Raw genomic sequence first — 144,179 nt, 5'->3', positions numbered from 1 at the left:
GGGGTGTTGGTTGACAGCCGCCTGAACATGAGCCAGCAGTGTGCTCAGGTGGCCAAGAGGGCCAGTGGCATCCTGGCTTGTATCAGGAATAGTGTGGCCAGCAGGACCAGGGAGGTGATAGTGCCCCTGTACTTGGCACGGGGGAGGCCGCATCTCGAGTACTGTGTTCAGTTTTGGGTCCCTCACTACAAGAAGGACATTGAGGTGCTGGAGCGTGTCCAGAGAAGGGCAATGAAGCTGGTGAAGGGTCTAGAGAACAAGTCTTAAGAAGAGCGGCTGAGGGAGCTGGGGTTGTTTAATTTGGAGAAGAGGAGGCTGAGGGGAGACCTTATTGCTCTCTACAACTATCTGAAAGGAGGTTGTAGCAAGGTGGGGGTCCGTCTCTTCTCCCAAGTAACAAGCGATAGGACGAGAGGGAACAGCCTCAAGCTGCGCCAGGGGAGGTTTAAGTTGGATATTGGGAAAAACTTCTTCACTGAAAGGGTAGTCAGGCACTGGAACAGGCTGCCCAGGGAAGTGGTTGAGTCTCCATCCCTGGAGGTATTTAAAAGACGGGTAGACGTGGTGCTTGAGGACATGGTTTAGTGGTGGACTTGGCAGTGATGATAGGTTAACGGTTGGACTCGATGATCTTAGGGGTCTTTTCCAACTTTAATGTTTCTATGATTCTATGAAAACCAGTGCAGGATTTGCTGAACAACATCCAGCTTAGTCCTGATTGCTTTTGCATATTCTGATCTTGAATGCAATCACAAAACCCATGCAATATCACTGGTTTATGCTATAATTCACTTACCTGTTATTTAACTGCACTATTGTCCCAAGGTTATGTCTAATACTGCCTGATAAGTGGCAGCCGTGTCCAAGTAACCCTAATTAACCATATGAAAGTAATCACTGATATTAACAGATCTGTGTTTGCCGCTCTGAAGAGGCATTTCCCATGCGCAGTATCTGTAGTCTTCGGTAAACTATTCATATCCTATCTCTTTTTGATAGTATTGAAATGCTTGTTTGCTGACATATATATGGCAGTGTTATCTGCATTCAAATGCCAGCTGGACAGAATGTTGGCTAGAGCACGTTTATTCAAGCAGAATAAGGGTAAGGTGATAGCTTAGCTTTCTCAAGTCGGAAATATTTACATTTTAGTATTTTCTGTGATAGTGCACCCAAGGTAAGGTATTACTGGATGTGTAACACACTAATGTAAGCAGTTACTGGGAAACGTTTCTTATACAGTGCTGTATTATAGCAGTATTGCAGTGTAGATATCTCTACAGAACTGGAAAAATGCAGTTGAATTCCAGTATTTGCTCAAGTTCAGCATTTAAGTTTTCTAATAAATTATAATGAAAATCTTTTATTAAAGCCAAGTTAGTTTTGTCCATTGCTGTTGATACATAGTTCTTCTGTCCAGGAGAAAGAAAATTTTAAAAGCCTTTAACAATGTAGATGTCTTGGTGCCTTTTAAGATATCAGTCCTTTAGACATGCAGTTGTTCAAAAATGCTGTCATTATAGAGATACTGTTCACAACTCAATAGACAAGGTTTCAAATAAGACTCTCTTCTGGGGAGAAAAGAGTGAAATCAGCACTGATGGCTACATGAAAACCAGATCAGAAAGCATCTGTATAGAAGTAGTATAGATATATAGACATCTATACTATAGTATAGATATACAAACTAAGATTTGCCAGTTGTCACAAAATTGTTTTGGCTGAATATTACAGGACTCCTCCGTGCCATCTTCCCTCTCAGAAGGCTCAATGCCTCTTTTCTGTTTTGGGGCCTTATTCAACAAACGCGTTTGCCATTAGTAACTTTATGCGTGCAAGTGAAAATCAGCTCATGTGGAGTTCTGTCTGGCAGCTGCCACAGATTATTAGGACTTTTGGCAGGATATGTGTTATGGGTTAATCCTGGTCAGCAGCTCAGCCCCACACAGCCACTTGATCACTTCTCCCACCACTGTGGAATGGGGGAGAGAATAGGAAGAACAAAAGCAAGAAAACTCAAGGGTTGAGATAAAAGTAGTTTAATAATTGAAGGAAAGAGGAAGAAGAAAGAAAACAACAATGAAACAAAAAAACCCCAAGTGATGCAAAGACCTCACCCACCTCCCACAAGCAGACTGATACCCAGCTAGTCTCCAAGCAATGGCTACCTTAAAAAAAAAAAAAACAACAAAAAAACCCAAAAAACCACCACCTCCCCTCCATTTTTATTGCTGATAATGACCTTATATGGCATGGGATATCCCTTTGGTCAGTTTGGGTCAGCTGTGCTGGTTACGTCCTCTCCCAGCTTCTCATGCTCCCCCAACTTACTTGCTGGGGAGGCAGAGTTGGGAAAAGAGAAAGCCCCGATGCCATGCAAGCACTGGTCAGCAACAGCCACAACGCTGGTGTGCCATCACCACTGCTTTAGTCACAAATCCAAAACACAGCACCATCCAGAAGAAAATTAAGTGCATCCCAGCCAGACCCAGTATAACATGTTTACCTTAGTACCTGTGCTTCCCAAGGTGCTTCCCATAGTTAGTCCTTTGCAAGTATGGGACTTGTCCCTGCAGTCAGATCATGCAGAGTGGAGCTGCACTGACTTCAAGGAAAGTGCACCAGAGCAGCTTCTTACTGCAGGATCAGATCCTTGGGGTGTGAACATCATATAAATAACATTACCTGCTTCCTTAACCAGCTTTTTATGGGCATGGCACTTCCCTCTGAAAATGATTTTTCCCCCAGCTAAACAGAGCAAATATTTTGAGTATTTGATATTCAAAATTACGGTTATTACTTTACCCCACATTTTCAGTTTTCTCTTACAAAGGAATGCAACTCTTCCATGAAACATGAAAACCACAAATGGGCAGTAAAACTTTTTTTTTAGGTGGCAAAGAACACAATGGGTTTGAAATAAGCAAGCGAAGTGCTATTAGCAGTTTTCATCCCTCTTGACAGATGTCTTGTCAAGATGGCTGCAGTTTAAAGGCTGTCTCATCAGTCACCACTGTTGACTAATGAAAGACAAGGAAGACAAGCCAAAGACTGGAGGGAATCAGTGGTGCTGCCTCACTCCACACTCGGCTTTCCAGACAATATGGGGAATTTCTCTGCCTGTTCAATACTCCCTGAATCCATGGGCTTTATAGCATAAAACTCTGATCCACGAAAAGCTTCAGTTCCATTGGTTCATGGGTTTTAAACACACACCTAAAGTGCTGTCCTGAAAACTGATATTTACATGAGTTACACTAAAACACTATTGTGGGTTAACCCCAGTAGGCAGCTAAGCACCACACAGCCACTTGCTCACTTCCTCACCACCAACCTCAGTGGTATGGGGAATGATAAAAAGAAAGAGTAAACCAGAGAAAACTCATGGGTCAAGGTGAAAATAGTTTAACAGTTGAAGAAGCGGAAGAAGAAATAAAGAAAACAAAACAAAGCAAGTGATGCAAAGACGATCACTAACCACCTCCCATGCTAGACCAATGCCCCAGCAGTGCCCAAGCGAAAGATAGCTAAACTGCCTAAACCCCTCTCCCCTCTGTTTTATTGCTGAACATGAAACTGTATGGCATGGAAAATCTTTGGTAAGTTTGGGTCATCTGCCTGGTTGTGTCCCCTCTCAACCTCTCACGCACCCCAGTTTATTCACTGGGGGGACAGAGTGAGCTGAGAAGGGAGCTGAGAAGGCTTTGACGCCGCGCACTGTTCAACAGTACCTAAAAGGTTGGTGTGTTATCAGCACCACAGGAGCTGCTATGGAGAAAATGATCTCCACCCCAGCCAGACCCAGTACAAATGCTTTAGATCAGTAACTGCCCACTGGCAGATGATCCTAACTCTGGCCTGCCTGGCAAATGCACAAGTCCTTTCAGTCTGCCCTTTGGCAGTCCCATGCTTTCCACTGTTATCATATGTTACATTTTCAAAACAAAGACAAATGCCTCTCGTCGCTCCATGTAGTAACTGTAAGACAAATTGCTTTTGCAATGAACAGATGTAAATTGCTTGAAATTAATTTTTCTAATATGGCCTTGTCCTGCTTTCCTGTACAGGATGTTCTGTTTCTAATGGAAGTTCTCTATAGGGATTTACCTGTAGTGGAGCCATTTCCAACTTTCACATCTTAATGAAACAGTAAAATTGGATTGATTTCCTGTCTTCAGTTCACTTATCACAGCTATGACAAATGGGTTTAACTTGTCCAGTTAAGTTCTACCCAAAAGCTTCTCTCTAAGTAATTTGCACTTGATGGGAATTATTTCACTGACACCGAAATAGTAACTTCAGTGAGGGTGAGAGTGGAACAAACTCCTTTGAAGCCACTGGAGTCGCAGTTGCTCACATCAGGCTTAGTGCAACCCCTAATGTTTACTGGAACTTGCAAAGCCTCAGTAGCTCTGGGCAATGGGATGGCTCAGGGTCTTGGCTTGCTATCTGTCTATTTATAAAATGACAGTTGCCATGGTATCTGAGCACCACTGGAAAGGCAGCTTGTTGCTGCAGGCCTACAAACAGCATCCAGCCTAACTGAGCTTTTAAAAGTACTATCATGCCAGGGCTGTTCTAACAGCATGTACGCACTGGCCTGAAAATAAAATGAGTTAATTTAAACTTGGGTTCTCTGGAAGCTTTTAGTTTGAACTTCCTGAAATTGCCGAAAACTAAGAAGCCCAGTTCCTCATTTGCTGGGCAAGTCCTGTTGCAAAAAAAAAGATGGACATTACCTAGACTGCCAGCTGTATTTAAGAATGAAAATGACCACAGCTGCTGTCTTTTGGGACGACTCGTTGATAGCAGTATACATTCAAGTGCATGATATAAATACAGTCACAGCACTGGATGCCTTTGAAGTTGTAGGCACAGCATCACTTATCGAAGAACCTCTGAACAGGCTCAGGCATGACCTGGAAAGCAAGCGCTCAGACCTGCCAAGCCAGCTGCAGCCTAGGCATGGACAGGTACCTAGAGTACCTTATGACGAAAACTCGGGTGCCTATGTGCTTGGATGGGTCTATGTATAAACTGGACATACATGAATCCACCATACAGGGGGCTACACAGAGGTGGCTGAACAGCCGGAGAGCAGTCCTCCACCAACTACTCCAATGTGAGTCAGTCCCACGGGCTGCAGTTCTTCATGAACTGCTCCAGTGTGGGTCCCTTCCATGGGATGCAGTCCCTCAGGAACAGACTGCTCCAGCCTGGGTCCCCCATGGGGTGACAAGCCCTGACAGCAAACCTACTCCAGCCTGGGCTCCTTTCTCCATGGGTCCACAGGTCCTGCCAGGAGCCTGCTCCAGCATGGGCTTCCCACGGGGTCACAGCCTCCTTCAGGTATCCACCTGCTCTGGCATGGGGTCCTCCATCATGGATCTCCATGGGCTGCAGGGGGACAGCCTGCCGCACCATGGTCTTCATCAGGGGCTGCAGTGGAATCTCTGCTCCAGTGCCTGGAGCACGTCCTGCCGCTCATTCTTCACTGGCCTTGGTGTCTGCAGCATTGTTTCTCTCACGTATTCTCACTCCTTTCTTCCAGCTGCTGTTGCACAGCAGTATTTTTCCCTTCTTAGATGTGTTATCCCAGAGGTGCTACCACTGTTGCTGATAGGCTTGCCCTTGGACATCGGTGGGTCCGTCTTTGAGCTGGCTGGCATTGGACACAGGGGGAGCTTCTAGCAGCTTCTCACAGAAGCCACCCCTGTAGCCCCCTCGCTACCAAAACCTTGCCACGCAAGCCCAATACACTTGGAGACATTCAAAACCAACCAGACACAGCCCTGAACAACCTGCTGTACCTGACTTTGCTAAAAGTGCCCACCAGTCTCAGTGACTGTGGTTCTGCTACCCTCATGGATTGCATGCTTTCATTTAGTTTCTAGGTGCCTAAACTCTTCTGTGTTAAGAGACGTAGCTATTCTGTCACGACTGCCAACCTGCAAAACAAGGGCAATACTTGCTTATTTTATAAAAATTAAAGGGAAAAGGCAAAAATGATAGTTAATATCATATTTATCCCAATCTGAGAGTGAAATTTTACTATGGAACAAAATTAATATTACGGTTGAACATGTGCAAAGGTTAATGAAATACCTGCTCAGCACACAAAACAAGCTGTAGCACACAGTTATACTATGTCACATGATCAGAGAGACACTGTAAATCAGATATACTTTCCATAAGAAAAGTTGACCAAGGAAAAAATTGAACAGTACTTGAAGCAAATTCTCTCTTTTCAACATTACAAAAAAAAGACCCACTTGTAAATCTGAGGACTGTGGAAAAAAAATCATCCCAGCAGTGGTGGGGAACTTCTAGGGAAGGAGAAATGGCTGGGTTTCAGCTAAATTTAGCTAACACATTTCAATTAACCCAACTTAAATAACATATTTTCCCTGTTGAAAGTGCAAGTTAGCACATTTTATTTCATTTTCACCAGGTAGTTGCTTTAGAGAAAACAAAACAAGTCCGGCACCTGTATCACTTCTCCTTTCAAAAACTTAGACATCTTGTGTAACATCTCCGAGATGAGTATCTACATGGATTGTTTTTCTCTGTTGAGGAGAGATAAGATGACAGATTTTCAGCACTTGCAGACTTGCCAGTATTTTACCTTAGAGCTTGTTTATACATGCACCTTCCTTCAAGCACCACCCAATATGTCATAAACAATGGAAATAAGATGAAAGTCTGCTTGTTTTCATCTACACAGTTTGCCAGCTCAATTTAAATCACTCTGTGGGAGGGAAACCTTAAACAATCAGTGAAAAGGGGAACATCTGAGTTCTGGTCAGCTTTGAATTTGTTCCCAGAGCTTCTCAAGAAACTGTGCTTCTAAGCCCAAGTATCTCCCTGGTGACTGAAGAAGGTGAAATGAGCCATTTGAAAGATTTGTCAGCATCTATGAATGGATCATTTATGGAAATATTACAAATAATGTAACTGGAGCTGTAAAAATCCTGGTTAGCCATGCAGCTGCAAGTAATTCTGAGGATTATTACCACTGGTAAGTTGTAGCATAGGTAGCCCATTTTTAAAAGTAGTTTTTCCCTCATTAGGTTGCTTCTCTGGAAATGAGAAATTTGCTTTAACTACATTGTTTTGAATTGCTGGGGGAAGAATCTATCAACCACAAGGTGCCCTGCTGCTGAACTCAGCCAAAAAACTGTTAATAACTCCAGCAGATGTTTCTGCTTTTCAGACAACAGGACTCCCTTTTCTCCCAGTGCTCTCTTTTTCAAAAGTAGACACCAATATGACTGAATTCCAGCATCCTCCACAGCTACCGCTAAAGTGAAATCCAATGTTAGCCACTCAGTGGTGATAAAACTTCTGTGCACAAAGTCAGTGTGAGAGCAAAATTTGGTCTCAGTACATTTACTCTGGTGAGCACTGTTACTGTAGCCAAGAAAAATTTCCTTGTGAGAAAGACTGTAAGATTAGGCCCGTATTTCCATGACTAATAGTTTACACTTTTAAAAACGTTGACCTTGATTACCAGTATTAAGAAGCTGGCCTTATTTATTTATTTAGGCATTGTCTATTGTTGAGCACATGGTCACTCATTCAACAACTTTCTCACAGAAGAGAATGGGCCCTGTTAAGAGTCTCAGCACAATACTGCTTCCTTTCTTTTATTTCCAGATGGTTTTTCATGCTCTGGCCTTCAGGGTTCTGCAGCATTGGGAACATATTTTATAAACACTACTACATCTCTGTGCTGTACTTAAGCAAGCCTTGGCGCTGAAGTGCTCAGACACTTACTGTCAGCATCTTTGTACTGTTGTGAACTTGAAATCTTAAACTAAATGTCTGTTCTATGCTTTTTCTAATGAGAAAGAAAAATGGGGAAAGACAGATCTCTTTGTTTCCTTCTTCTTGGAGTACAGAGCTTGATACGCATTCTTAAAACAAGATGTAGCGGCCAAGGAAATGCAGGTGTCAACATATTAATGGAAAAAATATATTGCATATTTCATATCCATAAACAAGGAAGCAGTGTCTGGATGTTTCGAGAAGAGCAAAATGAAAGACTGATTCCTGACTTAGTATGCATTCTGCTGTTATTTAATTAAAAAATAACAATGGTCTGGGCTCAGTAGCACACCATCATTCATCAACTGTAGTACTTGGACACAAAAGTGCTCACTTTATAATATCCTGTCAGAGGTAAGAATTGTTAGGTTTTTTTGGATTCTCTTTCACACTCATTTTCAAAACTATGATTGCCAAACTAAGTAAGGTCCATGAATCTGTCAGAAAAGATACTAACCCACAGAGGAGTAGTTGAAACTGTGGGAGAAGTAGTCTCAGTCTTATAAAATGACTTTGTTGTCTTTTTTCAGAGATTTCTGCTGAGCAACTTGTAGTCAGATGCTGCTCAGTGTCATTAATACTCAGTCTCGTGCAAATCAGTGTTCTTTGCTGCGATCATACCAGGTAACGTTTCCAATCACAAAGCTTAAAAAGGAAAAAAAAAAATGTGCACAGCTATAAAAACTTCCTTCTCCTGTGCAATGGCAGGTGTATCAGAAAAAGCTAAGTGATATAGTGGATCAAAACCTATTGTTTTAGGCATATCCAGTTCTCCCCTTCATTCACAATGCTTAGGAAAATGTTATGGAAAAAATGCTAAGAAATTACTGAGATTAGGGAAAAATAGCATAGATCGCATTCTGATTATATTTGGAGGTATAGTTATTTCTGGAAGATGAAAAATCTTTTTTTCTAAAAACATCTTCAAGCTTTGAGAAATACACAGCACAACATCTTGTAATTTCTTTTATAGGAGTACAAATCCAACTTTTGAAGAAAATGCAATTACAGTTTCTAGACAAAATGTGAACTTGTTACGGGCAAACCTCTTACACCAGCTGTGAAGCATTACAGTTATTTACATTAAAGAATTACTTCCAAGTCACTGTGGGAAAACAGCAGTAGCCTTATTTTATCAGTACACTACCTTACACCACTTCAATGATACACAGAATATGCTGGACCACCAAAACTCTAAAGCAGTCTGATGGGATAACTTCTGCCTGCAGCCAAACCTGTCATAAGGTGAAGAAACCAGAAATACAAAAGGGTTTGCAGCTCAGCTATGAATATTTAATATATAAATCCAGTTCCTGGAGGGTTCAAAAAGCTATATGAGCACCTCCTATATACTGGAAGCATCTTTGACTTTCTGGTTGCATTTAAAGTACGCCTTGCTGTTTTTCTTATTTCAAAACATGGTGAAGATTAAACCACAGATTTCAGCACTTCTTTTAAACTCCAACTATTTCCAGTATTTGCAGCACATTACCTAGGAATGTCTATACTACAGGAAGTTATAGGAATGGCTAAGTGACTGGATTGAAGAACTATCAATGAATCAAATGATTTTAACAAGCTGGAAAGAATAAATTACATTTATACTTGATTATTTTATGCTAATATTAACATCATATCAAGACTGGCATCAGTTCCTACATCATGTTATATAAGTACAGTTCCTAAGATTGTATAGCATCTAGGCAACTTAAAAGAATATTGTGCTTTGATTCAAGCTATATCATTACTATGTTTTACATATCAACCTGATTTATAAAAGTATGAGAAACAAGCAGCTCTTCCATAACTTTACCAAGAAATCATGGGTATCTTCCCAAACAATTTTCCATGCATTTTCTGACTGTGATTTGTAAGCTAGCACAAAGAATGTTCTCGCTTGGGGAGAGGATCATGTCTTTCCTGTCAGTTCTATGAGCTAGAAAGATGGGTCTGAAGTATCAATTTCTTTCTTATTCTTAGAGAAATTGCAAAAGAATACCGTACAAGCAGATGAATGAAAAGAGAATACTATGAACAACTAGACTACCCTTTTGGAGAACAGCAGCCATTGCTAGCAGAAAAATATTTGTTTGGATGGTGCTAAATTCCATTTTTTCTAACAGGTGAAATACAATTTTAGCCTCAGAGAAAAACATTTTTGATGCATTTCTGATATATTTACTTCACATTCATCAGATATCATTCTTCATTGCAGAATGCAGAGCAGAAACATTTTTCTTAGGGATTTCAGGGTCTCTTCTCTTTACTATGCATGAACTTATCTGCATGTATTCTGTAATGTGCAATAAATCAATCTGCCACAGATTACAGCAACCCCACCACTATGATGTCAGTGGTACCATGACCCCTGCTCTCATTCATGTCAAAAGTGTAATCTCATTTCCTAACAGATTGTTATACATCCGTTATTCCTGGCTGCAATCTGCACATCAGGGGAATCTTCTCAAACAAGCAGCATGTAAAAGGGATGTTAATAACAGTCTGAAGATACTTCTCAAAGCACTTGTCCAAAACCAGGCCATTTGAGAATTATGGCCTTATGTCATTAATACACATCTTCTTAAGTGTTCCTTTAGATTAACAAATGCTGGCAATTTATGGGTGAAACTGTAGACTCTGCTTTGAAAGATGATTCTTTTTATTTGGAATCAGCTGAAGAGGAATCTGGTTTGGGCAAACTCAGTGCAGAATGGGCTTCATCTCCAAGCTAGCAGCTGTGAGGACTGCAAGATAGGAGAGCATGAATTGCTGAAAGGGAAGCAAGGAGGTATGCTGCATATGATCATCCCGTGACACATTCTCCCAGCAAAATGGAGAATGCTCTCTTGGTAATGAATAGACTTTTTGTTTAAGACATGGTGAAGAAAAGCCAACCAAGCTTGAAGTGAAGGAACCTTTATAATCACATCCTGGGTTTCACCCATATTCCCTAGTGAGCATACAACAAAGCAGATCACTCTTCCAGGGAGGATCACTGTGGGGAGATCCTTCATCAGTGGACCAGTAGAAAAGCTGTCTTGGTAAGAAGTTGACTGGCTGCATGTATGGCACACTGGAGTTTATACTAACAGCTTAATGCAAATTTCTGTCCTTAATGGTTGTACTTGGATGAATTCTTAGACAAGTTATACCAGGAAGACATGGAGTGTACCTCAGCTCCAGTTGCTGTAAAGGCAAACAAAATTTATTTCTACTGAAGAAACATAAGTACAGTAGTGAAAAGCAAAGCACAATTATAGTTATTTTTCCAAAATTATAGCATTAAGATATTTTGTAAACTTACTACAGAAAGACATCTCACATTCTAAAATTTCTTCAACTTCGGAACTGAGTTGCAAAACTCTACAGATATTTCCTTAAATATTTGCTGAATAACATGATTTGACTTCCATTACAGAGAATCATCCAACCCTGTTGACTCCCTTAATGGCTTTTCTTAATAGGTATCTATCCCTACTGAAGCTTCTTCCAATTTAGAAGGAGAGAATGACCTCGTCCAGCAGTATTAAAAATGGGGGTACCTCATCCAGAAGTATTAAAAAATGGGGTCTGTATGTTATATGGAGAGTTACATGCTACATATTCAAATTAATTTTTAAAAAGCTCAGTCAGCTGAGTTAATTCTCTAATCATACACCTGCTTCATTTACAGTCCAAGCTGAAAATCTGTAAACATGTCAAGTGTTACATACTGCAAGCAATCCTACTGAAATCACAAGGACTGTCCTGCGTGAGCAGCAGTTCTACATGGGCTCAAGTCTGAGGCTGTAAGACTGCTTCCACTTGCATATTGGGGTGGCCGGTGTAGTCTAGAATAAGAGAATTCAAACTGCAACAGAAATATCTGGAAATGAGAATTTCAAATATTTTTTAAATGTAAGCTGTTGACTTCAGATGACAATTTTGTTTCTCAGGGCAGGGGTAAGTCCATGATTTTAATATGCAGTACCTGTTTTAGTCATGTTTAAGACTGTCACTAATTGGAAGCAGAATTTTCTTTGCTTTTTTGGTGGGAGGTTACTTTTCAACCTTGACAAATTTTGTCAGCTTCAAGTCAAAGACAAGCTCCTTTAAATTCACTCTTACAAAAAAATTCCAGCAAAAACTATTGCACTTTCAAATGCAACAGTCAGAAAAACAACATAGCACATCTTGTTGCTAGATCAGGCCTTCAAGTATCTGCACAACAGGAATAGGAAACAATGCCTCCTTTCCCTCAGTTCAGTGGGACTCCTCAGCCACAGCATTTCTGAAAATCAGACTGCTATTCAAATAATGGACAAAGAATTCCAAAGCCTTATTTTAGAGAATGATGTCCTCTTTAGTGTTAGGCAGTAACTGAAATTTATTTTTAAATACTGCATCACATCAGCCCTAGCTGTATCTAGACAGATGAAACTAGCTAGTGGCTCTGCCTTAGTTTTATGACTGCAGGTGAATCTCCCCAAAAAATTTTGCTGGGGCAAATGTTTGTAAAGTGAAAGAATTTGGAATGGAGTCATTATAAGCAAATAAATAATTAAAAATAACTTATTTAGCATGAAGAATATTTGGAAGCAGATGAGGGGTTCTTCATGCATACTTTTTGCTCTTTATTTTAGAAAATGAAAAACTACTTTCAGAACAAACAGTCTAGTGAAATAACTAAAAACTCCTTGCACCAAAATAACATTTATTTTCATCTATTTTGACTTGCCAATAGAGTTCCAACACACAAGCATTTTCAAAAGAAAATATTTCAGGAAGGTCATTTTTTTGTGGGTTTGTTGGATTTTTTTGGGGGGTATGTGTTCTAAAGAGTAGTTGAAGCTTTGAAAAATTAAAAAGCAAGCCTGTTGGGATTCACCTAGCTTTAGAGTACCAGCAAATTGAGGAGCCTTGGAAATGTGTAGAACATAACAAGAAAGTAGATACTTAAGTATAAGGAAGTTTGTTACTATACGATTTCACCTGAAACATGGAGATTTAAACCTTTTCCTCTTCATTAGATCTGTGCTTGTTGCTCTTCAGATGGATCTGCAGCCAAGTGTGCCACCAGGAAAAAATCACTGCTGGAGCTGCTATGACAGACAAGCCAGTCTCTTGGAAAGATTTTATTAATTTTGTGCTGTTGGCTGAGTAAGAGGTGTTAGAAGTGTTAAAGCAGAGTACTCATTAAGATTACAGTTGAGACATGATTAATTACGTGCTCTCTGTCACCTCTGCTTGTCTGTCACCTTTCCCTCTGACCTGTTTCTATTCTTCTTTCCCCAGCACTCTGGGACAGATTCTCATTGGTGACATCAGTGATGCTGAGATGAGAAATTGGTTCCTTGCCCCTGTTTTTCCCTTGCCTTCCCTCTAATTTGCCTTTCCCTGTGCTTCTCTTCAAAGGCTCCGCTGCAGCTCCCAGTGCTTTGCAGGTAACCTTGACTACAGCTCACATTCCCCAATCTCCAGCCAGCTGGAGCAGTTCCCTGCTATGATACAATCCAGATCAAGGGCAGGTGGCCAATCAGCAAACAAGTGACTTGTTGGCATGTAACAGAAGTGACTCAGCCACTAGTTGGACCCCTCTTTTCAGTTTTAAATTTGGCCAAAAAGTAGTTGTGGGTGGTGGATCTTGAAGACAGTGGATGGCGAGTAATGGTGAGCTGTACCAATTAAAAACAAAAAATGGCTCTTCTGGAACTGGATGTAGTTACAGACTTACTCAATCAGTAATCCAGCTGCAAGGCAAACACAGCACAGCCCGATACTGCAGTGGATTTGTAATGTGCTTTTTGGAGATGGCACCAAAATAACTTTGTAATGCAAAAAACTATGATCAGATCGATAGCAGAATTTCTATAGGACTGGAAAGAAAATTGCAAAGTATCTTAACAAACTTTTTAAGATATTAATTGCATAATACTGAAACTGTAGCACATGAGGTTTGTACACCATTTATATATAACCCATCTGGAGTAGGTTCTAGGCACAAAGCTGCTACATGCACAGTGATTTGAACATGTTTACAAAGCCCTGCTTGTATTTGAAATCAAAGTACATCCTCCTACAAACATTTCCACCCCATGAAGTTACTCAGGAAGCTGTTACAAGGATAAGTCACTATTTATTTTCACTATCTATTCTTGGAAGGCTTGTTTTTTCAAAGAATTTTTTACTAAATGGAAAACAAATTTAAAACCACAAGTTTTTAAACCTACACGTCATAATTCTTGTTGACAGTGGTTGTTTCACAGAATGCCTTCAAAATATCCCTTTCTTCCCATCAAGTAATTAATACAATTTATTGAGCTGCAAGAGGAAATTCACTATGTCAACAAAGATTCAGCACTTCAACCAGTTAGATCACTGGATAAAGAGTTGGCCTCTGTATGCTGGCCATATCTCTGCCACTAGTTTATTCTTTCTTTCAGGGAAATTGCATGCTGCCTTTGTGCTTTCAAAGTGGGCATTGTCTATCTTGCAAGAATTTGGGTGCTTGGCCAAATTACGTTTGCAACACAAGAATATTATTCTCCACAGTATACTTGCAGACATAAGGAAAAACTGGGGGAGAAAATTCACCACTGTGGCATGCTGAGCCAGAACTTCGACCATCATGTGTCAACATGGCTCCATATGCCAGGAATACATAATAAGAAGGCCAGTGTTAGGGATCTGAACAGCAGTGTTGGTACAGTTTACTAACTCACTTTAGCATCCAGTGCAAATGAATGTTGCTTTCTTTAGATCAAAAGAAATGAAAGCAGTATTTCTCAGGAAGATAAAACTGTGGTAGCTATGTGCAGTATAGTTTCAGAATGCTTTGGCAGCAATTCACTTGCTGTTAGTTAAGTTAAAAATGAAACAATTTCCAAAGAGGCACAAACCCAGATCACACATGTGTACTTTCAGAAACAAAGTAGGAAAGGTTCCACCCATGACATTTCAAGTCCCATCTGCACTAACATCTTTGCCAATTCTTGAAATCAGTGCTTTGTTTTTCCAGAAGGTCTCTGTCAAAGCCTGGTCATTAGACACAAAACCCAATACAGCTGCAGACCTGCATTCCTGACTGTTTGATCTGTGGGTTGTACTGGTTCCTTGCAGGGCTTGTGGAAACTATCACCGACCTTTTCACAACAAATTTTCTGCTCACTAGTGCCTGCTAATAGCCAGAATTTTTCTTCAGTAGAACTACCCAACAATGTGAAAGAAACAGTCCACCTACATGTTGAATAACGCTGCCTGGAAAATGGCACTTTCGTAATGACTGAAATTTGAGATCTTCTCTAAAGGCCAACTTCCTTACTCCTCAGTTCAGCAGTAATGTCTCCATAATTGCAGCAGTGTTAAGCTACTTGTTCCTTAAATTAGTTACCATTGCTTTAACTATAACAGAAAATAACAAAGTGTAGAGAGCCAAGGTAGCGTCTTAAGAGGGTTACTTGTTTACAGTCTCTACACAGTCTACTTTATCCCTGAGATCATCCTCTAACCAGCTACGACCGTAACATCCTTCCGAAGCAGGATGTTCCAAAAACACCTATCAGATGAAACAATGCATAGAATTTAGTTTTGAAGTTATACACCAGCTATCAGCAAAAGCTGTAGCAGCCATGAGGAGCCAAAAGAACTGGCCCAGTCAAGTGTGCTTCCCACTAGCTGCCAGGAGCTTCCATTTCACATTCCTTGGCCCGAATTTCTTCACATCAATTAGTTTTGATTCTGCTTGTTTCTCATTCCCATTATGGCCTCTCTCATTCTTACCTCCTCTTGTGCTTTCTCTGATCCTCACTGCCTTTCCTCTACCCCTCCCTCAAATAAACAAAGGTCCATTTTTCTTCCAGACAGACCATGCATACCAGCTAGGAACACAGAAGCTAACAGGTTTCATGTACATCTGCACATCTGAAGGCAGATTTACCAAAAAAAAAAAAACCCAACCCCAAACCAAAAAACCCACAGGAATTAGGTACAGGAAAGAGAACAGGTATTTAGAAGGAGCAACATTCTCTATTGCGATCCTTCATTCTTCAGAATGGCCAAAATTTTGCTTGTTTGCTGGGTGACAGGACAGGGAGCAGTGAATTGCTATGGATATATTAACGATGCTGATAATGAAGCCTCATCTCTAGATTTGGCAGAGTAATACAGTACCACAGCCTGTGAATGTTATTCTCTGTAGGTGCTGCCTACACAGCAGTGAGACCCACTGTCTCCAGTGCATTTGGGTTGTTTCTCAACTGTCCATGAGTTTTGATAACAACTTTACTGTTAAGTTCCCCATGGGCTGAAATGAGATCTTGCTGCTATTGCCCTTACTCATGCATATGGTCCGATCCCTTTCTTCCAAAATTCTTCATGTGGTGACAAACACAGGTTTACAGGCCTGCTGTGCAGGCCAACGTGCCAGGCAACATAAATAGCTAGAAGTCTGTCCAACCAGCCAATTGGTTTTCAAGTGAGCAATTTCTATTTAACTTTTGAGATGATTTCAGAATCTAACATGCTGGTGATACATTTAGGGTTTACCTTCCAGTTTGGATCTGTCCTGTGTAAGGATCTGCGCCACACCTTTGCTCTCGGGGGCTGTTTGGGAAAGGCCTCAGTGTAGCGGCTTCAGAAGCAGCCATGGTTGTGCATTCTCTGTTTGGATTACTCTGAATTTAGCTTTTTCCTAGGTTCTAAAACGCAGCCTGTTCAGAGTCTTAAAAGTGAAAAGGACTAGCTTTTGGCTCAGGCAAAGTAAGCAGCAACTTAGAACAGCAGACAACCTGCTCTCTCTGGGCTAAGACAGCAATAACCAGTTGCTTCAGCAGCCTATACAACCTGAAGAGTCAGTTTACTTCCTACTTGCATAACCTTGGCTCCTGAGGAAAAAGTTGAGGGATGCAAAGCAGCACCAGAAACAAACATGAGCAACAAACGTAGCAAGTCCTTCTCTTCTCCTGGCTGTCCTATACAATGACAGAAGTAGCAAGCTTAGTCCCTTCTCAGCAGCCTAATAGGCTGTCTTGGGAGGGATGTGGGAAGAAGAGCTGAAAGAGGGAAGACAAACATACCTCTAATCATTACATCAAATCAATTTTTCCTGTTGCGCGAACCTTTATCACTTCCCCCCAAACAAGAGAAGGTTATGATCATAAATCCCAATTTATTAATTAACAATAATGTACCATTCTTTTCTAAGTACAAACAAAATAGCCCCGTTCGTTTACTGCGGTGCAGGATAATGAATGCTTTGCAAGAGATTTCTAGAGATTTCCATGCTTTTCATACCTGTTTCAGGCCTTACACAACTGCACCTCCAATTACACTGTTGCTAGCTTGGTTTATTTTGTCATTATATCCCTTACAAGTAGGGCTATATTAGCATATTTTTTGTAACAGATTATATTTGTTTCCTTGTTCTTGGGGCTCTCTTACACAACAGTCCAGTACTGCTTTCCAGTTATCTTTTAAATGTGACCTTATCTGGTTACTGTGAGGATGGTTGTCTTATTACTCTTCTATCTCAGACTGCTTGCATCTACCCACTCACAAAATTGTTTTCTTCCTTGCTAATTATTCTTAATGCATCCAGTCTTAGCAGAGATTTACAAGTTCACCAGAAAAATGCAGGTTCTCTGTGCTTTTTGAAAGGCTTCTGAGCAAGTTTGATACAATCATACATCTGTGCTGCATGCCAGTCTGTAGACCACACATAGTAACATACAGCATTAAACGCTGCTAACACACATGAACTGAAACTTCAGCATACGCTTATACCCAGGTGTAATTTTTCATTAAAATCTTAGTGGCTTCCACAAGCACCCAGACTGCAAGCTTCCTCTGCTTGATGATTTATTTGTTCACAGCGCTGGGACCAGTGAGAAGGCAGATGGCAGTCAGGGGCAGAAGATGCACAGCCATAGTCCTTAATGTTATCACAAGCACGTATCAGAATGGATGGAGGCAATACTGAGGCAGGGGACTGTATCCCTGCATCCCTAGAAAAATCCATTTGTCCTGCTAAATAGGAGGTAAACACAAAGGGCCAATACATAATACAGAAAACAATTAACAAAATTATGGGCATTATTGACAAAATAATAATGACGTATCTACCCAGTTTCATCCTCCATGATATTAGTATCAGGCTCTTTGTAACTAAGGAGTGTAAGTTTACCTAGCTCATCGGCTTCCCTGGAGTGGAATCACTCTGCTTTCGAAAGCCTCTAACCAGAGATAATCCATTTAAATGCATCCCTTTATATTTACTGAAATTAGCAAGTGCACTACAGTTAAATCCCTGCTAGACAAACACCTCTCCAGTGCAAACCCATAGTTGCTTGACAGTCTATTTTCCTTGATACTTTCATCTTTTATCCTGAACAAATGAATTCTGAGGTTTTAAACTTGCATACTTTCTCCCAGATACTAGCACGTTAAGATTCTGTGGCATCTTTCTTCTCAATATCTTACAGTAATACTTTTCAAGTACTTTTAGGTCATTTAAGGCTCTTTATGACCTGGACAACTACCTCAGATATCAAATGATAATTGACTTTTTCCCATATTTCCCCACCCTGCCCCAGGGAGTAATGTGACATCTAAGGTTCTTTGCTTTATTTTGTTATTGTTCTTAGGAGGTCATTCTATAGGCGTTTTAGAGAAGAAAAAGTTACCATTAACATAATTTCACAGAAAAGTCCTAGGCATTTTTAGGAAGTGGTAAATTGTCAGAAATGAAGAACGGTTGGTTAACTGCATATGTTTTAGACAGTCTAGAGGAAGTGAAAGAAAGAAAATAAATTCTGTTTCTTGACAGTTGCTAACAGAAGCATTTGAAAACCATTGATATCAGTCTGTTACACAGAACTTAACTCCTGAGTATCTTATAACCAGAAATGGGTTATTTTCACATTGTTCAAAAACAGTATCCAATTCTGCTCCTTTACCCACAAAAAGCATTTTTAAAAATCAAGTTTGTAACTCTATTAACAGTTTTTTCATTAAAATACAGTTCTGATCATTCTGTCTTAGGAAAAAAAAAAAAAACACATGAGGCCAGATGCATCTATGTTTGAGACACAGTTAGAGCCTTCCAGACTGATAAAGGCTTTTGAAAGTCCTAAAAATCGAACAGGTGGACCAGAACACAATGTTTTGAATGTGATAATGGTCTCTCACATATATTACATTCCACCTGAGCATCAGAGTGCTTGGAAAGAGATGCAGGACTCTGACTCATAAGCATTGCAGCAAACTGCTGCAGCAGTTAAAGACATTACTAAAACACAGACTGTTCTGCTTTCTGCTAGCCAAGACAATGGAGTGTCCCAGCCACCACGATGTCAAGTCTCTTCAGCACGGTTTATTTTCAGTTCAGCAAAAGAGCAGGGTGACTTTGTGAAATGGGCAGTAACAGAATCACTTCTCTCCTTTGGGTGAGGCACCACTAGCCTTTAGTGTTCTCTAAAAGGAATAATTTTGCCTTTGAAGTTTGCACTTTTACTAATTTTCCTTTTTTCAGCCTTCAGCATATATACATTCCATTCCATCCTATACCTTCTCAACGGAAAGCTATCTAAATCCAAGGAAGTCAGATCCCCAACTGATCCTCAGAACAAGCTGCTCTTCCACATCTGTGCAAGAGCACTGTATCCTGTTCCATACCCCGACACATCCACAAAGCCCAACTGCAAAAATCACCACCTTATGGGTTTGGCTCAGAAGCAGCACCATGTCCACACCTCAGCTACCACAGGTTACACTGGAACAGCACAGTCAAGCCTCTGCCAGTAGTCTATCTCTACAAACATTTAAGAACCTAGCAGGCCAATTCTGGGAACATGCTCTTTTCTGCTGGCCCTACGTCAAGGGTTCATAATGTGGCTGATGGGAGAGGAAGCCTACCCATGGGGTAGCATCCTATTAAAATATTTTATATTAACCTGTTAGAATTTGTGTCAGATTAAAACATCTTGTATTAAAACAACACTTCATAACTGTTTCTAAGTTTAACGTGTACAGCTCACCGAACAAGATGGTAAAGGGTGAACAGGCTCCAATTCTGAAACAGACAGCAGGCAAAGCCAGTGCAACAATGAACGCAAAACCCATGCAAGCTAAGGTAGCAGAATTTAATGTGTGATACAGTAGGAAAAGTGTATAAAAGCTGAACAACTCATTAGGGTTTCTGAAAGCAGCATGCAGACCTTTTTAACATAGAAATGTCCCTCACTTAACTAGAATATGTGAATTTAAAATTAACTCAATTATTAATCCCTTGCATGAATTCCTGTTTATGGATGATGTCCCTTTCTGGATTCAGCTGTTTTGTTGGATTAAATGTTGCCTTCACCCATCACCACATTTCTTGTGAAGAATAAAGTTCTCTGTAATATGTTAAAAACAGAGTCTGTAGCAGCATTACTTCGGCAAAATCTGATGGTTTGGCTCACACCATTTACCTTAACAGTCAAAATTAACCTGCTTTATCTGAATTTCTGGTATTAGAGAGTGGTCATATGAATTGCTGTCAGCAGATCACAGCAAGCAGTGACTCCTGTAAACAGGGGTGGCAGACAGCTGAAATCTACTCCTTCCATTGGCATAGCTGAATCTAGGGGTGTCCTGTACATGGTCTCAGGGTGAATGATTTATTTTGGCTTCAAGATCAAAGCACTAAAGCTAAACAAAAGCAAACTATTCTTATACCCTAACCAGGATGTGGACACTAAATTAGGAAAAGTCTACATATTGACAAGGCTAGTATATTCTAGCTGAAATCAAACTCCACAGCTTAAATCACATACCCCTTCCTTACCAAGCAGATATATTTGTTATTCATGCATCTGATTTAGCGAGGAACAAGTATAAACATAAAATAAAAATATCTCCAGAGTCCTACTTACCTATTACCGTTAAGAACGAGCTCATAAGTGAGCATGAACAGAACAACCTTAAGGCTGTATCTTGCCATTATTCTACAAGCTGAACGGCAGCAGAGATGGCCCCAATTTATCCAGGTGTTTGATAGCATCTGGAGAGGCTTACGCATCCCAGGTCTGCTATTTGCCTTTGGCCTTTCTGATCTAATTGTGTAACTGAGCAGATAGCTGTCACTCACCTGGGGAAGTGGTTTAATAGTACACATGACAAAACTGTCCTTGCACACTGAAAATATATTTAACAAAATACTGAAGCAATTCTCTCTTAATTGACCACTCCCCTCCCCATTTTACTGTTTTGTTTTCCCTTATCATCATACCCATTTTGTTGATTTTTGATAAAATACATATTTGAGTTATGAAGACTAATGAGAAGTTCTTGGACTTGTCTCAAAAGTTCCACCTTCCTAAGTTAGGAGAGAATCTCAGCCTATTCTGCTACCTGATACAAAGTAGGCTTTTGTTTGGTTGACTAAGAACATACTGGTAAGTTTCATAATTTTATTTGATAGCTACTATTGTGTTTGGTAAAAGAAAGATGCCATGATTGAGAAATCAAAAATATATTCTCCTGCTCAAGAAAAAAAAAATAAAAGAAATTATACTGATATAACCTGTGCTTTGCTTGTGGCTTCACAACTCTCTAGTCTCAAACCTGAGCACATATGAAACACATAATAGTATCCCAAAATAATACTGTGAAAACAAACAAACAAAAACCTTAATTTTTTTCTCTTCAGAGAGTGAGAGTTAGAGTTACATTTTTGTCTGTGGAATTTTATTTTTTTTTCCTGGTTGCCAGGACAAGGATATCCCATTTTTCATGCTATGAAGTTAAGTACAAGAGAAAATGCATATTTAGGAAGGATGTAAGTCATGTTAGCAGCAGTTAGAAAATTTAGGCCAAATTCAGCCTTATTTTGATCCCATTGTCTTAAATGTGTTTATATCTGGGCAAAATCAAGTCCATATTTCAAGAAGCGGCAACAGTACTCATAACTGATTTTCAATTTCTGCATAAATGGCAAGCAGTAGCTTATTCAAATGAGTAGTATAATTCCACCTTGTAAGCACTATGCATAACACTGGCATAAACAGCACTGATAAAGGAACAAATATACTGGAAGAAAGCACAATGCAAATGAACAAAAAGTAGGTAACTATAAAAAGGAAGAAGCTGCAAAGTGAATAGTTAAATACTTGTGAGCAAAAAGAGAGTAACAGAACTCTCAAAAATTGGATTAGAGAAAAGAAAAAAGTGCACGGAGGAAAAAAGAGCAAGCCATGGCAAATTCCACTAACCTGAGGATGCAGGTTTTTGTGATCGTGTCTTTGTGACCGCCATGCTTGATACACAGAACAGTCGTAACATTTCCCTAGTACATAACTGTGACTTATCCAGAATTCAAGTGCAAGTCACGATTTCCAAAGGCCCCAGTGTTCATTGCCTAAAAAGATTTCCTTTCTAACCCAACTTCATACTGCACACCAGAACTGATCCTGTAATATATGCCATTCTTTGAGTAGTAGCCCGGCTTCAGTTGAGTGTTATCAGCTTAAAACAACATGGTCCTTTATACTTGTTTTTCGCTTTGACTAGGTTGAATCACCATAATCTTCGTAATCATACAACGAAGAATTTATTTTTCCCAATCTAGTACATTCACAACCTTTGCTGCTTATAGGATCAAAATTCTACTGTGGTAGTTTTCCTTATGTATTCCCCAACTGTGCTGCAATTAGCACAATTCTAATATGAGGAACACCAGCATAAGCAAATCTCCGTAGATTTTACTTCTATTTCTTGTACTCGGAGACAAACTTGGAGACTGTTTAAAAAGATGGGTAAATTCACATTTGCAGTAGAAGCACTATTAACCACAAGAAGAACAGCAAAAGGGACTCTCCAGGAACTACTGACACCAGTTCAGAATTCTGGGTTTGTCCCACTGACCAAAGTTGTTTGACCACTTACTTCCAACAGGCAGTTTAACAGGCCAGGAATAGCCAAAACTAGGAAACAGATTATCTCACCAAAACCATACGAAAAGACAACTGGCTGCCAGAACCAGAACAGGTTACCACCCAGGAATGAATGCTTAATAACTGAGGACACCTCATAGTCCCAGAGAAGTCCATTCTGGGCATGGTTCTAATCCATATTCTTTTTAATTGCTTCAGTGATTAATTTATTTATAAAATCTGCAGCTGACACAAAGCTAGTGGGATTCGGTGAGCACCTCTGAAGAGAGGACTAGGACTAAAAATGATGTTGAGAAATTGCAGAGAAGCTCAGAAAACATTAAGATAAAATCCAATAAAATCAAGAGTACAGTGATATTCTTGCAAAAACAGAAACACAAAACCAGGACCACCTGGTGTAGGAAGCAAAATGGCAGCCTGAAAAAGCAAGGAGAGAAAGAGATCAACACCACAGTGTGCTTCTCCTCTCCCTTAAAATATGACATCAAACTGAACTCTGGAATTTTGTGGACTACAAAATAAATAGGGACACTAACACGTTATCACTGCAAGCCAACCCACCCTTCTCACACACGGACTTCATTTTGGAATGCATTCAGAAAGGCTCTTTAGACAAAGGAGATAATTATGCCCCTCTACTTAACCTTGAGAAGATCTCAGCTGACTATTATCTTTTCAACATCACCCTCACAAACACACCTTGAGAGTTTAGAGCAAATGAAGGTACTTTGAAAGAGGCTCTATCTTTTAAACTTATGAAGACAGCTAGATGAACATGTATGTCTCCAGAAAAAAAGGCTGAAGGGAAAAGCGCATAAGTACCAAGCACATTCATGAAAGTTGTATTAGAACAGAAATTTTACTTTTTAATTAGAAAACAATTACATCTTCCGTAAGAGAAAGAAAAACTCTAACCAGCTCTAATAATTACTTTGTTGTCAATCATGTCAGGCTGAGATGCACCACTTCAACGGAGTGTGGCACACTCATAATATTACGTACTGTGCATTAATAGACGGGTAGGTAAAGAGTATCCTTCCCTCTAGGATTCACATACTTCAGGAAAAGTACTGTTCCCAGTCTACAACGGATAGGGCATGAGAAGACTTTTGCGAGGAGTACCAGCAAAACAGACACTTTCCAGGGTTTCTCATCTCAGTGATTTACTTTATCATCACAGGGTTTGCCTTCACTGCTTAACAGAAAAAAAAAAAGCAAACCTGTTCTTTCTATGTTAGTTACCCAAGACAGGTGAACCATCTTGCTGTAAAAGACAAGACGCTTCCACCTTACTGCAGCAAACTCACGGAGGCCAGTCTTATTTCCCCATCTGATGATGGCTTCAACAAATTTACCTTACTGTGAACCTGAAGTGTCTTGCCTTCACCCCATTTTCACCTTTGAAGGCTTTGATTAAAGTTCACATGAGTATCCTTTTTCCTCTTTGCTTTTTGGGGTGAACACTATCCACCAACGCAGCAGACATAAGCAAAAACGTTACACATTTCCAGAAGGCAAGTCTTAAGTTTGCTCGCTTATGACTTTCCTGGATATGTAAACCACTTTTTGTTCTGTTATTTATATAGAAACCTGAGCATGAAGCCATCTTCATGGAATGTTCCAGCTATATTCCAGTTCCAGAATAAACCAGTTTTCACTGGCCACCTAACCTAAGTAGCTAGACTTGCTAGGAACTGGCTGAGGCACTAAAAAATACTCCTTTTTGCCATTTCTGCTGCAGTGGCTGCAACCTCTGGCAGAAAGTTGGTAGCAAACAGAGAAATACCACCACAAACTGTTACAGCAGGGGTTCTGTGGTGGTAATGGTGAGGTTGCTGTAAACATCTGCAGCTCTGAGGGTCCAGGGTTCAAGCCCTGGTTCAGGAACCATTTTTTTTCCACTGTCTCCCACAGCATCCTCCTGGAGAAGCTGGCTGCTCACGGCTTGGATGGGTGCACTCTCTGCTGGGTTAAAAACTGGCTGGACGGCCGAGCCCAGAGCGTGGTGGTGAACGGAGTCAACTCCAGTTGGCAGCCGGTCACCAGTGGTGTTCCCCAGGGCTCAGTGTTGGGGCCGGTCCTGTTCAATCTCTTCATGGATGATCTGGATGAGGGGATTGAGTGCACCCTCAGTTAAGTTTGCAGATGACACCAAGTTGGGTGGAAGTGTCAATCTGCTGGAGGGTAGGAAAGCTCTACGATCTGAACAGGCTGGATCGATGGGCCAGGGCCAACTGTATGAGATTCAACAAGGCTCAGTGCCAGGTCTTGCACTTGGGTCACAACAACCCCAGGCAACGTTACAGGCTGGGGGAAGAGTGGCTGGAGAGCTGCTTGGTGGAAAAGGATCTGGGGGTGTTGGTTGACAGCCGCTTGAACATGACCAAGCAGCGTGCTCAGGTGGTGAAGAGGGCCAGTGGCATCCTGGCTTGTATCAGGAATAGTGTGGCCAGCAGGACCAGGGAGGTGATAGTGCCCCTGTACTCAGCACTGGTGAGGCTGCACCTCGAGTACTGTGTTCAGTTTTGGGCTCCTCACTTCAAGAAGGAAAAAAAAGGGAAGAATCCCATTACCCCTTTCATTTCCATTAGCATGATTTTCCAAAAATGTTAACTACATTCTTTTATCTCTAAGACATCCATTGCAACTCATACTTTAAGACAAAGCTAAAGCCAAAGTTATAAATTACTCGTTGATCAAAAGTTTTACATAATGATATTGGCTATTTTGTATACAGATTTGAATGTTTCCATTTCATTGATTTTGTTCCCGAGTAAATATTTTTCACACAGAAAACGGTGAACTAAAAATACAGTCTTTTAATTATTTATTGGATACTTACTGCTGTCCAGTTAGCCCTAATTCTTACACACTTACCTTTTAGTATTTTGGCAGTCACTTTACATAACAAATAAGACAAAGCTAACGATTAAGTAATAACACCTCGAAAAACTACAGAAACAGTAGTAATTAGCACTGTATAGCCAGCATTGTAACTTGGCGATTACTGCTCCTACTCAACCAATGAAAAAAGCCCCAAGCTAAACACCAGGTAAACAAGAGCTGTGACTTAATGACCGCAAGGTGCATTTGGTGCCCCCAGCATTGCTGCAGGTCCTTAACTACTCCACCTGGCCACAGCAGAGGAACTTCACGTTAAATACTGTCACCTAGGCATCTGCAGTAGCTACTGATTTTAACATTTTTACTCCGTAGCACAGAGTGAAATCCACAGTAAGAGAGTTACACTAGCTTCAGAATGGCAAATACCTCCAATATGACAACATAAAAAAAAAAAAGAAAAGATTATGTGTAACACCACTTAAGGTAGTTGGGCTCTGTTTCTTTTCAGTTGACGCTACAACTGGTGTTCAAAAAAACCTCTCAGACGGGCGGGCTCGTCAGCGTACGGAGTTACCGAGACGTCTGTTACAAAAGCAGGTACAGCTCCTGCGAGGAACGTGAGCGCTCCGCAGCGCTGGGCTGCGGGTCAGGTAAACGGCGTTAAGGAACCAAAACACACACGGCACCAGCGCGCGGGGCTGAGCCGCGCGCTGCCAAACCGTTAAGAAGCCAAACGGACGGAAGCAAGCAAGACGGAACAAACATAACGGCGCTCTCTACCCTTCCTAAGAAACAAGAGATCCACCTCCGCTCTTCACACGGCCTTGTTATACCTGGCGACTACTTCCACAGCCGCCTCCAGCCCTGCGCAGCCCGGTCTTCCGAGCGGGCCTGCGGTCAGTGACCGCCCGCCGGCCGCGGCGGTGCCTCCTCGCCGGCGGCCGCTGGGAGCGGCGGCCCGCCTGACCGACCTGCCGCCTCAGCTGGAACGCTCTCGGCAGCCTCCTCTCGCCCACGACGGCACCCTCTGCCATCGGAGATCGGGCACCGGGTGTAAGTTTCGGGACGAAGGAAAAGGCCTTTCCATGCCTTCCCCCCTTCTTTAAAAAAAAAAAAAAAAAGGCAGGGGGACACCCCCATACTCCCAGCCGCCAGGTACGGGAGACTCCGACGCCCGCCAGGCTGGCTCCTCCCCGCACCCCGCAGCGGCGGCGGGCTGGCCCCGGCAGGCTGGGGCAGCGGCACGGCAGAGTTCCAGCACCTTCCTCACCTCTCCCCAAACTACTACCGCGAGTACCGCCGCCGGCCGCGCCCCGCCGCCGCCTCCTCACGGAGAGCGCTCCCGTCCCTCTCTCTTTCTCCCTTCAGCACATGCGAGCTGGGGAGGGGTGAGGGGGCGCGGAGGAGCCTCAAGCCGCCGCCCGGGCTGCCCCGCCGCTGCGCGGACAGCACACCAGCGGCGGCCTCGGCCTGCACCCGCTCGCACACTCACACAGCCCTCCCCGCCCGCCACGCTCCTGCACACCTCCTCTCCTCCCCTCCTCAGCCCCGCCGGTGAGCGACAGCTTGCCGACGCCAATAGGGCCGCCATGTCTGCGCAGGGGGGCGGGCACTCCCTCGCAGACGGACCAATGGGAGCACCGCTTCCTGAGCGGCGGCGGCGTCGGTGAGGGGAGGCGGCGGGCGGGGGCCGGAGGAGGGGCAGGAGTTTAGGAAGAGGAGGGAATGGCTGTCATCAATGAAGTCATGTTCATAATCTAGTCTCTCGCTCCGGTTCCGGGCTCGGGTGACTCACCGAGGGGGAGAGGAGCGACATCCACCACGGCGCTCCTCCTGGGCGGAAGGTAAATATAACTTACAACTCGGTCCGCCCCCCGCCCCGCTCCCCGTCCCTGGCACGGCGGTGCCTGCGCCGTCCTTTATTGTTGGCGATCGCGCTGGCACGCACTGTGCCCGCCTCCCCTCCCCTTCCCCGGGCACGTCCCCGCCGGCCCCGGCCGCCGCCGTGCCACCTGCTTCCTCTCCCCACCTTCTCCGGCGCCCGGCCCTCCCAAATATTTATATCCCCCAGTGGGTGGAGAGAAGAAAGTTTTGATCCGGTATTTCTGGAATAATCACGATGCAAATCTCCGGGGTGGGAGGGCGTGAGGGAAAAAAACCCCAAGGCGTCGCCGGTGGCTGACGTGTGAGTCAGCGGCACCCGCGGGAGGGACGGGGGAGCGGCGGGGTGCCGTGCCCGCGCCTCCCTACCGGCCGTGCCGCCGTGCGCGGCCGAGTGGCGGGCGTTCTCCACCGGCACGGCCGGCGGGCTGGCACGGCGGCGGCAGCCGGCTCCTGGCACCCCGTGGTCCGGCCGCCGAGCGAGCCTGTCACCGGCTCCGGGCGACGCGGCCGGCAGGGAGATAGATCCGGGAGAGCGACGGCCCCCGCACGCCTCCCGTCGCCGCGGGGCAGCTCGGCGGGCCGGGGGCGGCCTCGCCTGCAGCCCCAGCCGGCGCGGGCGGGCGGGTGGGCTGCCTGTCGGCGGTGCCGGGGGTGGCAGGGTGAAGTTCGCGGTGTCCGGCGGCGGGAGAGCGTGTCGCGGTGGGGTGGTCGGTGCGCTGTGGCACAGGCTCGCCTCGACCCGGCCGGGAACAGGGAAGTGGGGAGGCATGAGGAGGGAGGAAGATGGTGCGTGGGGGAGCGGTCGTGCCTGTGAGTAGCGGCGTTAGCCGGCGGAGGCAGGAAGGCCGTGATCCGGATCATCTGCCTGCCTGCCTGCCTGCCTGCCTGTCACAAGCACTACACACGCCGGGGAGGGGAGGAGGTGGGGGCTGGGATTTCGCCCGACAGGCTGCGGCTCCTGTTGCTTTTCAGTCTCTGTTTTTAACTGTGCAGTCAGTCACTCCTGCTACCAAGGTGTCGCGATTTACTTCCCAGAATAGCTTGTCTCTCCCCCACCCCGGTTTTCCCTGCAGAAATCATGCCTCCCCCCCCACCCCCCCGCCTTGCAGCAGTCGGCGAAGCGGAGTAGCACAAAACATGCGCTTGCAATTTTGTAATCGCCTTCCAAGCAAAAAGCATTTTATTTCCGGTGTGCGCGGAAATTTTTTTTTTTTTTTTCTTTCTTGCTCGGGCCGGGCGGGAGCGAGGATGCATAGACGCGCGGGTGCTCAGGTAGACGCGGCTCGTCTGCCCCGTCGGGGGAGGGGGACGGCGGCGGTCGGCACCTGGAAAAGTTCTCTCCCCTGCCGGAGGCGGGGGCAGGCAGCGGGCCGCTGCTGCGGCTGGCTCCCGGGCGGGGCAGGAGGGCAGCGGAGCCCGTCCCCGGGCCTCCGCGGGGGAGAGGGAGGCGGTGGCGGCGGGGGGTGGCCTTCCGCGTCCCTCTGCCTGTGCGAGCGGCGGCGGCGGAGGATCAGGAAGTCACCGCCGCCACACACAGGCGCACGGACATGTTTGGTCGGCGTGAGATGGTGGCGGAGGGAAAGAGCGGCGGGGAGACGGGCCCAGCCCAGCCCTGAGGCATGCCCCGGCTGCTCGCCCGCCTGCCGCCGCCGAGCCGCCCCCCCCGCCCCGCCGTCGAGGTAGGGGGCCCTACGCGGCCCGCCGCCGGGAGCGGCGCAGCCATTGCTTCGCGGCGAGGACGGGGAAGGAGGCAGCGGGGCTGGATCTCCAGGCAGGGGCGTTTTAGAGCCCGTCGGCCGGGGCGAAAACTTTCCAGAAAGGCCGGAGGGGGAGAACAGGGCCCCGCTGTTTGTGCGCGCCCGCCCCGGCGCCTCTGCGTGGGGAGGCGGCGGGCGGCGCGGCGCCGAGGCCTACGCGGCGGCCGGCGGGGCCGGAAGAGCCGCTCGGCGCTGCCGAGGCCGAGCGCTGCCGCCGAAGGAGCGGGCGGCCCGCGGCCGGCCCTCCACCGCTGCTCCTCGGCGTGCGCCCGCCTGTCTGCCCGCGCCAGCACGGGTGGCCGCGTCTCCCCCACGACCAGCTTCGTGATGCCTGCGCTGCGGGGAGTTATTTATTTTGTCTCCTCGTCCGCGTCCCGCCCCCCCCCCCCCCGTCCAATTTATGATGGTGGGACAACAAACTGCACACGGCTGGAAAAGTTACAACTCCTGTAAACGCGAACTGTTACAGCTAACCGATTGTTTTGTTTTGTTTTGTTTTTCCCGTCCGTAAGTGTGCATTATGGTCAAGTACAGAGAGTGGTTAAGTGTCAGCATGACTACGTAGATCACGCCGAAGTTGGTTTCCTTGGTGTGTGCTGCTTATGTTTGATATTCAGACTTTCCAAACTTTAGGTTAATGCTGTTCTTTTTAAGATGTCTTTTGATGAATATTTTAGATAGGTAAGTGAATAACCAACTGAAGAACTGGAGCTATAAACATTTTTTTTTCCTACTTTTACCATTTTAAGTATTCTGCGTGCCTTCTGTAAAAAAACTTACATGGGCTATATGACACAGTATTGTTCCGCTTGCATTCTTTTCTGTTTTACTTTAGGTTTCTTCAGTGTTACTTGGTTTTAACCACAGCCCCTAACACCCGGACAATAAACATTGTACCAGAATTTAATTCGTTTAGTAGTACCCCAGTTGCAGGTTCAGGGTGGGGCAGTCTTTTCTGTGTAAGTTAGTATTGTTGTGCAAATAAAGGCACACTTTCTTTTTGGGAACCTAATTGCCCTATTACTGTCTTTGACTTTGTTTCTTTTGTCCTTTTGTTATTCTAAGGAAAAAGGCGGTGTACCAGAAGGATAGGATTGTAGGCAGATTTTTATGCCTGTATATATCAGTAATAGAAAGCAAAAAGATTGTATGGTTAAGGAGCATTTAAAAATAAATTTAAAGCTAAGTGTATCATACAGCATATGTGAACTTGATAGAGGCGAGGGTAAAGCTTCATTAAATAAAGTATTTCTCTCATGAGTTATGTCTCAGCTTTAGGACTGGTATTTCTGTGGTGTTTCATAGAACATGCGCCAGAAGAGTGTGTTCAAAGCAGTCTTAGATCTTTTCTTTTGTTCATTTCTGAAGTGGTCTGTGAGCGTTTCTTGTCAAGTTTGAAAAATGCTTTCACCAACACCTGAGGCTTGAAAATTGACAAGAGAAAGAGTGCTCCAGCTAGCATTCTTATATTAAATATATTCCTGACAAAGGTCTATATGAAATTAATACCTGCAGATAGATTTTCTCAATTTTTGTTGGGCTTTTGAAGTTAAGGTGAGAATGTGCACAGTAGCAACTTCAAAAAACGTCTGCACTTTTACCTCCAATTTTCATGGTCCCAATTAGTAATAGTGCCGTGAACTAGTGATCCTTTTCAGAAGGAGACTTTTCATTCTTCGTATGACTGAGAACATTTTTGCAAATTACTCATTAAAATACCTATTACATTTTTTGTGTTTTCTGCTGCAATTGAACTTCTGGATGTATAAAGAGTGTTTCCTGGACCTCCACCTCTTTTGAACTTTGTCTGTTTAGGTTTTTATTTGTTTGATCCTCTAGTGGAGTAGTAAACACAACGTTATGACATAAAGATCGCTTGTCATGAAAATGGCAGCAGAGAAAAGCTTATGTCTTATTTGCAAGATGAAATAAGGAAGGATGAATAAGGGAAAGAAGTAAGGCTTACTTAAACACAGCTTTGGTAGTTGGCAAATATAGCAGAATAAGAAGACTAATACTGAAAATTGTTTTATTTGTTTCTGACACATGTAACGTCATCACTTCTTAGGTGTAAATATCTTCCTCTTTGTCTCCACTTGGTGAAGAGTATTTCCTATGCATCACTGCAGGGTTTGAGCACCCAGGTGGAACATTTGGAGCTGGGACCTTTGTGAAGAATGATAAACAAATGTTGTTTTTACAGAAACGATACCTTTTTCGTATCTTCACTGGTATTTTACCATAAGTAACTTGCATTTAAAACAATCTTCTCCCTTCTTCCTCTTCTTCTTCCCCGTTTTAAGTAAAGACAAGGCCTCTCAGTGGTGTGGTGAATTCCTTTCCTTCTGCCTACCTGTCATTATGGCTTTTGTGTTTCAGAATCTAATGTGAAGATGATGCTCAATAACTGTGATTAATACCTGTAGTAAAGGTCACGGTATGGAAACTTAATCCATAACCAGCCAGTGCTGTCATGAGTCAGTTTTCTGTGCTTGAAACGTACAGTGGAATATACATATGTAGCAAACATGGAGTTGATCTTGGGCATTGTCTGCTGGGACTGTGGCTATGGGGTTAAAAGGCAGTTAAACTTCTGACTGCAGCTATCTGTCCTCCTCTTTTCCTGAAGGCTATTGCCTTCTGCAGCAAAGCCATCAGGAAGGATCATATGTCTGTGCTGTAGCCTCTTCATTGAAAAGTCTGTCGGCATAGCTTAGCCTAACTTGTGTGAACTCTGACTTGTGATGATGCCTTTTGACTGTCTGTAGTACATTCAACACCCAGCTGTTAGCCAGTCATTTCTTGGTGCTGATTTTAGTTTTTCATAAGAGGGTAGGCTGTAAGTTAGAGTAGCTGAGAAGTTGCTTTATGAAAAACTGAAACAGCTACAGAGTAAGAATAAGAATTTCTACAAGAATTTTTGTAGGGGTTGAAGGTGGGGAGTATTAGAACTATCATCCTAAAGTAAACTGTCTCTGCATGTGAAAAGGAGCCTTAGCTACTTTACTCCACAATGAGGTTTCTGGTGTAAGCACACCACCCACTCTGCTAGCTCTGCTGCGGTGCATGCAGACAGGCTTTGGTAGACAGCTAGGCAAACGGCTGAAGCAGTGTCCAGAGGTTTTTGTCTCTGGCCTAAGTGTCTGGATAAGCAATTAAGGTGCAGCATTTTTGATTCTGTGGTTTGTAGTTTAAACTGCAAATTCCCTTCCAGAAGGTTTTGAACTTAGAGTGGAGTTACGTGCATGAGTATGCAAAGGCAGAACCTCTCAGCTGTTAGTGCATTTGGCTTCTCTTATATGGACTGGTTTATGTTAGTTGAAGATTTGACAGTTCTCCTCACTGATTTTTTGTTGTTTCATGTAAACCTGTTTATTGGTTGGATCATTGTTTGATGAAAAGACAATAGTTAAGTCCTGATCAATGTTAAAGCAGAGTGTCCTGTGGGGTTGTACAATACAAAACACTGGTTTTGCTTCTAAGTATTTTAAGTTCTTTGTTATAATTATGATGAGCTGCTGTGATTATTAATCAGTTCTTAAACTTGGAACATCTTCATTTGATTATGGTTAGCAGGTTAAGCAAATCCTATGAATCACTGACAGTATCATTTTATGTTTTCTGTGGTAGTGTAATAAAGATAACTCCTTTAGCCTGTAGTGTATCACAGTTTCACAGTATACCTTTTCAAAGCCACCTGTGAATCATGACTTCAGCTGGAGATGTGTGGGGACAATTAGACTGTAATTATTTTTCTGTGAAGGCGAAGTTACAGTCTGCTTTGCAGTGTGTATGTGGCTATTGCGTGGGGCCGCATGTCCTTTCACATCAGATCTAAGTGGTGCAGTTTCCTTACGTTTCACTACCTGTCCAAGGCAGGGGATTTGGCCAAAACATCCTGGCTGAAGTTCAATTTAGGTTGACTCCGTCATGGAAAGGCAGAAGTTATATTGGATGGTGAAGGGAAACAGCTACTTACTGCTCCATCTGTTCTCAGACTTGGTGTGTGCCCTGTGTCAAAGCAGTCTGTAATCTTTGGATCTTTTTGAGTGTCCAGCTGGCCTTGAATTCCAAAGTAACGTGGGTGGTTTGTTTTAGTTTTGGATCTACTAATGATGCATACTTTCTTCACGTGAATGAAATCCATGCCTTTGTTACCTTTGGGTTTGTAGCAGGTTTATACCAAAATATGTGTAATGTGCTTGGGTGCTGTGGGTCCTGAAACATTGAGCTGTTGGAGACTCTATTGTACAATGAATTAGCTACATCTACAAAACCTTCTAGGTGCATATAAAATGGTAGTGCAGAAACAGTTATGCTTAGGGAATATTCCCTCAAATTCTTTGTAATGTAAATATTCACTGTCCTAAACCATTGGATCTAGAAATAGTTGAGAGATCCTAAGTCTCTCTCTTCAGCTTCAGCTCTTGGTTTTGTGGCTTTTTCTTGTATTTGCATCTGGCTAAAGTTACCTTGACAATGATAGATTTTTTCCCTCTCTGTCTCAGCTCTGGTGTGTCCAACAGAGGTGGAGAAATTCTCTGAGACCACAGGAAGAACTGCGTGATTCACCACAACTCATTCAATCCTCACTAGTTCATTTCGGGCTGTTCACAAAAGAGATTTGGTGATGTTGATGTAAATAAACCTAATAAGTGATAGGGGATTACAGTTCAAGAAGAGATATGTCTTATTTGAAGTCATGTGAATAACAGTACTCCCATGAGGGTTTTGAGGAAATTTTAAGATTGGACACTTGAGAAACAATTAGGTAGTACGTAATGCATTTGAGAATCAGGGCCAGCAGCCTTATGATTTGGGACAATGAGATGGAAATTTGTTGTTTTCACTGAAGTCCTTATAATCTGTTAGAAGCATTTACTTCCCCACCTGCCTGCCTTGTAATTCGAACAGGCACTACTCATTAAAAAGCAGTCCAAACAAATGGGTCAACACTGGCTTTGTCAGGGAGTTGGCTTCATTTTGCTTATTTCATCACAGGCACCAGAATTTATCCAAACTAATACCAATGTTATCTAGATGGAGCCTGGCCACTATTGCCCCTGTTGTCTCTTTGTAGATTTTTGCTTTGACTTTAATGAGACTTTTATAAGGGCCTAGAGGCATTAGGTATCTAGCTTTTACCGAATTTTAATGGGAGCAGGGTGCATTTCTGTGTTTTTTTATACAATCTCAGTAAATATAAAGTAAGCTATTTTTGAAACATGTTAAATCATAAGATTTTTAGCAGTTCTGTTCTGTGAACAGATCCTTAGTTGGGAGGGCCATGTATAATGTGTTCTGGTTTATGGCAGTGGCTGTTTTTTTAACTTTGTGGACTACTATTGCCAGAGAAAATTGCTTTGTCTCTTTATGACCATGGGTATATTCGGACAGGATGTATTACTTGCATTCAGGTAGTATTTTCCAATATTTTATGTTCCCCAATCTTATAAATTACTTTTTTTTATTTTCATAGAAGTATGTTCTTTGACATACAAAAATCTCTGAATACAAATCTGTTTAAGACAATTCACAGTTATGTAAGATAGGGTGAGTTTATCTGCTCTTAAAGAAAGATAATGAAGGGACTTGATCTGGTGTAAGGGGTACAACGTTCCCCTCTGATAGCTATTGTTTTTCACATGTTGGGCATTTGTTAACCCATGAAAAAGAATTTTAAATTTTCCAAAAATGCGTACAGGACATGTTTAATGTACATATAAATGACAGTGTAACTAGTGGAGCTGAGACTGGAGCCAGTAAATTTTTGAGAACTGCAAGTTGAATGTGAAATAGAGGTGAATAGAGATTTTGATACCCATTTTAATACACAGATGTAGGTAGAAGTGTTTTGTGAAGCAGGATATTTTGGGATACTGTATACTGAAAGTAGTTTTGTAATCGATTGCATTGTGGTTCTGTATAAATTTTTCTGGATAGTGGTGGTGGTGCTAGGTTCTGCCTTGTTAAAGGGACTAATTTGGCTTATAACATGCAGAGAGAGTCAGCTGTGAGAGTGTCAGTCTTATATTTTGCAATGTAGTGATTGACTCATGTAAAAACTCTTTGTTGTGTGGAAATTATCTGTTGTCCTTCATACAGACAAACTGTAGGCTTCTTATAGGAAGCTATGGCATGGTGTGTGCAGTTGTGAACATTTGATAACTTGATACCTTTTGTGGTAATGTTGTGGGATTGCAGGGGACTAATTAGTGATGATACTGTTTTGTTTTGAACAGAGGAGCTTCATAGGCATCTCCCTGTTTTACCTTGCAAGGAAATAGGATCCCAAGGTAGCTTATTTCAGGTGAGGATATTTTATTTTAAGTGAGTTAAACATTGTTCTAATTTGTTGCCTTTAATCAGAAGAGAATAGTAGCTATTAAAACATAACAAAAGGGAATTTATAAGCAAAAGCTATTAAGCCAGTTTTGATTCTGACAGAATGATTAGGTAATGGGGGGTAAATAAGCGAAAATGGTCTTGATGTAGTAGCATTTATTTTCTGTGTGGATTCTGATAAATAAAGACTCTTGCTCATAAAAGAAGAAAGATTATCAGTTCTGTAAGCTTTGAATTCCCTGATTGCTTGCATCTGACGTATCATGCAGATGGACCTCCTTTCTGTTTTGTCGGGAACTTTGGGAGGCTACTTTCTTTTTCTTGAGTGTCTGTTTCTTAATTTGACTACAAGCCAGGGTGTTCGGAGCGTTACAGTGTGGCTTTATATAAGCAGTGTCATAACAGGGTTACACCGCTTACTCGTGTTAGAAAGTAATTGCTGTTAACTATGGATAGTGATAAACCCAGATGTGGAAGGTGGAACACTCTTCTGTGATAAATTCTGTAAGGAGAGAGGCTGGGATAGGGAGTCATCTTAGGCCTTGTAATGTACCATTACATTGTAATTACTTGTAATGTACCAAATTAGAATGCTTTTTAATAAGGCTCATTTTTCATTGTATTGCCTTTATTATTATGGGACAAGTAATCACGGGCAGGTAAGCTTATTATAGAACTACACCCAAAGTAAAGGGAACAGGCTAAGCCCATCTAATGGTCAGCTAGTGCTGAAAGTGGTGATCCTACTTCTTTGTGCCAGCACTGGGACTCATTTGTCCTTTCAGAAAGTCAGTTCAGTAACCTGAATCACTATATGGTCTGGTGGTGTTTGGTTTTTTTTTTTTAATGTAGGTTTTTTTTCTGCTGGCGTAACTACTCAAATGATGAGATCACTGTGTGATCGAACACATGAAAATGGTACTGTTTGGAGTGGGGAATACCAAGAAACATGAATGATCTTGTTGGCAGCAACTGACCATCAGTTTTATAAAAATACGGCAACTGCATCACTGCATTAATGTACTCTGACATTTGTAAACAAAAAGTTCCCAATATTAGACATTGATAAAAGTTCTTGGAAAACTGAATAAAAATTATAAACGTTCTCGGAAAACTGAAGAATGTTTCAAGCCTGTAGCCTGCATCAATTTGTTCTACTAGGAACACGAAAATAAAAAAAACAGTAATAGTTGGTTTTCCAGCCTGTAAAAGCCTGTCATTGGTTCTCAGGGCACTTTTAAGCCACTTGAGCTGCGCTCTTCTGGTTTATGACATCAGCAGAACCCCTCAAGTGAATTATATCTCTTCAGTCCTAAGTAATTGTCTTTTCTGCTGTCTGTTTTGTTTGATATTATGATTGCATACAGAGATAACGAGAGGTCCTACATTAATATCTAACTTCAAAAAAAAAGTCAGAAAATAGTTTTAATAATCCTTTTAATACTTGTTTTGCTGCATTACTGTGAATTTCATAAGTACAAATTTCAGTGGAGTCACGTCTGTTTAGGGAGAGATTTTTGAACACACGTATGTTACAGAGGTGCCCAGCTATCTTCCCTGCCTTTAGGAGTACTGTGCTTGACCCTGTGTGATACATCTGATGATAGCAAGTCAGTTGAACTACCATTGTCTCTGGTGGATGTTTCTCATAGCGTAGCCGTTGCTTTGTTCTGTGACTAACATAAAAACTTCCAGAAATTGACTGAACTGTCAATATCCTTAGCCTTCTAGTGGGCTTTTAGAAGGATGATCAAACTAATGTGCAACATTAAGGATCATTTAAGCATTTTCTGCTGATGACAGCTTGCGTGTGTGTGTGTGTGTGTGTGTGTGTGTAACGATTGCCAGTAGATTTTATTACATTTTTTTCAATGCCCCTAATGTCACATAGAAATTCTGTTTTTGTTTTTGTTTTGTTTTGTTTTTGTTATTAGAGTTATTCTGCTAATTGAAAAGGAGACAGAAAATAGATGTCCACGCCTACAGACCCTGGCGCCATGCCTCATCCTGGTCCTTCTCCTGGACCAGGACCTTCACCTGGACCGATTCTAGGACCTAGCCCAGGACCAGGGCCATCTCCTGGCTCAGTTCACAGCATGATGGGGCCAAGTCCTGGTCCACCCAGTGTCCCGCATCCAATGCCGACAATGGGGCCTACTGATTATCCACAGGAAGGCATGCACCAAATGCATAAGGTAATAGTTTATTACAAGTGAACGTTTTTTTCCTAGAGTTCTCTCCACTGATTAAGAAAACTACTTACACTACATTTAGACCTGCATAACTGCTATTACACGTCATGTATCACCTGCAAAACTGCAGCTACTTTCCTACTTCTGTCTTTATTGCTAAAGGTGATGTATATATCAGATGAAACACAGTTTCCTTTTTCTTAGTAGACTACTTTGAACCATAGAGTTAGTAGTTTGCAAATCTTCATTTGTAAACTGTACTTTTCAGTAAGATAGACGTTACTAGGGAAAAAAAAATCAATTATAGTGTTAAAACCTTATGGTAGACTATTCTACCCATCTTTTTTTCTTTTTTTAGTTCTTGTCTGTTTGGATGTATCTTGTGTTTTTCTGGGGTAGCTTTTAGTTTTGCATGAATTTTTTTTTTTAATTAATATTTTTAACTTTTAAAGGGCTTGTGCTTACAAATTTGTTTACTCTTCCATGTTGATGAAAAACCTGGTTTCCAAGTTATTTTATAAAGGCTCCATCTTACTAAGGAATTTAAAACTGTGTAATGTAGAACATATGAATAATTGGACTTCAGTAGTGGTTGTCATACACTTAAAATTACATGTGTGCTTAGACTACCATTAATGTCTTTTGCTTTGAGGAAGTATTTGCTTGTGTGGAATTTCCTTTGTGAGAACAGTCTCTTTATGGAGTGTCGTTTTTATTTGGTTGTGTACCAGAGATTTAAAGCTTAGGATAATTTCAATTTCACTGATGTTCTACTCTCAGAAATATGCAATAACATCTTACAGAGCCAAGATACTGAAAGTATTTTGGTGACTATTGTTGATTTCACTTGGAATTGTTACATGCACGTAGAAAAAAATTAAATTTACAATAAAAAATTAGTTTTAAAATAATGTAAACATATTTTAATTTTCCTCATGAATTGGCAACTTCTTCATGTTGCTGTTCTCATATATGGATCAGTTTCATTCATTAAAACAGTTAAAACAGTGTCCAAGTGAGTAAGCACATGACACTACCATCTTTTGCGTGAAGAACTGTATCATTAAAATTTCTAATAGCGCAAAGAGAGATGAAGTGAAGGAGGCCATGATCTAGGTGCCCATTTGTACTGAACTGTGGTAATTTCTGAGAGGTCAGTACATTCAGTTACTACAACTTCTGCAGTTGAATCTTAAAGCATGTAATTTAGCTATTAGTCAGATTAGGCATTTGCAATTGGCATTTCCCTGTTTGTGGGATCAGGTACGGCCCAGGCTTCCAGTACTCTGGTGAATGCCCCAAACTTCATAGACAACCAGGATTTTTACATCCTTCAGTTCTTTCATTTCTTTCTGTTTTTAAGAGATTCTGTACCTGCAGAAGAAGAGGGTAGCACCAAGAATTTTCCATTAGAATGGTTGAATGCTCCATACATTATGTTTTTAACTGCTATATCCTGTTTCACCTTCTGTGTTTTTCAGATGTTTAATGCTATGTTAGCGTTAGAAACAAACCAACAAATGTCATCCCACGAAGTTTTTTCAGAGACTTTAGAAGCATCTCAGAAGTTCTGTGAGCCAGAGTAGAAATTCTTCCATTGAGGTGGCATTGAAATGTTTTGGAAAACGCACCATGAATGTGAAGAGTCTGGATAGTTAGTTCAAAGATGACCAGTCAGGATAGTTATAGTAAGATTACTTTTCCTTTTCTGTACCTTGATTCTGGTAATGGCACAAAGGCTGTAATTTCACAAGTCTTTGTTTTAGTAGCAACAGCCTTGCTGTCCTCTAGGTTGCCACTTCGCAAGTTCCAGCATGCCTTCATGTGTGCATGACTAAGCTAGGAAATGGGTCTGTTGAACTGATCCAGGTGAAAAAAAAAATCCTTTGTTAATTTTTCAGTCTAGATCAATTTTCTGGTCTGTTTTCCTGTGCAACGCCAGAAATAGTGTATTGTGACAACTGAGGGAAGGGTCTATTTAAGAAATGCTATGGAAGGGTGCCTCTAGGCTATTTTGCAAATATTATTTGAGTGTTCTTTTGTGTAATTAAAAAAACTGGTCAGCCACCTGCAGTTTGACCAAGTAAACATTTTCTTTTTTTAGTGTTATGTAAAGCAGTTTGACTTTCAAGCCATGATGTAATATAGCGCACTTTTTTTCCTAGTGAAATGCAGTAAAAGTGAGAGGTCACGCAAAAAGTGTCCCAGTTACGCAACTGCTTGTGGGGTACATGTCCCATGTATGCAGTGGGATGTGGTTCGTGCTTTAAAACTTCACAAGCTAAGTAGCGAAATACCTTCATTCTATATTTAGATGTTTGACTAGCTTACAAGGAATAATATGATGCATAAAAAATAAAAAAAATCCAAGGTATCTGACAATAGAGAAAACACTGACTGATACAAATTGATATTAATAAATCATAATTCCTAAAGTATGTTTACTTAACAACAGTTAATATGAAAATTAAAGACTGTATATTCACTTAGTAACCAGAAAACCCTTTCACAGGAAAATTTACTATTGATTTACATAATGCAGTTTTGACAGAAACAATAAATTAGTTATCTTTCATGCTATTTTCTTAAGTAATCTTTAGATTATAAATCAAATTGCCAGGGAAGTACTTACGGTTCAAAATTTTACTAAGGTGTGTCTTGGATGCAAGAGAACTACATTTAAGGAGAAATAGTTAGAAGTTTGTCGAGGGGGGACTGCTAAATGGACAAACCATAACAGCCTCAGAGTCTCATGAGGTGAAAATACTTGGCAGCTGGGAAGATGTTAAAGGAAAGCATTGTTATATGGTTGCCCTAGTCTTAACTTTTCCTTGGTATCCACATACGAGCTCCTCTGGAGGCAGAACAGAAGGTTAGATGGTTTTAGTCTGAACTGATACAGCCTTCAGTATGCTCTTATGTACCAACTGGGCCATGTGATTTTCATGGAAGAAGCATAGAATGGTTTGGGTTGGAAGGGACCTTTAAAGGTCATCTAGTCCACCCCCCCCTGCAATAAGCAGGGACATCTTCAACTTGATCAGGTTGCTCAGAGCCCCGTCCAACCTGACCTTGAATGTTTCCAGGGATGGGGCATCTACCACCTCTCTGGGCAACCTGTGCCAGTGTTTCACCACCCTCATTGTAAAAAATTTCTTCCTTATATCTGGTCTGAATCTACCCTCTTTTAGTTTAAAACCATTACCCCTCGTCCTATCACTACAGGCCCTGCTAAAAAGTCTGTCCCCATCTTTCTTACAAGCCCCCTTTAAGTACTGAAAGGCTGCAATAAGGTCTTCCCAGAGCCTTCTGTTCTCCAGGCGGAACCACCCCAACTCTCTCAGCCCATCCTCATAGGAGAGGTGTTCCATCCCTCTGATCATTTTTGTGGCCCTCCTCTGGACCTGCTCCAACAGGTTAACTGCTTAACTCTTAGTTATGACAACAGTATATCTATTTAATTTGCATGGTTCTTATTTGAGGGATGGGAAGAGTACTGTGAGCTCTTGGATTATTTTCTCATCCATTTAGTCATAACCTGATGCATAATCACTTCTTTTGTGAGTTTATAATGGAGTGTACTGTAAATGATTACTGTCTGTGGAAAAATTATTATGCAGTCATGGGCAATATTAGTGTTTTTGGTGAGTGAGAGAAAAAGTGAGTGACAGAAAAAATTCTTCTACAAAAAATTTTTATTTTACTAAATATATTATTTATTCACTCAGATGTTCCATTAAAACAGAAAGCAAATAGTTTCCCATTTCAAATATTGTTGGCTAACAGATCTGTGCACATCAGACATTCTGAGAATCTTAAAATTCTGTCATGGTCCTGGAAGTAATGCCTTTTTATTCAGCAGGCATGTTCCCTGCGTTATTTTTGTTGTATGTGTTTACATTAGTGAAAAAAGAAAGTATTGTTGTCAACCTTCAAAAATCAGCAGAGACCTGATGTAAAATGGTGTTTTATTGATTTATAAGAGATTAACAGAATTGTTGGCCAAGTCCCTACTGCAAGGACAACCACAGTCAGTCTGGTTGTCCATCAGTGACGCATTCAATTATGCTGTGCAGTTGTGTGACAATACCTTGCTGTTTGGTCAGTGTAATTTTTGTTGGTATAGAGGATACATGGTCTAGAAGAAATCTAGTTTGATACTCAATTTTAGTCTCTGATTCAAGGCTGGTGTTTTGTTTGTTTGGTTTTTTAAGAAGGGGGAAGGAAACAAAAAAAGGCACCATAATCTGACAGTTTACCTGGAAATAGGTCAAACCCAGTTGCAGTGCTGTCTGTGAGAAGAGCTTAGTTACTCAAGTCAGAGTAAAAGCAGTGTAGGCAAAATGTTCCTTATGTGTTAGGCATTATGTAAAGTCTGTAAGTCTGCCAAGTCTCTACGTGTGGGCTTGCATACATTTGAAGCTCATCCCTCATTATGTTTTCTGGAAGCACTGTTTATGTATTTGGCCTGTTCTGTGCTTGTTATTACTTATGGGGACCAATGAAAATAGTAATGTGTACTCAAAGCTGAATATGTCTCAGCTTCCTGTTTCCCTTCTGTTCTATTAAAGTACAAAAAAAAAAAAAAGTACCCCAACGTGGTAGTGATGCTTTCTTGGTAGTATAGGTTACATTTCTCATGCCAATAATGTCTTTGTGGAAGATATCTTTAATAATTTATACAGGACTGAGGAATTTACAGAAATTGCATTGTGTGTAAGATCCTTTCTGTAATTCTTAAACTGTTACATAGATTTAAAGTTATCATCTAATGCCGTAACTACACAGTGACTCAAAGAAGTTATGAAAAATAACTGTTTTTCAGTTCTTGTAGTCCTCTGCTGAATTGTCCCTATTTTATAGGGTTTTTGCATAGACAATAGAGGTGCTTTTAGGTGAAAAATATTCTTGAAATACAAGACTCTTTGCATAAATTAGCAGTACCGTGATCGTTAAAACTAATTTTGTCTTCAAAGAAGTTTATGCCATCTTCATCTTTTGTAGCTTTGCTAGTAAAAAACTGATTAATGAGTTACAGAATCATAGAATCATTAAGAATAGAATCTAGAAACTCATTTAAGAATATAGAATCGTAGAATCATTAAGGTTGGAAAAGACCCTTAAGATCAAGTCCAACCGTTAACCTGCCAAGTCCACCACTAGACCATGTCCTCAAGCACCACTTCTACCCATCTTTTAAATGCCTCCAGGGATGGAGAGTCAACCACTTCCCTGGGCAGCCTGTTCCAGTGCTTGACTATACCCTTTCGGTGAAGAAGTTTGTCCTAATATCAAAAAAAAAAAAAAAAAAAAAAGTTCTACCTTTCTAATCTGTTTCTAATGAATTTCACTTTCATTTTTTTCACAGCATAATTTCTGCAAACAGAAGCAAACCCCTTTCTTGCTCTATTTAGGCTCCCTTCCATTAGACTTGAAGCATTTCAGTTTGCTACAGTTTCCCCTCCCTCCCTTTTTTTTTTTTTTTTTTCTCCAAAGACTTATCTTGCAAAAACCTGCTCTTTTGATCAATTCTTTCCATAGAAGCATTTCTTCAGTCAGTGTTTTCTTGTATGGTCATGTCTTTACCTTTCTGTTCCTGTTTGATTTTTTTAAAATTCTCTTTTTGGAAGGCCACATGTTTGTTTTCCTCTTCAGTGCTGCTCTTTGTTAGTGCCAGCTCCTTTCCCCACCTTCTATACGCTGGTACTTCTGATGCCCTGGGTATTCTTGCTGTGTCCCATCTTAGTCCCGTCAGAGCTGCCTGCATTCACAGAGGTTTCACGGTTGCCACCCATTAGTGCAGTGACACCCATCCCTGCAGTCACACCACAGAGGCGTGCACCTAGAGTCCTCTGTTGTGGAAATGAGATCCAGCTTCCTGCACAGTCTCCTCCTCCTCTTGGCGGCCCTAAAGATTTAGTCCTCAACATGTACCATGACAAAATAGGAATGGATCTGGTTTTACAGGTGTTTCGGTTTCCGTAGTATTCAGGTCCTGCGGGCAGAATGTGAACTGAGTGTTCTCTTCCGCGTCGGTTGTCTTTTTAAGTAGGGGTGAAGGGAGAGGGAGGGATCTTCATGCCTCAGAAAAGAGCATTGGGATTTACTTGGTTGGCACAGTGGAACTATTTTTAATGTGTCAGTCATCTATTTCTACATTTCTACTCCATATCCTAAGTTCTTGTAAGTAAAAATAGCTTCTCGAGTAACAGGTATTTTTCTGATATAAGTTCTTTTCACAAATGTTTTTATATTGTCATGACACCTAAATGATTTGACGGAACATAAAAAAATCCATTTTACTTCTCCTTTTCTGTAACTTTTCTGGTTTTAACCTGTAGTTTCTGATAAGGAAAAATGATAGTGAAATCCTTCAAAAATTCTGATAAACAAAAAAAAAAGCTGCATGTGTTTAAAGATACTTTCAATCAGATCTGATTATTGGAATGGAAAGTGGAAAATTTATATGAAGGGTTTACAAATTAAAATTTAGAATTATTTTTTCCTTTGTAGAAACGATGACCTATGTTTAATTCTGCTTAAGTTGATTCATGTGCAACAAATTGCTCGAAAAGAAGTGCAACAGTGTCTTTTTTTTTTTGTGAGTTGATGTAGCTTCTTGCACACTCTTTTTGTTATCTGCCTGGAACTGGAGTAAGTTTTCTTAACTCTCTTTTTAAAACGAATTCTCAACAAATAGGTGTGCATTTAGACAAAACAGACCGCAAGGTCTGCATTCACAGTAGGGTTTGCAAAAACAGTATTTAGTGTGCATGCATGCATGTGTTACAGAGAGGGGCAGAGCTGCATATTTCTGTAGAGAGAAGATAAGTAAGTGATGCCAGCCTGTACCTTCCTAATACAAAGCCTCGCAGAGCTCTTAAGTTGGAAGTTAATGAGCATCGTCTCTCCCCTAGTTAGGGACCTGATGTAATTTTTGCTTTCAGGTAAAACTTTTTATTTTTCTTAAGACATCTTCCTTCTAATGTTACTTTTCCCCTATTTTTGCATTCAGAGTCCTTCAGTTTCTATGATGGAGCCTTTTCCGGTGCCCTGCATGCCTTCAGCCTATTTTTCTGACCCCAAGCTACCTTCTCTTCACTGTCTGAAGAAGGCACTTGGCCCTGTTTTGCATTTCAAGTACTATGGGAACTGTAGTTTTTGAGGAGTGAATGAGATGACAGGAACTGTAGGGAGCACAAGTATTTGAGTAGAACTATGTTTTCCCTTCCTTGACTTCCTATCCCTGTTTTTGCCTGCAAAGAAGAGGTTATCTCCTGCAATGTCATCTTTGTTTTTGAAGAGAAACAGTGTTTCGGGCGTTCCAGTAGAGCAGTGACTGAAAGGGCAAAGTTTGGGCTAAAAATAACTCGACACAAGCCACAGGCTGTACTTTCATAAGTTGGTGTGTGTTACACTGCTTTGTAATATGAGGCCAATACGGTTCGTGTGTTTGTATTTGGACAGTTTGCCTCCCTGGCATTGCCAAAGAGTTCATACGAAGAAAAAAAAAAAGGCAAAAAGGAAACAGAGGGGGCAAGCAGTCTAACGCTGCTCTGTGCTTCCCCAAATGTCTGATTCCAGGGGTAAAGGTTCCCATTGTATTTAGTTTGAATGACTGCTAAGAGAAGTTTGTACTCTTTACGTATTTGTTTAGATTTTGAGTTAAAGTCCTTTGGATTTTTATAGTTGATTTATATACTATGTCTGTATAAATACTTATTTTGTTTTCACAGTCTATTGATGGCTTGCACGAAAAAGGAATGGTTGAAGACGTTCATTGTGGCTCCATGAAGAGTATGCGACCTCCTCACCCTGGAATGGGCCCACCTCAGAGTCCAATGGACCAGCATAGCCAAGGTTTATACATACTGTGCTTGTTGTATGATTTTGGGGCCCCTTTGTTCCACAAAGAGTCGGTAGTTCTACGTAACAGATTTCCAATTATTTCTTTTCAGCCTTGTTTGGAAAGGCTGAACTGATATCACAGGGCAAGGTGAATAACTGCATCCCCTTGCTTTCTGGAGTGTCCGTCAGTCATGTATTGGAAAAAAGCTAAGGTTCAAGTCTGTGGCTGGGGCAAGTAATTGGACTTAGTCTATTGCAGATTTCAGTTCACATCTCTAAAAAAAACCCTCCTATTTTTTTCCTAACTTACGTGGCTATTGTAAATGTAAATGCATTAGAATACGATTTATTTTAATCCTGTGGTGAAAGAATGGTAAGAGAGATGAACCCAAGGAAACCTGCAGAAACCTTCTTTAGTATCTATGTTTGGTCAAGGACTGATCAAAGTTCTTTCCAAAATTTTTTATGCCAGAAAATAGAAACTCTTTTTACCACATTGCTACATGCCTTCTTTGTGTTCTTTAGTTTGCAATGTAAGAGGACATGCATTCTATAAGCAGCTCAGTATGTTGGAGATTTAACTGGTAACACCTGCTAGTATAATTAGTTCAGCAGATAAGGCTTTGTATATTGCATAATTAATTATATTACAGCAACACCTGAAGAATCCTAACTGAAATTAGGGTCCTAGTTTGACACGCTCTGTACAAATATGTTAAGAGATGGTCCCTGTTCGATGTATTTAAATATTTATTGCATAAGGTAAGAGAAATGTTGGAAGGAAATAACAGGTACAGATCAGCAAAATCACTGAGCCTGAACTGGTTTGTGACTTTTCAGTGGGCTGTGACTGAAACCCTAGTCTGTAATTTGTCAGCTGAATCCCTATCTGGGGCCTTGAACATTAGAAAGTACTATTTTTCCATTACACCTTTCAATATCAGTTAAGTAAAATAGAACTCACTTTGCAGGGACAAATTCTCCATCAGTTAAAACTTTTCCACTGATTTCAGTGAGATGCAAGCATGATCATCCGAGAGCAAAATTTTACCTGACTTCGCATTCAGAGACACTCTTTGCTTGTAATGAACTTGTTCCTTAAAATGAGGAGAGCATTTAGTCTGAAGATGAAGATCAGTCCAATTCAAACATGATGTGCTCAAAATACAAGAGCATAAATTGCAAATGCTTCAAATACAAGTAGCTCTGAGTTGTTTTCTTCTTTCCTATGCTGGCTGAGATTAGACTTCCAGGTTGTGTTGCTCTGCAAAAAGATGACTGTATTAGCAGCAGCTGTGACAGGCTAAAGACTACAGATCCCTGCTCTCTTTTTGGTGTATGGAGGCAACTGTTGCAAGGTAAACAGAGAAAACTGGAGTTGTAACATAAGCAGGGTTTAAAAAAAAAATGGTTGATCCACCTGAACGCTCTAATATTTTAAATACTCTACTTGACATTATCAAGGAGTGTTTCAGCTTTCTTTGCCTCTATTTCTCCTTTTTTTGTTCTTACACAATTATCTTTTCACAAAAAATGGTGATCGCACTTGAGGCTATTCTTATACGTGCTGGGGAAAGTCCCACCTGCTTAGCTTGTACTTTCTCCCCATTAGTATACATATCCAAGATAGAAAAAACAGGTTTCTTAATAGCCCTTCAACCTGTTGGATACTTTCAGTCTGATTTGCCACAGGATTAAAGCTCTGTAAGACAGTTGTGTTTCTATGGGTTTTGTGGGAATAGGCAATGTAGTAAAAGAGAATGAGCTTACCCCTGCCTGCACTTATGGGGAGAGGACAGTATGAGTTCTCTGAGAATCCATGGAAACATGCATGGTAAATCTTCTAATCCTGACAAAGTCTTCAGTTGCGTTTGGTACATTGTTAGAAATCAAGACTTAATATAAGGTTCACTTCCTTGTAGATTCTTGGTTGTCCGATAGTTGAGCTTATGTTACAGCTGTGTACAATTTTTAACAGTATGCATGTCAAATAGAAATTACACCTCATTTGTTCTAGGTCTGTTTTTTTCATGGCTTATTGTTTGTAGGCCTCAAATTGAGGTAGATAAATATATGTGCTAATTAATGTTATTATTTTTGGACGTTTGGTGGAAAGTAGCTGAAGAAGTTCAAAACACCAGGGAATGGATGACCCTAAACTTCTGCCATTAGTTTGAAAGCATAAGCAGAATGGCCATTATGTCATTTAGTCTAGCACTGGTTCTAAGTAAAATCAAAGAACATTGTCTTTTAATTCCATATGACCTTGTGTATAATTCAGGCCATTGAGAGTAGTTTTATGGAAGAATCATGGAATCATAGAGTGGTTTGAGTTGGAAGGGACTTTTAAAGGTCATCTAGTCCAACCCCCCTGCAGTGGGCAGGGACATCTTCAACTTGATCAGGTTGCTCAGAGCCTCATCCAACCTGACCTTGAATGTTTCCAGGGATGGGGCATCTACCACCTCTCTGGGCAACCTGTGCCAGTGTTTCACCACCCTCATTGTAAAAAATGGCTTCCTTACATCTAATCTGAATCTACCCTCTTTTAGTTTAAAACCATTACCCCTTGTCCTGTCGCTGCAGGCCTTATTAAAAAAAATTCTCTCCACCTTTCTTCTAAGCCCCCTGTAAGTACTGAAAGGTTGTTGAAATCTGGAGCCTTTTCTTCTCCAGGCTGAACAACCTCAACTCTCAGCCCATCCTCATAGGAGAGGTGTTCCATCCCTCTGATCATTTTTGTGGTTCTCTGGACCCACTCCAACAGGTCCATGTCCTTCCTGTGCTGAGGACCCCAGAGCTGGATGCAGTACTCCAGGTGGGGTCTCACCAGAGTGGAGTAGAAGGGCAGAATCACCTTCCTCGATCTTCTGCCCACGATTCTTTTGGTGCAGCCCAGGACACAGTTGGCTTTCTGGGCTGTGAGCACACATTGCTGGCTCATGTCCGGCTTTTCACCCACCAGTGCCTCCAGGTCCTTTTCCACAGGGTTGCTCTCAATCCCTTCATCCCCAGCTGGTATTGATACCCAGGGTTGCCCCAACCCAGGCGCAGGACCTTGCACTTGGCCTTGGTAAACCTCATGAGGTGCACATGGGCCCACTTCTTGAGCTTGTACAGGTCCCTCTGAATGGCATAAAGTCAGCTTTGTCAAACAAATTTACTATTCTTTTTGTGGAGATCATAAGCTAAATTGATCTATTAAAGTGTAGACAGGTGTGGTACAGTACTTAGTGCAGTACAGTATTTGTAGAGTTGTCAGGACAATGCATCCTGGCCCATGTATGGGATTTCTCTATGCATTGTTAAAGCCAGTAGGAGTAGTGATAGACACAACTGTGTCTGTCTGATGGAGTTATAAAAGGTGCTTGGCTTGTTACTGTATGACATTCTGATTTAGGAGAAGGGTAGCACTAAGTAAAATCAATACAACCTATATTAAATATATGAAGCTAGTTAAATGACAGATTATAAAACTAACTGTAAATAGAAGGTGATACTCTTGTAGGACTCTGTTTTGGTCAGTGATGTTCACTGTATTTGTCAGTGACCTGGAAAAAAGTGTAACATCAGCGCTGATAAAATTTGCAGATAGCACAGAGGTTTAGCAGTAAATAACAAACAAGTTGGTTACAAAGGCTGATCAGGATGCTCAGTAGAATGCACTTATTTCTCTAGCATGGATTTTAGCACAGCCAACAGCAGTCTATGTCTAGGAGCAAAGTAATTTATTGTGTAGGTAGTATGAGACTGTATCGTGCAAAGCAGACAGGCTGAAAAGAGTTTTGGTTATTCTGGCAGACTTAAATGCGTATTGCTGTATACAGTGTTTGCAACCATGAGATGGAATGTACTACCTGCTCACAGAAGCAGGTGTATATTAATTGAGGAGTTGTATCACCTTTTCTAATGAACTAGCTGAAGGTTGTATCATAGTGTTGTATTCCATTCTCGTGTCTACAGTTCAGAAAGCTGTTAAGAAATGTTTAAGGTACCATCAAATGTTTGAAGCATCTTTTGTATGAGGAGAGGCTGAGTGAGCTGAAAACCGTAGCCTGAAAAAGAGAAGGCTTGGAAATACCTGATAGGACAGAGTGACGAAGAGGGAGCGAGACTCTTTGCAGTGATTAGCAATGACTGAAGAAGAGACAATTGGCACAAACTGAAACCCACGAAATTCCATCGGAACATAAGAAGACATGCTTTTACTGTAAATGTGGCTGAACAGTACAGTATGTTGCCCAGAGAGGTTGTCTAGTTGCCATCCATGGAGATAGTCAAAACCCAACTGGACATGTTGCTGGGCAGCCTGCTGTAGCTAACGGTGTTTGAGCAGGAGTTTGGGCTAGGTGATCTTGAGAAATCCCTTCCAGCCTTAACGATTCTGTGGTTCTGTGAAATTGTGCCTTGTTTAGAAGAAAAATAGAGGAATGATTTGAAACTTGGAAGACTTGGGTTTTTGCCTGAGAATGTTGAACTCCATTTTTTTTTTTTATTCTCTCTGAGAGAGAATTAAAACATGGCTTGATCAGTCTGCACATTCCCAGGTGGTAGAAAGGCTTGTAACAGATGGATCCTTTATCTTTAAAAAAAAAAAAAAAAAAAAAAAAAAAAGTCCAGTGAATTTTGCTACCTGCAAATTTAAATTAGGTGAATTCAGACTGTGTTAAATATCTGCATCTTACTTAATGAAGATAATTAACCTTTGGGACAAGGATTACTTAAGTATTTATGGTAGGTTTTGTGCCACATGGAATTTAAGTCAACACTGAATGTCTTTCTCATCTGTTCCATAGACCAAAGGGAGGCAATTGTTTAGAGGGTAAGAGTCTTTGGTCTGTTTTAGCCAAGTTAGGTAGACTGTTGTAGCTGTAATGGTCCCTTATTGCCAGAAATCCGGGAACCTGTAAACAGGCTCCAAGATTGTGAGAACAACTGGTAAGCTAGAGGAGGAAACAATGTTTTTAATTCTTTGAGAATGGGAAGATGGATAGTCTTCATAAAATGCTGCTGTTCTTAGAGCTCTGAGTAGAACAGTTGTGATAAATGCATAGGCAGTAGTCCTTCTATACACAGTTTATAGTTGGAACTGATCACAAATGAGATTTCATTTAAATGTGAAATGTTCCAATAGCAGTCTTTTTAGTAATTTTTTTTAAAGAAGGAGGTCTTGCAAAAGAGTGTCTCTAAGTACAAAAGCAGGCATTTTTATAAAATACATGCTTATGAAAGTGGCTGATAAACTAGAATTAAATTGGTGAACTGCACATGCAGTTGTAGATATAATTTATGTAAATCAAATGTGCAGTTGTGAATGAATAATCTTGAAATAAAGACCACTGAACTTACAAAGAGCAAGTCGATACAGAATTTTGGAAATAAAGATTCTTACAGTCTGTATTAAATAATTAACTGACCCTTTTTGAGGTGAGATGACTGATGAGCAAATCAGAAACATTAGTAAGCTAAATCTGCAAGCACTTTGTCATTTTCCTCATAAATGCCTATTTGCTGTTTGAATGGCAGTTACTGTTCTGAGATTTTTGCATTTTTTAACTAACAATAATTAGTAAAATAAGCTATGCAACTTTATTATTTAGATTCTGGATTTTTTTTCTTGGTGCTCAGTGGGATGCTACTCATGGAGGAAGAATCTGTTACTAGCTCAGACAGATTCTCACATTTTTATTGTAGTCATACTGCAATAGGGTGCTTTTCAGAAGTCTGACATGAATTTATGGGGAAAAATATTCTGAATTTGTATCTTTCTCCTCAACAGTTACTCCTTTCCACTCTTGTTGCCAAATTAGAGAAAGGGTAACATTCCCAACTATTTCTGGTGACCAGTTTTCTTTTCTTGAACTTATGCACAATGATGCCCCTGTTTAGTCTTAATACCTTTCTTTTAACGCTAATAGGTTAAATGAGAGAAAAATCCATTGCTCCAACTTCATATTTAGCTGTTTAAATAGTAATCTTATTACACTTCATTGAATTTGAATTGTGTTAGAAACTGCCTTCAGCCTCTGTGAATGAACTGTGCTGAAAAACCCAGTATTGATATTAGAAGCATGAAATTTACTGTAAATTGTTAAACGGCTAAACAGAGTTATCCAGAGGAATGGGGAGAAATTGCAAAGACAAGCCAAATATTTATATAAAATAAAATATTTTTTATTAGAAAGAATTCATAAAAAGATATAAATGGACTGAAAGAAACAATTTCTGTCTTTCTGGAATTTGGAACAAATGAAATACAGTTACTGTGACACAGCAGTGAAATACAGACCAGTTTGAACAGTTTGGGTGTCTTTGCTTGCTGTTTGTAAGTGCAAGCATAAGTGCTGGAGGGATTTAAGGTGCTGGGACTTGATCTGTATATATTTTTAATTATCATGCAGTACTTGTTGAACTTCTTATAAAGAGACACCAATTAAGTTTAACTTACAGAATTCACTAAGTTACTGCTACTTGACAAACAACGTTCATTCTCCCTACTGTTCTTAAATTAGCTGCACATCCTTTTCTGATTTTTTTTTCAGCCTTTTAAAGATGAGGAAAGGTCTGTCACCTTATCCATCTGCCTGCCAGCATAAGACCTCTCAACAGTTTATTTCTACAGTCCTAGTTTTAAATTACTTGCACACATGTGGCCTCTTTTTGTTGAGAGTTTCACGAGAACTGGTGTTAACCCTGGCCACACTACTAACAGGGAAATGTTATATTTTGCTTACCTTAAGAAAGTTGTAGCCTTAGTCCAACATGAACATATTTTCCATAGTGTTCCAAGACGTTACGCTTTCCTACTGTGTATTGTGGGCATGTACTTGATTCCTTGTTTGTTTGGTTTTTTTTAAACTAACTTTAATTGATGGTTGAAGCGGTAGTTAACATAGTTTTTAACTGGTAGTTAATATAGTTGTTACACAACTGAATTTCTTCAATCCTATCTATATCTTCCTAATCCAAAAATTCTCTTACAGTCACATTTTTGAGTAAAAATATACCCTTGCTATCAGTTTTAGTAGAAAGATTTGGCGTATGTGATCCTCAGACACTTTCATCATTTAAGTCTTCCTGATTTTTAGTGGGGAGTCAAGACCTCTGTTGAATATCCCAGTGTTTGGACTGGTAAAACTTTGACTCTTTCTATCTAATATTCATTGCCAGGGTTTAGAATTCGTATGTGTTCTCCTTGTTCAATTACTGCGTTAAAAGTGGAGAAAAAAGATCTCTTAATTTTTAGTGCTCTGGTTCTTCAGCTTTAAAACAGATAGATGAGGAAGATGTTCTTTGCTTCTGTTAACTAAAGTGAAATTAAAAGCAATTAGAGCAGAAACTTTTTATACAGTGTGCCCTCCAAAAATGCTTGTGTTTGGTAAAGTGTTAGAACTAGGATTTCTTCCAGTGTCAGTACTATAAAGAATATACATTGTTTATGACATGTTGTGATATAGTTCTGTTGAACGAGTTGATACCAAAGTGAGATCAAGAGAGTGTTGCTGATTATGCATACAGCTAAGAAATCAGTGCTTTTTAACTGCTGAAAACTTGAGAAGGATTTCTGATGTAGCCTCTTCTACGACCCATTAAAGGATTATGGAGAAGACATAGTCAGGCTCTCCTCAGAGGTGCATAGCACTAAAACCACAAAAAGTAATGGTCACAAGTTATGTAAGTGAAATTCTGATGGGACTTAAGGGAAAGAAAATTCACCATAAGAGTGATTAAGAATCACCATCAAGGCAGATTTTCAGAACTCACCTAGATAAGACCTGGAGAAACCTGATAAAGCTTTGAAGTTACCGCGGCTTTAAATGATAGGTTGGGCTGTTTGGCCTTGCTTTCCTGTCGTCTGCTTTGTTTATTTTTCAGAATTAAAGGTTATCTGTTGTCCTTTGCCAGCACACAGAACTCTTCTGTTGCGAGTGTTCTGCAACCTTATCATTCGGTGCTTTTGCCATCTTCCATTCTGAAGGTTAAATTAAACAGAATGGTTTATGCAGAATACAGAAAGAAAATTTCTGTGGAAAATCTAGAGGAAGGCGTACTCGGCAGTTCAGCAAGTAACAATTAATGAGCAAGGTATTTAAAACCCTGCTGAACACTTATTGTGGAAATTCATGTGTGCCAAGGAAAAATGCATTTGAAATGCTTCATAGCAGATGAAAGCATGTTTGCAAAGTTCAAAAAGGTGTTTGTCTTTGCTTGTGTAGTAAACATTCCTATGGACTGTGTCTTTAGTATTTTTTTCTTTTATGACATATGCTGGTTAAACTCAATCTTCATGAGTCTTCACGTGTCCTTATTCAGAGCCCACGTGCATGCTCACCTGTATTAGAGTATGTATAATAAGATAAGAAAAAAGCAAGTGGTATAGAGACTTCATTAAGACAGGCTTGTAACTGTGTGTATTGTCACACTGCCAAATCTTCTGAAAGTTTTCAAACAAAAAGGAAAATTTCCATATAGCATCACAAAATTTAGGTTCTGTAAATGCCATGTTTTAGAGCCTTTACAAGAAGTTTGGAAGGCTTTTGTTCTTTCCTGAGATATTATATTGGAATTTTGTTTTCGTTCTTACTCTCATCAAGCCTAGTTTCCTATTGCCAAGAACCGTAATGCATAGGACTTTGAGGGAGAGAGAAAGTGTAAGTAATATGTATCTAGAAAGCTCAAAAAATGCCTGCTTCTAAAAACTCCTGTCTGCAAAACATAGTCACAGACTTGCAGCTGAAACTGTCAGGACTGAAAACAAGTGCTCAACATCTTACACCACAGTTTTAGATTTTTATAGTCCAGATGAATTTCAAGATCCTGGGTCTGAAATCTATCAGTGGTTAAGGAATATGTAACTTGGACAATATAACTTGAGGGGGGGAAAAAACCTTTCTTTGAAAGGCAGTTTTGAAAACAATGTAATTCAAAGTAAGTGCTATTTAAAGTAAATTCTGAGATTTAGAAATGTAACGGTAATGGATAAACATTGCAATAAACCCCATTTTATAGTGTAAAACAATAATGCAGTTGTATATTTTGTTTTTCGTTGTGGCATAGTGATTCTTTTAAAGCAGTGTGCTCAGCAAGAGGGATTTGTAGCTTCCCCTCTTTCTTTCAAAAAAAAAAAATTGAGGCAAAAGTAAGTTAGTGGAAGGAGATGAGTAAGTGGAGTAAACTTATGGTTATTTATCATAGCTTTTATCACCACCAATGGCTGTATAAACAAGTTTTATATTGACCTAGTAAATAACTTCAGTAATTTTAACTTTTTAAGGTCTCTTTCTGCCTTTGCCTTGAACTCTTCACCTCACTTCCCTATTTTTCTCTTGAACTGCTGAATTTTTCTTACTCTCAGTAGAGTCTTCTTTCTTTCCTGTCATCATCGTCTTTAGTTACCAGATTGAACTTGGTCTGTTTCTGTCTTGTCTTATCTGGTCTTTTCCCATCACAAAACCCATTTTTTCCCCAGTGTACTTCTACCTCATTTTCCTTTTTTAGAAGAGCTGAAATCCTCTCTTCTTTGTCCTTTATCTCAGACATTTACAACCTTTACTTCATTGTGGAATATTTTCATCCCCAGACCTCAGCACTGATGGACTTTGAATTCTTTAGCACTCTCATCTATCCACCTGTATAAGTTCTAGTGACTTACAGCTGCTGTCATCTCAGGAAAGTTGAGACTACTTTGAGATTTTGCCTATGTTGTACTTACTGGAGGGCAAGTAAGAACGGTGAAGCTAAAGAGCGGACAAAATTACTTGCTTCTGTGATCTGGACTATGTATAGATGAAATTGATGTAGTGTCAGGAAGAGTGAAGGAAGAGTAGATTTGGTGTCACAGAACCATGAACAGTGGCATGAACTTTGGAGTTCAGTGATCCATGGCTTGCTAAAGAATATGGAAGTGAACCAGAAGATTTCTTGATATTTTTTTGAAGTTTTTTTAGGCATTTCAAATTGACAAGAGCATTATTTGTGCTCTACAATACCAGGGTGAAGTGGGTAAATATCGTTACCTCTTTTTCGCTCTTGCTGGACATCTTTAAAATCTAGCTGTCTGTTGTGCATTACCTGAAGGATTGCTCTTCATATTTTTTCTATGACATGCTACATATTCTTGGAAATCTCACCAAAAATCTATGCTGTCTCTTTTCAGGGATGCCTTGTGAAGCTCAAGGAAATATGTATTAAGTGTAATTAAAATGCAAACTTAAAACCACTGCCTTCACAAGTGTTATAATAAGATACAAGCACTGTTTACTTCAAAACTGTGGTTGCTCTCCTGGAATTTTATAGAGTAACACAGTCTTCAGCAGCTTCTTCAGAAGGTGATTTTAGTGCTTGCAGTGGACATTCCGGGTTCTTGAGCACCCAGATGGTAAAAGATATTGAAGGTTCTTTGTCTGGCTCAAACCTTTAATCTGTATAAATTAAAGAGCAATTGTACAGAAATTGAATGCCATCTGTTTCTAATTCTGTATGTTGGCGAGTTTTGGCAAAGAGGGCCTGTATCAGTGAATGGGTATTCGTTGATGTGTGTGCATCAAAATAAACTTATAATATTAAGCTGTAGAATAGGCAGACTTCACTGCATGTGTTCTACAATGAAATATTTGTCCAACATTCTAGTGAAACGGTACCACATCCTGATGCTTCTGTGTTGTATTTCTTGGTTAAGTTTGTCTTGCTCCAACTGTAAGGGTAATTGTTATTTTTAGGAACCATTGGACTATACAATTATAGTTCTTCTCAAAGAATAGCTCATGAGGCTATCTTGATATCCCAGGGAACTCCAGATTGCACTTTTGATCTTGCAGAAAACACTACAGCTATCCTGACTTGAGAGAGACATTTTTATACTGTTAAAGAAATTTGATGGAATTTAGATTTGACTAACCAGAGAGGTAAGTTTGTGATCCTCTTACCTGTTCTAGGTTATATGTCTCCACACCCATCTCCACTAGGAGCACCAGAGCATGTGTCCAGTCCAATGTCTGGAGGAGGTCCAACTCCACCCCAGATGACTCCCAGCCAACCAGGACCCATTATACCAGGAGACCCACAAGTTATGAATCAACCTAACAGAGGTCCTTCTCCTTTCAGCCCTGTACAGCTGCATCAGCTGCGGGCTCAGATTCTAGCGTACAAAATGTTAGCTAGAGGTCAGCCTTTACCAGAAAACCTCCAGCTTGCTGTTCAGGGCAAGAGGACCCTGCCTGGCATTCAACAGCAGCAGCCTCCCAGTGCCTTCAACAGACAGTCTGGTAAGTGAATCTAGGCCTTGTGTCATTGCTCAGGTAATTCTTGAAGTTCTACCTGTGGAAAATTAAGAAATGGGTGCTGTGCAGGGCTATAATTTGGCACTGTATTCTGGCATCTAATTGAACAGCAGCCGTTCATTTTAAGCTTGAGCAAGTGCATAAACCACATCTATTATTAATAGGACATTGTCAAAACTGAAATAAAAGTGATTTCAGTGTGCAGTACTCTGTCCGTCCTGATTATGCTTGACATTTTTTGTATGTTAATCTTACTTTACTCGTCACAATTTTACTGTTTTTCTTAGAGTGAATTTTCAGTGTCCTGTCGCTATGCAGAAAAGTAGGTAGAAAAATCTGGAGCAAGTTGACTGATTATTTAGGTTGGAAAGTAAAACAAACCATGTATAGTGTCCTGTCAAATGAAAAACATAAGGAAAAGAAAATGTTCTTTTTTTTTTTCTCCTAATGATAATAGATGTTACAGTGCAGTAAGCAAGCACATTTTTGTCCTAAGAAAACTGTGTTACATTAAATGCCCTGCACCTGTTAGTTTCTGAACACTTCCATTATTGAGTTTGCATTAGAAATCGAGGGTTAAGATGATACTATTTTCTTTTTAGTAATGATTTGAATAATTTCACTTGTCACTTCATTTCGGTGGATATGGCTTTGCTACCGAGTAAGGTTTTTTTTAGGAGACATGATTTTAATATGCTTTATTACATGTATTTTTTCACAATAAAATCTACTTAAATCCATATTTAATGAAGAAAAATACTACTTGCCTGAATAGACTAGCATGCTAGAAAGAAGACTGATTTTTGAATACTTGGAAATGCTTTATATCTTAATAAGTTTCTTTCTTCTGTCAAATTGCAGGTATTGGATTACATGCAATGAGTGGTGCTGCAGCTGGACCAGGGCCTGCTCCAGGGTTGCCTGGACATACAGCTGCCATTACCCCTAAAACTTGGACTGAAGGTATAGCAGAATATAATGCTAATTTTTTGTCATGTACAGAGGTGTGGTTAAACAGGCTGGGTGTATTTTGGGGAAAAGATGCAGGGGAAAAAAAAAAGGGAAGGTAAAAAAGCATGCAGAAAAATAGCGTAACCTTTACTGTGCCTTGGACTTGAATCAAGGAGAGTCTAACCATTTATTCATCCATGAATGACTTGACCACATGAAATTACTGGAATTGTTAGGCAGCCTGAACTTGAAGCACCTTTTTACAATCAGAATGAAATATGTAACCTGCCTGAGGGGCACCCATAAAATCTACTTAATAAGTTATGTTCTGAGCATGCTTAATTGCAGCAAGCTTGTCTTTCAACTATAGTCTTTGCTAGTATAAACAGGAGTTTTCAAACCATGGTAGAATTAGGCTGCTTTTTTTTTCTTTTTTTCTTTTTTTCTTTTTTCTTTTTTTCTTTTTTTCTTTTTTTTCTTTTTTTCTTTTTTCTTTTTTCTTTTTTTCTTTTTTTTTTCTTTTTTTTTTTAAATTGGATTACTTTGAAAGTTCATTGTAGTCTTTCAGATCTAATGAACAGTGTAACTTTTTTTCCCCTGTGTGGTAATCAGGTTTTGAACGAAATTGTTCAGATTTAGGTTTACAGGCTGATTTTATTGTTTGAAAGTAGAGTGGAAGAAGTATTGCATTGAAAAGAATTAGAAATCCCTAGTAATATATATCGTTTGAAGTTTTGTTGGGTTTTTTTTTTTAGAGAGTTTTAAAAATAAATACAATATTGCAGGCTTGTGAATAACACAGGCTTCTCATACGGTAGAAAAGTTATGCTATGTTGTTGCTTGTGGGTAAATCTGGGACAGTGATGACTCCGTCATAGTTGATGTCATAAAAGTTCTCTGTCATTAGTCAGCTACTTAGAGCAACATGAAAAGAAAATGAAATACTAGTATGTAATCAGATGTAAAATAGCTTTTCTTGGAAGACTCCCAACGATCACTTAAATTTGAGTAGGATAATACAGAGGGCGAAAAGCATTTCTTGAGAGGTTGTATGTATGAGTTTACCAGGCATAGTGCCTTCTAGTTCAAATGCTGCTACTGAAAAATGCTGGCAGGTATATGAAATTGCTAGATGGATAGTTTTATCTAAATAATCCAGTAAGTCATAATAATAAGTCTTTCCTGTTTAACTATAAGCTTCTTATTTTTCATCTTTTTTCATTCCTTTTTTTTTTTTTTTAAGAAAAAAATTGTCTGTCCTTGCTGTATCTGTTTGGAGGTTTTATTTGATGTGTTTTAAAGATTGTACCTATTTCTTTAAATTTATTTGTCATTCATTATGCAGTCATTTGTGGTAGTGTTTGTTTTACAGTTCAGTTCACATGATTCCCTGAAAACTGAGACTACACAGAGGCTTTTGGTGGACTTGTTTTCTTCCCTTATTTTTTATAAGCTGAAATGCAGTGTTGCTAAATACAGAATCTACAGCTTGTGCTCAGGTTCCTTTTCTGGAGTTTGATGCAGATGTGTGATTTCTGAAGGAATCTTTTTATCTAGATTTCAGGATGTTGGGTTTGAATTAAGGTTGATTACAAGATTGGAGGTGTACTTTGTAGTTGTTTTTCCTAGCATTAAATTACTATAACTCCTCAGACAATTAAGTGACATCTTTATTGTTGCAATGTCTGTTGTCAGTGACAATTTTTGAACATCTGAATGCATGGGTGACTTGTTGTCATAATGGCATACTGAAATCTGTGACCCTTAGTGGCTATACATGGCGGGTACTATTTTCATGTTAACTGAGGTGTTAATTTTCAAGACAATTAGAATGCTGTAAGATAAAATAGTAATGGAATTGCTGGTATTTGAAATGCTAACATACAATCAATAGGAGTTTGTAATGAAACAAAGGCTATTTATATATGACAGATACTTCTAAGTACAGTTGTAGACATTTTAATATGGCTGTCTAGTTCTGATAGAGCTCTAAAAGCAGACCTACTTGTGCTTGTTGTCAGATTGTGATTATAGATGCCTTCTAAGTGGTGCAAGGATAGTGAACAAGAGGCAGAATTAGGTCCTGCACTTGGACAAAATCAGTTCTACAGCTGTTGTACTTCTTCTAACGGTAGAATTAAAAGTCATCAGGAACAGGAAAAGAAATGGCATCATCATAAAGTTTCAGGTGTTTTGTTTTTCTTTGGACTGCTTCCTTACAACATAAGGTATACTTGCATTTTAGTATGTTTTTTTAAGTATGGAGTGTAGTCTATCTCGGTGTGCTTTTTCTGGTAATTTTGAATGTTTACCTTAGCTTCACATTCTGTCTTCAGAAACCATCTTGATATCCTTGCTGTGTTCCATATTTCATGTTACGAATAAGTACTTTTTATGATTCAGGCCAAGCCCCAGATATGAGTGTCTCCAATGTGCAGCAAAAGCTTCCTGCTCCACCCCCTAGTGGCAGGCCTTCTCCTGCCCCCCCTGCTGCCCAGCCTGCTGCCGCCATGCCTGGGCCTTCTGTACCGCAGCCACCACCTGGACAGCCTTCACCCATTGTTCAGCTGCAGCAAAAGCAGAATCGCATCAGCCCTGTCCAGAAGCCACAAGGATTGGATCCTGTTGAAATACTCCAAGAACGTGAATATAGGTAAAAGCGAATAACAAGATTCAAATGCATATGCAGGTGGTTGTTTTTCCCTTTCTCAGCTGAAACTCCTTGCAATGAACTACTGTAGTGACAATAGTATAAACTGAGTTTCCAGAGAGAGACCATGTCAAAGAGAAGTACAGAAATGTCAAACCAAACAATAATTTAATTCTACCCCAAGCTATGAACTAGTAAAGCATACTGACAGTATCATTGCAAACCAGGTAAGTTTAAAACAGGCTCAAGGACTCTGCTGGGTCAGTGTATTACTTGGATGCTGCAAGCACTGGAAGTTAGGAAATCAAAATCCTTGTAGTCTACAGAAAAACCAGTTCAGTGCAGAGAGTTTTCAGAATTATAAACAAAAAGGAAGTTAGAAGAGAACAGTAGAGGTCAAAAGGCTGATGAGATAGTGGCCACAGCAAAACCAAATTTTATTAGTGATGATGGGGTTGGCTAGACTACCAAAGAGTAGAGAGAATTTTAAGGAGGTCACAGGCAAGATTGAAAATAAAGGTTACCAGGAAGCACGATCTTTAAAAGTTGCCTCCTGGGTGCCCTAATTAGATGGTGATTCTTGTTCATTACAAAGTATATAGGATGACATTTCTTGTGGAGTTAGAAAGAAACTTCTTCCCTCTTCCCATCAACAAGGCTACTAAGCAACTGACCTTGAGAATCTGCCAGGCAGAAGGATCTTGACCTGCACCTAAAATATGTTCCTGATCATTATCAGTCAAAGGAAAGAAACTGCACTTAGCATATTTGCTTGTTTTGGACTGATAATGCTTCTGCCAGTTAGTATAACAATGAGTTTGTAGGGGAAGGTAGCCAAAAGGGATGCTGATCTCACTGAAGACTGGTTCAATGACTTTTGCTTTACGAAGGTAAAACACCATGAAGTGTTTCAGGATGAGGTGCCATGTCCAGAATCCAGGCCTTGATCCCAGAAAAGCTTACTTTTTGTGTAAGATAATGCTTAAGTAATGTATTGGCATGTTGTTGTGGTCATTCTGTCGGTGTTACCTGTTTTACCTTAGGACTGAATGGCCATAGCTGTTTCAGCATGAAACTGTTTTCTAACATCTTTTTCAGAAAGCTTGTAGAACACACCATTAGAGGGGTTCGCAGTGAAGAATTGTAGCACTATCCTGAGTCAAGAATCATGTGGCCAGTACAATGCCAGCCCTGCTCCATTGCACTATTTGTGCTAGACTATTATGTCTTAGTATGCATAAATGGAGGAAGGTGAGGAGTGACAGAAAATAGCGGTGTTGCATTTACTAATGTGGAGAACTGGTTGCAGATACAGCATATCCATTAGATTCTAAATACCCTGATCTTCTTGGCAGAGTAAGTGAGGTGGAAGTTTGATAGGGATTCTGCAGCAGAAGGGCTTTATGGTAGCACATAGATAATGATCCAAGCTTTTTTAATGTTGAACAGTGCTGGAATTTGGTTTTGCTTTGTGTACCAGAGTGCTTAGAACTTCTGGAAGTCTTTTCGTTATTTAGAACTGTGTAAGTAACATCAGACAGAAGCTTTGGAAAAAAGCAGTTTAACAGCTTTTGTGCTTTGGGTGGTGCTAGACTTAGCTTTAGTATAGGCAAGTATGATACAGAAATATGATGTATTCACACTTTCTTCATAAAAAGGGAGTAAAAAAAAAGCCAATATATAAACATTTGTATCCTGAAACCAGTGAAGTTAGCAAAAGCTTTATGAAATGGTTGTCTCTCGAGATTTCTCAGTAGTTAACTTTTTTAATAAAGGGGCATTATTATTTTCCTCTCTTTTCCTTAGAATTAAAAAAAAATATTATTTGTTTTTAATTATTAAACTGTTTTTATCTCAACCCATGAATTTCTTTCTCACTTTTACCCTTCTGATTCTCCCCCCAAACCACTGACGCGAGGTAGGGAATGAGCAAGCAGCCGTGTGGTGTTTAGTTGCTGGTCAGGGTTAAAACACGACATTTACCTTGAACATGGTGTTTCTGGACTAAAGGCGCGAAGCATGCTGCTGGGGAGACAGTAATTCAGTTCTAATTCATGCACTAGGTGATACAAAGTTCATTGCTGAAGTGTTTGGCTGTTTCTCTTGTTGTATGCACCCCTCTCAAGTGCATAATAGCAGGCTTTTGGGGGAGAATACATGCTACTTCATACACATTTCCATTTCTTAATTGATCGTGTACCTGATTTATGTATTATAGCATATCTTACACACAGAACAATATTGTAAACATGAAATACTTTAGATTTTGCTGTTACAAAATTACATCTAATTAATTTTTTTTCAGTGATAGCAATTCTTTTTTCCTTTCCTTCTTACTAGGAAGTTACATAGTTAGTTTCATCAAACAATTCATCAAATAGGCACTTAGAAGTACAGTATAGCATTCCTATTCATTAACCACATGTTAAATAGACCAGTACTGATCGAGAAGCAGTAATGCACGTATTAACATGTTCCAGATCTGAAAAAGCTTTGACTCTAATGAAACATCAACAGACTGCTTTTTCTCCCTGAAAAGCCTTGATCTGATAAGAAAAAAGGCTCCAGCGTATACTAACAATGAGAAGGAAAATGGAGAGTTAATGTTGCTGTCAAATTCACGTGGTTGTGTGCAAGATATTTGCAGCATATGTTGATGTGAGATGAGATTATATGGTAATTGTTGTTAATCTCTGTGTGACTAAAGGTGGATAAAAAGAAACTTAGATATTCAAAATTCTTATAAGAAGTTTAAATTATTCATATGTGGAAAGCTGTTAAACTTGTTGCATTCCTTGAAATCCGTCCCGAATGAAAAATTCATACCATGCTTTTATAAAACTCTCCTTAATACTTTCTTCGAAATAAAATGCTGTTTTTCAGTCTCACTGAATAGATCTCTGAAAGCTAATAATGTGTGTAATTTAAAATTGTTCTGTTATGTGAAAGGCTTTTTTCCACCTCCTCATTGCTAATTAAAAAAAAATAACACTTGCTAGTGTCCTGTAGATTGTCCATAGTTTCTTTCCGTTATCTGCGAAGTGTATTCTTACGTATCTTCATGGTTTACTGCATGGTATCCATACCAGACAGGTTTGAATGTGCAAGCGTAACCTCTGCTGTTGACCCCAGTTAATGAGGAAGAGGTGTGCATCGCTTGTTTTGCAAAGAGATCGCTGTATTAGATACACTAGCCACTTTCTGCATGGATGAAGATAAATTGCTGAACTGCAAAGATTAATTAAATATATTCTTTAAACGGTGAGATTATATCCTTCAAGTGCTTGTAAAATACATCTAGGAAACTTTTTTCTTTGGATTCTGTTTATGCAATAGCTATTAGTATTTTTCAATGAAGACAGCAATAGTCCAACAAAGTGCCATCATTCTCTAAAGACGAGAAGATGGCTGTGGTGAGAAATATCTCAAGTAGTTGTTGCATTCACTTGAGTTGGGATGTCTGTCATGAAATTCTTTTAAAAATCCTACTGACTACTCAAGAAAATACTACTGCTATTACTACTACTGTTAGTACCCTAGGTAATATAATTAGTACTTCTAGGAAAGTCTGAAATAAAACTTCAAAATATGTTCCTTTTTTTTGTTTTATATGTAACAGATCTGGCTGCTGTTTTTCATTATTCTTCCTTATGTGTGCTGTAAATTTTCATTAGTATTTAAACTTTTTTGACCAGGACTTTATTTTAATAGAAAGTGGACCTGAGTTTCAATGAGAATTTTCTGAGATATTATCTGTACTGACTTAGAAATACTGATTTGTTTTGTTTTGTTTTGTTTTGTCCTGTTCCTTCCCTCTGGCTGGAAAAGGAGGGTAATCACCCACAAAAGTGTAGAAGTGTCAGTGTTTGTAGCTCAGTGCAGACCTCTGTTTTTGCAGTCATTTCAACATATGGAGGAAAAAATAGGAGGAAAGGTTATCCTGGAAATACTAATCTGCCTTATAATTTAATGATAAAATTTCATGTACGTTTATTTCTGATCAGCCTATTTATAAACCTGAGTTGCAAATGATTAGCAGTATGAAAAGTCTTTTATATGGGGGTGCATTGCTTAATGTGATGATGGGATGTAATAAGCGCACCCTATAAGCTTGCATTATGTTTAGTCATATCTCAAGAAAGTTGTATATTTGGATTTTTATTAATAATTTAGATGACAGAAATATAAACCCCAGCCCAATTTTGGCTACTGCATGAATTTCTACTCTGTAAACTTTTACGTCAGCAGGCACTTTCACCTCTTTTAAACCTGGAGTTAAAGTAACAAGCCAATTCTGGCAGAACTAATAAGTGAGCATTTCAGTTCATGTTTGTTTGTGAAGTGGCTCATCCATTTAGTTATCTAAAACCATAAGCTGTGTTAGGGAGAACAAAGATTAACTTTTTGTGCTCATCCTCTTGTATAGTACAAGAAGGAACACTCAGTGCTAACAAAAAAGAAAAAAAAATGAAAATATGTTCAGTATTCAGCTGCCTTACTAAGTTCACAGCTCAGATGAGAAGTTTGGAAAGGTTGTGACTGCTCCCCTAACATTTCATTAAAATCAGTGAAACCAGGATTTGGCTATAACTGTTTCGTAGGTGATGGTTTCAGAAGCATTGCAGCTATTTGGGGAGTGAAATAGAGTAATAAATCATAGTTGTGATGCATGATTACATCCACGTGTGAATAAGCAAGAGGCAGAGCACCTATCAGTGATTTAGAACAGTATTGTCTTTGTACACCTTGGCTGCTTTTTTGTATGGATGTACAATAGTACATCTAATCTCCAAGAAAATCACTGAATTCTCAGTACTTTGTATCGTTAGGTGCACTAAAATCTGTTCTTAATAACTGGAATGCCCAGTGACAGGTGAGGTTGTACCAAATGTGGACTTCTTTTAGTTCAGTACATATACTTGAAAGAACAAAATATGCCAATGTCATTTTCTGAATGAATAATTTTCCTGTGGGAATCACAAACTTCCCTGGTGGCCTGGACAAATATCTGTAGCTTTTAATGGAACTTTCTCTTATTAGGAAGTAATGCTTCTTGATTTACTTTTCAGTCTGTATGAAAAACTTAATTAACCTAATTCTTCTTCAACTTTTTGCTCTCTTGAGGACACTAAGTTAGTCTCCTGCAGTAATGCATCTTTACCTCCTTTTTGTTGTTCCAGGAATTTCAGAAGTCTTTTGGTAATTAAAAAAATGCATAGTTTTAGGAAGTTTAGGAGTTTTAGGAAGGAGTGCTGTTACAGAACAGGTATTGCCTGCAACTGTACAAGTGATTTCAGTTGCTTTTCAGATTATACAAAAGTCACTATGTATGCAGTTACTGTGAGATACTAGTATTTTGATTTGTTCTGACTTTGTATATCAGGTGCAGCCATTTTGCCTGACATGTGATCTGCTTTCCAGCTGTGAGGCTGACATGTTGAGCATATGAGAGTTTATGTCACTGTGTTAATACTGTGGAGTGATGAGGGGGAGAAAGGGCAGGGGAAGAATGATCACTGTATGGAAAGAAGCCATATAGAAAGTGTTTTCTTTCTCGCATCACAGCAGTTCCAAAGTCCTCATTGGAGGAAAACATGAGGAAAACAGCAGCAGACACCTTTTCCTAACGTGATATGATGTTTTAGGCTTTGTGGAAGTAAAGGGAAATTTTAAAAGTCCTGTGCAGTATAGAGAGATGAGATACCTTCCTGTTCCTGGGCCTTTAGGTTTTTGATTTTGGGAGAGAGAGAACTCTCTGGTGGTGGTGGTGTGTGTGTTTGGTTTTGGTTGGGGTTTTTTTGTTCGCGTTTTTTTTTCCTAAAGCATGTGAGAAATGGAGGGCACTGATTCAGTTGAACTTAGATGCAACTTTTGGATAACTTAAAACTTTGAGGTCTGTTATTTTAGTGCCGTGGCAAAATTTGCAGTTCACAGAAGTACTTACTTGTAAATAAAAACACAAAAACTATGTAACTGTTAGCTCTGTGATCTTAGTTGTCAATGTAAAAAATCGAAAAAAAAAAAGTTCTGTCTGGCTTGTCCATTATTCTCTCTTTCTCTCTCTCTTAAATTTGCAAATGAATGCAAAAGGAGCTTGTAAAGGAAGAGTGAAATAGAATCTGATTTACAGTGTAACAGCTATGTAAGTGTGAATACTTTACTAATGAACTTTTCATTTATCAATAAAATAAGCAAGTAGAATTCCAGATATTAAGGAAGGTTCTGTCTATGTCATCACTGACTACAGTGTACATAAAACAATACCCATCAAAGACACTTGGAAACAGAATCCTGTACAGTACGAGTAAAATAAAATTCCTATGTTTCTTTTCACACATATACATTTAGTCAAAATTAAAAGAAGGGCCAAGGGGTATTTTCATTATTTTCAAAGTGGAAAAGGATACCTAATGTCATCTCTGCAAAAGCCTGTTAGTTCAGAAACAATTAGTAAAATCCAAATAAACGCCTGAGATAAATTGCCTGTTTTTACTACATGATTTTGATAACCACTTGGAGATTTCTCCTGGTCTTATCTAATTTTCTGTTTACTTAGGCTTCAGGCTCGAATTGCTCACAGAATCCAGGAACTGGAGAACTTGCCTGGTTCTCTGCCCCCTGATCTGCGAACCAAAGCTACAGTGGAGTTGAAGGCACTTAGGTTACTGAATTTCCAGCGCCAGGTAATGCCTTTTGCTTCAGGAAGATTCTCATAGAGGTCACAGCCAAACGTGTTCGTGTAGCAAAGAGTGAACGGGCAAGAGATTTTGCAGCAGCACTGAGCCTAAGCAGGAGATTTTGCATGAGTGCAAACTTGACCAATAAGCAAATCACAGAAATGTTTAACTTAGATTTTTTTTTTTTTAATAAAAATGTACAAGTGTTCTTTTTGCTTTCTGCTTTATCTTCCACTCTAAAGTGTACCTATAGAACTGTGTCCTTTCGTAATGAACCTGGCACAAAGACAGAACAACAGCTGAACAGGCTGCAAGCTGATTTTCAACACAAATCCCAGAAGACACCTCTTTCTGGACATACTTCGTATTTGTCATGGGTCCACTTGTTTTAGGAAGTGTTGTATGTTGGTGTTGTGTGTGGTATTTCTCTGTGATCTGTTTTCAGGATTTCCACTGTGGCACACAGACTTTGAGAATTAAGCGTAACAAGATCTAAGATATAAGTTGGACCTTGAGTGCATGTAGCAACAGATGAATTTCAGAAGAGGAATCATGCTGCCAGACTCTTATGGGCCTCTTGCCATTGGCCTTTCCAATTAGTTTGGAAGAACAAAGATGTGATTTGGCAGGTCAAGCAAAAATACTTCCTGACAGAAGCCTTGGCAGTAGTTCTACCATGATGTCCAAGTCTTTCTTCCCTCTACCCTTGGCGCTCCTTTGTAATGAAGTTTTGTCAGAGGTCAGATGAAAAGCAGCAGGCTCTACTGGCTGTACTGCTGGGACTGTGGCAGTACTGTTCCAAGCCCTTAACGTTTACCTCTCCCTGCTGTCCCGTGCAGCTGGCAATGAGACGAGTTGTCAGCTATGTTCAGGTCCAGCTCTAGAAAGTATGTTATGTATATTGTTCATTCATGTTTTACTTTGATGGTGTAACATCTTGGCTAGCCCCTTTCATTGCAGCAGGACAGTCATTTGCAGCGTCTTGTGAAGAAGGAAGAAATGATGATTAAGAGTGATTAACATTTTGGCCATCCTGTGGAGACTTAAGATTTGTTTAGGGAGACAGCTGCTGCGACTGTATTGATGCTGGATCTTTTCAGAACTGTAATGGCAAGGGAAAAGGAGGCTGGGACATCTTCTGGACTGTTACTGTTTTATTCTGCCATACCAGTGTTTAAAGTTGTTCCTCCATGCATTATTATTTTCTTTTTTTTAAGTGTTTCTTTTTTCTCACTGGTAGCTAAGACAAGAGGTAGTAGCCTGCATGCGTCGTGACACAACACTGGAGACAGCGCTGAACTCCAAAGCCTACAAACGAAGCAAACGCCAGACTTTGAGGGAGGCCCGTATGACAGAAAAGCTTGAGAAACAGCAGAAGATAGAACAGGAGAGGAAACGCAGGCAGAAGCATCAGGTATTTTAACTTATTAGCTGTTTGCCCCATGACAGAAATGCACCTTGCTTTGCTGTGTGAGTCTTCTCTGTTACATGTTTTATTTACCTTTGGAGTTTCTAAGATTAAAAAAACTCCAAATCATGTGATAAGCAATTGGAAAACGATAAGATTAGAACTTCTGTATTCCTGATTTCAAATCCTGTGCTTTGTCCAAGTGTCTGCACTAACTTGTTTCTCTTTCTAGGAATACCTGAATAGCATATTGCAGCATGCTAAAGATTTTAAAGAGTACCACCGGTCAGTTGCTGGGAAAATTCAGAAACTTTCTAAAGCTGTGGCAACCTGGCATGCCAACACTGAGCGTGAGCAGAAAAAAGAAACGGAGAGAATTGAGAAAGAAAGAATGAGGAGACTAATGGTAAGGAGTAGAGGAAGGAATATGGCTATTTTAGCTAAAATTGTGTACCGTATCCTTTTAATATTTCATATACAGCCTCAGCCACACCCATGTATTTCCTTTGCAGAATAAAGCCTCTGTAAAGCAAAAAGTATAAATCTAAAACTGCTTCATTTTGATTATGTGTATTTCTGATGATAGTAATGAATGTGACACTGTACATTTTAACCTATAGCTACTTCTTTTTTTAAGGTTTTTTATAGGAATAATTGTTTTTTCTGCCAGCATGAAAACTTAGCACAGCCACTTCGGTATAACATCATTTAATCTCATTAACTTCATATGCTAACACTGTTATATAATTGCAGAGGTATCAGTCCATTATATAAATACTGGACTGTTTTTTATTTCTAGGTTTATAGTTTTGAAGAGTCCATATGATTAACTTGTTCATGGCATTACTCCGCAACTTCTACATAAAGCTGATTTCACATGCAAAAATACATAACCAATAGCAGTAATGCATGTATCTTGAGAATTAATAGCAGTCAGTTCTACGCATTAATGCTCCAGGACCATACTCCTTCTTGCTATTTCATAGTTTTTACTTCCTTACACCTGCACAATTATCAGTTGTGTCGTTCTTAGGACAGAGTAGAAGTGGGTTTGTGTATAAGCATGTCTCTTCAGAACGCTGTGAAACCAGTCGGTGGGCTGCCTACATTTCAGGAGTTAAAATAATTCTGGAATTTAAAGTGTGGACAGATCAATGCGTATTACAACTATGTTAGCAACTGGGGTCGGAAAAATTTCTTCAAGACATTGGTTAGATCTTTTTTAACACTTTATTAACACTTCACCAACATAGAATTGAATGGGAATTGACATGCTTACTTTGAAACATGCTAAAAAATAGTAAGTATCTAATATGGGTGCAGATGTAGCGCAAAACTCTAGTCCCTGTCCAGAATCTATTTCCACGACTGACTGAAGAGGACTGAAGAGTTGGTTTTAAAAATCACAAAACGAAATGTAGAAATAATTAAATATAAAAATGATAAAAACTTAGAAATAAAAGTGCATGTAAAATGTAAATGAAGGACTTGCATAAGAGTATAACAAATGTTGAGGCCCTAGAGTATTTCTTAAAATCACATAGTAATTAGCATTATAGAGCTTTTTTATCATTAGAGGTAATTGCCAGCAGTCTATCTAACCAAGCTCATAAAAATGTTAATTATTAGAGAAAAAAGAGCTGATTTAAAAAAAAGGTAATCCTGATATTTTAGAAATATTTTTGTACATCGTGAGGTTGAGCTTATGTCAGTCTAACATGTAGTACGATAAATAATAAAGATGTCCACTGCTGAAAAATATGAAGTAGATTTGAGTGTCCAGAAATGGCACATTAAAGGGTGCCTACAGGAAAGATGGGGAGGGACTCTTTATCAGGGAGTGTAGTGATAGTATGCGGGGTAACAGTTTTAATTTGAAAGAGGGTATTTTTACATTAGGTATTAGGAAGAAATTCTTTACTGTGAGGGTAGTGAGAGACTGGAACAGGTTGCCCAGAGAAGCTGTGGATGCCCCCTCTGTGGAAGTGTTCAAGGCCAGGTTGGATGAGGCTTTGAGCAACCTGATCTAGTGGAAAGTACCCCTGCCACGGCAGGGGGATTGGAGCTAGATGACCTTTAAGGTCCCTTCCAAGCCAAACCATTCTGTGATTCTATGATTCTGTGACTCATTAACACAAATGTATGACCCTCTGGGCCTGATCATCCAATGAGTTCTTCACCCATCTAGTTGTCCCTCTAGGCAGATCATAACACATGATTATTGACATAGGAGTTGGTTGGTGTTTCTTGGAAGCATTTCTGTCTTGGCTGATTTCTATTTTGTATTGCTAGGCTGAAGATGAAGAAGGCTACCGTAAGCTGATTGACCAAAAGAAAGATAGGCGCCTGGCCTACCTATTGCAGCAGACAGATGAGTATGTGGCTAATTTGACTAACCTGGTATGGGAGCATAAACAGGCACAAGCAGCTAAAGAGAAGAAGAAGAGAAGGAGAAGAAAGAAGGCAAGTAGTTACAGCTGGTATTTTTTCTCTTCTTCAAATCCAATTTTAATGTTGTTAAATGTAGCGATAACCAATTGTCATACACATACCAGAGTATCTAAAATCATCTACACTGCTAAATTCTTAACACTGAGGGAACTCACCTCCCTCCACTGAAATATATAAGAAATTTGCTATCATTAATTCTAAAGAAGGTGAGAAGTTGTCAGGATTAGAAAATTGTGGGCTGTTAACATTGATTTGCTGATAAACTTTCTACAGACAAAATTGGGCCAGGCACGTAAATTCAGATTAAAGTATCCTAAAAGGATCCAGTGGGTCCAAAATACCTTGTGCAAAGAAGATGGGAAAAGTCTGGTTTGCATAGCTGTTTCATACAGGGTAACTTTTATAGACCTCCACATTCTACACTTGGCTCAGTCCATTTTGTAGGACCATTGGAAATGACTAGAGAGAAAGAACTTGCTTGGGTAGGTTTATAGTAAATGGGTATTCTGCCAGTAGTATTGTTCATTGTGCAATGTTAACATTTAATTGAAGCTTTTAAAAATTACCTTTCTTCATATGAAATATTTTATTCTGTGAGAGAGACTCATTGTGGAAAGTGAACGGTGCTATTTTCAAAAAAATAATTCTGTGTGTGAAATAATCATTAAGTAATGATTTGTCAATTTTGTGACCTCTGAGTACCTTTCATCTCTTGCAGGATGGATAAGAGGATTTTTATAATCCATTTCCATGCCTGGTTTGCTACTCATTACTGATACAAATATAAACATTATATTTACGTGGTTTCCAAGCAGCACTCTAAATATGCTAATAAATACCAGCATATAAAAAATTCTAATTTTGGAGATTAATGGCCTAAAAAATGCTCCATGTTTTCTCCTGTCCCTCTCCAAAACCTCTGTACTTTTCGTTGAGAGTATGTTCTTAACATAGGAACAAGTTCATGCATTGGAAAATGGACTTTAATGGCAAAGACAAATGCCCAAGGCTTGATCTGAAGCAGATATTGACGATCATCTCAATATTCAGAAGTGCAGCTATTCCTTAAGTATACCTCTTAAAACAAAGAAACAACTGGATTATCTACATTTATCACACACATTAAGGATACTTGGAAGTTGTTTATCTATAAAACACAATTTAAGAGACTCTTCTTGTTGTTAGTCTGATCTGTTTACGTTGCTAACCAAAATAAAACTGTGCTGTAGTACTACAAACCCAGCACTGTGACAGGAGCAGAAGCTGTATTCTGTCCTTTCTTGCTTACGTCATATAAAGTATTCTCTCTATACTTGTAATCTGACCATAATATTTTTCGCTTCTTCATTTGTTGTAGAAGGCTGAAGAAAATGCAGAAGGAATGGCATCTGGTCTCGGTCCTGATGGAGAGGTATGAATTTTACAAGGTGGTTTTTTTTGTTGTTTTTTTTTAAGCTTCCCAGTGATTGTTCTGTGTGCCATTGCTATAGCTTAAAAAAAAATCACATCCACAAATGTTCAAAGAAGAGCTATTGTTTACAGCCAGGAATAAAAATTATCTAGATTAACATTTATGCTAGCCTGTTTCTCTTCAGAAAGTTGAAGACAAAAAGAAAAATATATTGAATCTATCACTGAGTATGCTGAAGAATCCCTCTTAGCTTTGTTATATGCTTAAAAGTAAATGGTTTTCTTGCAGTCTGTGTGTAGACATAATTTACTTCCTAAAATGAGATTGTAAACACAATATATCCTAGCTTCTCATTTTTATAAAATACATTGTTGATATTGCATGTAATTACCTTTCAGACACAGGACAGACTATAGTATTACGATGTCTTAAGGCATCTGAAAGTTATTTCAGATTGTTTTTGCAGGTGCTTTATGAGATTAATTGAAGACGTCAGGACAGTGAATCTTTAAAATAGGCCTTCTTTACTTAAAAAATTAGCTAAATTGTTACGTCCTTTTTTCTCCATATAAGAGAAAAGGTGATAAGGTCAATGTATGTTTTTTTGTTACAAATGTCCATTGGTATAAATAACAGGATTAAATGCTTATAAGCATGCATACCTTGTGTCTTGTTTCACAGAAGCCAACAGTTCTTTACCATGTTGCTCTTGTTAATTTATTTGGAATACTGTGATATATTTGTGGATATTGCATACAATATGTTACATGCAGAAATACTGTGACTCAGTGTTTGCTTGATAGCCATGTGAGAAGGCGTGGCTTCTAATAAGAAAACTTCACTGCTTGTTCAGATCTGGAATGTTGAAGGTGCTATTAGTTCTTTTTATTACACATTACAAGCATGAAATTCAGTTGGCTTATGGTATAAAATGTCATTTGAATTTTTAGCCCATAGATGAGAGCAGTCAGATGAGTGACCTTCCAGTCAAAGTGACTCACACTGAAACAGGCAAAGTTCTTCTTGGACCAGAAGCACCAAAAGCAAGTCAGCTGGATGCTTGGCTGGAGATGAACCCTGGGTAAGTAGTTAACATACAAGTAGGCTGCTTTTTCTATTTGCATTGATGTTTTTCATGGGCTTCTCTTAGCTATTCTTTTTTCTATCTGTTCTATTCTTGTTTTAATTTATTATGTGCAAACTGAGTAGATGTATTGAACCCAATCCCTCCTTCTGTTACCTGTAATTCATAATCTTTCTGTTGTCTTTGCACAGCTATGAAGTTGCTCCCAGGTCAGACAGTGAAGATGAAAGTGGCTCTGAATATGAGGAGGAGGTATGTGTCTTCAAAAAAAATACTGTGACAAGTAATACAGTAAAAAACAAGTACTTATTCCATGTAATATTTTCCTCTTTTTCATAAGGAAGGAAAGGAAAATGATAGCAGGTATGTAAGTGTTTTAAAAATAATACAAACAGGAGAAGTAACTGCTTTTGTAATTCTTTTCAGTTCATAGCAGTTGCCCTTTATATATGCCATAAATGTCTAACTGGTAACCGGGTTAGGAAAAGTAAATATTTTACTCTGATTAGTAATAATCACGAACGAGAGAATATAAGCAGGTTCCTATTTTCAAATATATGCTAGAAAAGGCTGTATTGTGGCTTTGTGGTGAATTAAGTTAACATCTTTAATGTTTATGCATTGGAAGTTTTATTGGCAATTCTGAATAACACAGTTATTTATATGTTATGTTTATTAAAAAATTAGGGATTATGTCAGGGATTTAGGTTTAGACTGTTCAGGGTAGGCTTATTTGATTCAGTACTTTAATGGTGATTTAAATACTATTATTACAAAAATTCTGAGAAGAAACTTAAAATTAAGACACATAAAGATCCCAACCCTGCAGGGTCATAATATTAGATACTATGCATAATCAATACGAATATTTGCATAGTATTTTTCAGACAAGTACTTTCTAAAGGAGATGAAAATTGAGGATTAGAGAAGGACTGTGTTCCATCGACAGGCTGGGAACAGAACTAGGTATAGAATTCAGACCTCCTAAGTCTAGCAATCTTTACAATACTAGACCACATGACCACTGTAACTGACTGGATTGTATGATGTTAAGGTACATGCCTTTGCAGGACTAATTACTACTAATGTAATTCTGCAAGACTCTCAGTATTAAGATAGGAGGGGAGGGCCTGATACCTGTCAGAGTCTAGGAGGAATGTTAAGAGAGATGTGCCCACATTTTTAGCGTAGTTTCCTTAGCAGCAGTGTTGTTTGGAGCTGTGGAAATCATTCTTAGGAGAATACACTTGCAGAACTCAGAGCAGTGTTTTGTTCATCTTCATTAGCGAGATCTTAAGTTGTTGGTTATCAGTTGCAACTGTAGCCAGAAGACAAATTAAGTTATTTCCAAAATAGTAAAAATGTGGTCTGTTTTTAAAAAGTTAAACAATAGAAGCCTAAAACAGCAGTTCTTTGCATTTTTTTAAGCTTTATTAAATTATCACACATCTGGAATATGATATAAACATACACGTGTTATTGGAATCCTCTCCATGAACACAGTAGACAGAGTAAGGCTTTTAAAGGTAAGATCATTAAAGGGAAAAATACTTTTTATTTCAAAGTATCATGACTTCCTGTGGGTTAATGTGTGTCAAAAATTATCTTCTTCTTATGCTGCAGTGCAATTCTGTTGCAGAATAGGTGTAAGTTGAACTTTGTGATTCAGGTTTCTGTCATAAAGCATTGACCAATGAAAGCTACCAATATGTGAATGCCAGTTGAAAGTATGACTTAGGAAGATGTTGCACTTCCCAGCGCCCCTGTTCTTTTTCTGTATTCTGTAGGATGATGAAGAAGAATCAAGCAGGTTAGAAGCAGATGAGAAGATACTCCTGGATCCTAACAGTGAGGAAGTTTCTGAGAAAGATGCAAAGCAAATCATTGAGTGAGTGTTCCGTAGGTGCTGTTTTTTGCTAGGAATTGTGATTTCTTACAGTGGCATTTCCCAAGGGAAGCTTGCTCTAGATTGCAGTGAGTTATGGTAGCTTCTCTGGCATGAACATCTGCAGGAAGAGGAACATGATCATTTGGTATTAATTGTGTACTGTTTATAAAGTATCTTGCACCCTTTGGTGTACTCGCCACAGTTGGGGATTTGCACTGTTTCTTTAGACATACGTATGTGAGCTGTGGTCAAAAGAACTGTTTGTTTGTGGGAATTCACTTTAGTTCTTTTTCTGCTTCCCAGGACAGCCAAACAAGATGTGGATGATGAATATAGCATGCAATATAGTGCTAGAGGGTCTCAGTCCTACTACACTGTTGCTCACGCAATCACAGAAAGGGTGGAAAAGCAGTCTTCTCTTCTTATTAATGGCACACTAAAACATTATCAGGTGAGAAATCATTACTTGGAATTATGCTTGACATTTCAGTGTGGTATTTCAAGTGGCAAACTGAAAATCTGCTAAGAAATACAAGGTCTCTAGTAGGTTAGAATTTGGGAATTATATGGACAGAGCAATGACAGTTACCTATCACAAATAATGTTTCATACATACTGCTTGAATAGTACTACTAACTTTCTGCATATACGTATAACTTTTTTTTCCATTGCAGACCAATAATATTTTGGTTTTGCTATCCTTCGCATTGACCTGGAATTTCAGTTCTGCTTATTGTTTTCCTTTGTGGTGGGTTAACAATATTTTTCTTCTTCCACTATTTAAAAGTTTAGGATTTGATTTTTTAACTAAGATCCTAGTATTTCAGTGCAGCAATAGATAAAATTTGGAAACGAGAAAAATATTTTATTCTGGAGGTTGAAGTCTCATCCTCTTTACATACATTCAGTGGATCTAGAAACTAGGAACTTCTGTATTCTGACATAAGCTAGATTAATGTATGATTGAAAATGTCCTTGGTACATGTTTTCAACACTTCTGCTATTGTACAGCTTTCTAGGAAACTCAAGAACCTGCATCTTTTCTGCAGTCAGAACATTATTTCTACATCCATATAAAATAAAGAATAATACTTACTCAACAAGATGTCATAAAGATGTGTATCTGTTTCTACTTGCAGAGAACTAGGAGAAAGACTGTTGCCTAAGTGTGCAAAGCATTATGATTACAGCCCCTGCTTCCTATGCTCCTCAGCACTGCCATCTATTACAGTAGCTTGTTTAAATAATTTAAAAATCAGGAGTTAAGCTGATTTCTCTTTTCAAAGCATTTTAGTATTTTTATATTGGACTCTTCACTGTGAGACATGGTGGGAAAACAGGAGATAATGGAACACAAGTGAAACAAGAGGGTTCAGACTGGGTGTACAGAAGAGGACAGCACCGCTGTGGAGCAGGGGCTCAGAGAGGTTTTACCTAGGAAAAATTTCAGTCGCTGATAATGTCGCTGCCTTGAGCAACCTGGCCCTAAGGCTGGACCTGCTTTGGGCAGGGTATTGGCCTAGAGACTGCCTGAGGTCTGTTCCAGACTGAATAGTCCCGTGGTCTGACTTGTTCATAGCAAAACTCCATCTGAATTGGAATTCTCTTGTGAATCCTTAGCGCTTCTAGGTATCTCACTGAGCCCTCAACAAAAAGAAGAACGTGTCATTCAGGGACTGATTTTGAACATGATAGGTTAAATAACTTTTTTGGCACCTTTAAGGAATGCTGTGACTAAGACAAGATAGAATCCAACCATAAGAGAAATATGCCACTTTCTTGGCTATGACACCCTCTTTATTTTTGCTGCCTCATTGTCAATGTCCAGCTTGTGCACCCAATGAAGCAGGGAGCCAACAGATGCAGTCAGCAGCCTTCTTTACTTGCATAATCCTGATTCATTGTCTGGGAAGGTTTACCTGATATACTAAATGAATAGTGTATAACAATACTAATTTGATGGCCATATTGGCTTAAAGTGCTCATGGATGGGAAATGAAGATTGTGATAATTCCTTTACTTCCTGAATTGTAATTACTTATGGAACATAGAAATACTCTTAAATTATGCAGATCTGTGTTTAGCAATGCAATTTCCTTGCGTGCCACAAAGCAAAATAATTCAGTCTGTGCAGTTACACAGACAGTCACAGGGATTACCAATTAGAGGAGGTCCTTTAGCTTCTCAATGTGATATCTAGCAATTGAATAAGGAGATTTGTTCTTTATGGTGTCTGCTTTATATAGTAGTTGCACCAGAGGTAAGAGTCACACTTTTCTAAGGAGCTTTATGTCAGGAGTGTGGAGGCGTGGCTTTGGTCCTAGCAAGAATGTTCTGAAGGAGACTTCTGCAACTCTCCCCTTCACTCCCTGTATTTCCCCGTCATCTAGATTTTACATGCTTTTCCCTTTTCAACTTTTTTATGCTTTTCCCTCTTTCTTACTGTCAAGTTTGATCCGATTGTCTCTTCCTTCCTATCAGTATATGTCAGTGGAGAAAGTTCAATGATGTAGAAAAGAGTTTTCCTATTCTCAATTCTGAAGCTACTTTGTAAGTGGAATATACCATTGCAGAACAAATTCTGATCAACTCTTGGTGGCCTGAGTAATACCTAAATATAAATCAGTTAGCGTGTACATAAAGCCAGTAAATTGGCAACATTATTTTGGATACTGTCTCGCAGGGACAACAGAAGGTTACTCAAGCATGCTGTGTTTTCTCTCTGAACTTTCTCAGGCCCTTTAGTTTACTTCTCTCTCCATGCATGAGACACACCAAAATTCTGGATCTTAGAAGCAAAAACTTTGCACTTGCATGAGTAATGTGATACACATGTATGTGGAAGTCTGTGTGACAAGGGAAGAATCTGAGTCAGTGCTTTCTAGCAGTACTCCTTGGAGTGTGATACTCTGTTACAAAGACATTTTTTTAGCTACAGCACTCTGGCTTCCTTCCAGCTCTGGGATTTTATAGACAAAGGCATAATTCAACAAAGGGGGCCTACTCTGACATGTGGAGGTATAGACATCAGACACTGAATGGCCATGTGCTTGCAAGAGCTTTAGCATACCAGTGATGCAGTTGGCAAGTGTGAGGCTTACATGTTTGTGCAGACTTGATGGGTTTGTTTTGAAAGATTTTAATTGACACAGGCAAATGGCGTGAAATATACACACAAAGTTTAACATTTGACAGTGTTGAAACTGAAGAACAAACTCTTGTAATGTTAAGTATTTATCAACCTTACATGTGAGTGCCTGTGTTGCTTTGTATGCAGTACAAAAAAACCTCCATGTATGAAATCTGACTTCATATTGTGGGCTTTGCTAAACTGGAGCGATGATTTCCATACAGCTGTTACCAGAAATTTATCTTGCTTTGTTGTTTTTTTTTTGTGGGGGGGAAGGTGTTAAGATAGCCAGGGATCCCTGTGAATGTCGTATTATTAAAGGAAATGCAACGTCTAAGTAGGCAGGGACATCAGAACCTTGATTCTGTAGTACTGGTCTTAATTATTTGTGTGGGTTTTAAATAACTGAAACTATTATTCTTCATTTCAGCTCCAGGGACTGGAATGGATGGTTTCACTCTATAATAACAATCTGAATGGAATTTTAGCTGATGAAATGGGACTAGGAAAGACAATACAGACTATTGCACTCATCACTTACCTGATGGAGCACAAAAGACTCAATGGTCCCTATCTCATCATTGTTCCCCTTTCGTAAGTAAAGGATCTCTTTCTGCTGTTACCATTCTAGGCATTGCAGATTGGTTTATTCAGAACACACACTTGTTTTTCATGTAATGACAAGATGAGGTGCACAGTGGGATTACACTGAGCATGTGTTCAGTGTTTTCTTTCATCAGTTCTTCCCAGGTAATTGTCTGGCGTTGGAAGGGTGACTAGAAGGCTGATAAAGGACTTGATTCCATTAGTTTCACTGCCCGCTCTTTGGCAAACGTAGTAGTGAATTTACTGTAATTCACTCTTAAGCCACAAGAGGGGGATGGTATTTCTTTCATATTACATGCCTGCAGTTCCCCATTCAACTTCTAACTGTGACATTAGAAATCTGTTGTATAATTCTTTAAACAACTGGCACCCAATCTGATACCAAGTAATCACGCTTTAATGAGGTTGGATGGTCTTTCGAGTAGTGTATAACTAGCCTTGATGAGTGATGGTCACACTTCGGTCAGGTGTCCAGATTATGATTGTTTATTGTGCTGCCCCCTTTTGCTTTTCCTTAGCTTTCCAAGATGCTGCTTGTTTTATACATTTCTTTTAATGCATTTTCCTTTCTCCAAAAGTGAGGTGTGGGTTTTAGTGATTTGAAGTCCTGTGTTTTAAATAAAAATTGTCAGGCATTGTAAGACTCATGTAGGATATTGAGGGCTTGTTTGCTTATTTTTGTGTGTAAGTGACTTGATTGATGTGCAGAAGTTCCCTGGCCTTTTTGTTAGATAACTTGTCCACCAGTTGTGCTGAGCATGCAAATGTGTTGTAGGATTGGGATAAATTTTATTTGTGGCCATCTCTTTTGATTTCTTTTGAGGTATCCTGTCTTCTCACTGTGCTGCAGTAGTAACTGATTGACTAGTGTAAATATCACAGCTGTGCCTAACTGAATACAAATGATGAGCTCTAATGTGAAAAGAAATGGCTGGGAGAAGATCTATGAAGTAAAACAAAGTTAAAAATAAAGGGAGAGTGTTATTAATGTCAGATTTCACACGAGCACAGTAAAAAATCAGATTTAAGTACTCTGTGATGATTTTTCTTATGTTTCTAAAAGAGAGGAGCTGAAATGTCTTTCTTGTATACATTTTAAACGTCACCTTTCCCTGCTTTTGCGTAATAACTAGTACTGCTGCCATCACAGGTCCAGTAAGAAAAAAAAAATGGCAAGCAACCAAAAAACCTCAAGGTTATTTTTTGCTGCTGTATCATGATAAGCAACTAGCTTAGCCATAAAAACCTATTTGTTGTGATCGAGCAGCAGAAACAGTGCAAAAACGGACCTGCATAGTGGCACTGGGTGGCGCTATGAGTCGTTCTACGCGAGTAGAACACAGCTGAACTCCATTACCCACTTCATGAGACTATATTTGAAAAGTTCTAATGTCAGTTTGTGGAAGATAAGTGGTATAAAAGAACTTACAAATCTATTTTTTGTTCAGGGTTATCTTCTTTATCCTCAATATGCTTCAAAATACAAAGATGCACGTGAAATACTGCTCTGAATTGGTTTCAGAGAGGCCCTGAATATGAGCTGAAAGAGAGTTTCACACTTTCTTCTGTTTACTCCCCTCTCAAAGATGCTTGTATTTTATTACAGTATATAAAGTGCATTTTTTAAAATATACTGTTAATTATGGGGATTGCTTGCATGAAATGTAATGAAAATTTGGCAATCACATGGAAGCATTTCTAAAGTTTGACCTGAAATGATGAAATATCTTACTTTTTCTTTATAATCTCTATGATAGGACTTTATCCAATTGGACATATGAATTTGACAAATGGGCTCCTTCTGTGGTGAAGATATCTTACAAGGTTTGATATGTTTTTTGTATGATTATAGAGTTGAAGGAATGAGAATAGAGCCAGTTTTTCCTCTGCCTCTGTGTGCATTTCTAAACTGTTTGCTCATGACATTTTGTTATATATATCAGGTACTAAGCAGTGTGACAGTTAATCATACTAAGAAAAAGACTGTAATAAACTGTAATTACTTTCACATAGTGAAATGCAGAGTAAAATTGTTAATTATCACATTGCAAGGCTTCTGATGAGAGTAACACAGATGACAACTACTTCACGTTTTATACATAGCTGAGCACTGTGCTGTTTGGCTACTATAGTCGTGGTACAGGCAAGCAATTTGTAAGGAGACTATACCACTAGCTACATGTTTCCAGTGCCCCATAAACAGAGCTTTACAGTCTAGTAACCATTTAGGGAAGGCACTGTGAAAAACTCTGGAATGTATTGATATGTTGTTGGTAGTACTGTAGGATTATAGGTTCGTGTTGTTGCTCTGTGTCTGCTAATTAATAAAACCGATATATTTTCTTCACCAGAAGAAAGAATAACCACTCAGTTCTCTCTCTCTTTTAGGGTACACCTGCAATGCGCCGCTCACTCGTTCCTCAGCTTCGGAGTGGAAAATTTAATGTTCTTTTAACTACTTATGAGTACATAATAAAGGACAAACATATCCTTGCTAAGGTAGTAATCACTGTCATCTCTTTACAGCAAGACCTTCAAGACACCTTTAAATGGTGCATAGCACAAAACACATTTTTGTTTATAGCGAAGTCCTGAGTTGTTCTGTCCTTTAATAAAAGTTAAATCTTTAGTTTACTTTTCTGTTTCTCTGGTTATGATTGGAATTCTCAGTCACAGCTTTCCTCCCTGTAAACACCAGGATTTTCCTGAATGTGGCCAGGAGACTAATTCCTTTGTGCAATTCTGTCAGTACTGTACACCTGCCTGTCCCTGGAGAAACATGACTTTTCTCCCCTCTGCTTGATGGCATGTAACCTAACCTGCAGTCCTGAGTTTAATTTTTTTCCATTGTTTCTGACCTGAAGCTTACTGTCATTAGAGCCTTTCCAGCTATGTGGTCACTTTTCCCCAAATGACCAAATAGTTATCTGTTCTGTTTCATGAATTTGGTATCCAGACTCTTTACTACACATGGCCCAGTTCTTAAAGGCCCACTAACTGTCCACAGGTGTGCCTCAAATGTAATCTGAAAGCTACTGTACTGTAAGACTATGTCATGTACACACAAAGCAGACTAAGGTATTTTACCATATGGAGAAACCGTATGGTCCTACTGTCCCTTCGTTGTTCATTTTCACTTTATTTTGGTCTATTACATACTGCATATTTAGATTATTCATTTTTCCTCTCTGATAGAAAGGCAGTGCACTTTCTTAGCATAATTCTGAACACTTGAGAACAGTTTGAGACTGCAGCGTTTGCCTCCCCCTCTAGTTTTTGCTCACCCTTGCTGAAAGATAGGAAGGACAGCACTATGCCATTCAGCCTGTCCTGGGAAAAGGAATTAGTTAGCACCTATGAGTACAGTCCAAGGCTTTCCTAGTCAATTGGTCCATGCGGCACATGTGTTGACTGCCCATGTTGTAGTACAGGTGGTAACAGAGAGCTCGAGCAACTTTCTTTCAGCATCTGCTCTGACTGCATTTAAGCTTTCACATTAGGAAATAGAAACTTTATTTGAAGATGCAGTAACTGAGATGAGATTATCATAATTATGCTGCTTTGTTCTTGAGTAAAAACATGATTAGGTGAAACAAAACAAAGTTCAGGGTTGCTATTATTTGTGAGCACAGTTATTTTGTCTGAAAATGCTTTTATCTCCTGTCAAGGTTCTTGGTGCAGACAGGCTTATTTGGAGTTTATGTGGTCTCTTTTTTCCCCTGAGAACCATATTATGGCCTTGAAGAGCCAGTCACCCTAATCTCTTTCCCAGAAATGGGAGGAATCCGCTGTTTGCTGTTGCAGTTCAAGTCAGAATTCAGCATCAGATTCAGCATACCTAGTGTTTGTTTCTATTTTTGCTGCTTGCAAGGGCACTGGTACTTGGGTAATCCTTGATTTGGCTTTTCTCATAAATGGGAATGACTGATGTCTCAGGCTTGAAATATTTATGTTCTACACCTGTTGGGAGGAATTCGACTACATCTGACTTGCTCTAACTTTGCCAACTTTTCTTCTTTTTCTTCCAGATTCGATGGAAATACATGATTGTAGATGAAGGCCATCGAATGAAGAACCATCACTGCAAGCTGACTCAGGTCTTGAATACTCACTATGTGGCCCCTAGGCGAATACTGCTGACTGGGACTCCATTGCAGAACAAACTGCCTGAACTTTGGGCTCTTCTCAATTTCCTCCTCCCAACCATTTTCAAGAGTTGTAGCACCTTTGAACAGTGGTTCAACGCTCCATTTGCCATGACTGGAGAAAGGGTACTGTGGCAGTTTTTTTTAAAACATCAGAAACAAACCACTTTGATGAAACCAGAAAGGAGCTTATCCAGAAGGATTAGTGTTTGAACTCTCCCTGGTACTTAGGGAATTAACATAACTAAAAGTCACCTTTTTTATAATGCCAGAAAATTTTAATATCAGTGTCTTTTTTGACTCAGCGTCAGTTTGGTTGTAACATGCAAGTAATTATTGCACATGCTTAACCTTTCATGTGAGAGAAAACATTACCTAATATACTGAGTTGCCTTGTAGTGACTTTTATAAACTTCTGTAGGTGGACTTAAATGAGGAAGAAACTATTCTGATCATCCGTCGTCTCCATAAAGTGCTCCGACCCTTCTTGCTGAGAAGATTGAAGAAAGAGGTTGAGTCTCAACTGCCAGAAAAGGTTTGCAATGAGAGGAGTTGTGGAAGGATTTTAATACTTTTTTTAAGCATTATGTAATGTTCCTTTTTCAGATTTATTTTACAGAAGAGGACTTCTTTAGCATCTGTTATTGCTGTGGTTTGTTTGTTTATAACTTTGCAAAGAAAGCTGGCCACTGAGGATGCTTGAGTACCTGAAGTTTCTGCATTCTCAGGGTTCCTCACCAGCCTTACAGCTTTAATCCTGTTTGTAGTCATCCATATAAGACATGCAACTTATTTCCATAATATCTGGTTGCAAGTTGTAAGCGAGTCAACCATACACTGATGATTAGATTCTGTCCTGTCCCATCTTCCTTGCGCCGGGCAGAACCCTTGCTCCCTTAGCTAGTTCACTGAAATTCCTAAAAGACTACTAGACTTCATAAAGCAGGCAGAATTTGGTCCTGCATTAGTATTCCAGGAGCTTTGTGAAGTGTCTTTTTGAAATTGAACAAGTTATTTTTAACTAGTGGCTTTTTAATTCAAAACATAAAATCCTCTTCTGATTTGAAAGATCATTGTTTTTATCTCTGGGCAACTCATCTTGCCCCACCCTGTCCTCCTCTGCAGTCCTGCATCACTTTTCCCATTCACCCTTCTCAGAATAACAACAGCAGCTAAATAAAAATGTAAATTTGCAGGTGTGCTAGGGAAAATTTCGTGCTAAGGTCAACTCGGTTCAAACCATACCAAAATGAAGTTTTTCTAAGTTGGGTTATGAGCTGACTAACACTGGCTGAATGAACGAAGAGCTCTGTACAGATGCTTAGTGACAGTACTTAAAGGAAAGGCTTTTTAAAAATTTCTTTCTTATCTTTATAATGTTGTGAACACTATTACTGTTGTGACTTTCTGTTTCTTCAAATGTGAGATTCTCGGTCTCCTCAGAAGCATTTATTTGACAATGAAACATACTTACAGTTAAAAATATTCCTGAAATCTTTATTTCTATTAAAATTTCTGCCAGTTAGACCCACTGTATTTAATAAATCCATTAATAGGCATTGGAGGGGGAAGATTTAGAAGTTGCACACACACTGGTACTCAGAAGACTGTTTCTTTTTGTTGCTATTATCTTGTTTATGAAAAAAAGCAGTTAGTCCAACCATGAGGACCAAACTTGTTGACTGAAGCCTGTTAGTTAGTTTCATTTGATCTTATAAATCTTGGTAAAGAAGCCATTGAAGAAATAGTCACTTCTTTTTAATCAGTTCATCCTCCTATCTTTCTGAGAAGAAAATAACCTGATAATTTTTATTCCATTTATTTGTTAAATATTAGGAAGCTTATGCTTTTAGTCATTACTTGAAAGATTCCAGTCACTAGTGTGGCTTTATTATGTGACTTTTTATTTTACGTAACTTACTAAAAACATAGTGACTGTAATCTGGAAATTGGGTAATAGGAAAAAAATGGGTTAAATTGAGGTATGAAGTCTTGTATTACTGGATTTAAAGATACTGTGCAGTCAAAAACTGCTTTAGTAAATGCAGTTTAACAAAGCTGAACAAGAGGTCAAACTGAATGTGGGGATCATACAGTACTTGATTAATTCCCTGTGTTTTTAGTTGATGTTGAGAAAACAGCATATTTCTATGCCAACCTAGGTAAGCATAATGCTAATTTGAGACTATGAGGGATGCATATTTGCTCGGTGTACAATGATGATATTTTTATAATGCTTTGCTTGGTATTTTTATAATGCTTTACAGACATAATAAAGTCTACAGGTTATTAAACATAAAATGTTTTTTTTACAATTGCATGTTAAATATAAAACAAAATGAATTTTTAAGTTATTTTTTTTAATTGCTAAAATTACAGACTAAGAAAAAAATCTGTTTGGCAATTCTGCGGTCACATTCTTAGGATCGAGCTGTCTCATAGTAGTTGTGACTGTCAGATAATCTTTTGAGATACTCATTGCTGTGCTTGCAGTTGGATTGCTGCTCACTGAAATCATATGTGGTATTAGGGTACGCATAAAAGATTAGTAGTTTTTCTGGTTTGTGTTTTAGGATGACAAGTACCTGCAGTTATAGCCTACTAACATTATTATGTCAACATGTTTATGGTTGTTTGTTTTTGGTTTTTTTTTTACAATAGGTGGAATATGTGATCAAATGTGATATGTCAGCTCTTCAGAAGATCCTGTATCGTCACATGCAGGCCAAGGGAATCCTTCTCACAGATGGTTCTGAAAAAGACAAGAAGGTACAAAAGAAAGACTAAAATATGTAGAAAACAATGTATTCTTATTAAACATGTTAACAATATGATTTCTGTTTCATAAAATTAGTATGTAGGCTTTTATTGCAGGTATCTGTCATGGGAAAAGAAATTTCTATCAGACATGGTTTTGTTTTACAAGACTGCAACTCATGCTCTCTATTCACAGGGAAAAGATACTACTTGTACTCACTGTAGTTACAGTACCTTTCTGCAGACAGGCAGTGTTTGAAAAAAAGTAGCATTTCCCTTGGCCAAGTTTAATCCAATAATATACCTGAATAATTGTGATGGTGGCAGCGCTGGCTACAGAAGGTTATTCATCTTGTCTTCCAAGAGCTATTAGTTAAGTCTTGTTTTGGCCAGCTAGGGCTGTATGCTTGCATTCATACTTGTAAGATCTGTTAATGACAAAGTTCTTTCAGAGAACAGTAGGATTCAAAGTCATATAGTCAGATGTAGACTACATATTAGTAAATGTTGATTATGCCATCATGGGACTTAATCCAGTTAATATAGAGTAAAAAAGTTGCCACTCATCAGCTTATTTGTGTATACACTTTTCACATGATAATAAATGTGAAATACCTTGAATAGGCACTGCAGAACAGCTGGTGTGTAACAGTTTGTGTTTGCACCCTGTTATGTGTATATTACTGATGCAGTGCAATCACGTACTGTCTTTCCGCCATCCTTTTGCGGGTTGCATTGGTACAATGGGTGACTTTTTTTTTATTCAGTGTCTTATTTTACCCTCCTTGTTTTGCACAGGCAAATTGTTTTCTTTGCTGATGCTTATTCAAACTCCAAACAAAGCTGGTTCTTATCACGGGATATTGATACTCATCTTCATAGTTTGAGTACTTTGCAAACATTAGTTTATGTTCATCTGTTGTATTTTTAATGTAATTTTGTAGTTTGATGTCTTTACCTTTGTCCTACAAATCTCATTTTGTATCACAGTCTTCTACTTCCTTCCCTTTCTGGTCTCTTCCCTCTCTTTCACCAGCTCAGAATCTTCTGTCGATTTTTCCCTATTTGGTTCTCCACCCAGCTTTTTGCTTAACCAGTTCAAATTGCCTTTGCTGTCTTCTGAACACCTCCCTCTCCCTCCCCTCTCTCCAAGGGTCTACAAGTTTTCCTTTCTTGCCACCCTCTCTGAATTAATATTTTTCTTTAACTGCTTCATCAGGCTCTTTTATCCGTGCTACCTGTTGCCAGCAGAGTGAGGTGGTTGTTGAGAATGCGTGGCTTCAGTGATCAAACAACTACAGTGTTAGGAGAAAATCCTGTCTTCTTTGCAGCTCTGGCCTGGAACCAGCTCAGACTAGAGAGAATTCATGAAGCTGGAAAGTTCTAGGAAATGGCTCAGAACAAATATGAACTGTATTTTCAAGCAAATTTGAGAGGATTTTGAAAAGAACAAAAACAAGTTTTAGATGTGTGGAGTACCCACTTCAAACATAAAATCTCTGCTCTAGATGGAAGTTATGATTTCACTGTACTTTGCAGGAAAGAGTAGAATATTACTAGTATATACTATAATCAAATAGTGTACTTTTCCCCAATTTTACTATTGGAAATTGCTAAATTGTTTTAGCTGAGATGTTTAAAATAAATCTGAATTAGTTGTACAGTAAGCTTGGAATATTGGGGCCACTCTGGCTACATCATCATAAAATTGCAAAAAAGCAAAGTGGCATCTGAAAGCAACAAGTGTTTGGCAATGTTAATACGGTAGGATGTTCTCAAACTTGTATCCACCAGTTGCAATTAGTTTTTAACCATACAGTTTAGCCTAGCACAACTGACTATTGTCTGAAGCCTGCCTTCATTCTGAAAAAGATTCACTGTAGAGTAGGTTTGGCGAATATACTTCGTTAAATATTAAGATTACGCACAAGATTTGGTTATCTCTAGCTTTTTAGCTGCCTGTGGCCCTGTGTTTTACTTGGCCTGGAAAGAGAAACCTGTATATCCAGTTAACAGACAGGAGGAGATACCATAGAATTGAAAAGCACCCAGCTAGAATAATTTCCTGTTAGAAGGTTCAGACCAGATGGAATTCGTATGGTTTCATAATGAACAGTACAAATACGGAGTTTGCAGTACAGTAGATGCTCTGCTTCCCTCTGTGAATACTGCAGGTAGATACGTAATGCACTTCGTGCATTATTTCCACGTCTTCCATTTTCGTTACGGAGCATCCTTATGATAGCTGAATTTATACAGCAAGACAACTGCACAGTAGCTTCTGTTTTTTTGTTATTTGTTTGTTTGAGTTATTTTTAATTAGTGTTGTGGTGTTCAGGTTTGGGGTAGAAATATTTTTATGCCTGCATTTAAAAATATTTTTCAAAAGCTTCATTAATAAGCTAAGAAATTAGATTCATTATTTGATTTGCATTGTTTGTATCCATAGGGAAAAGGTGGGGCAAAAACTCTTATGAACACTATCATGCAATTGAGAAAGATATGCAATCACCCATACATGTTTCAACACATTGAGGTAAGACTCCACAGGTTTGATTTTGAGATTTGTTTTTATTCAGATGGCTAATATAATAGAAAAATGCTGTTGAAGCTTATGTGTGTGGGAGAGGATATCTCTGTCTACATCCTTTGTTCTGAAAAGGACACATTTGAAAAACATAATCATTGTGATCCCTTATATTTAGAAACAAATGGACCAATGGCCAGCTTTTTATTGGTAACCTGAAGTCTAGTTCTAAAGCATTTAATCTTGTAGAGACACTGTCTTTAAAAAATGAAGTTTGTTTTTTTTTTTAAATTTAAAATGTTCCAGAGCAACTTAATCTCTACTTAGACCTAATTTATGATGTAGAGACACTAGTTCAAAATGTCGTGTGTAGGATCTTTATAACTAGCAGGCTGCTAATCTTTCCTGGTATCAACCAAAATTGTCCTAGTCCACCTTGTTTTTTCAGCAAAAATGTACTACCTGTATAGCATCACTTATTAGAATCCAAAGTAGATAAACATAATGATATATCTAGAAAGACAGAAAGTATCTGGAATGTAGCTACATTTATGAATGAATAATTAAGTATATATTGTGATGTATTATCATTGTAGTTTTCATTCTTTGTTCTGTTGTATGCTAATTAAGTAAATTGAGTAATTTCCAAACGGATCTTCCAGTGATTAGGATAAATTAATTAGCTTCTACTGTATTTGTAATCTGGTAAAATGTATGCTGCAGAAGTTACTTTGCAAACCATGAATTTCAAATAATAGTAGTACAGGAAAACATTAAGCAGAGCACTGTTGCTACAAGATAGATTCCAAGAGTATGAACATAATGAACTCAAACCTCAATGCTCATGTATTGAATTTAATTGATACAAGAATGCATAATTTTGGGTTACTGTGTAGTTTGCAATAATCTGTTTATTGCTTATAACTTTGCAGGAGTCCTTTGCTGAACATTTAGGCTACTCAAATGGTGTCATCAATGGGTAAGTCTTCCAGTTTTTCCTCCTGTTCATAATGTTGTATTGGAACTAATGTATCACATTGTTTTTCTAGGAGGTACATGCTAACAAATATGTGCACAGGGCACATATCTAAAGCAAAAGATAACAGTACTGGAAGTGTTATGAGCTTTTTGTGACCCTCCATCTCTTTCAGGACAGGCAGAGAAGATTGTAAACTGATGTCTTCCTTTCCCATTATTTTGAAATAGCTTAGATACCATCTGAAATTAATTGAAATGACTCTTCAGAGATAGCAGTCGCGATTTTCTTCTCTTTCTTGTTACTTTTGCCTTCTGCTTTTCCCTCTTTACCATCTTTATTCCAAATTAAAGTAGCATTTTGTCCATTATTTGAAATGAAATAGATTTAAATTTTGTTGTTGCCACTGCTTTGTGCAACTGTCTAGAAACGGATGCTTTCTAAAGGAAATGTGTGTATCTTCCACCTGAACCCCTTCCTGTTCAGGTGTTAATGACATTTCTTTTTTTTTTTTCCATAAGTAGTATACCGGACTATTTGTCTCCTTAACTAGTATACCAGACTACATGTCTCCTAAACAGTTTAGTCTTTTGCTGATTACATATGTATGCATATCAGAAAGCCATGTATCTTGCGGACTTAAGTGTACCGTTGCTAATGATAAATTGTGTTTTGAGAGTACAGACTCAAGGTTAGAAAAAAGTTACATGAACTCTGTTTTTGTAAAGCATATCACTGTGATGCTGATTTAGACATCCTGTTTACTTTTATTCAATTTGTGTTACGACTTGGATTTCAGTGCTAAGACTCTGTTTTGCAATTCATAGCATAGAAGACAGAGGAGCAGCTAATCAAAGCAACTAAACATTTTTCAGGACTACTAAGGTTATATGGCTAAAGAGTATATACTCTGTCAAACTCCTCCCATTATCTCTGTATATTAATTCAGTTTGGAATATTTCACTTTCATGTGCATAGCAGTTGAGTGGAAAGGGAATTGTTTCTAACATGTGCCTGATGAATACAATTTACAGCTGCAGTAAATGCCAGTTGAAAGCAAAACTAGCAGGTGAATGTCTCAACCGATAAAATGCTTATCTAGCTGAGAAATAATGTTTGTTTTGGTAAATAATGAAACAGAATTGAGTTTCATAAAGGAAGGTACTCTGTGTGGTTGAAAGTCCACACCATTTTTGCAAATGAAGAAAAATCCTTTCCAAACAGGAATTCACAAGTGGGTGGGTTTTTTATTTTAATTAACATAAACAATTTTAAAGAGAGGAAAGTGCTCTTAGTCTTGTTTATCTTAAGTAAATGAATCTTTCTCTTATACTCTGACATAATAATGACTAAAAGCTTTTCTAAACGCGGGCTCATTCTGTCATTTACTGTGCTTTTTCTCTTCAACAGAGCTGAACTTTATCGGGCCTCAGGGAAGTTTGAGCTACTCGATCGTATTCTGCCAAAGTTACGAGCTACTAACCATCGTGTGCTTCTTTTCTGTCAAATGACATCACTCATGACCATTATGGAAGACTACTTTGCCTTTCGAAATTTCCTTTACCTGCGTCTTGATGGTAAGCTAAATGAAAAAAAAAAAAAAAAAGGATAAATAATAAGTTAGGAGGTAACATGCTTCATTAGTTTGGGTATGGGATACCTGGGTTCTCTTCCTAAGGTCTTTCTAGCATGCCAGTGCTGTGATGTGACTATACAAAAGCATAAGCAGGTTCAAAAAATGATTTGACAAATCCATGAAGGAAGAGTCTGCAAGGTTATTTATCATGAAGTTATGGCAGTAGACCCTTAAGCTGCAGTTCAATAGAATTTTCCCGTTCTTACAGACAAGATACTGAGCAAGATATACTTTTGCCTCTCTTGGTAGCATTGATCTTAAGTAATTCTCTGTCTCCCTGGCTCTTTGACTGTTTTCTTTCATCTGTTTAACCTGAAAACCGTTTGGTTGAGGGATTGTTTTGATGAATGCTCAGGTCTGTTCCTGGAATGCAGATTATGTAGAGATTTGATGTTTAGGACATTTGATGTCCCTTTTTCAAACAAGGTTTAAAATCCAAGGTCCCAATCAGTTGTCACTATTTAAATTGCCTGAAGATATTCTCATGATGAGAAATGATAATGCCAGTGTTTTGCCTACATTCCAGTGGAATTCATTAATTTGTACCTGTTTAAAGTTTGACTGCTGTTCTTCACAGGATAGCTGAATTTCCGTGACACGTAAAGTAGTACCTGTAGTTTTCTTCCTGAATTTCACAGGAAGGTCAATAGCCTCAATTGTTTTATGTGTAGATATGTTTTATTACCTTTGAATGAAAAGATGGTTTAGAAACATAGTGAAGTAATATTCAAAGGAAAATAAGTAAAAATAGCATATCTCATCTGAGGCTTAAACCTGTTTGAAACAAGTTTCCATTTTGGCCTTCTTCCCTGTTGATAATCTCTGCCTCACACTGACCTTTGTAAATACTAATTATTTTTACTTAATGTATTTATCTCACACATTATAGTATTACATAGGACCAGCAGCATTTATCAGATTACCTTTTTAGTAGAAAAGCAATGATTTAAGAAAAACATGAAGAACAGCATGAATAAAGTGAGAGTTTAAGGTCCTTTTGAATATTCTTTTTTACAGCATTTTAAGTTAACTCTTTGCTTCTTGCTTTATTTGGAAGAAAAAGTAATGCTGAGAAGTATTCTCGTCCTTTACAAATATTAATGAACATAAACTTGAAACGCTATTATCCTCAAACATAAATGGGGGTAATGAAACTGAGACACAAATGAGCCGTCCCACTGTGCCACAGGATGTCTTTGTCGAAACTGTCTGAAGAACATAGTACCACGCTAACAAAACCCTCCTTGCGCCTCTGGCCTGCAGGTGTTTTAATGCTTCCATTCAGGAAAGATTAATTATATTACATTTAAATGAAAATGAATTCTTTTTCATACTAGAATTTCTATGGCAATAGGCAGTATGGTAAATATGGCTCCTTGTTTTCTTTAAGGTTTTGCAGGTAATTCATTAAATTAGTGAGGTGAACCCTTTTTTCTTCTTTTCCAGTTTTGTAATGACAGATACCTTCCATGCTGGAATGTAGTGTATGTGTAGATTCTGTCCAGCTGTCTTCTCACATAGAGTGTTTTCTACCCAGGTCATGTGTGTCTTAAGGGAATGGGTTTCTGCGGGCCAGCAGTTTGCCTGTGTGATTGTACTGGGTCTGGCTGGGATGGAGCTCCTAGCAGCCCATATAGTGCCGTGCTTTGCATTTGTGGCTAGGCATAGTTGATAGCACACCAGTGATAACACTCCAGTGTTTTGGCTATTGCTGAGCAGTGCTTGTACAGTGTCAACGCCTTCTCTCCAAACCACTTCTCCACCCCCAAGGCCAGTAGGTTGGGGGCGGGCAACAGGCTGGGAGGGGACCCAGCCGGGACAGCTGACCGAAACTGACCAAAGGGACATTCCATACCATATGATGTCATGCTCAGCAGTAAAAGCTGAGGGAAAGGAAGAGGATGCAGGGACATCCCTCATTACAACATTTGTCTTCCCAAGCGATCATTACGTGTGCTGAGGCCCTGCTTTCCAGGAAGTGGCTGGACATCTGCCTGCTGATGGGAAGTAGTAAATAAATTCCTCTTTTTGCTTTGCTTGCATGCACAGCTTTTGCTTTTATTAAACTGCTTTTATCTCAGCCCAGGAGCTTTTCCATCTTATTTTCTCCCCCTGTACTGTTGAGTGGGGGTGGGGTGTGTCTGGCAGACAGCTGGGGTCAACCCACCACCGTCACAGAAAAACTTCATCTTCTGTACATATATCAAGACCTGAATAAAAATAGGAGATTTTCTTTGGCTTTCAGTTACAGATAGAAGTGTGAAAAAGAAAAGGCAAACAGTGGACCAGGCTAAGGTGATCCATATGCACTGTTGTCGAAGTACATTAAATTAATCCAGTCACCAGAGTGCACAGGGCTTTGTTTTTACTTAGAGCTTTGTCTATGTTTTCACCATGATTCAATTCCTTGCCTGCTCTCCCTCAGCCGTTGTACACCATCACCCTCAAGATAAGACATTTTAAGAATTTTCTATCCTGTTGTATTAATTACGACTCTGAAGGCCAACACTGACATTTCGATAAATCTCGAAATTAGTAACTTTTGCAAATATTTAGATGCTGTTGTGGCCAGAAGGCATTAATCAAGACTGGAGCTCTCTTCTGTTTGTGTATAGTAGCTTCAATTGAAAGATATGTGAGTTATAAAAAGGTGTAACAATGTTAGCTAACATTTTAAAGTCCATTTCTGAAATGTCAAAAGAAATACTTAAAAGTGGTATTTAGAAGTCCACCTCTTAGATGCGATAGGCAGCTGACCAAAACATCATGGCCAGTTATTCTGTGTTATGGAAAATGTGGCAGAGATGGCAAAGAGCAAGTGGGCTAAAATTTCCTTTCCACATGTACCTTTAGCAACTGACACTGTATTTATATTATTTCAGTTTTCATCTTTGTTATAGGGTATTTTTTAATATTTCTTTTCAGGCACAACAAAATCAGAGGATCGAGCTGCTCTGTTGAAGAAGTTCAATGAACCTGGGTCACAATACTTTATCTTCTTGCTGAGTACAAGGGCTGGAGGGCTAGGCTTAAATCTCCAGGCTGCTGACACTGTTATAATCTTTGATAGTGACTGGAATCCTCACCAGGTAATTTTTATTTACTTATCTTCATGAAATGTGCAAAGAATTCATGATGCTTTATTGGGCTGCTTCCTTAAATTGGGGATATAGCTTGGGGTGAAAGGAAGAGAACCAGGTAAGTCATAAAATGCAGCTTTGAGAGGAATTAGTGAGGCAAACTGCTACAATCAGGAAATGTTTTGGTTTGAATCAGTGAAGTAATTCTGTGTCTGTGTATATATTTTATCTGAGTCTCAGGGAATCCTCAGAGCTAGAGGCCTTATAGACCTGCTTCATTTGTGTAACTGTGCTCATTCTTTAACCTTTAGTACATTAATAAGTAACTCCCCATTTTGAGTCTTCAGCAGGTAGGTTGCAATATTTTAGTAAAGGCTGTGCAGAGCACTGCCTGTCTCAGGAAATTAGAGGCCATATGAATGCAGCAGTCTTGGCCTGAGACAAGGAACTTACACTGTTGGTGTGGGTGGGTAGTAGTAAGTACAGATCACCAGGAAAAGAGGCTATCAAACCAGTTTGGCTTTTTTAAAAAGCCAGAAGAGGTAACTGAAGTCTGTCTTTGTCACTTAGTGCCTTTTTTTTTTTTTTTTTTTTAAGAATATAAGTTAGATATCTCTGGAAGTACGTAGCTATGTGTGTGTTTTCAGCTGTTGTGCAAATATATGCAAATCACATCATAGTCAATGGCCACCTGTAAAAGTAAGGGAAATGAGACTAAGAAGAGTTTTATATAGAACTTTCAAGGTAGCACTCCGATAGATATCATGGTGACCAATTTAAAGCAAGACTTGAGAAATTCAGAGCAATTACATTTGAGGTTTTAAAAGCAGCTCAGAATGCACTGCAGTCTTTGTATTTTTGGTTGTCTTCGGATCACTTTCACAGACAAGTTTAATGCAGAGTAATATATATTTCAACAGTTAGCAATAAATCCTTGCAGTATAGTAAAAATTACAGAACATGTTCTGGAGTATTCAATGGGCAGATTGTTACGTTACAGAAATCATAGAACAGTTTATGTTGGAAAAGACCTTTAAGATCATCGAGTCCAACTGTTAACCTAGCACTGCCAAGTCCACCACTAAACTACATCCCTAAGTGCCACATCTACACATATTTTAAATACCTCCAGGGATAGTGAGTCAACCACTTCCCTGGGCAGCCTGTTCCAGTGCTTGATAACTGTTTCAGTGAAGAAATTTTTCCTGATATCCAATCTAAACCTCCCCTGGCGCAACTTGAGGATGTTTCCTCTCATCCTAATGCTTGTTACTTGGGAGAAGAGACTGACCCCCACCTTGCTACAACCTCCTTTCAGGTAGTTGTAGAGAGCAACAAGGTCTACTCTCAGCATCCTTTTCAATGCATGCAGTTTCTCTTCTCCTGCAGACAGGAGTGATTTGTGCATTTTAATGAGCAGGGTGCTAAAAGGGGATAGCTGGGGGCAGGGGAGGCAGGTAATGCTTACATGGCATATTTTGAGAAATAAAAACTCCCGTTTCCTTGCTTTACCATTTTTCTGTGCTTCTGAGAATGATTATGTAAACAAATTCATATTGTAGCTTCATCTTCACTGTTAATGCAAACTTCAAGTACACCTTTAGGTTGCAGCAGCTACATTGTGTGTAGTGCTTGAGAAGGGAATTGTGGGAGGGAAGAGCTAACAACTGTAGCAAAAGCAAGGTGCTGGACTGAAGTAGGCAAACTCATTGCCTGTTTTCTATTTTTTCTCTATGTTAAGAAATTTCCGTGTTGTGAGGTAGTACAAAACTGTTATAGCATTTTGAGGTTAGGTACCCTTCATTATCTGATATGCTGAAGTAGAAACACGTCATTTATAGGAGTTAATGCATTTCTTTTTTCCCCAAAGAAAATAGGACCTGCAGTGCACTTTTCATTTCCACCATAGTTAAGTGCAATCACCTGACCAAAAAATCGTTATTGATTCACAGTCTTATATATATGAACTTTCAGTCAGGAAGATCGTATTTAAGCTGTTAACACAAATACTCCAAGTTAGAAGCCTATTCAACAGATCAAATAATTTTTAGTTAACATTTAAGAATTAGCAATGGGCTTCAGTAGATAAGTTTATGCATAAGGTTTTTCCTCATGATTTTGTTGCTTTCATTTCCTGCAGTCAAGAGATCTTTTACTTTAGGGTTCATTCTGGCTTGAAAGGCCATGAGCTTTGAATAGAAGGGAAAAAATAAATACATCAGCCCTTCTCAGTCACTGCACATGCTTTCATGAAGTTTTTGGCTTACTGCATTTATGGTGTACAGAGCATGTCCATGTTTTTTCCTTTCAGTTTTACCCCTACCTGGGACTGATGAAGTTTTGGGAAAGAAAACAATGAGGAATGAACCACGTGAATTGTGGTGGACTGTTGTTTGAATACTTCCTTTTTATACCAAAAAGAATTCAGCATTATAATGTCATTTAAGCAGAGAACATATTTCTGTAGCACACTTAAGTATAAATCACGCTCTGTGTTCTTTGTCTAACAGGACTTGCAGGCCCAAGATAGGGCTCACAGAATTGGTCAGCAGAATGAAGTTCGAGTCCTGCGACTGTGCACTGTGAACAGTGTGGAAGAGAAGATACTTGCTGCTGCAAAGTATAAGCTGAATGTAGATCAAAAAGTTATTCAGGCTGGAATGTTTGATCAGAAGTCTTCAAGCCATGAAAGGAGAGCCTTCCTACAGGCTATACTGGAGCATGAAGAAGAAAATGAGGTAAGGTAGTTAGAAATAATCAGTAAAAGGATGTTTCGGGAAGTACTGAGTCATTTTTTTCATCAGTTACCAAGACTGCCATCTCCTTTGAAATTAGAAAGGTCATCATATTATTACCAGCCAGTCAAAGAAGCAACTTCATTTTTATCTCTTTTTTTTTTTTTGGTCACAGTAATAGGTTATAATATAATGGTTATGATGTAATGGTTATGATTAAATCTTAGTGTAGAGTTAGGCATTGTAACTTAAACCCATCCCTCCGTTTCATAATTTTGGCAAAAAATTGTATTCAAGCAAGGATTTTTTCCAAAACAGATTATGAAACAGTTCCTAAATCTAGTTTATATGTTAAACTAGGTAATCTGATTTTCAGACATGGTAAGCGACTAGCACTACCTAGGTTCAATCATGAAAGACCCTGCTTACTTTTTTGTTGGCACTGGTGTTTATAATTTTTTTTTCTGCCAAGCCTACCTGGTTGGCAACAGGATTATTCAGACTAACGACAGATGATGTGGACACTGTTGTTGTAGCTTCTGCTGTGGGATCCCTTATTTTTTTAAGGTCACAAGTTGCTCTGTTTGAGATGATAGGAAGCATGTGAAACTTTCATGAAGGTCACATTCTTCAGTGATCATAGAAGAAGGGATTTGCACTCTTTTTTTCTCTATGTGTGTAACTATGTAACTTCCTTTTCTTGAACGCTGAAGGAGTACTGACTAGAAGTGAGAAGAACTAGCTCTCTATCATTTTCCCAGTTGCTTTTTCATGTTAAAATTTAAATTATATGTACATTAAGGTACAGAGGTGTTTGTTGGGAATTGCATTAAGAACTGCATTTTTTTCTGAGGCTTAGAAATATTGCCAGTGGAAGGAAAATAAGATGTGTGGATATAGATAAAGGCCTTTTCTGTTTATTTCTGGAAAAAAAGAAAGCTACAGAATGTTAGGTTTTTGGGTGCTGTGTGCAGCATTCTATACTCCCATTTCACTGAGTACAAAACATGAGTTTTCATGAAAAATTCTAGGTCTGCAGCATACTGTAACGTAGGTTCAGTAAGCCCTAGGTAGGAACCAGTCTGTAGTTTTTATTGTTCCGATTGACCTGGTATTAGATTTGAAATGCCATGTGCTTTCAGAATAATTCAGGGAGGGAAACTGAATATTGTGGACTCTGAGTGTGTTAAAAAGGGTATCATAGCTGTTCAGCTTTAACATTTTTAGTTGAATCCTACAGTTCTAAATTGTTTTTCCAAAGACTGTTTCTGTTTTTAGGAAATAATTCATTTTGTCTGAAGTCAAAGGTTCATATCTCGGTTTGTAAGCAGATAACGGTCAGAGGGATCAGCAGGGTTTTTTCCCAGTATAATGATGTGTTTCATTTTTTTCATTTAACCAGGACTTTTTCATTCTTCTTGCTTTAACAGCAAAGACCTCATAATGCAGAATGGTATTTCTGAAGGAGTACTGTAGAACAGCAGAACGGAAATGCATATATTTTAACTGAAACACTAACTGTGCTTTTGACCCAGGAAAACCACAACCCGAAATTTCCTGGTTGCGTATTTGCTCATTTCCTCATTCTCAATTTATGAAGGTGGTAATAAGTCCCAGTCTTCTCTCTAATTATGTCTATTTTGCGTTACTTCTGAATCGCTGAACACTTTTAAAGTTTTAGTTTCATTTTGAGTGTTTCACACGTGTTGCGACAGAAGGAGGGTCAGTGCAACACTGACTTGATGGAGGCTGTTACTTCAAGTTGCACGTAGCTTCTTTCTAATACCTTTATCCATCTGTGTAACCAGGAGGAAGATGAAGTTCCTGATGATGAGACTCTGAATCAGATGATTGCTCGACGTGAGGAGGAGTTTGATCTCTTTATGGTAAGGATGATATGATCATAAGTAGAATATCTTCTCTAATGTTTTTAACAAAGGTGTTAACCTTTTGTCATTCAAATTTTGGAAAACTTTGTTGGAGGAATAGGCTATATTTGCTTGCATTGTTTATCTGAGGTAAGACAGGTAGCCTACTTAAATACAGAGTTCCTCACATGACAGGAAGATTTCAGAGATGCTTGTGGACAGTGTAGTGTAACAATGCCAGTCTGGAGGAAGAGTCTGGCACAACCTGAGAAATTTACAGTGCAAAACTGATAGTCACAGTTTGGCTTGCTAATTCTACAATAGTTTTATATTTCAACATTTCTTCTGACTTTTGGGCTATGATATTGGCAAGGACAACTACAGGAACTTAACAAGATAGTAAATTAGTAGACTGACAGTGCTGTTTTCTTTGTGAGTTAACTGCAGTTTGCTGATGGTTTTGTCAAAGTGCCAGGTAGCTGCATCTCTGGTGCTACAACTGTTGAACAGTTACCGAAGTAGCGCTAGTGACAGCGGTTCAAATGCGAGCAACTGATTTTTATTAGTACTTCCCTTTTTGTTAGTGCTGCTACAACACGGATGCAATAATTCCTAAAATGTCAGTGTAGGCATGGCTTTTGCCTTTTAGTGTGTGTACAACATGAGGATTGCTGGAGGACCTTTGAGAATCACTGACACAGCAAGAGGAGAATACTTAAGTATTGAAGGTAGACAACTGACCCCTCTAATTCTACAGAGGCTGCTTTGTTCTGCCAGGTGGAACAAGACAGACACTTGTACATGCATGAATGAAAGTGTATCAGGTGGTATCCACAGAAACAACCATTGATAGGACCACATCTTTTGCTCAAGGTTTCATCTGTGAAACTTCACTGTTACACAAGTGTGCAGGGGCCCTTTTTACATGTGACAGTTTTTCAGGTGCACAGTTGGCAAAGCCCATATTACACCACATGGCTATGCCTTTTGTCATTGCTGACTTTGCCAGTTTAGTCCTTTTGTGCTAAGTTTCATTCAATGTTGTCTCAGAAGAACGGAAATCCCTAAAGCTAGGCTGCACGGAAAACGAATGCTTACAGACACCTGTCTTTTTAACCTTTCCTTCAGTGATTCAGCTGTAAGGAGATTTACATGACAGAAACCAAGAGGTGGCCATCTGATCCAAAACTCAAAAGGAATAATTTCAGCCAAATTATTGTCTGAAAGTACCATGAGTTCTGTGGAAGTGGATTTGCTGCTGGAAAAAGCTTGTCAGTACTTCTCCTTCAGACCCAAAAAGAACGAACCAATCCATGGATTGAAAGTAGCTGATGAATTTATGTCTGCTTGAAGGAAATGTATACAACTTCATCTTTTTGGATTAAGTTTGAAGGCTATTAACAGCCATTCAGTAAAACAGTTGAGGGGCCTAGAGTGAAGACAGTTTTAGCACTGTGTGGGCTCAATTCATCTTTTTCATATTAATTTACATGAAAGCTTTTAAGAGAGAGTAAAGAGTTGGTAGTAGCTAATAAAAATTTGAAGTGCAAAACTAACATGCTTTGAAAGCCAGAGGTGTGAAAATACTTAAGATAGAAACAGTGAAGTTAAATATTAAGGGCTAAGAAATAATTTTAATTGTTAATAAATAATTTGTTTTTCATTTTAGTAAACTGTTTAATTATACAAGAAAAGCCTGAAAAACAAGTTTGGCAGTCAGGCCTGTTTGTCATCTTTTTATCAATATTTTAGATTTTGCATAGTCAGATAAAGAGCACAAAGATAGGTTTGTATTCTCTTTACCTCAGTGATACCTATGCCACCTCATTCCCTCTGCTAAGGTTGTGCAGATGTAATCAGAATTCAGCAAACTGCAATATCCAAGAAAAATGCGTTTTGGTTTGTTCATTTAACTAGGCTTAGAAGCATAAAAGCATGTATTTTGCTTACTTAAAGCGAGCAGTTCCAAAACAATAGGCAAGAGTTTCTTGAGAAGGTGTTCTGTGGTCACTTTTCAGGTTAGAAGTATTCTTTGGCATAGATCCTGAGATGTCACTGTAGAGCTAAATACACTTCAGAAAGAGGATGTGTAGAAGTGGACTTTGTTCCCCTGACTTTTAGAGGCTCCACATATATAACAATAGGTAAAAACTCTAGATAGACTCAAACCTCACACTGTCCTACTTTTGCGTTTATTGCAAATGACAGCACTTCATTATATAGTAAAAAAGTTTAGAAAACATTGAGAGAAAAGTTAGTGTTTCAGTGTGATCTGTACAACTCTTGTCATTTCATAACAGTGTGCTTCGACAAGTGTTATTCTTCCTGGAAAAAATTTTAAGTTCTTTTTTAATGTTATATTTACTTAAATAAAGATTCCTGATGTAAAAACTGCCTTGCAAGTGGAAGAGTGGCCTTTCAAGGAAGGTGTCTCACCAAAATGGGTGTCAATACTCTAGTTGTGCTAATACAGTTTATACTGAGTATATAAATTACTGGTTTTACACTGAGTGGCTTGGGTGGTTTTTTTGAGGACTATTTTAGTTACAATTTGGAAAGTTTAAAATAACCATTCACAGTTCACAGGACAGCAGTCCTGTGTGTTTTTTCTAAACTGGAAGTTTTAGGCTTTGAGTGTGCCAACACCTAAGTTCTTCACTTATGTGTAAGTATCCGTAGCGTAGGACTTTTTTATTTCCAGCATTTAGGCCTCGTTGAGGACAGTGTAAATACAATTACTGTATTTGTTACAATAAAATAAGGTAGATCTGGTTTGGAAATATGTCTTTTGGTAAGACACGGGAAGATAGGACCAGAGGTTTCCTGGAGATAAAAGTGGTTTGAGTATGATCCGAGGAAAAAACAAAGGGCTGTTTGTATCTCTTACATCTCAGATTAACTGAGAGTGTCTTTAATTTTCCTCCGCAAGCGTGTTTATTTCAGAAAACAGCTATTAAAATATACTACCATAGTAGTACCTCAGTCTTTGTCTTAGAGATAAAAACATGGTCATCACGGAAAAAAATGAAGCTTCAGCATTCACTTCGTATACTTAATGTCATCATAATATGATGTCCCTGACTTCACTGAAGTTCTCTGGTAAATAATAGAGAAATCTATCCCATCTATCCCATTTGGGCCTTCTCTTAGTGCTGCTTGCTGGTTGCCAAGTTAGCAATAAACCAAGCCACATGTCTGGCTTGAATGAGACGTTTTTTGAAATGAATTCAGATTGAATGAGATGTTCTTTAAAAGGTGAAATATGGAAGTCTGCTATAAAAAACCTAAAGGCTATACAGCCCATTCATCATTGTCTGAGGTAATGAAGGATGGGGAAGACCCACATGTATTTATAGTTGCTTCTTGAATGTAGTTGGACCTGCAGACTGAAGACACACATCTTACATTCTGCTTTTCACCAAGTTTAGAAATCAGATAGGGCCCCAGACAAGATGATGAAGACCACTGGTAAGATGCTGTGCCTGAGATAGTATTTTGGGAATGCTTGTATTTGAGAAGTGCCGAGATGAGGGAAGATTCAGCATATTCAACAGTGCCATCATTAAGCCTCAGTTAGTAAATTTGGCTGGATTTCAGCTGTCCCTATAGATAAATAATATCTCTGAATGTATGCATGCCTGTGTCTTGGCTAGGGGTGTAAAAGGATGATATGTCTAGTTGGCATCCTGTGTAAGTGCAGCATCATGCATGCAAGGGAGGGGTTTGCGCATAATTGAGAATGCTTTTTACAAATGTTTACTGGCCAAAGCAGTAGCCAGTTCTGATGCTAAGCCGATTCTGGTGCCAGTCTGTTTATGTTAGTTTTTCAAATATGAACAGTAAATGCTTGGTGGCCACCTGTTTGTTTTCTCTGCTTAGCAACTGATTACTGAGTGTTTAAGTACTGTATGACTCTTCAAAAGGCCTATTTGAAATGGCTATTCATATTATCTGATTTGGGCTACTTAAAAAAATGCAAATGAGAATCACAAGACCATAGGAGCCTAGGTCAGCGTATAGTCAATGGAGAGAGGTGGATGCTTCCCCGGGAGGGTTATAAGGCACCTCACTGATGAGTCTGCAGTAGGTCATGGGAATGTATCCTGAGTATCCACATCTGTTTTCTGAGGTAATTGCTCACCACACTTGAAATTAATTTATGTGATTATTTCAATTTGATCTTAAAGTCTTAACACTACCTTCTAATATTCTTAACACTTTACCTAGTCTTATCTGGTATTTTTGTATGTGTTTTGATTTTTGGCTAGTACATCAGTAAGATCAGGAAAAAAATTAGTGGTTTAAGCATGTTGGCCTTCTGGCAAACTTTTCTCTGAACTTCTAAGTGTCTCTCTTGATTCCTTTTTTCTAATACCAGCTTTTAAATATTATTCTGATATTCAGACTCACAAAACTAGTGTGTTTTCAGTTATTCTTTTTAGTTACATAGTAATAACACCTTATGGCGATGTTGTCAAGGAATGATTAGTATTTGCAGATCACATTTATGAATACAAAGAAACCATAAAACCTGTGGTAAAAAGGAAGAGAGTTGTTTAATTAACACAACACAATGGTGTTCTTGTGATCTGCTTTCTATCACTTAGCTGCTGTGTTGTCCCAGTTAATTCAGTAAAAGGTAGTTATGGAGTAGTGAACTTGACTGAAAATCAATCCTCAAGTGTAGCTGCTTCTTCTTATAGTTGCATTTTAGAAGTATCATGGAAGGGGAATACTTGCGAAGGAATTGATTTAAAGTTTCAAGTATCATTAGATAGCCAGGAATTTCCATGGTTCACTTAATATTTGCCCTTAAAACTGTTTTCTCTTTTCCCAACTGCCATCCCAGCGCATGGACATGGACCGTCGCAGGGAGGATGCCAGAAACCCCAAGCGTAAGCCCCGTTTGATGGAGGAGGATGAATTACCATCCTGGATTATTAAGGATGATGCTGAAGTTGAAAGGCTTACGTGTGAAGAAGAAGAAGAAAAAATATTTGGAAGAGGATCCCGTCAACGCAGGGATGTGGACTACAGTGATGCTCTCACAGAGAAACAATGGCTGCGGGTAGGTTGTCCCTTTTTTGGTTTGGTGTTTTGTTTTTTTTTTTTTTTACAGATGAAATTTATTCATTTGTGGTAGGGTTTTTTTCTGTTTGAACTCTGCACAGTTGCACCAGGGAGAGCATAATTACTTAAGGCCTAAATATCCTTATTATCCAGGTTTTGCTGCTGTGTTGAAGGCATAAGTAAGTTTTAAGCTGCATTGCCGAAACTTAGCAGTGTTACTAAATGCTGAATCAGGACTGTGATAGCTTTCTATTGCTATTTTTCTACTGCCATGGATCTTGACATGTTTCTTACGGCTTCAGAAACTTTTGTTAAGTGTCATCTTTAAGATATATGAAGAATTCTTTTATGGTGGTAAAGACCAGTGATCAGTGTATATTACAGCTTTCTGTGCTGCAGAAGCTTTTAATTTTATTATTTTTTTAAATACCTAAACTTAACCCTTTTAAGAATTCGGAAACTTTCACATAAGTCTTCTTTCTCTTGTGCTGTTTCATTTCCAAGAGCTGAGCATTTCTTGGCTCCACTGAGATCAAAACCCTTGATAAGTGATATAAGAATTTAAGACCTGAAAGTAATGATTCTAAACTTAACTCACACCAAATCTGTGATTTTGTTGTACTTGAGGATTCTTGCCGTTCTTCTGTGAAATACACATCTGATGAATTCTAATGCATTTGCCTTTTCAGAATGGTAGGAACAGGGGTGGCAAGGAGGTGAGGACTGATTGTTGGAAAGTCTTTTCAAAACCAGGAAATTTGATAATGTTATGATTTCCAAAACATACAGATAAAGTTATGTGCAAAACTAATCTACATGGTTTGACAGAATAAGTTTTATTGTAGAATAATTACATGCCAAAGTGAATATACAATGTAGTTTTTGTGTATAGTGTGCTGAAGATAGGTAGAAGTCTTACCTACTTCAGTTACAAATGTGATGTTTGTGAGAGTGCATTGTGCAATACTATGCTAAAAGCTAATCCGGATTCTGCTGCTGGATGTAAAGCTTAGGGGAGCAAAGGTTTGAATTATACATCAACTGTAAATCTAAGCAAGTTTATGAAACTACAGGAGTTTGATACTTGACATTTTCAAGTAGTCACTGGATAAGAAGGACCTAGAAACATAAACTTCTGTCTGGATTCTGGAACATTTACCTTTTCCTACAGTGGAAGTGCTTGCAGCATAGTGTACATCTACTCAAGGTCATTTTAAGCTAATTATTTTTAATGATGGAATACTTTGGCTATGGCAACATAGAAGTTAGCTTTGGCTTGCATGTTTTATGTCTTAAGTTGGCTCTGATATTTGTGTTAAGTGCTTTTGGCAGCCCTAAAAAAATAATCTAATCCACCTTCCTCCTCAAGGCAGAATCAGCCAGTCGTGTGTCATTTATAACAGATGTTCATCTGATCTGTTCTTCAAGGCCTTCCCTGGTAGTGAATTTAGAAGTCCACAGCAGAATGTATTTAACTGTTTGGCTTTGCCTTATATTTTATCTGAATTTTCTTGTTGGATTTTAAACCAGTTACTTCTTTTCTAATCACTCTGGTCATGCAGAACGGGCTGCTGCCTTTCTTTTTTTAACATTCTTTATGTCACAGAAGAGTTGTTTACCTGTTTGGTCAATTCTTAAGGTTAACAACCACTGCTCATTCAGTCCTTTCCCATAGTTCCTGTTTTCTAGATCTATTGATTGTCTTCACTGATTTTCCCTAGCTGTTCTACATGTGACTGGCATCTTTCTGCAAGTTTGGTCAAAAGATAGACATCAAAATTCCAGGTGCAGCCTCATTTGAATAAAAAGGAGGAGTTCTTTTGCATAATTTCTAGGATACTTACACCTCACGATCCAGTATTTCATTCTCGTAACAGCAAAGATACTAACTCAGGTTAAATTTTTGATCCAGTATAAGCCCTTAATCCTTGTCTGTGGATCTACTTCCTGGCCAGTTTTTCAGAATCATGTTTCGTATAGTCAATCTTTCCTTCCTAGTAAGAGGATTTAGCATATGCCCTTGTTGAATGATATCCCAAGTTTCCTTCACCAAAATTATTTTGAATTTTGAGCCTGCCCTCAGGTGAATTTCTGGTGAGCTTTGTGTTCTTCGGAGATATAGCAGGCATACTTTCTGTTCTGTCTTCCTAAAGACACTAAAAACACTGAAAAGCACTGGACCATTTGATAAAGAGCCATTAAGGACTATTCTGAAAACAATTTCTTACCAGTTCTCCACTTGCTTGATAGTAATTGTTTTCACTATTTGATTCAGAGGCTGTTGTGTGAGACCAGGTCAAAAACCTTGCTAGTCAAGATGGTACATATACTACCCTTTTTTCAACATGGCTTGTTATTCTGTTTCGAAAAATTAGTCTCCCTCCTCCTCCCTATTGAGTTGTTAAGCGTGTTCTCAGATTAGCTAAATTAAAACTAAGTCAGATTGCTTCACAGTGCATTGCAGTCACTACTGTGACTCTATCGTATACATATTTTAACTTACGCTTTCAGGTCGTCTTGAGAGTGTGTTGAAACAAATGCAAATGTAGGAACTACCATACTTTTTAGACTCTTTATTCAGAGTCTATATTAACTGCTTAGGCAGGTTCAGAATAAAAACTCCTCTCCATTGAGTGGGTACTGAAATCTAAATCAAGTTTTCTGAGTTTTTTTCATGATCTTATTTTCCATGTGTGCGTAGGTTTGTGTGTAAAACAGAGTTCTTTGTCACACCCATTGGCCTCCCACCATCATCACTTTTATATCTTCTTTAAGAATTTAAGTGTTTGTCTTTTTCTGTAATAACATCTCTGGAAGATTGTAGAAAAAGCGGTAATAATCTCATACAACATTCTAAAGTGAATCTTTAACTATATAAACATATAAAATCGTGGTAGCTAGTTTATAAGCATTTGTATCTTGTGGCTTTGTCACTGTAACTTGTAACAGTATCCTGCATATTGCATGAAAATTTTGAATTAATCATTTCATGTTAAATTGGATGCAGTGAACTACTTATATCAGTATAACTGGAAAAAATTAGCAGGGCTAATAAGTTCTGAATTAAGAATAGTACTTTAATTCGTAAGACATCCTTTTACCTGTGTTCTATATTATGCCACTCTCCAAAGGTAACTAGAGATACTTCTATTTTTATTGCAGTGTTACAGAAGCATGAGCTTTACTTACCAGCAGCAAGGATGCCCCTCATTTTTTCTCTTGCTGTGGCTGCTGTTAACAGTTTTATAGCTATCTTCTCATGGGATTTTCTGGAGTAAAACTTTGCATTTCTGAGTAAGAAGTTGGTTTCATAATACCAATATCCAGTCCTCAGCTGTCTCTTTTTCTTTATGTGTCTTGGGGAAGTTGACTAGATCTCTTCTGTTCTGAGGAGTTTTGCCTCAATCAGCAGCTACAGCTCTGACTGTGGAGATCAGCTACCTGCTCCTTTTCAGTTAGATGCTGATCCCTCTGCCGATACACCCAACACTGAAGAGCAGAGCTAAGGTCATGGCAGATCCCCACAGGATGCATGCATATATACTGACCAGCTGTGTCAGCTCCCTCCTTGCTAGGAGGTCAAGTACCTGAGTTTGGAAGCAGGAGACAAAATAATTACAGAAGCTAAAACTATGGACATATGCAGTGTTTAATGAGACTGTGCTGCTGCCCTGAACAACCTGTAATTCAATACCAGCCTCCCAGGAAAGCTGTAAGACACAAACGGGCTTTATCACTAGCTGTCACTGCAGCCTGCTGTTCTGTAACTGTTGGCATGACAACCATATTTCCTTAAAAAAAAAAAAAAAAAAAAAGAGAGAGAGAGAGAAAGGAGTTTGCTTCCTGCTCCTACGAAGCATTTATATTCTGGAAGTATTTCATGCTCTAGCAGATTCTATCCCTGCACCATTTCTAACAGGACTGCAAAATACTTTGCTGGATCCCATGGCAGGTTATTTTCTAGAGGGGTCACCTACTAAGGACTCCATTGCTTAGGGTAGGCTTCAAGAATCAGAGGATTTGTTTGAGTAGTTACAAGACAATTAAGACAGTTGCACCTGGATTCAGCTTCTCATTCAGTTTAATTGCTGGCTAGGTGACATGAATAAAGTTTTATTCCGTAGTTGTGCAGTTCATGTGCAATAGCTTTGCATGTTGGCCAGGGAAACATATTTGAGTCTAAAATGAGCAGTGTCTTGTTTACCTCATGCAGACATGCAAAAGTCAACTATTGTGGACTACTTGTTTTGCTGATCTAAAAATTGTAAGTGAAACTCAAGCATTTAGTCTGTAATTTGTCAATCTTATTTAAATTTAAAGAAAGCCAGCGCTGGCTTTCATACACAGAGACTATTTAGTAAGTACTGTTTAACATAATTGTGACATAAATTTTATTTGGTTTTTTGTTTATTTTACTAAGGTAAATATGTTGTATAATAAATCAGACTACCTAGCAAGAAAATGTTGGGCATGTTTTCAGCTGTTTTCTCATCAGCTAGAACTTTACATAACTTTTTGATTTTACACACTCTCTAATAGTCTGTTAAAAGTTAGGTCTGGCATCAGAGGTAGTAAAGTTGGGCCAGCTTGTGACTACAACTTGACATAAATTACTAAAAGTTTTTCAGTTAGGTGTGTATTTTCTGAGAGAACTTCCCTTTTATGTATACAACTTTAGAATCAATAATAACATATTTTAAGACATGGTTTTGTAAATTGTGATGGTGGAATTTGATCTTAGAGTAGTCTTCGCTAGACACTGAAATAGCTGTGTGGAAAATCAGCATTACAGTCGATAATTGTTTTAGCTTCACTTTTCATCTATTGGTTGTTATTTTTAATTGTAATGGAGGGTTTTTATATAGTCTGTTGGAGGCTGAGATTCTGTGAATCAGGAGAAAAGAAATAACCCTTTACTCTGTGTGTAGTTTATCTGCACAGTTCATGTACATGATACACCTTCCACCCCTATTTTTCTCTCTTCCTTACTCCTCTATACCATTTCTGGTGACAATCGCAAACTTTCCTGACTTGCTGCTAAACCTGTTTAGCAGTCGAGTAAGTGAGTATTTGCCCAGGGCATTTGAAGAAAATTGCATTCTGATCTGAACTCTGCTCTGTAGTATTGAATTGCAGATCCAATTGAATTTGTTAAGCCGTAGGGGAAAACAAGTCATATGTAAAAGACTTTGTCACTGGAGGCTTAAAAAGTCCACCATCGCAGGGTGTTGTCTATTTTGTGACCAGCAATCATCAGAATGCCCCAGGTACTATTTTTTAATAGTGAAGCTGGTAAGTTTTATGCATGTGGAAGCTGATTTCTTGAAGGATTAGAAAGTTGGACATGACTTCAAGGCCTCATGAAGCCAAGCCATTTTCATGTTCTGAGTATTACTATCTATCTTCCATGCCCTTTTCAGGAAATTCAGTTCTGAATCTATTTAAGAAAAGGGAAAAATGCCTACTTTTAAGTTGCAGTGAAATTAAAACCAATGAAGCAGTTTAGATGAAAGGGGCTTTTCTTGGCTTTTGATGTATGAGAAGGAATTTAAATGCATCTACCTGATAGCTTTGGTTCTCTATTTTAGCAAGATGGGTTTGTTAGTTTATAAAGAAAAAAATCCTGATTTACACTCTGAAATTTACTTTTACTTTCTCAGAATCTGGAGGCAGGATTGAGAGTATTAATTTTGGAAACTAACAAAGTACTTTGAAATGCCTCTTCAATATTTGAGAGGTATTCTCATTAAGGCAGTTTTTAGTGTTCCAGAAACAGTTTTCGTGTCAAAAAGACCTCAAGTCAGGAAATCTGAACAGCTGTTTCAGAGGAATACCTATCAGTAAAACATCTTGCCATATTATCATAGGATTCTTTTTTTAGTATGTGATTTTGTCCATATGATGTTACATGTAAAGTTCCATAACAAATATTAACACCGTTTCAATTGGAATTGTACATATATTCTCCCCTAGAAAACATTAGGATAATAGTGTCATATAGACACCTTTCTGTATTTTTAAATAATGTGAGTAGTATTGTGAGTATTAGACTAAAATAAACTCCATTTTCTTTGAAATACATACCAAGTTCATATATCCTGGCAACCATGAGTTAAAACTCTGGGTTTCAGGCTTTGTTATGTTATTATTGTTCCAAGTGCAAAATTTTGCATGAAAAAATTAGGCCTTGTGGTTAAGATGCCTGAAATACTCTTCATGTGGAAGGTCAAAATTCAAGTCAATTTCCAAAACTGAAACACAAACAACTATTAAATACTTCACAAAATCCACAAAAAATGAAAGTGCATTAGAAGTTTAAAACATTTTTGTTGCTAGGGGCATTTGCAAATGGAAAGAGAAGCAGCAAACATTTTAATGCTTGAGTCCACTGCATTGTTATGTTCTCTGACATGCCTTGACAGTAATGATGATAGGTCATATGCAGTAGGTGACCTTTTGTCACCTATCAAATTTTTGAATAGAGGCAATAAATTTTCCTATGTTGATTTGCATTTACGACATGGGTAAAAATCACCCATACCTTTCCAAGTGTATATTGTGGCCAAAGTATTTATTCACTCTGCAAAAAGGGAAGCATTTGATATTTTGTCTTGTCATCAGGAGCAAATTGAGAGACCATTTTTGTAAAGTGCCACCTTTTGAAGGCAGACCTGAGCAGGTGATGGGAAGCTTCACGCTGATATTTTCCATGCAGCAAGCATGACAGGCAAAGTAATCCTTTTGATGGACCAGTGTATGGACACAGAGCTCTGCTACTTCTATAGAAACTCGCAACATAAATGAAAGCAATTTATCTCTTGTATGTAAACAAGTATGGAAGTACTAACTTAGCAAATATGGAAGAACAGGAAAGTTTCGGACTGAACTTCTCAAACATTACTCAGCCTATCCTTAGGCATGTCGTATGTGGAAGGCCTTAGGCAGTTAGCTTCCTGGGTCATTCTGAAGTACTCTGCTTGGTGAGCAGAATGGTGTATTTCCTTACTCTAGCAATGGAATTTTAACTTTTAAAAAAGGAAAATCCTACAAAACTTTTCTAGTAATTGTAACCCTGTAATTTCATCCTGTACTCTGAAATTGTTAAGTTTAGAGTGTTACAAGTTATGGTTTAAGGGATATCCATTACATTACATTGCCAAATGCAACTGAAAAGAATATAAAATATTTTTAGCTGGATTTCAAACTCAGAACCATAGGACTTTGTTGCTGCTTACAGCCCTGCTTTAGTTTTTCGTATTTGCACTTACACTGTACCGTACATTATTCTGTTGAGAAACTTCACTTCCACTTAATCCTCGTTGCCTTTTTAGGCATCTTCTTTGTATTCTTCAGTTAGCCTTTGCTTAGATAATAGTTTTTGCTTGTCAGACTGTAATTTGCATTGCAATTTATCCCAGAAGACCAAAACACCTTGTAGACAGATACTGGTCATGTTAGATTTTTACTTTTAGGCTGTGATATGCATATTAAAGGGTCAAGCTCTCCTGTAAGTCCTGCCACAGTCTGATAACTGCAGCTTTAGAAGCATCCTGAAAACATGGAACTTACTACATCACTGGTAGAAGTCAGCCTCACAAAATATTGTTTTGGTATAAAATACATAAAAGATACATATAACTTAGCTTTTCTCAGCAAGTTGTCCAAAGTTTGACTTAGTTTCATTTCATGCTAGCTTCCTCCAAATTCTGCAGTTATTAGAAAACTATATTGGAATTGTCTTAAAGGGCTACCTTGTACTGTTTATTCTTTAAACACAGTCTATTTCTATGAGTAAAATTTTTTCCTCTGTCAGCATAGGAAGTGAGTAGTATAATCTCTCGCCATACATTATCTTATATCATTCTCTCTTAACATTGCATGCTTCCCACTCTTAATTGCCTCAGAGTACCTGCGTTAATAGCGAAAGTTCTTTATAACCAGTTTCCCATGCTATTGGAAAAATCCATAAGCCATTTTCTGTGAATAAGTAGATATGAGAGATTCTATGAACATCCACTGAAAAATAATGAAACTATTATGGTTTCTGAAAGTTGTTCTTTTATTTTTTCATTATATTTGTTTTATGCAAGATATTTTATCTGTTTGTCTTGAATTTATTTTCTCCATTTTACTCCCATTTGGTTATCTTCCACATTTTAACCTTGGAATAAAAAATGTCTGTGAGAATGTGTGAATATACTTAAATATATGGGAGAAGGAGAACATGTGAAAGAAAGTACTTAATGGTATGACTATTGGCAGAAGCTGAGTTTACTTTGACATGCATAAAACTGCCTGTTTAAGCTTTATACTATAAGCTTCTCATGTTGCATCATTAAGAACAGTAGTGTTTCAGGGCACGTGTAAAATTTATGCTCACCTGTAAAACAGAAGCCTTTTGTTAGTCTGTTGATCAAAAAGAGAGAAAACGCTTTTAATGTTTTTATGAGCAATTAGAAGGTATCACTGGATATCTGTTCACTTGAGAGCCAAATAATTCACTTAATCTAAGGCTAGAGATTTGGCTCAAAGTGAGTGATTTCACACTGGAAATCTGCTAATCATCCCTTTGTGTTATAGTCCTCAGCTGTGTTGTTTCCACAGTAGAAGAAAAGGTGTGTTGTTCTTTATAGGAAACTTTCTACTAGGATATGCTATCCTGCTGTTGGGTGTGTTGCAGAACGAGAGTTGGTCCTGTCTACTTACCTTTATCCAGTGCTTAGAACTGTCAAATTTATTTTTACAATAGAAAAGATACCTGTCACTGCAAATGTTAGCAGCGTTCACTGGAAGCAAATGTGGTCCTGGAAAGAGTCAAGACTGCAGTTTCTTTCCAAAGGACTGGTCTAGTGAGGGTATAAATCCTGGCTGTATATCAGGTATCTTTCTGATTTAATTAGTAGGGTCTCAAAAGAAAATGGAGGCAATGCTTTTTGAATGAAGAAAAAAAAGCCCTGGAAAGTTGATTTTGTTTTTTTGGTTTTTTGGTTTTTTTAAAAAATCCATTAATTTCTATTCTGAAGGATTGAATTTTGAGAATTTTTTCATAAGGAGCAAAATCAAATGTTAGAGTCTAATGTCTTTAGTTCTTGGCATTATAAGCTGCCACACTGACAGTCTGCCAAGACATGTAACATTACAAAGTAAAGATTTCCTACCTTTTTCCACAACAGACGAATATAATGTCCGTAAAAAAAAAAAAAGTAAATGTCCATAAAAACAGCCCTATTATTCAAGGAAAAAAAAGATAAATTAAGATTGTATGGTACTAAGAAACCAAAGACCTTTGGCAACTGCAACAGTATTTTGTGAAACACAAGCTAAACAGCAACAGAAATTACTTGTCTCAAGACTGGGAAGAGAAGCCATCCTACATAACTTTTTATTAGTGGTCAGCTATAAATGCATTTCTGATTGTTTATTTTACAAGGGAGATCATGAATACAAAAAACCAATGTGTTGTCTGACTGGGAGACAGTAAATCCTTGGAATGTTGTAGAATTCCTGTTTTTCCTTGATTGGGGAATTCCTGTTTTTCCTTGATTGGGGATCTGGTCTTTATTGTTGAATATCTTCATGACTTCATTGCAGCTTGTTTCCTCCTGCTCTGCGACATTTGTCTGTGAGCCTGAATGGAATGTAGTTGTTACCTAGTACTATTTTAGTACTAAATTGTCTTAAACCTTGTTCGTAAGTTCTAAACTAATTAATCAACTGTTCTAGCAAATCATTAAAAATGGAAGAAAAAATTAATCTCACAAGGACAATAGAATTACATATCCCTCCAGTAAAAGATTTATTTTAGACCAAAGAAAGAAGATCTGGGAGCAGAACCCACAGTACAAACTAAGCTGGAACAACCTTGATTTTATTTTCCTTCTAAACTGTGAGATGCCAAGGAACACAGAACATCTCCTGCTGTAGGACACAAAAGTGTTATGCTGTTGATGAATTCCATGCTTGTTATTTTAAAGGAATTTAGGAAAAAGTGGGAAAAGTAATCTCCCCACCTCCCCCTGGCGCCCCTCAGAAAAGGTAATTTTCTCATGCAATTAATTTTCCTTGCCCCTTCTCCTAGGGAAGATAATGTACTTGGTCAAGAAAGAAAGCATAACTGGAGTACTCATTATCTCACAATACCTTTGTCAGTATACTGTCCTCTATGCTGCTGAAATAGGCTTTCTTGAGTCAGAGTTCTGGATAAGTCAGGGAGAAAATGCTGATAAAAATAAAAAAGGAAGAAAACCTTCCCCTTCCACTCTTCCTCACTGAAAAAAACAGTCACTACATGCTCCAGAATCCTGTCTATACAACAAATACACGCATCTCCATCATACCAAACAAGAGAAAGGGGAAAAAATGAAGCATCACCGTCATGTTAGATTTTACTTCAAAATGGATTGCTTGTGCATCTGAAGCCAGGAAACATGTATCTTCCATCAGCTGTTTTTCTGTGTTGGTGAAAATTGCATCTATCATTCACAAATGGAAAGACTGCAGCAGGTACCAAGGAACACTTGTTGGCAGGCAGAGCCCTCTTTCCTAAGCAGGACCTTTCTGTGATTAGTGTGAAATAAAATGCTTGCTACTTGAGTTCCTGTCAGAGGTTTTCTTGAATTTCTTGCTCATCCATTTTACTTCAGCAAGCCTTTGGCACCTGCAGTCATCAAAAAACCCCAGACTTTTGCTGTCCTTATCAAGCCTGTTGAGAGGTTCTTAAAATTCTTCATCTTTGGTTTTTGATCTGATTCACTTTTGGCAAGGGAGACTTGAAGAAATCAGGACCTTCTGTACAGACGAAAAAGTGTAGCAACTCATGACTTAATGGTGTTATTTATAGATCTTGTAGACAAAAGCAAATGTACAAAAGTGAATTGCCATTTTTATGCATCTCAAGTATATCTACTGAATATTATCTTGATGTATGCACATTAAATAATTGATCATTTTCTCCAGACAATTTAGAAAGTAAGTATGTCTAGAAAAGTTTATATCATATTAACTTTAAAAAAAACACACAGCGTGCCTTAATCATAGTAATGTCCTGTTTTGTTGTCATTTAGTTATTTGAAGTTACAATTGCAAACTAAAATGAATTCAGTGAAATCAGTCTTGAAACATAGCTTTAGTCACATTAAATGTATTCCTTTACAACTGTGTATCTGTAAAGATTATTATTTTTTTCTCCCATAAATTTGCCTCCCATAAATTTGCCTGCCTCCCATAAATTTGCCTATTGTCGTAAGTGATAGTCTTGCAGTGTCTTTCTTAAGTTAGTTACATCTCATTCAGTCTGTAAATTTTACTTCTGATTATACTTCCAAAGATACCTGCAACTATTTCCAATGCCAATGTGTTAACAATGGCTCTTTGAGTCATCTATATGCTGTAAGGTTCTGAGCAATCTGAAATACGCAGGGTACCATCTAGTCCAAAACTGCTATTACAACATCCCTTTCAGAATATGTTTGCTTATCATGTGGCAACTTTCATGCACAATATTTCACAAGTCCATTATATATTGTCCTCCAGTCTTGAATGAGAAAGTTTTTTCACTATGTTTAGAAGCAGGCTATTACTCCAAGTGGCAAGAGTTGTTCAGCAGGTGATCTAGCTTTCTAAAAAGAAAGGGAGAAGCTTGGGGGAAATGAACAAACAAACAAACAAAAAACACCCGCCACAACAAAACAATTCAGTGATAAAGAGTAAAAGGTTGATATAAATAGGTTTTGGTATAGAATTTGTTTGGATTTTTTTTCCCCCTCTTTTTGCCGCTCCTAGGTTACGTTGGCTTGGTCAAGAGGCTGTTCGAATTAAATCTTCTGAACAAGACAAAGTACGGCTGTATGTCAAATGGGAGGGATAAATCACACTTACTTTTGAAAACTGCTGAAGACAATTAGAGATAGTTCTGTAGATCTTTTAAGAGTGTGGCTGAGCAGCTGTAGACCACAGAATAGTAATGATTTTTGGTAGTTCCACATTCAGTGTCTTAATACAGTGAGTATGTATTTTCTCAATGCTCTGATTGGTTAAGCAAAGCATCTTCATAGTCAGCATGATACAGTTGTTCCTCTTTATCACCCAGTTCCTTCCCTCTAATGGAGCACTTTCCTTGTGCTCCCTGAGCAGGCTGTGTGTCCTGGTATCATCGGTAATTATTGTCTTCTCCTGTCTCTCTGTCCCCAAAGTTTATGAAAAGCTCATAGGTGCAGTTTGAATGCTTCCATTTAAAATCATGGTTTGCCTTTTGGGGGAGGGAGGAATGACACTAATTATTGATTTATTTTTTTTAACCAGATTTCACTTCTGAACAGAAGAAAATTTATGTCCTTGCCAATGTAGTTTGCCATAACTCAGAGCAAGTTTATTGATGCTGGCTCTGTGTGATGCTTTACTTAGTAATTGTCACATTAAAGATTAAGCTGAAGCATTAAGATATTTTACAGTAAGATTAAATATTAGGATATTTTATCTGAAATATTTTTCTCAGACCAGAATGAAAACACTGAAGATAAAAGTTTTGATCGTATAAATATTTTAAATAGATACCTTTTTTTTTTAATGTTATGCTCTGTTGCTTTGGTTGAGACTATTTCTCTTTAAAGGTAAGTACGTTCTTGCATGCTTCTATCAAGTCTTTTTGGCATCAGTCTTAAAATCAAAATGCAAGGAAAAACATTTGCATTATTGTTTTTCCTTAATGTCTAATTAAAAATAGGCACCTGGAGTTTCTGTGCAAATAATTAAGCAACTATTAATAGTTTTCAAATGCAAAGCAGAAAACAAACTATCTTCTCCCACTTCTCAAAAAGAAGCAAGTTTCAGCGATGTGAAGATGCGGACCCTGACTGATGAACATATAGCTGAAGGACTCAATTCCCTTATTTTGTGGAAGTTCAGCGTACCTGAGAAGACCATTTATTACAAGTTTATGTGTTTTTGCAATAATTGCATTTTGTTTGCGTTTTTAAAAAAAAACAATACTTTTTTTTCTACTTAAGTGCTGAATGGAGACTTTCTGGAATATTCCTTATGTGGAGGAGAATGCGTCAGCAGTGAAAGCAAGGAAAAACTGGTTGTATTCACTAATTCTTTGCCTTTGGCAGATTTTAATCTATACTCTGTTTTAGTTTAGTCCCAGCAAAACTGGTCTGGTAAATCTGTTGTGCAATACTATCCAGCAAGGAGAAGAAATTCAGTTAAAATAACTCTTCATCAATCCTTATGATTATCTTCAGGTATTTAGTCATTGCACTGTTGATAGAGGATCTTATGCCCTTTCATCTACTTGTCAAGTATTATGGCGTTGTTCTTCACAGTCTTTATCTGTAGTGTACTGACCTCTATGCTGTAGCATAGCAAGATATAATTAGTTACAATGTAAGGTAACTTGCTCTAGAGAGCCAAGAAATAATTCCAATGTGTGGAAATTAGAAACAGTCCCAGACATCAGGAATGTCACTGTTGAGGAAACTGAGCAGGAGAACCAGATTTTGAAGAGATCTTTTGGAGAAGATGAACTTCAGGTTGGAAAGTTGAAGTCTTCATCAGTTGTCAGATATAATCTGAGAACAAAAATGTAAAAGAAAGAGGGGTAGGATTTCAAGTAGAGCAAGACAGGAAAAGAAGTGGAATTTCTCTTGGAATATCAGTATAGGACTTGAAGGATTATGCTGAAAAGAGAAATTGGTAGGGGCAGGTAGATGACATTTTAGTGCTTTTGATGTGTGTTATTAGCCCTCTGTAGGGCTCTTTTACTTCCTTCTTCTCTTCCAAATTGGTAAATGGGAACTTCATTTTGCAAAGCAGTCTTCTGTTGTTCATTACTGCATTACTGACATGTTTTTTTGGGTTTAAGTGCTTAACATCCCATAAGCTTAGTGCCCCTTGGCCAGTAGTCAGTACAATGCGCAGGTAAGTTATTTGTTGTTCCTAGAAAAGCTCATTCTTTTGGAAACCTTGCATAATTGGGTTAGTATTTCTGTTCAAGGAGTTGGGAAGCTGACTTTTTTTTCTGTTCACGTATGTTTTATATGCTTTCTATGGAAACATGGAGTTTAATTAGCCGGCTAGCAAATCTGTTCACATGGTAATGTTAGTCACAAGAGCTCTCTTCCAGCTTTACAGATTGGAGAGACACAGGGCACTGATGTCTGAAGGGAAGAGTGCAAGCTATCTTAATTTTGTTAAGATAAAATCAGAGAGGGACGCAGGAAGAAATCTTATGTTCTGTGCCCATTTCCTGTTTAATCTGAACATATTTTCAGCATTATCAAGTAGACTTATTACATGGCTCCCTACCACTTTTGGTTTGTGTGTACAGTTTCTTTGACTATAAGTAGTACCAGTAGCTTTTGCTATGCCTTAGCTTTCTCATAACAGTACTATAGTTATCTCCAATCAAAGGAAAAATAACTGTTTTACAACGTTGTGTCATCTAAATATTAGAGACAGGCCTTAGACACCAAAACCGATTTTATGCTGAGCACCTCCATTGATTCACTGTGTGACCACACTTGAGTTGCCTGATTCCTGTAAAATGAATTTAAAACTAATCTAAGACTAACACAACTGTTGACTTGCCAGAAGGTAGTCGTGAAACAAAACTCAGAGCTGTAGCTGTTAGTGCTTATTTGAGTCCATAATTCTCAATTGAAAAGGTGTTCAGTCGTGGTGCTGTGTCATGCTCTCAAGAAGAAGTTAAGAATACGTCAATAATGTCCTACTCTTTAAATGGAGAAACAAAACAGTTTCCTTTTGATCTTTACTTTATTTCTGTGGTGCTCATGTAGCTGTATCCCTGTTCACTAAGAATACTTCCACCTCAAAACAGCTATTTTCCTTTATGAAGAGGAAAATGTAATTGCAAGCAGCAATAGGAAGGCCAGCTGTCTCAGAAGTAACTTCTTGCCTTCTGAAAAATCCACTTTTGGTTTGTTTGGGGGGGAGGGGGCACTTCTTTTTGGAGGAAGGCAGTTGGGTTCTTTTAATACATGGTCAGTATGTTCTTAAAATTGTGGTGCTCTGAGAAGCCTGCGTGCTCTCTGCTCTTTAGCAAGGAAATTGTTTTGTGTACATGGACCAGGATACAGAAATAAGATTCAGAAAAGCAGAAAGATTTTGTCAGTACTGGACTTAACATTGGGTCCTCGCACTTCCACTGGTGCCTCTGCCTTGCATGAGGTGCCCAACCCTTTGCAAAATTTGACATTAAATTTTCACAGCTTTCTTTCAAAAAATGAAGTCTCCAAACTTTATTATACTCTTTTGTCCTGTTTCCTTAAGGGAGGGAAAGTGTTAAATTTTTATTTGTGTACTATTTTCCATGACTCCCTTGCTGTTCACCTCACTAATCCAGGGGTATTTGAGCATGGGAGATGTCTGTGCTATCTTGCACTCTCTCACAGACCATCATCTGTCAGGAACTGGAGATTTGTGTCTGCAATTTGTATCATTATCATACTGGTAAAGGTTTGGAAGGTGTGGCACCTCAGCCATAGAACAGTAAGGTTTTCTAACAAATAGCACAGTCAGATGAATTAGTTTAATAAATATTTTGTTGCTCATAAACACATGCATGGATCATATGTGTAGACATACGCACAGACCATTAGTATCTCTGCTGATAATTGATTTATATGATATAGTTCTAAGCTATCTTTTGAGGCAGCATAAATCATATAGGTTTAGTTTTAAATATTACTGTTTATATACAAAATATAAATTTGCCACTTGAGAACTAATGTTCGGAGTCACCATAACAACATTTTTGGACTGCTGGTATTGTCACACTGATTTTCAAGTGGTGTCACTGAAGTCTTAAATTAAGGAAAACTGTCCGAGTTTACGTTCATGTGTATAAATTTTGAAAGCTGAGTATAGTAATCAATTGATATATTACTAGCTAAGTAGACAGTTTAATATTTGTTTGCAGATGTGTAGTATGCTGAGAATTAATTTGTTATCTGCTAGTCACTAATTTTAAGAGTGCAAGAGTATGTATTAGTTTACTTGGGTTTTCTTTTTATTTTTTGTCTTTACTACGTTGCTATATGTAATGTTAAAAAAAAATCTTTCTTTTTACTTTTATCTTTTCTCTTTCTCCTAGTATTTTTTTCCAAAATATTACCTACTCCAAGAAGGAATTTTATGCAGAATTCTGAAATGGGATGTTAGTAAACTGTGTGATGACAGCACCACTGTTTTTTTTTTTTTGGTGGTAGAAAAATTGTCAACCAAACAAAAATGTAAATACATTTTAGTTAAGTGAATACCAGTTTTCTGAAGGACAACAAAATGTTAGCAAAGTTAACAAAATGATAACTTGTTTTGTTTTGTTTTGTTTTAATTTCTTATAAATCAGAATAGATTTTTTTATCAGTTTCAATAACCAAAACCTGATCTGTTCACTGCGGAGCAATAGGAATATATTTTCTGTAATAAATGCATCTTTAAAATGCATGCAACCTATTTCAGTTTTAAAATCATACATGAAATTGTTTAATTGTGCTATTATAATTAAAATGCTAACAAGAATCAGTACCTGCCCAGCTAAAAATCTAATTTGGATGCCTAGAATAATAAGGGGAAAAATATGATAAGTAGTTGTCAATATTAAAGCAGTCTGAAGGAGGAAGGCTTCGGGCCTTGTAGTAGGTAGAATGAAACAGCAGATTTGAGTATCCACAATCCTTTCAGTATTAAATTTTCAGTAAAATAAAATTACTTGTATATGAAAACATAGCCTTTCCCCAGCTCTCTTTTTTTTCCTGATCAGCTGATGAAGAGACTAGCAGCTCGCTGCTTTGCTGGCTTGTTAATTTTATCCCCACTAACTGTGATTTCCGATAGCCGGCCTGCTGATAGTGGTAAGGTAAATATCCTTTTTCATTGCCGTCTTGAAGATTCAGTAGAACTACATCACAGGCATGTGTAGGTGTGTAACACATCAAAAGTCGGTGTTCTCCGTATTTCAACGTACAACTGAGTGCTTAAGGAGAGCAATGACATTAACTGTTGACAGCCTTGCATGCTGCATTTATTATTAGCTTTTCTAGCTTCCAAGATATGCAGAGAAATTTCCTTTTCTTAATCTTTGTTAGCTGCAGTGGTTTATAGTGGGTGTCCTGCTTTAGCCAAATTAATATTAATGAATTTGTGTGCAGATTTTTTTTTTTCCTTCTTTTTTCTTCTAACTCGTCAGATCTCAAGCCTCCTTCATAGTGGTTATCTGAACGCTGTGGAAGCATGATGTAAATTGTCTTTTGATTATTAAGGCCTAGTTTCAGGCTGTCCCTCAGGATTCTGCGTTTGTGTTTGTTCTGTGGATTTGCACATCGGAGGATGCATAGGAAACAGATTTCAAAATCCCACTGGTGTTTCTAACATGTCAGGTTGTTTTGTGTTGTGCATCAGGTTTTGTTCACAAAACGTTTTTCAAGAGACATTGTACACAATTGAGAAAAATTATGTCTGGGCTGTAATCACTCTTTTTATATTGATTGTTATGCTCACATGATCATAAATATTAGCCATGTTTGGTGCTGTGGAGAAATGAAGGTAATTGCCTTATGATTAGAGCTCTTTCAGCTACGAGAAAGGATTGATTAGCATTTGCATGTACTCAAGGCAATACTCAGAGGCAAAAGGGACAAATATCAACATCAGTTATGTTCTGAGAAAGCATTAATCAGAAAGCCTAGTTTTAAGATTTTTTTTTTTTATTTTTAATTTCAGTTCTCTTATGACCCAGTATTTTTTTTCTTTACTTTTGTTGGCTTTCCCAATTCAAGAAAAGTTCAGCTTCTTTCTTTATCACATGGATCTGATAGTCTGTGTGTGAACAGGTTCCCTTTATTCCCTTTATTCCTAGTTTGGTTTTTTGTAGTGATTTTTTTATCCCTCTGCATAGTGCTGCTGGGTCTGGTTAAAAGCATACATCCAGGTAATTGAAACTAGTGTTCATTGTTTGTGACTGTGTGTGGGGGGGGGGTGTTTCTTTTTTTTTGCATCCCATGTTATGAGCGCTTTTTACGGTAAAACACTGTACTGTCAGTGCTTCTGCCTATCTTTTGGTTGGTTACTATTCTAGAAGAAAATGATATATTGTAGAGATGGTTTTAATGCTTAGGCGATTTGGAAGTTGCTTAAACTATTTGGAAGAGAAGTTGAGTCATTACTGCATAAAGTATCTGTGTGTTGTTTTTGTGCACAAAGAACTGTGTGTGATCTGCCTTTGGGAGCCGAGCGCAGTTTAGACTGTCCTGTTTGAAAACATGTGATATCAAAGTCTGTTTTATATGTAGCAACATAAGCCAGAACTGCCACTGACATGAACAAATGAACGTTTGTTGTACAGTTTCTGACACAGGCCATTATTGTGTGTGAAACTGTGAGTTGGTGTGGAATTCAAGGTTCAGATAAACACCTATCTATTTAGATGATAATGGGATTCTTAGACAAATTAATGTTTAGTATCTCTGATTGCCAGAAACTCCATTTCTTGTTGTACTCTTCGTTTATAAATAAGCTGAACATTTTGAGTTGAATTTGTCTGCATCCTGTGGATTGCATTTTTGTTTTTAAATACAGTTTGTTATTTCCCTTTGCAATATCTCTTTTGTTAAAAAAATCATACTTTTTGAATCCATGGTTGTCAGGCAATTGAAGACGGCAATTTGGAAGAAATGGAAGAGGAAGTCCGGCTTAAAAAACGGAAGAGACGAAGAAATGTGGATAAAGATTCTGGGAAGGAGGATGGAGAGAAAGCAAAGAAAAGAAGAGGCAGACCTCCTGCAGAGAAGTTGTCACCCAACCCACCAAAACTGACAAAACAAATGAATGCTATCATTGATACTGTGATAAACTACAAGGATAGGTGAGCCTGGAGACAGTCTCTCTCTCTTGCATGTGCTCACTCCCTCTCTGTTGATATGTCTTGCTAAGTTTTTTAACAGCTTCATTTTTGTTTTCAGTCTGTAGAAGGATTTGCTGACACAGCATTTCTGGAAAGTAATTCCCTTTAGGGCCTGATCCTGTAAGTCTCACTCTTTGTAGAGGGTTTTTTGAAGACCCATCTGATAGGAAGTTGCTGAAACACAAATAAAAAAAGTAGGCATAGAGCTCCCGCTTAGAAGTGAAGCCATTCTGCTCAGGAAGTGTAGTTAAGAACATTTAGCTTGAGTGGGATTTTCCTTCAGTTTAGTGGTGCAGCATGTGTTAAGATTAATCTTTTCAAATACATGGCTATAGATTTATTAATGCAAGTTAACATGGGTCTCACCATGACCTGAAAGACTGCCCAAAAAATGTAGGGCTCGTGTCGTGAGCCTCTGAACTGCCAAAGGGAAAACTGGCTAAAAAAAACTGCTAAAAAACTACTGAGCGTAATATGTTGTCTGCAGCTGAGATGGAAGCCTGTTTGTCAAGAAATCTCTGTTTTCAATGTAACAAAATGCTAAATAGCTGGACATTAGGAAAAAAAATATCGCTTCTAATCTGAAATGTCATTTGGAGACTCCTCTTTTGTAGGTTTCCAAGCTGAAAATCATCTATGCTTCATGAGGACGAAATTGAGAATTAGCTAATAGCAGCTTCGAATCAGACTTGTTGGAGAAAGTTGCATTTTTTAACTCAACTTCTATTTGCCAAAAATCAGTAAAGCCTTCTTGTGTACTTACCCCTTCTTTGCTGTACATTGAATTACTTAAATCATATACGGAGCAATTATAAGCTAAATGAATATTAAATGCATTCAGAGAAAATCAGGAAGTTTTTGCACTAGGTGACAAGTATAACAACATAATTTTTGCATGTAAACAACTTTCAGTCTGTGACTTCAAATGGCAAGATGCCTTTTTGTAGCTACTGCTCTGGGTCTGCTTGTACAAGTTTAACTTGGGTGGTGTCTGGTGAAGCACACAGAGCTGTGATGCCTGACTCTTTTGGCACGTAACTGTTGAAAAGAAGCATTCTGTGATCTGAAGGCTCTCTCTAGAGTATGTTGAAAAGTTTATTGCATCGGAACAGGATTCACAGCAAGCAGCATGATGAGCAGGAAGCTGACTACAAACTCAGTGTATTCAGCTTGCTGTGACTGTCCACTAACAGAATAACTGAGAAGGGAGAAGTGTCTAAATTTCAGGTATTCCAGTCAGGGCTGCAAGGAAGCATCTCTTCATTTTGGATCCCTGGCCTTGAGCCTTCTCATGAAGCCAAGCACTTCTGATCAGGGCGCCTACTTCTCATTTTTGGAATAGCAAGCAGAGTTACTTCTGCTAGCCTCCAGTAGGGGATAGCTCACGATAGTAACTGATAGTTACTGGGGAAGTTGAAGGTTTTTGATTGTTGCTTGTGCCCCAGGAAGTTCATACCTGATCTCTGTCAAACAAGTTAACCACTGTGCTATTATGTAGTGACAAGGCATGCTAGTCCCTCTCCCAGGAGCCCATATTTATGCAAGACAGAATTGGTTCCTGCTTTAAAAAGTGTATGGAGCTCTATTCTGTTAGGAATTAAAAATGCCTGTTAAACTGAGGTCTTCAGTGTGATGAGCTATACAGAAGAGTTCCAAGTTCCTGTATTCTGATTTTTTTGTGAGCTAGCATCAAACCACCCAATCCTATGAAAGCTAGGACAGAACAGAATTGCAAATGTAGGCATCAGGAAACTTTAATGTGTTAAAATCTTTGGGGTTAAGGTTATTCTAGAGTTCAACGAACACTTTCAGGATTTGCAGCTTTAGAATTAAGTGGGTTTTAGGCATTGGAACCCTTCGGCTTTGTTGGGGGTTCCTGTTTGTTCAGCACTGGGCTTTTGTATGTGTGAAGGCAATTGGGGCAAGTATAAAGGGACAGGTTAATTGGAAGAAAAGTAGGCCATGAGCTTCATCTGGGGCAAAAAAAGGGTTTTCATGTATTTAGTATTTGAATGCTTGAAATCATCTTTGTCTTTAGCTTAAATCTTCAGTGCTAATAGATGTTTCATCTCTAATTTATGAAACTCCAGAGGGCTGATCTGGACGACAGTGTGTTGATTGTGTCCCAAAAGGTGGTCAGATGATACCCATCCAAAGTCTTTGGCCTGAGTTACTTTGTCAAAACCAATTCTACAATCTTTAGTAAGTTTTGTTGCAGTTAATAAGCTAGCAGGCAAAAAGAATCAAGAGAATGCATTGCTAAACTAATAAATCCCTGTGTGCTTTATCTCACGTTTCCCCTTGCTTTTGAGAAGAGCTCCTCATAAATACAGAACCACTTCTCTGTTCTTGTTAAAATCATTCTTTTTTAAAAAAAAACCAAAACATTTTTCCATGGTGTCCACAAAAATCTGGAGTACCAGTTGGCTGCTTTTGTGTGGCGATTCTGTATAATGTTGATGCAGGGAAGGAATCTCCAAATACTTTCCTAACTGTCTTGTATTTGACTTCCGCTGTAGGCATTTGGGGGCAAATACAATCCTTTCCTTCCTTATTTAAAAAGCATCCAACAAAATAGGCTGGGTTGCCTATGTCTAGGAAAGCTAGAGGCTACGATAATACAAGCAATAAGCTCTAGTAAACTGAAGTTTGAGCTACACAATCATTATATAAAGGTCAAAATAAGATTAAACAGAAAAATTAGCAACACTTGAGGTAAATGTTCAGTGTAGAGAAATGCAGCATATAATTCTTTGAAAAGGAAGTTCAGAGGTAGATATCCAGCTACTTGCAAACCCCAGTTAAAGAACTCCGTTGAAGACAGTAGAAGTTAGCATTGAGGTCAAATTACTATTTCTCTCTGTCATGTCCTCAGTGCAAATTCAAGCGTTTTCTTTAGATTTTCCTCTTTTATGCAGTATTGTATAGCAACTTTCGTATTTCCTTTTATTCCCATCCCACATCCCAACATGATACTGATTTTAATGAAACATTCCATTAATGGTAAGTTTAATAGTTATTGCAGAGCAATCAATAGCTACAAACTGAGTTTCTTTGGATCTTTGTAGAGAACTAGGAACACACTGAAGGAGCGAAAACTTCCATGTGTATGCTGAGGTTTGACTTGACTGACAGCCTAACTGCTTTGTTTCCTGGAATTCTGGTACCTGGGGTGTCTCCCGTGTAATAAAGGAAATACTGAAAAGGACAGAGACATGAGGCACTGTGAAAATGTTCAGCTCAGACCGTTTGGACTCCTTTGGTGGTGTGAGAGCTGTTCAGGTCCTTGTCAAGTTGACAATACTTGCTTCTTGCAGGCTGCTGTGCTTTGGATTCCAATATTGGGTGATGTGCTTTAAGCTTTTCCTCGTGTTGATAGGCATTTCTTTATCATATCTTCGTATTTATCTTTGTTAATCTTGAAACAAATAGTCATATCTCAATTTGAAGAACTGCGGGGTAAGTGCTCCCGATAGTTAAGAAGTAAAAACGCTTGTTGAATTCACTGCTACCTTTTACACTGCACCTGTGCTCTTATTACTCAGCTTTAAATATCAGACCACAAAACGTATTGCCAACTGTAGATACAGACCAGTACCGTAGATACAGAGCAGTACTACAGATGTAGAGTCTGTTTTTCTCTTCTACACTGCTTTGCCATCATAGGTGAAGCTGAGTTAATGTAGGTTTCATCTATAATGGCTTAGAATTAAGAATATATCTGTAATGAAGCAAAAGTAAGATAGAAAAGATGGTCAGAATCCTCTGACTTCTAGGCATCTGATCTAGTGGAACATGGCCCTGCCCATCCATGGCAGGGAAGCTGGCCTAGATCATTTTCAAAGGTCCCTTCCGACCCAAACCATTCTATGATTCTGTGATTTTGGTAAAGCATTTGTTAGAGTACCACAGGAAAATTATAAGGTAATATGAAAGAAAGAGATCTAATGAGTAAGCTCTCTAATCTGAGTGAAAACAAGGAAAAAGATCTAACTGAAGGCACTATTAAAAAAGGAATTATTAAACTGGAAAGAAGATACTGCAAAAGTTCTTGAAGAATTGGTGTTGGCATAGATCATAATATGTTAATGATATATATTAGAAAATGAGGAGTGCCCTAGCCAAAATATAAAGTTTTTAAAATATCAGTACTGGGATGGTGTTCATGGAGGACTGAACACAGTTAAGTCTGGTGTAAAAGAACAGGCATGAAATACAGTACCACTGAGTGCATTATAAGGTACTTACAGACTTAAAATAGGAAACTTTTCTTTGAGTTGGAAGCTTATCATGTGGAACTGACAGAAAAAGAATGACCTGGGCAAAGAAATTATTGATCAAAGCTAACTACAAGTCTTCAGCATTGTCCAGCCATAAGAAAATAGGAACCTGCCCCTGACACTATTGCCTGTGTGGATGAGGAAATACTCATTATATGTGTATGCCATTAGATGTCACACCATTAATGCTTCTGAGTTGCTGTATATAGTACTTGAATACTTTTTCCATTCAAGAAAGATTAGTTTACACTGAGACAAATGTAAATAATTATTGCAATGATAAGTAGCATGGGAGAGTCTTGCAAGAGAAAACAGGTTGGTTTGTTTATCCAAACACAGCACAATCTGAGAGGGGAAGATGATTGCTTTCAGTAAATTCACCTGGGAAAGAAGGGAAGCATAAACGCAAGGAGAGTGTAGAAATATGTAAAATACAGGATGGTGATCATGAGGTTATATGAGTGTAAACATTCATGACTACGTTCAAGTTGTTAACTAAGAGTTCTGGAACATTTCCATATGGAATAGCGGGGCAGAAATACCTAGATAGATTTGGGCTTTGTTCCTTGTTTAAAAAACTTTTGCATGATTATTTACAATACCAAGGCCCTAGATTCAAGGACCTGGAAACACCTTTCCAGTTACACAGTTGATCCTGATTCTCCAATGTAAAGTATATGCATCATCTTTGCAGACTTCATTTGCAATAATACATTATAATCTGGGATTTTGTTGCAATTATTTCTTAAACTAAGATTTAGGTGCCTTTGCAGCCTTGTACCTTGTTCTAATCTTGCAGTGTAAAACACCTGTTTAGAGGAGAGCAAGTTGAAATGCATCAGTCCAGCATTATTGTCACACTTTTTCCCAGTTCTGATGCTTTTAACCTATCTTTCCTTCCCTCTAAAATGCCTGTAGAAATGGATAATCATAGAATCATATGGGTAATATGTTATGTTTTCAGAAAGCAAAATTAGTTTGTATGTCCACTTTAAATGCTTTAGCCTTTTGAAAGCAGGGACACTTGTACTGGAGATAGATTTTCTTTTCAGAATAAGGAATTTGTATGCCAAATTTGAGCCCCAGCTGCTGATTTTGCATCATGCACCTGCAGGCTTAGTCCCCCAAACTATCTTTTTCCTCTTTTGAAGGTTTTCCTTTGTTTTTCATTTCAGAGGAAGACAAGCAGTAAGTGTAGCTTCCCTTTCCTGATTGTTAAAATTAAGTGGAGAAAAAGAATGATACTTCATACCTTGTAACCTTGAGCTTCCCTACAAATCCACTGTCCTCTTCTGCCTTGCATCAAGAGTTTGGTGTTTCCTGTCTGGGTGCCAGTTTGATGCTATTGCTAATTTGTACTAGCTTAGTTTTGGTAGCAACAGTGGACTTCAAGAGTCCCAGGACGCTGATAGCTCTATTACATACAGTGGTTTTCATTTGTGGTCTACCTGCTCTCTGCTCTGTTCGTGAGACTTAAAGTAAGGACTTGCATGGTGTACCAGTTAACCTCACAAAGCCTGCTCTCCGTAGCAGGTGGCTGTTGACCACATTTTAATAAGGATGGTAAGAAAACGGGAGGGTGGGGTTGTTGTGCCCTGTCCATGTTTTCTACTTGGCAAGAGACTTCCCCTGTCTGTGGTGCTCAGCATTTTGATCACTGCATCATTAAAGCCAAAATGTTTAAATTCATGCCCATAGTATTCTAATTTTGACGGGACATAGCTCAGGGAGAGAGTATTTTTCTGTGTATGTGAAATGCATTTTATTCAGACTATTTCCAGCTGTTTTCTCAAGTTGCAAGTTTTTAACCGTTGTAAAATGGTGAGTAATGTAATTAGCCATTACTAATCTAACTAGTAATTAATTATGCCAACTGGTACTCTTCAGTATTCAAACATGCGAAGCAAATAATTGTTATTTATAGCCAAGCCAAAGTTATGGAGTACATAGCCATATGTCAAAAACAGGAATTACATTTTGAAGTATTTTTACCCACTTCCATTTCAATGATGGGGACAGGTCCACCATGTATTACTGCAGTCAGTTCCGAAAAGGAAGAACCATTAAATACATTTAAGGAAAATGAATCATCTCCCTACGTAGCTGGGTTACTGTTGGAAGTTGTTAAATACAGAGGAACCACCTCGCTATGTAAGCTCTTTTAATTCTCCTCCCACACACGCTTTTTTTTTTAAAGAGCGTCCTTGTGGGTTGCATTTGATCAGGAGTTGTAATTTTCACACTGTGGTTCTGGTTGTGAGCACTATGACTATGGCAAGCGTGCGGGACTCTTCATTCTACCCGCTCTAAATTGAATTTCAGTATTTGTTAAAAGTGTGAAATTTGCCAGAAATACAAGAATGTCTTGTAGTTTCAGCTTCATAGTTGTCTCTCCTTTTGATTCCAAAGGAGAGAAGGTGTTGACAGTAGTAATACTTTTGACAGGTCAGTGGTGGCTTGCTTCTGGCCACATACTGCCAGCGAAAACAAATAAAAAAAGAGCCTCATACAAATGAGGCCAAATTGTTCCTGCATTTAATTCCACTGAAGATAATACTGACTAAATTGCTGGAAATAAATGCTTCTATGCACCTTGTAAGCAGTTTGACAAAAATGAGCGAAAATCAGAAACATTGAGCACAAGTATTTTGCTAACCAAAAATATTTTAAAAATGAGCAGTATTTTTTAACTCACACAGCATGAAAGTGTTTTTTATGTGAGCACACATAGTTATAGCATGTTGAGCTGATGCAGTAGCAGTGAACTGTCACTCACAGTTCTTTCACAGTCGGGTCTTTTAATTTATTCTCGTCCTTCTTCCCTTCAGCACGTATCCTGCTAGTTGCTAGGCAACCATAAGTGATTTTTACTGCGCATGATTTTTATGTGGTAGTTGTTGTGGTTATTATTTTCTAATTACAAAAGTGGGGACAGGGATTAAAATCAGAGTTGAATTAATAATTACTAATATTCTCCTGTCGTATCCACAACACAGCCATTTGAGATTATGTAAGAAAAAATCACATTAATTTACAGTATAGATGCACATATACAAAGGGAGCAGAAGATAATATTTCTTTGTGAGAGGAGGTTCTGTAAAAATGATAGAACAGAATAAGCTGTTATTGATCTGCGTAGACAAAATCAGGCACTAGTCTTCTGTCTGTTGCATATTTCATGCCCTTAATGCTTTTTCTTTCACGGCCTTAAATGATTGTCAGTAATTAATTATATCAAGCAAAAGCTTGAAGGTTTTCTATGGTGTTCTTAGTTCAACAGAATGTGTGAACAAATCACAGTTGGTTAGATTTATATCTTGAAAATAGAATATTGCTGTTTAATAATTTACTGCTTAAATTTTTTAATATAAAATGCAATGTAAGGGTGGGTATGTATATGTAAAAAGAGAAGAAGAGTTATATAGCTGTGAGACAAAAAGCTCTATAATCATCAGGAGCTTTTTTAATAGGACAGGTATGCTAAACATGTTTTAAAATTTAATCAAAAATAGATTATTAGTAGCTGTTTCCTTTATAATTAAATCATTCTATTTGTTGTTAGACTCTGAAGTGTAGTTGAAGCAACAGCAGCATCAGTGGTTTAGTAATTTTTCTCAAATAGATATTTCTGTTAAAAGAAAGCTGCTGAAGTTTAAAACACAGCAATGATAACTCAGTCCTTCTGCATAGCAAATCCAGATTCATACTGCATGAAGTTTTGAAAGCAGCTTTTAACATTTTTTAAAGGATTAGCTTACATCTATAACCACACAGAAACAGGATCTCAGAGGTCTTTTCCAACCTAAATGATTCTATGATTCTATATAACAGAAGAAAGGCGGAAACTTAGTGTGATGCCCTCAGGAAGGTATGTTACAGTATGCTGTGTAATGTCGTGACAGTGTACTGCTTTGCTTTGCTTTTCCACAGGACCAGTGCCTTGTATTTACAAGGTGGGCACTGATCACTTAATGAATGCCCGAATGCAGAACTTTTTTCACAACATTTTATTGTCATTTTACAAATGAGGAATAGACACTTAAATTTTAAGACACCATTTGGACACCAGAAATCTGATTTCTGAGAGTACTTGGTGTTCTATAGGTTCAGAAGAAATGTCCTTGATCTCAGTTTCAGCTGTGAGTACTCAACACTTCTCTTTATAAAAGAAAAAATACAGTCCTCAATTTGTGAAGAAGTAGAAACATGTTAATTTAGTCAGTTGTGTAGTGTGTACTCAATGCATTGTTTTTCCTTGTATTGTTTCCAGTTTCTCTTTGAGAGGGCGGTCTGAGATGAAGGCAAGTTCTGTCATGTGGCATGACATAGTCATTCCCATAAATCATTAACAAGACTGGTGCCTTTAAATCCATAGTATAAAGACCTCCCACTTTGACAGGGGAAGTATGAAAGTAATGAATTTGTCTCTTCGGTGTAAATCAGTACCAAAGGATATGGGAGGTGCAGTGGCTTGAGTTTCACAATTATTTGCTGGCAGGAGAGAAATAGTAAGACTTGGGATGACAATTATCTGGCCATTTTATGATTCCCTCTAATTCAGTAACAGGATGCTTCCCAAATAAATTAGATCTGTTGGGTAAAATTGCTAATAACTGCCTGGAGTGTGAGGTGCAGGTGGTCTGTTGGGGCATCAACCCCAACAGCTGTATGGGGTAGACAGATTTCAGTCTCACATTCCCTGACAGAGATGCACAGTACGCCGCCTTGTCTCACCATGCAGCAGCAGCAGCAGCACCCAGAAGTGTGTTCATGCATGTCCCATAAGCTTGCTGTAATCTAGGAGGCAGCCTGGCGGGTACTGCTAAGCAGGCAAGGGGAATGGCTTCTGCTGCTCCAAGCCAGGGAAAAGTTGTCAGGATGAGACAGAGGCTTTTGGTTTCTAGGTTTGCACTGGATGGAATAATACACTAGCTGCCAGCTGGCAACCAGGATATTGGTTGAACAGCACTGATTAGCAAGCTGCAATTAGAGCGTTTACATTATTGTCCTCTCTGATGCAAGGTATATGAGGAGCGGCAGTGTCCCAGGAATAAACTGAGAACAAGAAAAAATCCTTGATTAGGTGAGCAACAGCTATTTAGGAAATGAGGAAATTCTGTTTATTCTTACTTGTTCATTGGTGTGTGAGGTCCATAAGAAAAACAGTATCTCCTCAAATTCTGATGCTATTTCAGGCGTTAAGAAATGCCTAACATATAGTAGGCATTCATGACTTTCATAAAGGACAGAGCTGTGCTGTGCTTTTTATCATCCTTATCCTCTACTGCAGAATTGCCTCAGTTAACCTTCAATTCAGTATTAGTTTAATGTGTCTGATAAGATCCCACACCACTGTGGAGGGTGACTGCAAGAGAGAAACTCAGGTGGAGAACCGGGACTTGGCAGCCTTCTTGCCCAGCTTCTGTGAAGGTTTGATATCCCTGAGTTACCATCTGAAGACGCAAATGAGAAAACAGGGCCTTTTTGGAGTAGCTGTGAGAGAAGGAAACATCTGAATGTGGGCCAGGAAATGCTTGTGAATGCTATGTGTGGTGAATTACAGTTCCTCTCAGCAGAGGTTTTTTCTACTACTTTGTGAGAAAAATGACACGCACACAGGAGAAAAAGAAAAAAAGAGTAAGGCCATAAGTGTTACCAACACATTTCCTCTCCAGGTGACTTATAGCCATGTATTATTTGGGAAGCCACAAATAAGAAGATTAAAAAAACCCTCAATTTGGAAGTATTAAAATAGCTATTAATAAAGGATGAACAATGGGAAATCTGGAAATTTTAGAAATTCTGAACACCTGTAAGTGATAGGCGATGTTCGTAGATCTGAAAGGTTTTTAGATAAGCAGTACAAATGGCAGTAGTGATTTTCAATACAGTTACAACAATCTTCCCAGAAACCTAACAGTCATTAATGGAGGTTAATAATTTTTTTTGTTGCAACAGCTAGCCTGATAGCAATCAGCATCTGGTATAATGGAAATCAGTATGAACAAATGGTTTGCTATTGTGAGGAGGTACAAAACAACTATAAGATGACCAAGAAGAAGATAAACTTATAGTGACAGGAGGGACACTTGCTAAAAATTTTATAAAACAAAACTGAGAAAAGGAGAAGACTGTGCTCAGCAAACCACTAGGAATTCAGATTCAAATCCTGATCCTGCTTCCATAAAGCCTCCTACACATATGATCCTATAATGGTGGTGATATGTTAGGACAACAGCACGAAGGATATGTTTTAAATTGTAAATAAATTATCTGTACGAAATTAAAAAATCAGAGCAGGGTTCAATTTCCAATTCTTTGAAAGAAAAAATTGTGATTTTCTTCCCCCCCCCCCTTATAATTAGATTGTATGTGTGTGTGTGTGTTTTATGAGAAAGTTGTAGTAATTCCTTACATTATGGGTTTGTTTTTCTCAACAGTTCAGGACGGCAGCTAAGTGAAGTCTTCATTCAGCTTCCATCTAGGAAAGAATTACCAGAGTATTATGAATTGATTAGGAAACCGGTAGACTTCAAAAAGATAAAGGTAAGAACCTTTTTTGGGAGTGGAGATTTCTCCATTTCTTTTTGTTATACAGAAAGGGGAGCATGAAGTTGTCATTAAAATTACAACAACATGAATATTGCATGTACCTGTGTGGCTTAGATTTTAAACATTGTTACACACCTTGTTAGGAATTTTGTTTAGTGTGTATTGCAGTACATCACTGTAATTTCAAAGTTAAATCAAAATGTAGCAGTGTGACATGAATGACACTTTCAGAGATGATGCCTCAGTGTCTTTTTTGCAAAGACCTAATTGTGAATCTGTGAGCACATCTTTGGTAAAAACACAGTGTTTGCAAAGGGTTAATTGTTCTAGGGGAATATGGTCATTCCTAAACTAGCATCACATCTTGGAACAGCCAGTTCAGATCCAAACACAGTTTGGCAGATGGGGTTTAGGCAGCTTGTTGCACGTTAGGTGATGTCCTAACTCCATGACTTTCATTCATGTCATAGCTTATTTTGTTTCTGTGCTAGAAAGAAGAAACTGGAACTCCCTTTAGCAAAAGAGCTCCATTTCTGTTGCTTTTGTCCTTTCCAGTTCACTCAGCGATTGCTTAATTTTTACTCTATTACCCTGGTGTATTTTTTTGAGTAATACGTTAACAATAGGTTTTAAGTCTTTATTTGTTTTTAACAGTTACTTGTCTTGATGCTTAGGTAAAATTTTTAAAGAGAACGCTTTTAATGTGTTGAAATCCAATATTAATTCAGTGTCGTGTCTGCTATTTTTCTTTCTGCACCACTGCCCATCCATACTTCTCTTCATTTCCACAACAAATGCAACAGGAAAGAATTCGCAACCATAAGTATCGGAGTCTTGGAGACTTGGAGAAAGACGTCATGTTGCTGTGTCACAATGCTCAGACATTCAATTTGGAGGGATCACAGGTCTGAATGAACCACTTTGTGTTAAACATACAGGTTTCCCTTCCCTAATGTTTTCAGTGCTTGTGGATTATTATATTACGTATATAAAGCCTGTGTTTTAATTCTTGCTTTAAATAGAGAAAAATTCCCGGATTCTTAGAATCATCCAGAATTCAATAGACACAGCTGCAGCATGTGCATGCAGAGAAATTGGGTTTGACTTTAATTCTGAGATAATTTTTTTCTGATCTGTGTGTAGTTTAGAGCTGCTGTAAGACTATTTGAATCTACGGTAAAAGGCAGTGCGTGTAGAGTGATCCATCAGCTTGGGTTTACTGCAGTGAAGATGTGGATGATAGAAGAAGCAGATTAACAGTACAGCTTAGGACAGGATGTTGAGGAAATAATTCATAGTGAACTCCTCAGTTCTGCTAATGGAAGATACAAATTCAAGGTTTGTCCAGCAGTAAAGCTTTGTGTATGAAGCATTATATGCTCTGAACCCTCTGGTAATTATTTTTTTTTAATGTTGAAAGATCAGTGTCCATTTTAAGAGACAGTAATAATAAATCCCAGATGAATCTCAGAGGTTTAGAAGGCAAAATCTCTCATCTCAAATAGATGTTTCACACACATGAATGCGCTCAGTGCTGTGAATTCTGAACAGGAAACTGACAGAAAAGGAGAGACTACAAAATCTGGATGACAGATAAGAATACAGTGAAACATAGTCTTGGATGATTATTTTTATAGATGAGGTGCAAATAGTGTGATGCAAACACAATATTAAATTGAAACAGAGAAGATGAAGACAGCTCCCGTACTGTGCAAGAGGAAGAAAATGATGTTCGAAGAAACCTAAGTAAACGTAAGCTGAAGGCTGATGCTGCCAATACTAATGCATCCTTCAAATTCCTAAACATTGCTGATGACCCTTAGCTAAACTGGGGAGTTTATATTGAAGTTTGAGAATTAAAAATTAAAAATAGCATGCAATTAATTATGAAGGATTGTTGAATATAGCTCATCATTTTGTGATTATTTTTGGTATCCAGAGACAGAAAATGTTTGCTGTAATATGTACGTGCGGTATTTTTACTGTCTTCAGTTATAGGGAAACAACCTATAAACAAATCAGCTAAAAAATATTTTAATAAGAAAATTAATGGTGATAGGAAGCGTGGGACAAAATTTGCTACATATCCAAATGTAAATTGCCAATTTACTGCTTAGTCACATAGCAGTAAAACAGCTATAAATACCTAATGATAACAAATGAAACAAAAAAAGAGGAAGGAAAGCTAATACCAAAAAGTATCACTGAGACTTTAGAAAATGGTAAAAGTTGGTAGAGGAGGTAAAGAGAGGCAAAGAAAAATCAGTAGCTAAATGGGAAGAATAATGAAATTACTCTCATCAGAATGACTCAAGTTGCTAATAGGAAACTGGTCTCTTGTTAGGCAGAGGTGTTAGAATTGACAGGAATAATCCTGAGTGGATAGAAATGTTCAGTAGCTATTGCTGCTCTGTTTGGAAATAACCCAACCTGTATCAGTGTTGCAGTATTATCTTCCATTCCAATGTACCAACATTAATTACCAGAGCTAGTATTACTTTTTATAGCATGAAGCCCAAATAACTTGTATCTAATATTTTTTTAAGTTTCTTTCTGGTAAGTTCTCATACCATTCATTTTGATTTCCAGTGAATTGTGGGACGCTTCTGCAGCAATCCTCCAGTTCTTAAGGCTACCTCGTTCTTTTTAACAGTTCAGGTCCACCTTTGCTCTGACATACCAGTTCACTTCAGTAGACTAGGTCATTTGCATGTGCGCCCAAAACCAAAGCCAAATTCAGGCAGTTGTTTAAGTACACAGTGACTTCAAGTGAAATTCTACGTGTTTGTTCTGTTAGTATGATGCATGCTTCTTTTCCTTGAAGCAAAGCAGTTCCATCTGAGCTGGAACCTTATGAGCGGTTTTCAGGGAGAGACAGACTTTGTGTTTTGCAGCTTTTGTCCTCAGTGCAACCTCAGAGATTTGAAAAGTTTTTTGTGTTCTAATGGTCAAATGAAACACAGACATGTAAAGGGTTAAAAGTAGTATGTGTCTGTTGAAACAGAAGATTTGTCATTAATGTTGCCATTTGTCATGAAGTTCTGTTGTCATTGTTTCTCCCTTTTTGAAGGAAGTTCCACTGTCATTGCTGCTTGGTTTTTGTAAACATGTTGGAATTGGATTTTGGTCAAAATAAGAAAACTTTTATTTGCATGGCTCTTCCTGAAGCAGCCCCAGGTTTTTTGTGGATCAAAATAGATACTGAGTATTACAAATAATTCCATATTAAGAAGGTTAAAATAATTTTTAAAAACCCTTTATTTCCCTAGGAAATTCTGTTTCAAAGTCTGAATCGCAGTAATACCTTAATATGTAGTGACTGGCATTAAAAAAATGTGATGTTGTGCACGTCCTTAATTCTTTTTGTCTTAGAAAAGTGTTTGGTCTGAGAAAGGACAGCAAGGTTAGTTGAAAGAGCCATTCCAAAGAACAATGGAATATGCTAGGCCTATGCATAAGAAAAATAAATGGTCCTCAGGAGGAACCCAGGGGCTTCTATCGATAGCTGGCTTGAAAAGAAGTAGGTATAAAAGAAAGTCAATAATCATTTGACTTCAAGGAAGGAAGCTGTGAGGTCTCACAGCCCATGAGTGTTGTAAGACAATAGGAGGAAAGCCTTTTCAAAACATTTGTGATCATTATCTATTATGTCAAGAAATTTTACCATGGTCAAGAGCAGTCAAACATCTCATAACAAAAAGCACAGCAATACTTACAAAATGGTGAACAATCTGCAGTGAAAGGCACGTTTTGTAGAAAGGACCTGGCGGTCAAGTGGAAAAAGAAAGATTGCATATTTCATGTAAAGTATTCTGAACAAAGGTTTTCTAATTTGTTTTGTTGAACCTGCGAAGTATTAGAGCAGTTTTATCAGTTTTAACATACAGATTGGATAATGGCAGCCAAAAATCCTTCCGTTATCTTTCTCACAAATACTTAGTGTCCCTTTATACAAGAAAGTCTGTAATTTAGCCAAAGGAGTAGTATGACAGCCAAGGTAGTTCAAGTGATGATGATGATGATAAAACCAAATACAATTTATGACTCTGTACCCTTCTGTTAACTATTCTTAATTGTCTAGTCCTGAATTGTACCGTGCTTGGCTTCTGATGTTTTACAAAACACAATGTACAAGCTCATTTGTTAAGGTTATTATGAAGTCCCAGATACTCAGCAAGACAAGATTACTGTGTTAATCTGAGAAATGTGTGACAAGCCAAATGTAGTGCTCTCACTCTTTAACCTCAAGCATGAGGGGACTCTCAAGAGAAAATCTGATGTACCCAAGATACTTAGCAAGCTACAGAATGTTTGAGAACAGGTGCTAAGTTTAGAACAAGCACTTACTATTATTTTTTTCCAGTCTTTTCAGATATGAGAGGAAGGAAGGAATGAGCTGCTTGGGATAAATTATTTTCCTTGTAGCCACTCTGGATTTCAGAAAAAACAAAGGTTAATTAACATGAGGGTTAACCATTTGTCATTATCAACTGTATTGCTAGACTATAACCTGTTTTCTAATTAAGGTGCTTACTGCTGAAGTCTGTTGCTTTGGCAATTTTTAAGGCTGTTACGATCTAATGAAAATACACAATAGTTCCTGTAGTAATAAAAATAATAAGAAAAACACCCTTACTGGACATTTTAGATGTTATACGTTTTAAGAGTTAGTTTTTGTGGCTCACTGTTGACAAATTTCTTCATTTAGAGCATGAAAAATTAATGTTGTCATTTCTTGTAAAATTCATGCAACAAGCATTGTTACTCAGTATTTGGAAATGCCATGTACTCTGTGGGTTTGCACTGGAAGTTAAGGTCTATGCTGTGAATTTTTGATATTGCTTGACTTTACAGTTCTGACATAGGCTTGTATTCATACTGTAGATCTATGAGGATTCCATTGTTCTTCAGTCTGTGTTCAAAAGTGCACGACAGAAGATTGCCAAAGAAGAAGAAAGCGAGGATGAAAGCAATGATGACGAAGATGATGATGAAGAAGAAGAATCAGAATCAGAATGTGAGTCCCCTGCTAAATACTGAAAAGAAAACATATCTGGGGATGGAAGGGGAGGTTTTTCTGCATGGAGACTGCAGAATCTGCATGATTTTAAGGTTCTGTTTTCCATTGGTGAAAGTAACTTCTTGCTAAGTTCACTGCTTTGGGTGTTAACATTCAGCTTAAATCTTTTGGCTGTATGTTCTGGCTATACCTCTTAGAGCATAGTAAACTATTTTTAAGCCAGAAACAAATCACAGAGGTGCTTTGTGGGAGCTGATCTGACAGGTCATGAGTGTTTATAAACCCTTCTGGTCTTGTTCATGTTATTTGTAAATAGAAGTGCCTGGAAAGGCTAGCGACAGTCTTTATCCATGGGTGATCAACCTGCAGGTATGGTGTGACATATAAAACTCATCACCTGGTTAAGAACCAGAAGATGTTGCAAATATTCTTGAATGCAACAAGGACTAAGTGAAACTCCGATTGTTTCAGAAGCAGGAGGTGACACTTATTCAGTCCCTGCAGACTTTGAAACATGATACAGTGGAAAAGGAGGGATCCCTTCACTCCGCTTTCTGCCACCCAATATATCTACCCATACCCTCCAGCTACCCCATCTGTCTGGTTACAGGAACTGTAGTACTTGGCCCTGAGCTACTCTTCCAAGTACGTCATGCGGGTGTACAAAGCATGCAACTTTAGCGGTTCATTTGGAAATGAGTGGATATTCTGGAATGAGGAATTTAACATGTTCTTCAGAAAGGCGTCTACTCAAAATTTGCCGGTCACCTCCATAGCATTTCTGTAGTTTAAACTAAAAAATTGTCTGTTAAGTTTAACAGAGGGGAATATCTTTTCATGCTGCTGCCAAGGGTGAATTTCTGTGAAGAGAGACAGCATTTAAAAGTTGATAAGTGAAAGTTACATTCATGTGTGCTGTTCAACTTTTTGCAGCAAAATCAGTGAAAGTCAAAATCAAGCTAAATAAGAAGGACGAAAAAAGTCGGGAGAAAGGAAAAGGCAAGAAGAGGCAAAGCCGAGCAAAAGCCAAGCCTGTCGTGAGTGATGATGATAGTGATGAGGATCAAGATGAAAATGTAAGTTTTGTTCACTGAGACTGTGGAAGTGGTTGCAGTGATTGCGTCTCTACCCTGTCCTGCTTGCTGTCAGAATTCCCAACTATTCATGCTTAAGCACATTTTTAATCTGTGTTGATCATCTGGAGAGAATTGGGCGGGAATGTTAACTGTATCTGGGTGTGCTTATGAAATCTGGTCCCAGTGCTGAAAGACAAGAAGTCTAAGAAGTTTGGAGCTTATTTCTTGGAGCTGTTCCTGCTTTCATTGAACGTTTAAACCTCATGGTCTGTTTGCTTTTGTAAGAGGTGAAAAACTCTTAGCTTGATTTTGTTGGGTTGTTTTTTTGTGGGTGCTTCTACACCATTTGTTGCAACAAATGAAAACAGACCTTTTCCCAGTTGTTTTTAAATGTCTGGGTAGAAAGAAAGATCTGGTGTTTCCTGACTCTGTCTTTCCTTCTCTAAAGAAGTCTACAACAATTAAATGAAATGGCATGAAAGAGAAATATTAGATAACATAGTACTTTCTTAAGGCTATCTTGATTTGTCAGTTTAATTGTCATTTTTCTTCCTTTTACTTTCTCTTTTTTGTCCTTCTTTAACAAATTCCACAGAATAGCTGGCAAAGAATTTCTGACTTGTCTTGTGTCTCTTACCTCTAGGACCAGTCGGAAGCAAGCGGAAGTGATGATGAGTGATCCATAGGGTTTATTTTCTTGGCAAAACTGACCCCTTCCCCTTCTCTTCTCCCTTCTCCTATTTTACACCCAGTGAATTCATTTTGTCAAATAGACATTGGGTTGTTTCTGCATTCTCATTCTCTATAAATTAGCTCTAGGATAGTGCCAGACAAACATATGATATCATGGTGTAAAAAAGGACAAAAATGTAACATACTGTGACCAAATGGGCCTCAAAAGATTTAACAACAAAACAAATTAAAAAAAAGCTTTTGATGGAAAATGTGGGTTGATAGTATATTTCTATGGGCTGGTTTTAACTCGGTAATGGTTTGATTGTGCCTGGTTTTATCATTTGATAGGGTGTTTTTCAGTGGCATCAGAAAGACAAAAAAAAAGAAGTCTTTTGTAGCATTGATAGCCAGGAGAAGCCATTAAAAGCCACTGGTTAGTTTTCATCAGGCAGTTTTCAAAGTTTTTATTTGTTCTGTATTGTTTTTTTACACTGTGGTACATATATGCAACTTTGTTTAATAGCTTATAAATGTACAGTAGTTAGCCTTCATCTACCTTGTCCCATATACATTTTTCCACTTTACGCTTGACGATCTTCAGAAAAATGCTTTTTGAATTGTATCAAATTTATGTCTACTGTAAACTTCGCTTAACTTTTCTTTCCTCGATTAAAGAAGTTGGGTTAAAAAATGCTATTGAATATTGCAATCTATATAGTGTAATGGATGGCTTCTTTCATCAGACTGATCTTATATGTTACCAGTGTGGATTATCACCTTTTCCCTAAAGTGTACTTAATCTTTGCTTTCTTTGCACAATGTCTTTGGTTGCAAGTTATAAGCCTGAGGCAAATAAAATTCCAGTAATTTTGAAGAATGTGGTGTTGGTGCTTTCCTAATAAAGAGATAATTTAGCTCAATAGATGCGGCCTTGTGTATGAGTTCCACAAAAATTTTTTTATAGTAGGGACGAGGGTGCAGGAATGTCTCCTGTAGAGAGGTCCATTGTGGTCTGTTCTGAGTGTAAAATAAGAACTCATTCAAATACCGTAGAAGTATCTTCAAAGATGGACAGAAGATATGCAATACATGTTAAAATAAGAATAATACAATTGAAATAGTAAAATAATACCTTGAAATAAAAGTGTAGTTCATTACCTAATTACAGTTGAAGTGATTAAGCAATAAAATAAACATTTCTTTTTCTCTCAGGAAATGTATGTCCATAGGCCTCAGTGGGCATGAATACGATGAATTATGCAGGATGTCAGCCCACGTATAAGTCAGTTTATTTTAAGTATTATCTTGAGGTATCAGGGTGATGATGCACTAAGATGTGGTAGTACAAACATTTGAACTACATACCTACAATTAATGTTGCTACTCTGGAACATCAAAATGTCTCAGATTTGAACATATATTGAGTAGAAAATGTGCAAGCCTAGGAGTTGATTTGTAAACAGAACATTTCTTTCTTATCTGAACTATACTGTTTCTCAGTATGTGTCTACATCACACCTCTTTATACTGCCTTGCAGTATGGTAACTGCTTCAGATTTTTCTGTGTCAGTTGAAAAGCAATTTATAAGTTTGTCTAGTGCCCATTTGTGTGTATTAGCCCTGCACTGAGATAAGTCAGCTTTGCTTAGTTTTAGCAATTTCAAACATTTCATTCCTAGTATGTGCCCCATCTGAATGGAAGACCCTGTATCTCACAGGCAGATACCATTGATCTCAGAGGGACACATTGATGACACCAGTGTCTGAAGTAGCTTTGCAAAAAACGACCTGGTGGTCCTGCTGGACACCAAGTTGAACATGAGGCAAGAATGCACCCTTGTGGCAAAGAGGGTTAACAGTATCCTGGACTTCACTAGGAGGAGTGTTGCCAGCAGGTCCTGGGAGGTGATCCTTCCCCTCTACTCAGCACTGGTGAGATATACCTGGAGTGCTTTGTCCAGTGGTGGGTTCCCAGTAGAAAGGCATGGACATACTGGAGCACGTCCAGCAAAGGGCCACTAAGATGGTTAAAGGACTGGAGCATATAACATACAAAGGGAGCCTGATTGAGCTGGGACTGTTCAGCCTGAAGAAGAGAAGGCTCAAAGGCACCTTATCAATGTGAATTAGTATCTGAAGGGACGGTGCAAAGAAGGCAGAGCTAGACTCTTTTCAGTGGTGCTCAGAGACAGGACCAGAGGTGATAGGCACAAACTGAAATACAGGAGGTTCCCTCTGAACATTAGGAAACACTTTTTTACTGTGAGGATGATCAAGCACTGGGACAGGTTGCCCCGGGAGCTTGTGGAGTCTCCCTTCTTGGAGATACTCAAAAACCATCTGGACATCAACCTGGGCAAGTGGCTCTAGGTGACCCTGCTTGAGGAGCGGGGTTGGACGAGAAGACCTCCAGAGGTCCCTGCCAACCTCAGCCATTCTGTGATTCTGTAATATGGGATAGTTCAGTTTGCAGAAGCTATTCTGTCTTCAGTGACAGTTTCACAAGACCATATATAAATGTTATTTTTTCACTGGAAAATGAACTAAGTCTACCAACCTGATAGGCATGACAAGAAACATCTGGCAGTAGGCTTCAGTCACTGCTGGCCTAGACGGGATTTAAACTGGCAACTTAAATGTAAAAGGCACAGTATCACATTACCCATCCCCAGAGTGCCTGATGACTTTGCAGTGACCCAGTTTGATTTATTTTTCAAAAACACATTATTTACAGATGAGTGTTCAGCTGGAGAATAAAAATTAACTAAGAAGACCCAACATTTCTGTTAAAAATGAAAGTAACCTTTTTTTTAGTCAATAACTATAAGCCATACGAGGATATTGGTTTGCATGAAGAAATACATTTGAATTCTTAGCTGCAGTTTTTGTTTTACCAGGTTTAAGTAATTTCAAAATATTTTCAATTTCCCCTCTGAGTTTCAAGAAAAAATGCAATTATTTTTATCATTAGATTAAAATTGATTTATGACTGTTAAGTCATGCCTCTGCTGCAGCTGGTCCTGTTATTTTGCTTAGGATTTGAATTTGTTTCTACCCAGAGTATTTTTTTAATTGTTATGTATGAATTTACTGCATTTTTCAATATGAGGTTTTTTTCTGGTAATCTCAGCACATCACTATAGGAAGAAAAAGGATCTAGGTAAATTGTTGTCATATGTAACCTTCCAAATTCTTTACAAAAAAAAAGGAGGAAATATTTTTTTAAGGTATGTACAAATCCATGTTAAAGATGGAAGCACACTTTCTGTTTTACAAGATTCCTTTTCTATTACAAATTGACATGCAAAGCACTTGGAATACCTTTTGGAGAATACACAAATAAAAGCACAATGCTACAATCTGTATTGAGGGAAATTAACTCATTTCCTACCTTAATTTCAGAAAATTGTCTAGTAAAATCAGAAACAGTGTAGCTTGGGTACTGAGGAAGATAAGCAAAGTGAAGTAAATAGCGGGAGGTTTTCTTGTTGCATCTCCTTCTCCTGGGAAGTAGGCAGCAGTGTAAGTGGGCCGGATGAATAACATTTAACAGCTTTTATACATTTCAGATGCTATTCATATTCTTTCTTTTCCCTGCACACACCTTCTGAAAGAAACAAAATGCAAAACCTTTTACTTATTAATATAAATGGCTTCCTGCTTAAACGTGTCTGGTCGTCAATGCAAAGTATTGGACTGACTATGTTTTCAGACCCATGTAC

At 38.5% G+C, this 144,179-nt stretch overlaps 1 protein-coding gene across 4 annotated transcripts; it reads left to right on the top strand.

Annotated features, from left to right (window-relative positions):
* Nucleotides 1-27,268: 27,268 nt before the first annotated feature.
* On the top strand, nt 27,269-141,377 carry SMARCA2 (SWI/SNF related BAF chromatin remodeling complex subunit ATPase 2). Of its 4 annotated transcripts, XM_087742559.1 has the most exons (35): nt 28,764-29,143; nt 35,464-35,531; nt 37,501-37,761; nt 45,495-45,618; nt 56,541-56,870; nt 57,747-57,848; nt 60,240-60,489; nt 67,043-67,169; nt 68,404-68,577; nt 68,804-68,977; nt 70,864-71,034; nt 72,380-72,433; nt 73,384-73,514; nt 73,709-73,769; nt 75,305-75,405; nt 75,709-75,856; nt 78,966-79,129; nt 80,899-80,965; nt 81,530-81,640; nt 83,170-83,412; nt 83,708-83,821; nt 85,948-86,055; nt 88,493-88,579; nt 89,503-89,549; nt 90,957-91,123; nt 94,108-94,271; nt 96,773-97,000; nt 98,806-98,883; nt 103,715-103,933; nt 122,598-122,815; nt 133,575-133,680; nt 134,490-134,591; nt 138,571-138,703; nt 139,640-139,782; nt 140,426-141,377. In XM_087742559.1, exons 3-35 carry the CDS (start codon nt 37,537-37,539, stop codon nt 140,459-140,461), a joined length of 4,707 nt encoding a protein of 1,568 aa, XP_087598685.1. In that variant the 5' UTR covers nt 28,764-29,143; nt 35,464-35,531; nt 37,501-37,536; the 3' UTR covers nt 140,462-141,377. The 4 variants fall into 4 exon arrangements, with proteins under 4 accessions (XP_087598682.1, XP_087598684.1, XP_087598685.1 ...); XM_087742556.1 differs by lacking the exons at nt 28,764-29,143; nt 35,464-35,531 and adding an exon at nt 27,269-27,424; XM_087742558.1 differs by lacking the exons at nt 28,764-29,143; nt 35,464-35,531 and adding an exon at nt 28,638-28,736.
* Nucleotides 141,378-144,179: the final 2,802 nt, after the last annotated feature.

Source organism: Nipponia nippon, unplaced genomic scaffold, assembly GCF_047370975.1.
Source record: "Nipponia nippon isolate SJK-2023a ecotype South Korea unplaced genomic scaffold, ASM4737097v1 scaffold_8, whole genome shotgun sequence".
NCBI lineage: Eukaryota > Metazoa > Chordata > Aves > Pelecaniformes > Threskiornithidae > Nipponia > Nipponia nippon.
The sequence above is the reverse complement of the archived record's forward strand: the minus strand, read 5'-3'. Positions and strand labels throughout refer to the sequence as shown.

Excerpts from the sequence above, each read along its gene's own strand:
- SMARCA2 (XM_087742556.1), top strand. The coding sequence starts at position 37,537 with ATGTCCACGCCTACAGACCCTGGCGCCATGCCTCATCCTGGTCCTTCT. Across the intron at positions 98,884-103,714 it reads AGGAGTTTGATCTCTTTATG|CGCATGGACATGGACCGTCG; the intron begins GTAAGGATGATA and ends CTGCCATCCCAG. Across the intron at positions 139,783-140,425 it reads ATGAGGATCAAGATGAAAAT|GACCAGTCGGAAGCAAGCGG; the intron begins GTAAGTTTTGTT and ends TCTTACCTCTAG.